Source organism: Anomalospiza imberbis, chromosome 6, assembly GCF_031753505.1.
Source record: "Anomalospiza imberbis isolate Cuckoo-Finch-1a 21T00152 chromosome 6, ASM3175350v1, whole genome shotgun sequence".
NCBI lineage: Eukaryota > Metazoa > Chordata > Aves > Passeriformes > Viduidae > Anomalospiza > Anomalospiza imberbis.
The window spans coordinates 39,469,045-39,595,748 of record NC_089686.1 but is presented as its reverse complement, the minus strand read 5'-3'; the positions used below and the strand labels follow the sequence as shown (position 1 = coordinate 39,595,748).

General features: G+C 38.1%; 2 protein-coding genes and 2 long non-coding RNA genes across 4 annotated transcripts; 3 read left to right on the top strand and 1 right to left on the bottom strand.

Annotated features, from left to right (window-relative positions):
* Window positions 1-14,027: 14,027 nt before the first annotated feature.
* LOC137475841 (uncharacterized) lies at window positions 14,028-20,666 on the top strand. Its single transcript, XR_011000096.1, has 3 exons — window positions 14,028-14,641; window positions 19,535-19,655; window positions 20,196-20,666. It is a non-coding gene; the product is annotated as an uncharacterized lncRNA (long non-coding RNA).
* Window positions 20,667-30,355: 9,689 nt separating this feature from the next.
* Window positions 30,356-50,484, top strand: SPI1 (Spi-1 proto-oncogene). Its single transcript, XM_068193673.1, has 5 exons — window positions 30,356-30,709; window positions 37,153-37,246; window positions 44,486-44,673; window positions 48,476-48,623; window positions 49,296-50,484. Exons 1-5 carry the CDS (start codon window positions 30,665-30,667, stop codon window positions 49,610-49,612), a joined length of 792 nt encoding a protein of 263 aa, XP_068049774.1. The 5' UTR covers window positions 30,356-30,664; the 3' UTR covers window positions 49,613-50,484.
* Window positions 49,909-108,501, bottom strand: LOC137475865 (uncharacterized). The gene is made up of 2 exons (XR_011000099.1): window positions 108,338-108,501; window positions 49,909-51,652 (listed from the first exon to the last, which is right to left on the bottom strand). It is a non-coding gene; the product is annotated as an uncharacterized lncRNA (long non-coding RNA).
* On the top strand, window positions 58,708-120,733 carry MYBPC3 (myosin binding protein C3). The gene is made up of 34 exons (XM_068193677.1): window positions 58,708-58,863; window positions 67,684-67,950; window positions 69,919-70,014; window positions 70,235-70,321; window positions 70,460-70,608; window positions 71,536-71,653; window positions 72,978-73,026; window positions 74,216-74,260; window positions 76,529-76,585; window positions 81,278-81,301; window positions 82,045-82,211; window positions 82,971-83,103; window positions 83,334-83,336; window positions 83,750-83,874; window positions 84,448-84,553; window positions 88,493-88,659; window positions 89,039-89,204; window positions 90,103-90,209; window positions 90,526-90,555; window positions 90,708-90,844; window positions 92,346-92,423; window positions 93,529-93,688; window positions 95,717-95,821; window positions 99,000-99,188; window positions 101,212-101,346; window positions 102,548-102,715; window positions 104,000-104,088; window positions 108,953-109,148; window positions 113,609-113,748; window positions 114,511-114,670; window positions 115,264-115,400; window positions 117,873-118,059; window positions 118,996-119,038; window positions 119,494-120,733. The coding sequence occupies exons 1-33, from the start codon at window positions 58,839-58,841 to the stop codon at window positions 119,004-119,006; spliced, it is 3,813 nt and encodes a 1,270-aa protein (XP_068049778.1). The 5' UTR covers window positions 58,708-58,838; the 3' UTR covers window positions 119,007-119,038; window positions 119,494-120,733.
* Window positions 120,734-126,704: the final 5,971 nt, after the last annotated feature.

Sequence of the window (126,704 nt, the reverse complement as noted above, 5' to 3'; positions counted from 1 at the left end):
CAGTCCTCTTTGACTAGTAACTGATGCTCTTGCCTCCCTAATGTCCTTACCCGAGTGTCTCCAATGCTTACCCTTATTCACAACATTTGTTGTTTTCTTGTATCCTTCTCGCAGGAGCAGGACAAGGATGGAACTGAGGGAGCTTTCCAGAAGAGAGTTAAAAATAAAAAAAGTAAACCCATTATAGTTCAGTGGCACCATGAAGGCAGAGCCATGGGGTACCACAGCCCCCAAAGGCTGGTGTGCTGTGCATCCACAAAAGGCAAGAGATCGGAGTAAAGCACGGTACATGCATTGGTTACTGAAAATTAGGTCACTCAAAAGTTTTGGTCAATTCATGACAAATGCTACCTTATTATTATTATTATTATTATTATTGTCTTTTAAAGCCCTACTTTAATTGATAAAGGAGTATATTATTAGCTGGGTCACCCATATGAAAAATCCGTTTACGGTATTTCGGCTAAAAAAACCAAGATTAAAACATACAAAAGGAAGCGCGGAGAATCAGTTTTTCTCGCTGTCCCGGCGGTTCCTGGCGGGGGCTGGCTGCAGCCCCAGGCTCGGGAGCGTACCGAGCCCCGCGGCTGCAGTGGCGCGGGGGCCCCGCGCGGCGGCGCTGCCCGCCCGCCCAACGGCGCCTCCGGGAGCCGCGGGCCGGGCCCGGAGCGTCCTCGGGGAGAACGGGAATGCCGCCCGCGGGGAAGCGGCTGTGGCCTGGTGGGTGGGAGCCCGTCTGTCGGATACGAGCAGCTACGGCTGTGAGAGCGCTGAGCTCATGGCACCTGAGTGGCGCCGCGGCTGGCAGCTGGGCGCGGGACCGGCCCCTGCGGAGCCCAGCCGGGCGTGGGGAGCGAGGCGGTACCGCTGGTGCCCTGTCCCCACGAACGCGCCGCGTTGTGCTGGCAGGACACGAACAACCCGAGCTCAGGGATGGTGTCGTCTTCCCCAGGTCACTCCGGCGCCATGGGAGGCTTTCCTTTAGCCAGGCACAGCCTCGAGTGTCTCAGAAAGCCTAGCAAGTTTCTGCTCTGGCTGAAGGACGGGGGCCCTGCAGAGGAGCCTGGCTCCCTGGCCACCGCAGGGGAATGGTCTTCCCCAGAAAAACGTTTTGACAGCTGAATTCCCACCAAAAAACTTGCTAATAAAGGGGTCAGAGTGGCTTAGTAAGTTCATGCTTCCTTGCACCTAATAGTGCTCTCTGTACTCTGTCCCCAGGACCCTCTAAAACATAGTTTTTCTTGTGGTACTGTAAGAAGCTCACTTTTGTAAAAGGGTGGGGCATGAGCGCTGCCCTGAAATTGGACTTGCTGCAGAGAAAAGGTACCAGAGCCCCAGCAAAATCTCTGGAGACATCACATCAAAACATCTCTGGAAATCCTGCGTGTGGAGGACTCGATGTGAAGCACTGACAGAGGGCACAGGCAAGCTGAGAAACAGGGGCAGAACATGAATGTGGACAGGGCAGAATGATTTTTAAATTTCCCCATAAAGGTGGTCAGACACTGGAAGAGATGCCCAAGGTTTCTGTGGTATCTGTTGGAGATTTTCCGTCAGTTCAGCTGGCCCTGACCTTGAGCAACTTGATCTGCTTGTGAAGCGTCGAGCAGGAGGCTGGCCAAAATGACCTCCTACAGGTCCTTGTCAACCTAATGTCTTCTGTGATGCTCTGATTCAGAAAAAAAACAGTATCAAGGGGTAAGTGAATCAGAGGGAGCCCTCAAAGTATGCGAAAGGAGCTGTGAGGCCCCAGCAGAGGCATTTTTGCCCACTGTTTGGTGGGGCCAAAGGCAGTAACACTGTTGCCTGGAAGTCCTGCTCTGACTCATCCCAGGAGACATTTCTGCAAGGCAAGGCAGAAAAGGAGAAGTGACTGCTGAGCCCTGAAGGGGGATGGGGAGGGGAGCTGGCCCCATGGAAGCTCAGAACAGGGAATTTTAGTCTTACTCATCATATTATTTTTGTATTTGGGTTTTCAGATGTAAAGCTCAGTATTTCTGTCAGCAGATTAACTCTGTGTGTACCTCAAGTTTGTCCACTAGCCCCAGTGACTCCTTTTATGCCTGATTCCATGCACAGACACACAACTTCCAGCTGGGAGCTCAGCACTAGCACTTTATTAATGTTTGTAAGGAATAATTGAACTGCCTGGTCAGTGCTGTTTAATCTGAGCAGAATTCAGTGTCATTCTGGAGGAAGAAGAAAAAAGATGGGTGTGGTCTGGGAAGGAGAAAACCAGACAGCAGGTTAGGGCAGATGAGTGAAACGTGGCAGATGGGAAAAATGTGGCAGATGAACAATAGACAATTCACAAAAGTTAGAATGGAGATTCATGCTGATTTACCTAATCTTAACAAGTGTAAGCAAGAAATGGGAGGGAAATCTATGCAAACAAACAGTGAAGGAAGGTCTAGCAGAATCTAAACCTCTAGCAGAAGACCAGCATGTGTTCCTCACTAGAGTTTCAAACTTAACTAGCGAGGTCACATTACTACCCTACCAAGCTGGGTATGTGTTTTGTGTTTGATACACAATTGTCTTTGTCTTAGATCTAAATGTAGTTCATGCTGGGTTCTGACCATTAAAGAAGGTTTCCTTATTCTTTTCAGTGCTCAGTAATGGAAAACCTGATTTCTATAACCTAGCACAGCTTCATGCCTCCAGGGTAGAGACCCAGCTCTGGTTCCTGCCCTTCAGCTGGCAGAGGACAGGCTGCAGTTCTGTATGCATGTTTCAGTATCACTGCTGCAGGCATACACATACTTCATAACCAACATTCACACTTCCAGTCTCTGCAAAGCTTGTGATCCACATCGCTCCCTAGTGAGGGCCATATTCTGAATGCTGGTGCCAAAGATTCACACTCTCAGCTACTGCAAGTAGTGAGGCCTGTGCTGTCACTGACCTTGATTAGTGTAGGCTTCACACTATACAGAACGACTGACTGTAACTGGAGGAGCCATCACTTGGCAGAGCTGTAAGAGTAGTGGTTGTAAGGCGTGGTGTGAAGAGAAGGTTTAAATATCAGGCCTCTATAATGAAGGGGTTGGTTGTAATGAAGGATCTCCAAAGCTACTACTATGGTTCAGACCAATGCCTACCTCAAGCCAACAGAGACAGAATTAAATTTCCCAGCTTCTTAAATTCAAGAGGTTCCATTATTAGCACTGACCACTCAAATTTTCAGTGAAGTTATTGCAGCCTAGTCCAGTTTTTTTTCTAATGAGGAAGTCACAGCAGTGTAGAGGTCAGGGGTTTACAGTCTCCATTCAGACTCTTGATGAATCTATGCTGTCTCCATTTGGGTAAAACACAGAACTACTCAGATTTGCAGGTTGGTACGAATAGCTCTCTAAGAAGACCAAGGAGGACATCTCCTGCTGTGTTTCAGTCTGACATCCTGCATTATGAAATAAGTTCTCAAAGACGGAAGAAAACTGTGAGATCAGGGTTTTTCCATTTCTGTTTGTCTAAGGTGACAGAAGTTGTATACAGCTGGCACTAAAAAAAGTGCAATTGATAGCTAAGTTCATCCAAGGTACTCAAAGTAGGTGGGGGAAGCCCTTTTTTTTTTCTTTTCTAGTTGACAAAGAAGCCCAGGACTGGAGTAATAGTGGGAGTGTCACAGGCAAGACTGAAACTTAGTGGCAGACATTATGGAGGAGGATTCAGAAGAAGAATAGCAAAGGGAATTGTCATTGAATCACAGCTAACATTCATAAGAACATGTCACCAGTAATCGGAGGAAACTTGATGTTTTGGTTAAACAGAACAATTCACATGCACCATCAAGATGAGCAATCCAATACACAGCAATGGTTTCCTGGTGCTATGGTCAAGGGTAGAAATGTGCAAGCATGAGTAAATTTAGCAGACAATCAACAGGTCTAGTATAAGAAGGAAACAAGCAGCTTGGGGCAAGAAAGATTGTGAGAGTCCAACTCAAAGTAAGCCTTAGGAGGAGAAAATTGGCATAAAGGCATAGCATCTCAAAAGACAAGGTCTGTAAAACTGATCTTAGTTGGATAGAGGTGGTATCAGATACAATAGTGACAAAGATAGCTGAGAAAAGTTGTGAGACACAGTACTGCCAAATCCCTTTTGAACCCACAACTTCATACTGTGTTTTCTATTTCATCTTTGTTTTGTGTTCTCAGAATCCAAAGTTCTTGGCATAGCAAGAGGTCCCATGGAATCTCAGTCTCTTTTTGTTTCAGAAGTTTGTAATTAGGCAGCTTAGAAAATTTTGAAACATGAAACTGACAAAATTAAAAAAAACTGAACACAAAAATAAGAACTCCAAATTAATGTTGCAAGGATCTAAAAATGTTTCAACCAGCCATCACATTTTTAGTCTCATCCCATGTTTCTGAGCATCACAAATTTTGCACTATCAGAAATGGGCTATACTCTGAACACTGTATGTTTTTTCCCAGGTCAGGCATTTACTTACACCATGGAAATGCATCTGCTGGTTGGCAGAGCCAGGGGCCTCACAAAGATCACAGATCCTGAGTTTGAAAGTTTATCTACCACCCTCATTTCTTGCTACTACCACAGGCCTCTTCTTAGCAGCTTTGCTCCCTTAATGCTGGGCTTACACAGCTGCCCACCTCTGATAACACAGCTGAGGAGCCCAGAGGAAGTTGTACAAGATGCTTTTGTCGACACTCCTTCCCGCATAGACCGTCTCCCATCTCCTTTGTTACTGTAAATTGACATCAGAGCTGCTGAATCATGATAGGGGAGTCACAAAAATGTTATTTATGTTGTGGAAACAAGGCCCCCTCCCTCTCATTGTTTCCTGCCTGTGTCAAAATGGAGTCACTGATTTTTGTCCTAGCTCCTCCTGCACTGGCATTTGAGATGAAGTACTCTGAGTTCTTCTCCTTTGAGTGGGATAAAATCCATGTACAGACACAACCAAGATTTGCTTCTGGCCTGTGAAAAGATAGCTTTGCTGAGCAGACACTGTCTGGACAGCTCAACATGAAAAGCCGTTTGGTACCAGTTTCTAAGAGATTTGCCTACAAGGTCAGAGCCCCAAGGGAGTTTTTCAAATGAACCACTGCGCATTTGAAAAGCTGACCTCCCACACAGAGGGCTTAGTTGGACTACAAAAATATTTTGTTAGGGTACTTGCAACAAGATTTATTCACAAGCCTGTAGATGGAGCTGAACTATGGTTTGCCTTTTTAGCCCTGTAACGGAGTTCCAACAACGTGGTGTGGAGGAGAGAAAATTGTGCTGTGTCTGGAAAGAGGTGCATGGAACAGGATGTATTGGTAGCTTTAGACATCATAGAAAGACACAAGAAAGACGTAAAAAAAAAAAGACAAGAAAGAGGCAGGAGGAGACACTGATGACCAGAGACAAGAAGTTACCAAAACATTAAAAGTACACAGGGAACAAGAAAAAGTTATGTCAAAGGGGAAGCCTGAGAGGCCTGGCAAATCACAAGGAAAGGAAGAGATCATTAGCAAGCTGTCCAAAAACTTCATGATGATCAAAATTTTCTGTGTATAAAGCCATAAGCATTTAAAAGTTTTATGTGCAAATAAATACTTTTCAAAGCCACATTTTCATAGCCCAGTGAGATTTAACTTTCCTACTTTAAACTAATACACAGGCCTCACACAGAGCTGCCAAAGTATTCAAGGGAAACTTCCAGACTTTTACTGTATAAAAATTTACCTGGATAAGATACTTATTGATCTGATTTTCTAAAAGAAAATATGGAAAAGCAATACAAATTTCAGTTCTTCATTTACTGGGTCTTCCCCACTAACTATGACTCACCCTAAGATTATCAAAATGCATAATGAATTCAAAATAACAAACTAGCCTGGAATTATGACATAATGTAGCCAACACATATCATTGACTTTTAAGGCATTACAAAATTGTTATTGTTCCTATTATTGTAGAAGTAGGAGAGAACAACATTTGGCTGAAATTATACCTGTGCAAGAAAAAATATTGTAACCTAGTTGGAAATCAAATGCAAAATGTGAATGCCAGAATCTATAAAAGAATTTATTGAAGAGAAAAGAAGATAAATAAAAAAAAATGCTACTGAATTACATTAACTGTGTGACTTAGGTCATGTGAAAAAAAATTTTTAAGAACAAATGAAATCATCTTTCTTGCTCAATTCAGCTGCCATTTTTTGGCTCATAACACACTAAAACAGGACAAAATTAAAAATACTTGCATAATCATTACTAAGTGTCTAGTTAAAAACAGACCATAAAACTCTGCATAAACGTCCCTGTCATGTGCTTTATGTATTTCATAGTTTCAAACATATCCATCCCAATTCTATTGAGAAAACATCCTGTTGTACCACAGTTATAGAAATGTTTATAGAACTGTGCTGAAATATCACTGGCTGTTGAACTGCAATGCCTTTGCAATCGTTAGCCCATGCTAAGTAAATTTGACACCGCTTTTGCCGCTGCATTTCCATTAAATGTAGGGCAGATTCAAGACCAAGTGGGTGATTTATGCTCCATACCTGATAAAGAATGAGTGGCAGCAAGGACAGAGGGATGAAGTCATTAATTGGACTTTTTTTTCCTGGACTTGCATGGATTTTGAGGTCTGTAGCACATTTTCAGCTGACTTTTCATTGTGGTAAAACCATTTAGTGCTGGTATTGCTGCTTTTTTTTTTTTAATTAACAGATCTCAAAACATTTAATTCTTCTTTAGACACAGTGTTTTACTTCAAATAAGGCACTAAACATGTGCCTGCCATGACCAAAAGGGGAAAAAAAGGCATACAGGGGTGTAAGTGGCCAGCTAATGAGTCAAGGAGTCTGAAAATTGAGTCAATATCCTAGATTACAAGCTAGACCCTAAACAGTGAAGCATGTTGTCCTGTGTCAGCATTTGCTATTCCATTTTCTTTCATGAAATCTGCCTTTCTAGAAATGTAATTCAGAGGTTACAGTTAGCTAAAGTGACATTTCTGCAAGTATTTGAAGACTGAAAGAGAGAACCAAAGTAGTACAAGAGGTGGTCAGGGAAAGAGCACAGTGATGACCACATCATCTGGCTTTAATACAAAGACAGGTAAAGACAAAGGAAGATTTTAGGGGTTTGAAGAGTGATATTATTGGAAGCAGCAGATTAGTCACCTTTCGTGTTGGGGAGGAGTTATTTATAGCTCTTTGTTTTCCACATGGTTTGCTGTGGGACTTTGACAGAAAACACGTGGTTTCTATGTCTAACAATATGGAGAAGATGACAGACTGGGCTTAAGAGCCACAGGAGTCTTCAGTCCTCTGATTTTGCCAATGCAATTAGTTGTTTTCCAGCTGCAGCTCTTCAAAAAACGTCCACTGTGTATCTTTGGTAGTTTATAACAGGGTAAAATAAAAGGTTTTAAATTTGGATTGAATAGTCTTCCCCTCTGAGTTGCTGTGAAATTTATCCAGTTATGCAAGCAACATTTACTTTGGATTTTTCCCTCAGAATTAATTTGAAATCGATCATATTATGAGCAGGAAATCAGGATGGCCCAAGTACAGACTTGTCACAAAGTCTCTAAAATTTGAGCTTGTGTTTATCAACTGCTTAATACTCTCCATTCCTAAGGGACTGAGAGAATCAGCAGATGGTCTGCAAAGCAAAACTGTAGTATTTGAGGCTTGATGGGAGATGTGTATTTTGGCCAAGAGACGTGTACAGTCTTGCCTGCTATTTATTTCCTCTAACAATTAAGACACGCGTCCATCACTCAATTTAAGGGCTGCAAAACAGCTGTTCCTACACATCATATGCCTATCCTAGGATGGGTTTTGCCATGCAGTTGAAACTGCTGTAGAACAGCATAGGAACATTACCTGGAAAACACTGAGCAAAATGGTAGCTTGACAGGTCATTCAAATACAAAGAATAGACCTGTTTCTGTTGCAGGATGGATGCAAATTCAAATTAGAAAAGGTGAGGCAGAGACTGATATCTGTAAAGGCCTTTTGCCTGAGAGACTATTTAAGAAGGACAAAATCTTAAAGCCACCCATATGTGCCATGGAGGAGCTGCTTTTTCAAAGTCTGCTAAAAGATGGTTGGCCCTGCTAACAGACAAGGAGATGGTCTCAATGCACTAATGGTTCTTTCCATCCAAATTTCCTGTGTGTGTCACAGCTGCTGTTCTGTGCAGCTGTCTCTGGTGGTTTAGAGTTTTTGGTTTGTTTTTTTTTTTGCCTACCCCATCTCATCTTTATAGACAGTTTATCATTTTATGCTGTATATCAGGGAAGTGAAGAGTAAGAAATACTATTCTGATTCCTGCAACATATTGATCATGAAACTCTCAACAGCCAAGTATCTGTCCTGATTGTTAGCGATTAAATAGTAAATACCAACACATTCTTACAGACAAAACTTTACCCACGGGCTTTAGATTTTCCTTTGTTTCCTCTTTTTTCTCCAGGCTTATACGTTCAGGGATTTATCCCTTGCCAAAGGCTTTAGAAGGTCCCACTCTGCTGAACTCCAATATGCCTCTCTTCCCCCTTTACAGATGAGTTACAGAGAATGCATAAAAGGGCAAAACAGTTTCCCTACTTATTTGTGGGGTACAGCAAATTTCAGTTCATACATGGGGTGATGTGACTGTGTAGTAATGGAACTTCAGAGGGGCTGCTCCCAGCAACACATATATATCTGAGTGCAATACAGATTGTCCCCTGGGGCTGGGGGGACACAGGTTTTAGTCATGGGTGCCTTCCTGCAGACTGGGGCAGGTGCTATCACCCTCTGATTCCTTCAGCTTTCTCTCACCTCATTCAGCAGTTGTTAGTCAAATTCACTTCTCATCACCCAGAGGTAAAGACAACACCTTGGGACAAAACAAAAAACGACTGATGAAAAGCCCCTCTGAGAGCACTCCAAAGCTCACACACTGTGGCAGGGAGTAGATTGGCACTGGTTTGTGAGAGTATTGCTCCATGATTGTTAGTCCCTGTGGTACCCACCCATCTTATGTTCATGTCATCCTCCTTTTCCTGTCCCGTTCTTTGGGCAGATAGACCCCAGTTGCTGAGTGTTGCCTCAGTGTAAAATAACACATGGTGCTTGTGGTGTGGGAAGGAAGCTGGCTGTAAGAGATAAAGGTCTGAGGTTAAGAGCAGACCGACTGTTATGCTCCTGGGGCTTTGCTGCTCTTTGTATAACCTTAGTGTGGCTGAGTGATACAAATCAGCACTACCTTTTCTGATAAAATCCATCTACCAGAGGCAAGCAGCAGCCATACCTCCACATCTTTTTGTAGTTTTTTACAGTCCTGGTGTTCCAAAGGGTCTGGATGGGTCAAAGGTTAGTTTTCCACTATATTACTGGAAGACAGCAACCAAGTTTGGTTGGAGCTCAGAGACATAGGAAATAAACTGAAGGAAAAACATGTATCAGAGAACTTGCAAGAAACAAAAGCCTTCAGGGAAATTCCAAGATTGCCAAAGTAAAGAATAGTTGCTGAGAATGTTTGTGCAAAACCACCATCTTCTTCCTTCCCACAAGGATTAGTACAACTCACTTTGAAAGAGAAAGAAAGAATCAAGAAAGCAAGAAACATTTCACTCAGCTGTCCCACTCTGCAAAGCCCCACTGCTCTACTTCACCCAAAGCAGCAAGCAGAAAAGCAAAATCATGCCATTTGTGATCTACAGAAACAAAGCTCAGTGTTTGCATGGGTGGGGGAGAGAGACAGTCAAGCTTAACGCCAACTGGAAAAAATGCCGAATAGAAATGCTTTGGTTGCTCTTTAAAATTTCTTTCTTTTTAATTATTTTTTCTCTTTGTGCAAACTTTAATTATTTTTATTCACAGGAGATAAAAATCCTAAATGAAGCTTCATTGCACGTAACAATAGAGATTGAGCCATACTTTTGAAGACTAGAGAACAAAAGTAATGGTTCTGGAAGGTGATGCACCAAAATCAATCTTTAACTCTTCAGTGGAAAACAATAATTAAAATTAAGTCAGAAAGCATGGGAAAAACATAGAATATCTGATTTGATATCCTCCAAGTGTTAGCCTATCGTAAGAAAATTCTTCTACCTGATTTTCTGAAGTTATATGCAATAAAGAAAAATCTTACAGTGCTGAGTGCTATAGAATAAGCAAGGGTGGGTTTACCAGGCAGGTCTATGGCAGCTTCAGTCTCTTGTTTTGCAATGTCCAGAGCAGAACAGACATTGTCCTTAGACAACCTTGTCCATCCTGTCATCTGATTCAGACTCAAGCTGACTGCTCAAAGAGAAAAAGTACTGTGGGCATCTGCATAACTGAAACCTGAGGCAAGCAGAATGTTAAATAAGTCTAGAACTGATAGAAATTTTCACAAAGAAGGGAAACAAAAATCTTCTTTTTCCTCTGAGGTCATCTCTGTCCTGAACATCACTCTAGCTCTGTCACATAATCCTGACATAAGGAAATTACTCCAGCTAAGAAAATTAGGTGGACCCAGAATGGAATTGGCATGTAGAAACACTATAATTCAAAACATAGGGTTTGCATATTTTACATGCTGATTTTGTTAAAGCTAATAAAGTACTACTGATAGTACAAAATTCTTTGTAGATCATATTCAGCTCTGAAGATTATATTATTGTAAAATATCCAGTAGTCTAAATGTTCCAACAAGTGCAGGTGAAATCAATAGAGCTCAAGAACTATGAAAATCAAGTCTGAAGTTTGTAAGAGGAGAACAAACTGTCTGCCTTTCACACTGTAGAAACATAAGTAGTGAAATTAAACAAAATTATGCTTCAATTGATGTAATAAAAATATGCTTTGATTTAAGCTTGAATTGTTAAATTGATGGACTAAAATATATGTTATGCTGAAAGTGATGAAATTGTGGTTTGAGTTTTCAGCCTTCCTTTTGTTTTTCTCTTTCTCTATTGTTCCAGTTCTTTTTTTGGTCTTTCAGTTTTGTCAATGAATAAAAACAAACAATGGATTGACCAAATAAATCCGAAACATATTTCATAAAAGGAGATCTGAACAGTTCTAGCTTAGCAAAATTAGGTAATGAGGAGTTAAAAGAAGCTGCTGACTGGTGATAACACAGTAAAGATACCAAAAAAGCAGAGTAAAAACCTTGCCAGTGAATTTAAAAGAACAAATGAAGGGGCAGGATGAAGTGTGCAGGGTGATTTTTAAATAAAAACCCAGATGGGTTTAAAGTAAGAAATGTGTGTTAGCACACAGCTACTGGAGAAACGGCGCTTCCTCTTCCTCTTCCTCTCAGTGAAGGTCCATAAATCAAAGCACTTATGGGCTTTACTTAAGGCCTCCTATCCTCTTGGTAGTAACAGCTGAAAGGAAAACCAGAGGAGCCAGCTGGGAGACTGCCCAGGCAGAGCCATAGGCAGGAGGGATAGCAGCATCTTGCAACTTCAAAAAATTCTCTCTGAAAAAACAGTAAGAAGTAATTGATTGAAATCCCATCAAATGCAACTAATGTAGCCTCCTGTAGGACAGATTTTGTTCTCCAAATCACTTATCATGTCCATATTTTAAAGACTGCTTTCCATTTTCCAATCTGCACCCACATGATGCAGTTTAACACAATATCTATAACACATATCTTTGTTCACAGAGGGCCTCTTCTAGCTTTTGACTTGCAAAGGACGATGTCAAATCCTATAAAATCAATGCTTTCTCCAATGAGAGACATGGAAAAAGTCTGACAACAGGGGTCTGACAGTTTGCAAAGCACTTAAAACTCACTAGTCCTGAACACTTTCTGGGTTCATTTGCATAAAACGCACCCCTTTCCTTCTATTTTTTGCCTCACACATCAGATTATTTTCATACTGCATATTAGACCACTAATAAGGCACAAATTTCAGAGAGCATGATCTAGTCCAATAAGCACACAGAGTTTAGGACTGAAACCCCCTGGTTTCCCACATCATCTTCATTAACTTTATGTTTTAGTGCAATGACAATTAACAATAATGTGTGATTTTTCCACCCAGACTTAAATTTCTTTTTGCAGAAGTTAAGAACACTCTGTTTGGACAGCTCATAAGGAAAAAATAAATCTCAATAAATACTAAACACAAAACAGTCTTAGACAAATCATCAGAACTTTGGAAAAAAGCTGAAAGCCAATTGTGAGTTGTAGTGAAAGTTGCATAAAATAAATGAGGAAGAACTGGTGGAATAGTTTTTTCCTAAATGTTTGGTTTCCATATGGAAATCCAATATGTATTTTCACAGTAAAAGACACAATAAGAACCTCTTCCTTACTCAGAATAGGCTAATTTTCATCTTTATATGGCTAGGAATTCCAGAAGTCCAACCTTAAGGACATGCATGATATTCCCAAAGGTATAGAATTCATTGCTGACCTCAAAATTTAGTGACCCAGTGGTTTGTTTGTTTGTTTGTTTGGGTGTTTTTGGTATGAAGGCACAGTGGTAAGACATATCTTGAAGTTTAAGTATATGCTGATTTGTCACATCCTCCCCCAAAAAACTGCAAAGCTCTCCATGCAAAATCCACAAGTGTGTGAACCAGGACATTTTAGGAGAAACAAACAGGATCAATCGTACATTTTGCTTAGCCTGATAGCTAAAGAAATGGTAACTATCATAATTTTCAGGAGAAAATACATGACCAGCATGGCAGAATTCTGTCCAGTAAATGTCAAGATTTTAATAACATCTTTAGAAGTTTGAAAACAGCCCACAGACAGAATATCCAGCAGGAAGAGAGAGATTTAGATCAAAATGAGAAAAATATGGATATGCTAATTTTGGAACTAGTCATGTTACTAATCTCTGAGCACATTTGAAATTAAAATGTATTTATGGCTAGAAAAAACCCATGGTTGTGATCTTTAGAAAAATTCCAAAGTGTGTGTTGTTAAGAGAGTTAATGCAATGAGGGGAGTTACAAGACAAACTGACGTTGCCTGCTGAATGACTGTGCAAAACAGAAGCAATCTGTATAGAATGAGTTGCTTCAGAAGGAAGTATAATGAAGTTTTTATCTCAGATTAGGTGTTTTCAAAATTTACCTGTGCTGGAAGTGTTACAAATTCCATTCCAAAGCAATCTGGAGAACAGAAATCTGGAAAGAAGTCTCTCTATAGTAAAGCAGGAGGTAAAATGTTCAATTTCATTTCAGTGGAGCTACATTTCCATTTGTTCTAGATTAAGTTCAATTGAACTGTGACAGAGAAAGAAGAGATTTAGGAGCTAATGACAAAGAGAGAGAGCATTCTTCCATTCTGAATAAGATACTTGTCTAAAATCCACATCCAGGCAAGATCACTTGAAGATTCTACATAGAACTTTGCTGCTTTATTAAAACCAAGCCACCTTCCTGGGGATATTTGTTTCATGTTCTGAAGACATTCTCTTCAAATCTACATTTAGTGTCTGTATAGGACTTTCAGCACTCTTGCAATATAGCTCTTAATGCTCTTCAACTCCCAATAATGATGAAGACTAGGTTCAGGAATCTGACTGTTTTTCTCAATGTGATTGAAGTTAAAGGAATAATTGGCTTTTACTGGCTGAATTAAAAAAAAAAAAAAAAAAAAAAAAAAAAAATGAAAACAAACAAAACCCACACACACAACAACAATGAAAAAACAAAACCAAAACAAAAACAGGAAAGAAAAGCTAGGTAATTCAATTTCACTCTAAATATTGACCAAAAAATTCACAGAATTTAACAAGAATTTAGAAATAGTTCCGTTTCTGTGACCAGATTCTCAAATCTGCATTTATTGGACAACTGAAACATCTAAAAGAAATATAAAACTGGATCTAGTCTAAATAGCTAACATCAAATTCTACTCCTGACCCTTTCCTGCCTTCTTATTACTGGACTTCTTTTGAAGCAACTTCTCTAATTAAGAAATCCTGATTTTTTTAATGTCTCATTCTCTACTAAAATTTTACTTGCCCATCATCCAGTATATAAATTTGCGTTTTCCCCCTTTGCCTTTGCAGAATAAATTTTCAAGATTATTTTAGCACTCAAAAATAACAAAAATGGCTCTCAAATTGAAAACATTTTTGCATGTTGTATATCTTTTGTCTCTTTTGTCTGTTGTAGAAAATCCTGTTCTTCTTTTTCAGCCTTTCCTAGTTCTACTCCATGCCCCACAGCACATCCAAGGAATTGTTTCCTACTTGAGAGCAGTCTGTCCTGCACCTCCTTTTATAAGCAGAAAGCACCTCTATTCTCTGAAAACTTATGGTACACTCTGTTCTCTGCAACCATGAGTGTGAGAAATAATCTTACTTTTTTAGTATGAAAAACATCCAAATCACAAGATATACTGATAAATCTCTCCTCTAAAAACACCCATTTCTTCCATGTTGCCAAGGAAATGAGTACACAGTTAATCACGACCAACAACACACAGTTCTCTCCACCTTCTCTATTTCTATCTTTCAGTCTGTCAGCCCTCCAGACAAGAAGCTTCATATTGCATTTTTATAAAATTTGGGGGATGAAACAAAATAATTAAGAAAAAGCCTTTGCATTCAGCGTAAGAGCATCCTATAATAGGGGATCTAAACTGAGAGACACAGGACATGTTGGTGACTGAGTTAGGCTGTGGGCCTGAGAAACTGGAGCCAGGAGTTGCACAGCCACCCGAAGGTCAGCAGATTTCTCCTCTCTTTCTCAGTGTACTCTGCAGCATTCTGTTAGCATTTTGCAATAAGTTCAGCAGCTAAGTTTTGGGGTGGGTGTAAGAGTGCACCGCTTCCTGTGGTGTTCTGCTTCCTGTTTTCTCAAGGCCGATGGAGACGAGCTGGCGGGGCTGCTGATTTTGAAACAGGGGCAGATGCATGATTGTCTTGTGAGAGCACAGAATGAATCATCATCCCGTTCTTATAGAAAAATCCCGAATCTTTCCAGAGTTGGAACTCTAACTCAGTGGCTTTGGGCTACCTGCTCTTTCATTGAGAAGAGGGTGGGAAATGCCCAGAAGACCAAAGAGTCAAAAATTAAGAGCCAAACCACAACAGATCATGAGATTAGTTTAAAAATCATATAACTTTTGGAATATATTTTCTCTGTTCACTGAACTCTCATATTCTAAGCTACATCCTATTCTCTGCAATAAAAACAAGAAATATTTTATTTTTTAATATGAAAAACATGAAGTATCATGAGACTTTTAATAAAACCACAAGTCAGTAGCCATAGATGGACAGAAAGATTACTGAAACACAGAACTACTTTTATGCAGGTTTTGATAAGCATTAAAACAAAATGAATATTCAGAACCATTGAAGGGTTCAAAGGTACACTAATTAAGTTTATTAGTAAAAGAAGAGAAATCTTTTGTAAAAGACAGGAAAGGAAGAGAAAATAAATTGACAAAAGAAAAATCTTCTTCTGTAAGATAAAAGATGCAGAATAAATGTATCCTGGTGCAATATTACCTGGTTATTATTATCAAAACCTTAGTATCAACATGGGAGCTCCCCCAAAACTGTTTACAAATAACTGTAATATTACCAGGATCACAGAAGATGCTTCCCTGAGTAGGACACATTCTCAAAATTGAAATGAATATTTGAAGAACCTGCTTGCAAGAGCAAACACCACCACCCCAAAAAAACCCCAAAAAACCAAAAAGGCAGTCAAATTAATACTGTACTTAGAGCTTCAGACTCATATCACTCCCTAGATTGTCTAGAAATTTTGAGGCTAACACCTGTTAGCTAATATATGCTAATAAATATGCTTGAGAAATCTTGTATAGACAAGGCAGCATGCATTTTATCACACACTAAATTCATGTATTTAAATATCAGCCTTTCCTCTATGCTTTGTTATCCATCATAGCACTAGATCTTTCTGGCAAACTGATTTTTTCTTAATCTGTTTCAGTTCATATCCAAACTCCCCAGCGTTCTCCAGACTGTTTAAAGGCTTAATACATTGCTCTTGTCATCAGTTCCATGCCCAAAAGCAGCCTGGGTCTACATTTTGCAAACAAGACCTATGCAAAATGGAAAGAAGACGATAGTGAGAAAATAAGACCATAAAAGATCTCTCTTAAGGCTGAAGGGAGTGATGGTAAAAGGAGTGACTGGGGGGAACCCTTATGGTGAGATATATGTGGTCAATCTTGATATTTGGAGCCAGCCCAGAAAGGAACAGAGACTAGTATTTAAAACAAGTGGCTCTGTTATTTCTCCTTGATCTCACTGTAAGGCTCATGCCTCAAAGTATATTCAACCCAACTTACTGTCAAATGTTTACTTTGGTCTAGATGCATTTAACATACTCAAGAATGCTTTTATATTCCATTACCTGTATGCTAACACCTCTGCTTTTGACCATCTATTGAACCTCATGCTACCTTGTCTGAAGTGCTTGAAAATATTTGCATCTGATTTTCCACTTCCTGGACCCTCATACTGTCCTATTCTTGCCTGGTGCCTTACAATCTTAGACTGTCTTTTACATAAATATTTTATATGGGCGAATATCCCTTTGCTTTCTGAATTCTTGTCATGGGCCTGCCTTGAGTTTTCACGGAGAAGTGAATATGAAAGAGCTGGAGTTCCTCTCCTCACACTGCATTCGTTTCACTTTCTCCTCTTTTCACTCACTGATTTAATCTGAATCTCTCTCTGAGCTCAAGTGTAGGGTTTCTGAGTCGCCAGTTCATAGGATGAAGACCTTGGTGCTGCTGGAGTATGCAAGCAATGAGGACACCTTATTAGATATTAGACTACCTCATTAGATATATCAGTGACTCTACCTTCAAGCATCCCTTCCTTTAATTAATTTTTTTTCTGAAAATCTCATCAAGATTTCTTAGTGGTATCTACACAGGATTTTGCATATAAAACTCTAAAATAAGAAAGAGCACTTCCCAGTTTCCTTACCATATGACTGAGCAAAATATTTCTGAGAATCAGTCTATAGTGCACTACAAGATAATTTATTTATTTTTCCTTCCTGGCTCTAAAAGCAGAATGACTGCAGTCATCAATCGCACAGAGCTCTGACAGTCTGGCATGCAGCTCAGTCTGCAGCAAAATGGGGCTAGCATGGTTATTGTAGGGCAATTATTTATTACCTCAGCTGAGGGGTTCACAAACTGGAGAAGCAGTGTAGAGAGGTGCAGACATGTCTTGGAACACGAGAGGAAATGTAAAAGACATGGATGGTGTAAAAAACCAAATGTGGATGGTGGTAAAAAAAGAGAAACTCTAGAGTTATGTCATCTGTGGATATATCAGTGCCCATCAGTTTGGATGACATGATGAGTGATATTAACTTTCCAAAAACGTCCTGCACTGTTTTCTGGAAATGCACTAATACAGAGGATCAAATCCCATCGCTCTGCAATTACCGATGTTCTGCAGTAGCTCCAAAACCTCTGCGTGAGGGAGCAGATCTTTACAGACCTGAGTGCTGAACCTGCCCAGCCCTTTGGAAGCACACGCTGGGAGTGGCAGGGCCCATGCTAGCCTGAAAAGCAGGCTGCAATCTGCAAATTCGCTGCCCAGGGCTGCTACGAGTCCGTGGCTAACCATCAAGTCAACTGTCAGGCTGCTGGGTGGGGGTGGGGGCATTGCAGGCATATTATGAAAGTTGTTTATCCACTGATTATCAGCAGCAAGAACATACATGAAATAACAGCAGGTTTTTACAGAAAGAGCCTCTAAATTGCATTATGGTAACAGGCAGTGCACTTGTCCATGGTTTTTCTCCACAGAAACCCCTGAGCAGGTTAACTAAAAACAACCCCACTCTTCTTTCAAGGCTCAATAAACACAGACTGATCAACACCAATTGAAACAGCAGCAGGAAAGCTTGGAATGTGGGGATTCTAGGGCAATAATGCATATGCAGTGCTGGACACTCCAGAACCTAACTCTTTCCCATACAGGTAATCATCAGCAGAGTACAGGCACTGCTACTCTGCAGTCCTGTCCTTTCACAGCACACTTTAGGTGTTCATCAGGCACAAGCACAAACGCAAGCTTGAACTTGCAGCTATCAGCTAGATAAGTCTTAAGTCTGTTAAAGAGGAAAAAATGTGGCGACAGCATTTTCCAGAATTTAAAAGATTTGTGTCACTGCATAAAAGAACATATTTGTGAGAAGTTGCAGGGCTGGGCTGGATGACAATTCAAAAATAAGTAATTAGGGATGCAGGGCCCAATACTCATTTTCCGAGTAACTTCTCTTGTCTGCTCAGGATCAAGGCTATGTGTTTATATCAAATCTACAAGTTTTTTAATTTGGATAAAATGGTATGGAATATGGAAGAACAAGGTCTTCTGTTCTCATGTAAGAGGGCCATAAAAAATACTACTACTTCAAAAAGAAAAGTTCTTAATTTTGTTTTCAGGCCTGCTTTTTGGGTTCCTTTCCTCATCAAACTGGGAAAACATGTAATATTCTCTCATCACTATAATAAGAAACTATTAAAAAAAATCTTCTTGGCCTGGGTCAAACTTCTTTGACTCCCTTCTATATATGAACCTAATCAAATGTTGGAGACAGATACAACCAAAGCTGATTCAAAATATGAAAGGAGTAGCAAAGCTTATTAAAAAATTGTTACAATGTATGTTTTCTGATTGTTTTCTGAATATTTTTTATGTAATTTGAAGAAACTGGACCTAGAGGGAAATTACTAAAAAAATACTTTGCATTTCCAGTCCAGTCAAATAAAATAAACATGAAATATATGAAGAAAATGTCCCCTTATGTCCCCTGAAACATATGCAGAAAATCTAGAGATAATTAATCTAGTGATTTATCACTATCCAGAGACATTCTGTTGTAACAAACAATATTCCTCACCTGTGCAAGGCTGGTGAGCATAGAATACATTTGTAGTAAACTTGCATGTGTGAAAGGCCTTAATTTTTTTGTCAAATAATTGGTACTGAACTGTGTCCTTATCCTTATAACTTTATCCTTATACAGCTGGAAGAAAAATGAAGCAAATTAGTACCTTGTCTTTATAGCCATATGTTCCAACATCTCATTGGTAAAAGGCACATAACAAATGTGAAGGAAGAAAGAGGCTTGGGGAGCAATGCACACAAAACCAGAAACCACAGGAGTACGTAATCACTTTAAAATTATTTCAGATGTTTTGTTCATACTGTTGCCAGGTGGATTCCCTAATGACAAATTAGCAATTTCTGACTGCTAAGATGATAAGGACTCCACCACAGATTCTAGAAGATATCTCCTGCAAAATCTGGCATTTAATCTGTCAGTCAGAACTCAAAGTAATGTAATGTAAGTGTAATACATCTAAGACAGGCTGAGAAAACAGTTTTAGCCTCAGTGGAGTGTGCTAAAATGCTAAAAGAAGAGGAAGGTCCTGCTGGCTGACAGGATTTGTGAGAAAATGTTCAAGGGTTGAGACTGTCACAAAGCATGTCTTCCCTGAATAAAATATTACTGTGCAGCAATCTTCAAACTGATGCCTGGGGGAGGTTTGTGGCATACGGTGGCATGGCAGGCCCGTGGCTGAGCTGAAGTTTCTTTTTAGTGTCTTAGTGCCCAGGTGTACCTGTTTATCTGGAGGATCTTGAAGGTGCTGCTGCATTCTGGGGTCTGACTGTGGGCCCTCTAAACTATGTGGTCTTATTCTGAGAATAGAAGGCCCTTATTGGCTATGGTGAGTGTTTAGTGTCCTCACACATAGGAATTAAGTTTAGAGCAAAATCCCTGTAAACTCCCTGACATTTAAATTATTCATTATTTTAGTTACTCTTTTTTGAGGCCCTATTGTCACAAGATGACACTATAAGGAGGATCTGTCAAGAGAAATTATGTTTGGACATCTTGCCTTTTCTGGAGTGACAGCAACAATAAACAATGTTTTAATGAAAAAGTGGTAAATAAACAGACTATCACAGATTTGACAAATTCCATTCATCAGATTTCCAAATTGGAGGTGGTTCTCTATAGGAAAATAAGCACAAATCAGGTTTAATAAAAATGTAATGCCTTTTAAATTTAGAACTACAGGCTAAGATATTTAGTTTCAAAATTTAAGTCTTGATTGTTTAAAGTCTAAAGAATAAAGATTTTGAAAATTAATTTAGGATGGATTAAGATTTTATTGAAAAAAAAACACTGAAAAATGTTTTACATTTGATTTTGTTGAAACAGCATAGTAATGACTTCCCGATTTGGGTTATTTTTCATATTTCAGCCAAGCACCTTCCATCAGTGCCATTCCCAACACCAAGCCTGATATAGTATTTGGTGGTCAAGGTGAAAAATTTGCCCTTAGTTCTTTGAAAGCCTGTCTAGGACATTGATGATGACCAACCTTGAAAGATCTGTAAAATATCCTTGTCTCAGGAATCATGGTTTTATGTGGAAGGGGTTTTACAGTGACATCTGTGAGCCATAGAGAAGTTTGATAAGAGGATCCATTTTTACCCCTGAAAGAATTTCCTACCAAGGTCATTGACATAGAAACCAAGAAAGAAAGAAGGATAAATAAGAGAAACCTGTGACTGCCTATTCCAACAAGCACTTTGTCTTTCGTTACCAATGAGTAAAGTGTACACTTATGAGTTTTGTAGGAATGTATAAAAAGCATGCATGCTATAATAAAAACAGGTTTAAAGCCTTCTGAAAATGGAGTGTGTTGCTTTGTGTTGTCTCCGTCTCAACTACGACAGTTTTATGAGTAAGTACAACTGCATTCAGTTTGATCTTTTTAAGAACAGATAGGATCAGGAGAATAAACAGAAAAATATTTAAGAAACTTTCTTTCCATGATAGGTGAAAGGCAGCTGGGAGTGATCCCAGGCCTGTGCACATTGTAGAAGAATTAAGTGTATTTGTTGGATGGAAGGGGAACTACACAGTGTCTCTCTCCAAGCCTGCACAAACTGGATGTGAAGAAAAGCCTGGTCTCTTCTGACCTCCAACAAAATGGGAATGGAGAAAATGGGGACTGTTCTCTGAAGGAGATTCTGAGGAAGATAATAATTTTTTATTAGGCCATTCTTACATCACCAAGAGTTAGCTTGTGAAAAGAAGTAATTTTAGTGTTGACTCTCTTGAAGATTTGATGTTAATATTTCAGCAAGAATAAGAAAAAAATCACTACAAATCCCAGTACACACTCCTAGCTGTTTGCTAAATATAAAGGGCTCTGGCATCAGAGCTAAAAACACCTTGGTGTATACTGATTCCTCAGGCCCTGCAAGAACATGTACTCATCCATTTGGAGCCAAAAAGCAATGATGAGGGAAAAGAAATAATTATTATGATTTTTGTGCACTTAACCCTTTTTCAAATATGCTCAGCATTTTAGCTGCTGGGAAATCACAAGAGTCATGTGTTCTGTTGCTACCTTTTACCTCCCACTGACAAACTGATTGCAGATTGATTGTGCTCAGTTTATCCTCACGGATCATGACCAATTCTTCCAGGGCATGCCAATGGCAGCCCTCTCTCTAGGACTAGCACAGCCACTAAAAACAGACTCTGACATCTTTGTATGGCTTTTGTTTTGATTCTTTGTGTTCAGATTCAGAGCAGTAAACATGCAGAGAGACCCTGCCAGGTCCTTCTTTCAAGAACTATACAGTGTAACACAAAATGCAGTTCACCTGCAAAGCCCCTAAGATCTTTCCCTCTGCAATGTTTTCTTTTGGCTAGCTCTACAAAAAGTCAATCCCATCTCAACTAAAATACACAGAATCAAAGATATGAACCCAGAATGGCCCAAAACAAAGGAGTCACTAATGCAACTAATTTTAAGCATCAGCCTTTCTCACATTATTTCTCATCTTTCTGAGTTTACCTTTTACTCTCCCACTTTGATGCAGCATATCTTCCATCACCTAGCTTAGCACTTGTAGCAACCAAAGTGGAAGTAGTAAGCCTGTGTCCCACTCCCAACATGAGCTCTTCAAGACCACCTTCCCACAGTCCCCACACCCAATGCAAGACAATTCGGTCAGTAGTGCCTTAGATGATTTTCTGATACTGGTGGTTTGAGAATGAGAAGCAGTTTTTAACATTTCATAGGACAAGAAGAATAATCAAGTTAATCCACAGAATGAAGTGGATGTAAACATCAGGAAACAATCTCAGGAGAACAGCTCAGCAAATCGTGCAAAGGGGGAATGAAATGGCAAAAGCTGTTCTAGTAAACTTCTATTTACTGGCATGCTGTTGAGCAATAGCCTCAGTAACATGGTGTGTATTCCTACTCACAAACTTAGATTCTCACACCTATGCATAAAAACACAGAGGAGTCCCCTTGAATCTGGGTGTGATTTGCAGGTGGTATTCAGAAAGGGATAAATATTGTGAGGATCAGTTTGTAAAATTTCACAGCACCCTCAACAGCAACTTAGAGCCAAATCTATTTAAAAACAGTAAAGGCAGAGAAGTGAAGTTGCCTTTGGTTGTGATGTTTTTCTCTTTCCCGTTGTAGCTTCCTCTTTCTCTTCACCAGCTCAGCACTGCTGGCAGCTTTTTATAAACCACGATTCCTACTGCTGTCAGCTTGTTTGGAAACTTCATGGTGAGCTCAGTCCCGCAGCTACTGCTGTGGGTTTGTGTTTCATTTCAGGCCGGATTTGCTCTAAATTCTGTACCCACCACCATAGTTTTGATTCCAAAACACTCAAAATGCTCTGTATATTGAAAAAAATTCAGTTCAAAGCAGAATTTTCCACTAAATATACAAAGTTATGCAGCATAAGCTAAAAGTGGAAATGAAATCTCCTAAATACATAGTAAAAACTTCTGCACAAAGTGACAGCCTCTGGAAGGCTAAACTGTGGCAGGGTGGGCAGTAGTACTGGGTGATTCTAGGTTGACAGGAATCTGCACTAAGCATGCAAAGTGATGTCATGACCAGAACAATTGCTGTGGAACAAAAAGCAATATTAAAATTTTCCTTTTTGAGGAATCTTTAAAATTCCTCAGACAGCAGACACCTCAGTCTCCACCAGAGACAGGGTGGATAGGTGGGTAGAACGCTGTTCAGAAAAATTAAGATTACAGGAATGATTAGGAATGAAACAGTGAAAAAGCTTTCTTTAGTCATGGCATCAGGGAGAGATTCCTAGCAAAGCAGGCAGAAGCAAGAGGAAGGAGCAGGAGCAGGACTGAGGAAACACCATGGGTTGGGGTAATGAGATAAACAGCACCAGCACTCCTGAAGTCTTTGTACTCTGCCTGCTACTCCAGTGACAAACTTTGCCATTGGTTCACTGGAGAAGCTTTTGGGACAGACATGTTCTAGTTTTTCTCACCACAGAAGAGATCCTACTGGGGGATGATGACAAGATCTTAGCTGGAGACAAATGGTACTCAGAAGAAAAGGCATACAAAGAAAATAAATGAAAGAGGTTTCAGACTTAAAAAATATTTTTATTTGTAGATCTCTAAACTTCATCTATGTAGGTGCAACCATGTGTGCAGTTTACATGGCCAGCTTAAGCCCACTGATAAGAGTGTTATTTTTTATATTTTTCTCAGATTCCACAGAAATGTTTCATTGACTTGCAAAGTCCTACAGACCGTGAGCTGAAAAATCCCTAAATACTGACTGGAAATTATGGGTCTAAACACAATACTTTTCCCGGTTAAACTAAGTTTATTCTGTATTACTGAATTAAAGGAAAACAACAACTTTGGTGACATCATGCTGCAATTGTAAACTTTGTTAAATTTTGTCACTGTTTAAAATACACAATCCAGTACTTTAATTGAATTTTAAAGGCCTTGTATATGGGTGAGGTCTGTGACTGAAGAGACAAGAAACTTGAGTAAGTCCAGGGGCATGGGAGTGAGAATAAGGTCACTGCAGAAGAGTTGAAGCTTCATTCATCAGCAGAGCATATTTTATCAGCAGCTTTACCTGTATTTGCCCATGCTGTACATAACTGCATGTAGTATTTCTAATAGAATTGTAAGTATCTCAGCCTCTTGTGTTATTAGTCACAGAGGGTCACAGTGGTTACCAAAAAGACCCCCACTGAACAGAAAAAGCCATTGAGAAAGTTTGTCCCCTTCTCAGCTGGCAGGAGTCCTGTAATCTGAGTTATAAATACCCAGCCATGGCTCTGTTTTGGTGTCTACTCCTCTGTCTCCTATCATCTCCTACTCAGAAAAGAACCATTTCCCTTTTCTTAATGACCACTGAAATCATTTAGGGAATTTCCAGCACATGGTGTGCAGATTCTGATTCACTTTAACCCCAGAAAATGTTTAACTCCTTCTGGTAATTATTGTGAATTGATCCAGTCCTACAAATGAAGATACCCCAAGTTCCTCTTTCCCTTTTCCCACCTTGCCATATACAGGCAATTTGCATTCAAAGCATTCTGCTCCTCTGCACCCCACTGCCACTGCACTGAATTCCTTGTCATAACACCTTCAGCTCTCCACATGGATAATTTGTTCAGATTTGTGACTGTTTCTTCTCCTAAAGAAGATTTTTCTCATTTTCCAAGATACCTGCCTCTTAGTTTATTCTTCTGTAACATTCTTTAAAATACTGCCATTAATATAATATGGTCAAAACAAAACCTCTCGGTTTTCCTTCTCCCGCCTTCTATCAGAAAAGCTATTGCAAGGCTTGCTGTCCTAGAGGGCTGTCTCTGACATTATGCCAATCTACACAACCAGGCTTTATCAAGGATGTGCAGCTTCCTCTTGCAGAACACCTGTAAGAGGAAAATGTTTCACTTTCCTTTATTGCTTAAACTCTTGCCCACCAATGACCTGAAAAGCAAGTCTAGTCTCCTTCTGTCTGGTGTTCGTGGCCTCAGACTCTCTTTTTTCAGACTCTTTCTCTCCTTTTTGCATTCTAAGAGGGAGATCAAATCACCGTTCAAAAACTTTCTGTTGTATTTCTCCACTATTTTCCTTTAAACTATCACATCAAAACCCAAATTTGATATCCTTTTAAGTCCCTTCACAAATGAATTCCCCCCTAATATTTCTTTCTTTAATGTGCAATATGTTATGTAATTTTTTAATGCTTGATGTAGTACTTCTGGCACAACAACAACAAAAAAATTAAATAGAGTTCAGTACAGTACATACTGAACTGTAGATAGAGCAAATTGCTTGCATTAAAATGAAAAGATTGCAACATTAGAGGACCAATAGCCACAGTCATGCAAACAAGAGGAGGGAGGAAATAAAGTATCAACCCACATATTGTTAGCAGAACAACTTTGCAAAAACCATAGTACTGAAAAAATAGTGCAAAACAATGGCATCCAAACAAAAATTTATCAACACCTTCAATGGGCCTGTAGCTTTTACCTGGCTGATGTAGCATTTGTCAAAGCAGTAAGCAAACTTTGCTCCTAAAGAAAGGTAGAGCTTAAGATGGAGCTACTTATCTCTAGGCTGTTAATTTTTTCTACCAGGTTAGGTAAGGATTTCAGCTTTTCACCAAAACCTGCAGATTTCAAGACACCTGAAAAAAATCACAGGCAAGAAAGTAAAAATGAAGACTGAATAATCTAACTGTATGTGACTTATTTTGTAAAGATGGTCTGAGGTTACAAAAGAATGAATTGTAATTAATTAAAACACAATTTTTCTAATCGGTAAAATGTTTCTACAGATAATATACTCCTGAGTGTGTCATACACACCTGCCTAGTCGCACACAAAAAGCTGTGACCTAGGGCTTGCATACATACTTCAGCTCTTATGCAGCCAAACATCCATGGGGAGGACAGAAGACAGCACTGGCTCCCAGTACTTTAGTTCCTCTGTCTGTGCAGCATTCCAAGCACAAAGTCCTTGTCAAAGTGGTGGTAGAGAGCCAGAAGCACAGCTACAAATCCACCAGCTACCTAAGCACATTTATTTGTGAATAGTCTTGTTCTCTTTAGAATTCTGAGAGATTGCTAAGAGGTATAATCCTATTAAGATGCAAGTTTGGAAAGTGTTATTTACATTAGGAGAGCAAGACTAGGTACAGCTGAGTTCTCAGGAAAGAACTGCTGCCTAAATATCCAAATCAAGCTTCATACAGAAAAGATGTCTCTGACACAGCTTGGCAGAGGTCACTACAGACTCAGGTTAAGAATCCTCTCCAGTGGTGAATGTAGACCAATAGTTCAGATCATAAGACCACTTCTAAAATCAATATCCTGATCCTTCCCACTTACTAGACTTTGCACCACACAGCAGTATTAGGATGCATAAACTGGATTATTTTCAGATTAAACTGAATATGTAGCTCAGGTCTCCAGCTGCAAATGGGAATTCCATGGCGTCAGACTAGAATCAGTCTGAAGTGACACCTTGTCAAAAGAAATACAGGGTGTATTGAGCCTCCATCAGCAGCAAGTACTTTTCCCTACAAATATATTCTTCTCAAGCTGAATCACAGATTCACCTTAAGCTTATAATTTATTTTTTACCATTAAAATGTCTTATTTTTTTTAGAGGGTCAGGGGGGAGGCTTTGTGGAGGTGAGAGGGAAGGTAACCTCTATCAGACTGTAGGTTCTTTATGAAGGGATGATAGACAATTCTACCTTCACTTTACTGGTGCTACTGACTGTAGGTAGGATGTACACTGGATGCAGACTTCAAAAGTAGATGGTTAAAGCAGTTTTCCATGTTAATTGCTTGAAATGATACTAAGGTTTTGAGAGACTGGATAACAATAAGTGACCAGAAATGTGTAAATTTAAAATCTGTTGCCCACAGAATGCAGAAGATCATCAAAAAACATATAAAATCATAACCATATAGTTATTTGAAAATGCCTTAAAACCCAAACAAATTTTCCCAAATACGGTAAGTAATAAAATGCAGCTGACATGTAAACAGACCTTAAAGCCATATAAATTGCCAAAGAGAGATTTCTTTCATTGCTGAATTCTGTTTTATGGAGAGTTTAAAAGTTACTAATCAAATGAAAAAAATAAATGCTTTTCATTTCTGTAAGTGACTGCATATCATAATAGTTCTTAAAATATCCATGAAGTTTTCTCTTCCTCCAAATGAAAGTGGTTTTCTCCATTCTCGTATGGATGGAGTCTAGTCTATGCTTGAAAATCTTTGCCAATATATTGAAGTTAGTTAAAACTAATGTTTTAATTACATTTTATGACATTTCCCACTAGCAAAAGTCTTTGTACAGATGCTGTTACATAAAACTCAGGAACTCATGAAAGTTGAACTGTCAAAAGTGCTTTTTTTGCAAGTACGTACTGCTTCAGCTCTGGGAAGGGATACCCATATAGTGAGGAAAAGTCTTTTTTCAAATATAGTCAATGCCAATAAACCTGTGGGTATCACAAGGGAACATCAGTGAGTGACACCACCACAGTAGAAATAGGAGCACATATTTCAGGAGAGAGTATAGTCAGTCTGTTAAAGTTCCTAAGGTGCAGGTCCACGTGAGAAAAAGAGGTAACAAAATCTTTTCAGCCAGAATTTGCAGCAGCCATTTTCTGCCTCCTATTCTCTCACATCAACATATGCAATGAAGATATTTCAACAAATATCTTCACCTCAGCAGGAGTGCATGCAACCAGCAGTTATCAAGAGAAGACTGTCCTCCAGACCCCACAGGTTCCACAGTCAGAGACCCATGTCATCTCAATGGATAGTAAATGTTAAAGGATGGTATACAAGACCTACAAGCCATAATGGGTCTAGATAAAAACAAGTTCCATGCCAAAACATAGTACTGTGAAGAATATAGAACACACAGGGGAATTCCTTGCTTGGAGGTGTTGTCTTTCTGTTACAAGAAAACTCTCTAGCAGAATCTGTGTAAACACCTGTTTCTCATTAAAGAACTACAGAATGGGTGATGTTGTCTGTGGTTTTTAGTAGGGGGGAAAATTACCTTCCAAGCACCAAACAAGGTTTGAGGTGACGAGACCTCTCTGTGATGTGGCTGTTAGATGAAACCCTTTTGCTCTGGTAGTTTGTGGTTAGAAATAGCTTAAAGAACAAATGGCTAGAGGCAGGGCAAGAAATGTTCCAAAAAACTGCACACAGTGAGGTGATGCTTAGAGGGAAAAGATTCAGATGAATGTTTAATGTTATCAGAAATAATCTTTCAAAGATTTCATCCTTCAACTCATCAGTCTTTTCTCTAGTTCTCAAATTCTGTTATGGAGAAGGATCCTCATCCTAATTCAAAAGCATTTTTAAAGGTCAAAATGCACTCTGTGAGTAGCAGTTCACATCACATACCTCTGGAAATCAGTTTGCTACTACACAGCTCTTTTGTAACTTCATCTATTTTCTTCATTTAAGTCATCTAATAAGGCAACTGCAAGGATCTGGGGCAAAAGTATCACTTCTAGTAGGCCTTGCTTTAGGGGTGAGAAGATTCTGTTCTTACAAACAGAGGATAAAATACCAGTTATTGTGCAATTGTGAGAATCGAGTTGAACTTTAGCAAGGTTTTTACTAGTGATGTTCCTATACAAGGAACATCACTTTGAGCATTTCCATTTATGGAGATACCCTCTTTCCTGGGAAGATTATTCAACTGCTGGACTTCCTGCTTGTCCTGAAACCTTATGTCATATAATTTTGTTTTGATTCAGCACACAGAGAATCAATTTAATTCTTTATATTGATTGCCTTGGTGCACTTACAATTACTGTAGGTTTGGACCTGATCGATAATGTTGGCAATTCAGCATTCCCTGAGTGCAGTAAGGCTGGTGTAAAATATCTGTCCTTATTAGGCAATTTCCTGTGCTAAAAGTCAGTACAGAAATGTCCTCCAGCCTATGGAATATAGTCTGATTCCACTTTAGTAGAAGCCTCTCTGTATAAAACACGTTTAATATTTGCAGAAGCTGCTTAAGCTATCTTTCAGTGTGCAGTGAATCAGATAGCATATCTTCCTTGCTCTGAATAGCCTTGTCAATAGACACACGATTTCCACAATTGCTTTTATCACCTATTATTCAATTACCCACTGTAAGATTTGTGTGTTCACTCCCTTCTCTTCTGTTTGCACTGAATTTTATCATCAGGGTGTTACTTTGCTTCTCTCCTTTCCCCCCAGGTGGTTTGATCATTTCCAGGCAGGTATCCAGGGGAAGACTTGAGAACCATCTCAGAAGCAGAAGTGGACTGTTAAGCAGCTTGCTTATTCCCAGGCTGAAGTCAAGAGTTCATGTTATGAATTAAGGAAGAATTAAATGCTTATGTATCAACTAATGCTGATGAAATCCAGTCTGAGGCTTCAAGAGTTAATATCCCATCTTGTTCTTGATATTATCCCATTGCTAATATGGTTTGCTCGTGGAGTTCCTGAGGGTGGGGAATGAGAGGAACTTGTGAGTGGCCTCTGGTTTTACCAGTGTACAAGGGAGGAAGTCTGGAGTGGCTGAAATTCCCCCTTGCACACAGATCCAGGTGAGTGGTAAGCAGGCTGCTTTCAAAAGCAGAACCTGTGGCACATGGGCATAGACTGAAGGGGAACAAACCAGACAAAGAAACTTCACTTTTCCAAGACATTAGTAACTAACTGCAAAGCATGAAGGCATTTTGCAGAATGAGAGCACTCTCCCCTTGAAGCCAGGTCCCATCCCCTATCTCCTGCCCCATGCCCCACTCGCCTCTGGCACTGCCAGAGCCTGCATATGAAGGGCATTTGTTCAGCGCAGCCAAATGCCAGCAGAACAGTGGGATAAAGAGAGGTGAGAAAATCAAGTGAGCACAACTAACACAAAATCTCTACAAGGTATTCCTGCACCTAACTCTTTGAGCAGGATTCTATAAATCTTGTTCTCTATTCACTCTTAAAGGCACTCAGGACCTGAGGGAAGTCATCCTGAGGGACATGTAATACTTTCTCCTTTTCCCCACTCACTTTCTCCTTGCAGGAATTAGAAAAGTGTTCACAAGAAACAAATAAGAGGACAAAGTATCTTTCACTGAATGTACTCTCGTGCAAAGCTGATGACAAAAGTCTCATGGGCATAACTTCAGTGTTTTGTATAAACCTAAGGCTCTGTATTTGAAACTGCATACTCTTTTTTTCCTACCTGCTAACTATCGCCACATAAATTTCAACACAGGACTATGATTGATGCAAGTCTATGCCACTGCTCTGGCCTCACAGAAGTTGCCAGGACTGTGTCTCTGACCTCTCATTAAAGCTGAGAGCAGCACCATGGTGCTGGTTCATGTGCAGTGGGAAGCACACAGCCTTCCCCCAGCGCTGCGCCCGCACGCTCGGCTGTTGATCGCAGGCCCTGGGCTGCTGATTATGCAGCAAAGCACCTGTCCATGGCTGGGGCAGACTTCCTGCTGCAGCGCCACAGCTCCCTGAAATGAGATTTATGCAAACTGGCTCAAGTGTGATGTCACAGCGCAGATAGACCCAAGGCCTATCTGCCTTCTACAGACATTTGATAAAATCAGGAACTTCGCATACAACTCGGGAAGAAGTTCACCTCAGAACCTGTTAGGGCAAACTATGAAAACTTGTTAGGGTCCTCCTGTCCTGAGATCCACCACTGCTAAGGGACTTCACGGAGTCCAAGGATCTCACTTTTTTCTTTTTTTTTTTTCTTTTCTTTTTTCTTTATTTTTCCTTTTTTCTCCCCATTTTTAAAATATGATTTTTTGCAAGTCAGTTATTCTGGATGTTTGAAAACTGAATTAAGAAAAATTCACTCAGAAGTTGGCTGAATGTTGCAAGCTTGCAAGATGGAAGGATTTCCCCTTATTCCCCCTGTGAGTATATGGATTTATTTGTAATATGGATCATTGGGTTCAGTAGCAAAAGGCGAAGTAAACCAGGTTTTTTTATTTGAGAATATCTCTGGTTTGGTCTGTATTTGTAATGTCAGGAAGTTTGGCTTAGGTCAATATATAAAACTAGTGACAACACTGCAATGAAAGGGAAATTAACATTTCCTCCCCAAACTTGTATCTGATTTTGATCTCCATTTGTTTTCACAGATTAAATGTATGGTATTTTTGTACATGGCATTTATAGAAAGTCAGTAAATCTCTTTTCTTCAGTGCCACCTACGTGATATAAAAGCCGTCTTTCATCAGATTGTAATTCTTAATCATCTGAAGTCTCTGACATAGTCTATGCATTTAACTGTCTACTAATCTATGAGAGAAGAGTTGTTGAAAGTTGATTTACATATTGCAGATTTTAGGACTCTGTGTGTTCTTTTCAATGATGGCATTTTAGTTTTTAACTTAATCTTTTCTTGAATTTTCTGACTGTGAAAAAGCAATTGGCATATGGGGAAAAAACCTACGGTCCTTATTTGAGTCTTTCAATGTTTTCTCAAAGATATGAATTCTTCTGTGTGCTTATGGGGCAGGTCTATCCTTTCCTTAACTCTGAAGCATTGTCGCACTGCTGTAACTTATTGTACGGTGAGTTATAAAATTATTATTTGTGAAAAAAATAATGTCACTTACCTGTTATTCAGAAACAGCCTTATTGGGAAATCTCTAAGCAGAATGAATACAAGAGGCCTTAATTAGATTTCATTAAGTTTGTAGAAGCTGAAGAGGTGTCAGATAAGGTGGTTCACTTGGCTTTTTATGTGGTAGATGGCTCACAGTAATTGCTATACATGTGTCAGAGAACAAAAGAGTCAATGCAGATCCAAGGGGTTTTTAACAAAAACTTATAACAAGTTTTGGTTTTGTCTTGTCCCATTTTATGAAGACTAAAGACATTTCTTACCTTCCATCCAGAAAGATTGCCCTTTGAATTCTTGTCATGTTCAGAATTCATGATGACTGAAAGTATTTATCTTATTTTTGGGGGAGACCCTTTATTTTCTCAGTTTATCATCAGTGCCCCTGAAATCACCTATCTACCCAAAGGGTGAGGAGACTCTAAAAATATTTTTTCTTTTTCTTAAATGCACAGAATTTCCCAATGGGTCTGGTGTAAGCACAACAGAATAGAAATCTGAATAGAAATGAACTAAAAAAAACATATAGAGAGATTTCTCAGTATGTTACTTGTTGGGCTTTAAAAAAAATAAAATAAAAAGAAACACAAACCTTATCCTTAGCTACCCCAGAAAACTACATTTCCATTCAAAAAAAAAAAGCCAACTGTTAGTTTTCTGTCCATTCATTAACTCATAGCCGAGTTTTCTGTCTTTTTTTTTCCTCAGAGTTGAATTCCAGGACATATGTTGAATAAATTGAGTTAAAATCGAACACAATTTGGCCCATATTCTAATTTGTGTTGCAGTTAATATTCTGTCTGGGCTGTGTTCAGATGAGTGATACAACTGGCAGTGAAAACCCAATTGCATCTTCCTGAAGCACTTGACAGGGCAATTTGATTTTTTGTTTTGTGATTAAACTGTCAAAAACTTAATAATTTTGTTGTTTGTTCTTTCAAAATTGCTTTAAGTGCACTTTGAGCACTGCCAGCTAGAGTCCTGCATGTCTGTGTCTCCTGGGACTTTTTCAGTGGGGACACGAGCCTGTTTCTAGGCAGGGGTTGCAGCAACACTTCCCTCCTCCACCCCTCCCCGTTCAGTTGAGGGTGGGTCAGTAACTGCTTTTTCTTGCCTGAGCTAGGAAATCGTTATACTTCAGTTGGAAAACACAGTTTAAATTGGGAGTACTGCATCTTCCTCCGAAGATTAGAAATTTTATGGGGAAAAATTCTGCAGATGGGGTCTGTGTCTTCCAGTGCATGATAGAATTCAGTTGTGTTATGGGTAAAAACATTATTAAGTCAAATACCTTTGCCTGAAGAGGGTTCCAGTTTTATATGAATCCTTAAGTAGCCACCTGTAGAAATCACAGCTTTGAATGAAGTATTTTTTCATGAGAGCAAAAATGCCCCACAGAAATACTCTGTTCCACATAACTGCACTGTCAACACGGTCCAGTGAGGATGGCCCAATGAGTAATCATGCTAATATTTTTACTCATCTTTTCTAAAATAGTTATACTGTAATTTTTTTCCAAGGAAATAAAGTTAATCTTGGCCTTAAAGCTTGTATCAGCAGCACATCACTGGAAATTGTCTGAAGTATTTTTGAATCATATGCCAGTGAACAGTTATATCAAGATAACAAACAGATCAGCATTTAGTGATTTTACAATTTCCTGGAATCTTCTGACAAAGTCTTAGGGAATAACAAGATTTTCAGACTGCTATTCAGTTGAGTCCAATGTGTCTCTCTTAATCAATGCCAACTGAGCTTTCTCTGACTGGTTTTGTGGCTTTTCCCTTGAGTTTGGGCAAAGATGGAAGACTGAGGCCACTCCTCATTTATCAAAGTCTGTGACGGAAAGTATTGTTTGTTGACCTCTCACTTGAGGGTAGAATACTGTCTTAGATAGTGCGCTGCACCTCATGGCATGTGTGAAAGGAGATACCAACTTGAGACCACAACTGTGGATCCTAACAAAGCTTTCAGTCATTCTTTTACATGGAAACTACCGATAGAACAAATGGCCACTGGCATCAGTTAAATATTAAACATAAGCTATTCTTTGCTTTTTGTCAGAAGTAACAAAACAGTTCAGTGTCATGGAAGCGCTGTCAGTAAGATGATGAAATGGGTGTGGGTGGGGAGGTTCCAGAGAAGGACAGGGCAAGTGGGTAAAGATTGGCACAAGAGGCAACTCAACTGCAGTACATGGTAAAACCTCTTCTCTCTCATTAGAGAAAACATTTCTAAAGAATCTTTTCTAAAAAAACCCCAAAACAACAAACCAAAAATACAGAAAGCAATTAAAAACATGTTATTGAAAATAGCCTCTCTAATAAATAGAGGGAAATATCCCACTTCCCCATAGGATAATCAGAGAGAATACATGCTGTTCTATGTTCTTTAACCACCATCTGATTAAGTTTATGATAAGTAGACTTTTAAATATTTAATATATATATTGCCATGTTGGTTACTGTGTCCTTGAAGATCAGACACCAAGACAGAAAGTGGTGGCATTACAAGTCCTTTGTGGGGATGGATTGGTCCAGTGGCATGAGTTAACAAGGATAAACACATAGGTATTTTATCAAAAGGATCACTGGACAGGAAACAAACCCAAGGACAAAAATTCCAAGAATCCATAATAAAGACATTTTAAGCCCCAGACTTTCAAACCAGAGTTTATAGAACCCCAATGCCCTATGTAAAATAATTTTTAGACGTTGAGTATCTGCAAGTCACTCTGCAGTCAGTCAGATCTGTAAATATTAAGGGAATCATTGTTTAAAGATTGCTTTAGCTGTGGTCATTGAATATACATCTGAACTGTAAAAGTAGCTTTTGACTTGTAAAATACTTAATTCCCAGCTGTCAGACTGTGAGACACTATTACCTGTTAATGTGTATTTGTCTGAAGTGGGGAAGTTTGGAAACTGAGAGAAGACAACAAAGGAAAAGCACAATTAGGAAAACCCAAATGTTCTTTTCCATGGCTAAAATATGTATTGTTTATCTACTTTTGGACTGATGCTTGGCCTTCCTGCTAAGCTATACTTCTGTAAAGATATGAGTGATAGATGCCTTGTTGTATCAGTGGAAATTTTAGCAAATTAAGCCTAGATTGACAGGATACTGATTTCTTTCTAAATTAGTTTAATTTTGGCTAAATAGTTATCAGTGTTTAAAAGTTCAATGCATTTAAAGATTAACTTCTTAATAATTTTTATCAATTCCTAGTATTTTAGTTGAGAAGAAACAGAGATTTTTATTTCAAACAATGTACATTTATATGACTTTTTAACCTCTGTTTTTCCCAACTAGCATAATATGCATTTTCCATTTAGATGTTGACATTTCCCCTTTCACAGAAAATGAATGCTTTCCTTTGAATTATAGTAATTTATAATATTAGTTATAAATTTAGTTTTTAATTTATAATATAAATTATAATAATTTAAAATTCTGAATATGAAGGCTTAAGTTTATATATTTAACAGGAAACATATATTTAGGTAAAGGAAATGAACTAATGTGGGATGAACTAATTTGCAAAGATAATGAAAAGGAGAAATTCCATTTGGAACTTTATCCTAAAGAAAGCAAAACACAGTCTCATTACTTTTTCTTGTCAGAGATCAGAGTACACCAAGGGTGGAAGGAACAAAGATGAGTAAATACATATAACCATGGAGAGAACACAGAGAAAATACATAGAGAAAAAGCAGAAACATTGAGGAAATGCATGCTGTACTGACTTTTTGACCACCCCCCTGAAATCTGGAAAATCTGGGTTATACTTCCCATTGTATCTCTCTGTGAATAAAGGGCAATTCAACTGTAATCCCATAGATTTGAAAAGGGAGACTGTACCTACAGTATAGCTCTGGAGACCAGAGAAGAGTCCTGTCACTGGTACTGCTGCTGTGGATGACTTGTCCCTTTTCCTTAGTCTTTCCCTTAGAAAGCCTTTCTTGTGGGTTATCATTTTCTCAAGATTTCCCCAAAGCAATTATCCACCACCACCGATTATATTTGGAGCTTGTAGCCAGGTGATGGATTTTCTCCTGAGACTTTAAATATTCCACGGATCTGACTCCCAGTTAGTGTGTGTGCTGAAAGTCATGAAGTTTTAGACAATCTTACCAGTGCCTTTTAATGATACACTAATAGAACACATGGCTGCTGCTAAGGATTTATCAAGTTCCAAAGTAATTTCTGAAAGTGTTTTGTTCGGGTTTTTTTCGTATGTGTTCTAACATCTTAATCCTCAGAAAGGGACAATCTTTAATTCCCCAAATTCCAGCAGAATGAACTGAAGGAGTTAACCAGAAGAATTAAAGAACACAAAAAAAAAAAAAAAGTCCTTTCCTTTTGCTAGCTGCTTATCTACCACCTCCATCTGGATTTTAGTGGCAGCTGCTACCTTAGGTTCCATTTCTCAAGCAGTCTAGAGGAGTAAGAAAAAGAGAAGCTGTCCTGTATTTCTGTCATGCTATTACCACAGCATAAGCATAAACTTCAAAAATGCAGATGTTCCAAAAATGTGACAGGTTCATGGAAGAAAAGGATTTGGGACATACAGATAGGCATATGAAATATAAACACAAGAAATACACCCATTATGCAGTTATCATGTTTTTTTAAATATTTTTCCTTCAAAGTTAGTAATGATGGAGTCATTAATAGAATTAAAATGTTTCTGTTAACACCTAGAAATGCTAGAAGTAGATTCCTTTCCAAAGTAAAGGCAAGAAGGTGGTTGAGTTCTCCTTTGCTGTTGGCAGTGCAAGAATTTGTTTGGAAATACTGTAACAAACTTAACTGAACTAAGGTTTAACAAAACCCCATGACAGACACTGTCTTTCTCTAACTCTTCATTCTGAAAATAAACAAGAAGGAACATTAAATGAAGTAATAAAATTGTGCACAACTAATAATAAACAACCTTTATTGTGACAATATAAGATCTTACTCAGTATTCAAATCGGAATACTAGGCCTGAGGAGGAAGAGAAGTGGGCAAGTGACCCTATGTCACCTGTTTAAAGCAGATAGAGAGGATTTCAATTCTACAGCTAAGCATCCAACTCACTATTTGCCCCACATTTGGACTTCTAAAGTCTTCACTGTGTGTATCTAAAAGCCCTGTGCATTTGATTTGAACCAGTAAATACTTAGAGGTCACCTTGGACAGTAACTGAGAAAGAAAATGTGTTTACGCCCTCTGATATAGTCAGTGTCACTACCCTCCAACAGACTGCCACCATTTAGTCAGACCTTGTCGAAACAATATGCTTAGGCAAGACAAGTTTCTGCTTTCTTTTTTTGTGGAATAACAATAATCATCATTATCATCATCATCATCAATAAAAGAAAATGTCTGTTACTGCCAAAGAAAATATTTCACCTTTACTTGTGCGTAATATCTACAGCAGCTCTAAAGCAGTATCCTCAGAAGGCTGGAGTGTGGGATACAAGGGATTTCTGTACTACAACTGGACAAGTTCTGCTACACAGGCTGGATCTCTTTTCTACTGGGATTACTCTTTTTTTTTTCCTCAAAACCCGTGTTTGGCATCACACATTTTATTTCTGCTGATTCAGTAATAAATTGAAGTCTCCCTTTTCCTTCCCTAAACAATATAAAATGGATTGGCATTGGCCCTTCACTAACTATATTAATAATTTGGAAACTATTTGTATAAACTTACTGTTCTAAAAATTCCTCTTCTTTTTACAGCCCTCTGATGATATGGTACCCTATGAGTCAGATCTCTACCGACAGCCCCATGACTATTACCAGTATCTCAACAGTGATGGAGAGAGTCATGGTGGTAAGTCAAAAAATATCTCCTTGGGGCATAAAGTCTCATGGGTTACCACAGAAAATGGATTTAGGACATACAAGAACATAACACATTTATTGCTGTGATCTATATTGTATAGGAATGTATTTTTGAACCAGGAACAAAAAGTATTTTATTAATAATATATTTTATTATATTATTTGTTCCAACCCAGCAACTGCAACCAGGTTTCTCTGAAAGAGCATTTTAAAAAGCACTCTATGACACAGAGAGTTCCCAGGAGAACTCTCTATGCTTCATTATCTTTACAGTGTTTTTATTTTCCTCTGCAGATTAAAAGCATTCAGCTTGCTTCTCAACTTTTTAAGAACATGGATTTGCAACACTGTATTCCTCTTCGTGTGTTCCTATGTCCATGTCCCATTTCACTTAGGTCCTAGAAAATTTATTTGTACTTAGGTTTCTTTGGTATTTAGCCTTTTTCAACTCCATATATTTTTCTCTTTCTTTTGATCTCTATTGCATGCTGCCACACCTAACTTTAACTTTCACTCTTCCTCCAGTACACCCAAGTACTTCCTGTCTCTAAATCTGTGTAAAACTTCCTTGTAGCTGTTTATACATAAACATAACTCAATGTAAAAATGCTGTATGATTATTTATTACTTCAATTTATGTATGTGATTTCAAAGATTTGGTGTCTATATTTTAATGTTGTCTGGGAAATCAATGCAGAGGCAAGAATCTTGCTTTGTGAATTTTATCTCCCGTGCAATGCAATGGTCCAGCAACTGCACCCTGGAAATACCAGAGTCAATATTGACTCAGGAAGGAAAAGCACCGTTCTAGTCTATTACTGGTGGCAGTCCCTGCAGGTCCTGGAGTTTCCCTGAAAGAATCCCACCGAAATAGCAACTCGACCCATTGCTGTTATAATTTAAGACATGAACTAATCTTAGCACAGCACTGTTTTGTGAGCAGTGAGTTACTGAGTAAGATCTCTCTGAACATTTAGCTGAAAGAGACACCTACCTAAATTTGTTCTCTACATTTCATCCAGGAAACACCTATGATATTCTTAACACCTGAAGACAAAGAATTAATTCAGTTTTTATAAGTTATCTCATGGCATCTGTCAAGTCTCATTAATCAAACCCAGCAAATTCCACATGGAAATTCAGGGTTTTTACATTACACCCCATACCTGTTTGCACACTCATAAAACAGGATAACATTGATTATCTCAAAAGGCAATTGTGACAATTAAACAATAAATATAAAAGATGCCATGTAAGAAAAAGCACTGGGAAATAACTTTTCTGTCATTAAGTCTAGGCTACCTCAAGCAAAAACTTCCCTTTATCTTTCATAATTTTATCACCCCATCTGGTTTACTGCCCATTTTTCTACTGAAAGGCTGCTTCTAGGCTACATTTCTCAGATCACTAGCATGATTTTACTCACCATGATGAACACAACAAAAACTGGATAGTGACCTATTTGGGTTATAGCCTAAACAGTACCTAAACACACACTTTAAACAGAAATTTGTCTGTTCCTAAAGTTCTGCTGCACTTGTCCTAAAGACCCCAAAAAGATATTTTTGACTCCTATAGTAAGTGCTTATGGAAGAGGCAACCTAAACCCAGCCTGCACATTTCAATCAAATTTTTATTTATGAAAGCACCAGTAATATAGTTGGTTGTGTATAAATATCTATGCCCTATGCTGCCCTAAATTTCTCACAGTCCAAAAGAGCAATGAACAACCAAAAAATACAGATGGATACTAAACCCCACAAATTATTGCAGTTACGTTCATTCTAATAAACATTGAAAATCCCAACTTTGAGTTTCATTTTGTTTACATGAGAGAAGTACAGAGTCTTGAGAAGAGCCATGCAGAAGGGCAGGAAAAGGATGCCACAAAGTGCATTTAGAAATATGTACTAAGTGTTCACAACAAAGTGGATAAAGGCACAATGATTAAAAAATTGAGGGGAAAGGAATAAAAAGGTGCTGCAGTGATAGCAGTAAAAGAGACAAGAACCTGATTAGATAGGAGGATAAAAAGTAGAAATAAGAGCAGAATTGTGAGAGAGGAATTCTGCTTGGGGTACAGTGAGATCACTGACAATACATAAAAATAATTTTGCAGGTCTACTCAGTACCACTATGCACCTCAATACTACCAGTTAATGCCACTAGACAGAATAATACTTCTGATTTTGCTGACAAGGGACTGTTAAAGAAATAGGAAAATTTCCTGAAGTGTCAGACTACCTCTCTCTCACTGCTAGAAAATTAATTTTGTGAAAGGGAGATGGCAATGTCGTAACCTGTAGATTTGTGCTACATGCATTACTGCCCCTTTTCCCCTAATAGAGTACTGAAGGAAACCCATAATTACACAAATAGGTAGTAAAGTCCACAAAAAATCTGTAGATCTGTGCCACTAGTAATTAATATTTAGGAAATAATTTCCAATAAGTGAACATTGAAATTAACAAGGAAAACCACAGCATGACATGTTCATCACCACAAGCATTGTGTGAGATTATTTTCTGTACTGCAGTGTAACTCTGTTTTAAATACTGTAATAAACACAGAGACACAGTCATGCTGGACAGAAGCTCCTTTGAGTGATCATGTATTAGTCCATCATCCTACTCTGAGCTTGTAAGTCTATAAGTGTAACAGCATATTTTGTAACACTAATGCAATCTTAGCAATTACAAAATTCCACTGCAGCTTTGTCTCTATGTTATTACCAAACATTATAGGTTTAGTAAAAATCACTTTTTGTATGAAGCTGAGTGCTGACCCTTGTTCACTTTGTTGCTAGCCTCATGGAAGTTACTAGATTTCATGATCTGGGATTTTATTTTTTGTCCCACATCCTGGAGTAACATGGCCATTTAGGAATGTCAGCTTTGATTTTATTAGCCTATAGAAGCGGAGGAATGTCCAAACATGTGAACCTTAGTCTTAAATGCTATAGGAAAAAGAGAAAGAATTCCAAATTTCATTAAAAATCCCCTCTCTTCAAAGCCATCTGATTTGATGGGGCCTGACCCATAGGCCATTTGGTATAATTAAAGTCACGAAGTTTGTGAAAGTGAGAGCTAATAAGATTCTAACATTGTTTTATGTAAGACTGATGCTCTGCCCAGGACCACAGCACTCTTCTCAAGGGTGTTTCAGTAGTGTCAGATCAAGACACTGAGTTTCCTGCGTCCTTCAATATTTTTCTCATTTCCTCTATGTGTTTTTCCTTGACTTGCTTTTTCAGATGTGCAAAACACAGTGGGAACTTGTAAGCAATGCAGTGTGGGGCGATGAAAGAAACCCTCTCCTAGTTCACCATGTGTTGGAAAATCAGCCCACCCAGAGCACAAGCACCCAGGGGTGCTGGGCCAGGCTCCCCAGCGCAGCCCTGGCAGCAGCTGTGCCCTGGGCTGGGGCAGAGCGTGTGCTGGCAGAGCTCTCACGCTTCTGCCTCAACAGCTGCCTCACCAACTTCTGCACCTTGGGCACTGCATTATGCAGATTTAGCCCATTGCTCCACATTTATTACAAACATCTTCCTTGAGCCTGTTTCATATTCTGACTGCTGGCTCTACCATTATTCATCTATTAAAAGGAGCAAAGCAATTTGCAGTGATGAGAAGGTGCATGAAAACGTTCAGTCAGGTTTTCTCACATGTGGAGTGAGGATCTACCTCCATGGTGAATATTAACACAATGCCTTTAGATCAGCTATTGCTTCCCAACAGGCCAACATCCTCTCTGTCATGGGAGGGAGTTCAGAATTCATTATTGTCCTTCCTCTAACCTTTCACTACATAAAAGACCAAAACAAACATGATCTCCATGTCTCTGTAAGAGAGAATTTTTTTCACATCCTCTTTCACTTCACATGAAATTTCTCATAATGACTCCGTTGTGTAGGTACAGCTTGGTTTTTAATGACATTTTCCTTTACCCAAAGAACAGGCACTTTCCATTTCTAGAATTTTTATCTCCTATCTTTTTTCTTCCTTCCACTTTCACGTTTTAGAGAAAAGAACAAAATCGGTATATGTAACTGACATAACACTAACAAAGAACATAGAAGTAAAAAGTTTCTGGTAACTCAAATATCTGGAGATATTTAAATTTTTCTTTTTATTTTCATATGCAATAACTTAGCCAGGATGGTTAACTGTAGAAGGACTTGTGGAGTCAGACTTGTAATTTCTCTTCTAATGTTATTAAACCAATATTGTTTTTCCTAAGCATTACTGGGAAATAATAGATATTTTGGAAAGAATAAGGACTTTGCTCCATATCACAACTTGAATATTTGGACATAAGTTTGTGTTTAAGTAATTTCTGATATAGTTTTTTTGGTAGTGTAATACTATTATGTCATTACTTTAAATCCTATCTGCTGTGTTAATACTATTATTCTATTGCTTTATTTTTACAGCAGCATCTAATTCCATCAAAAAGGAATTTAGTAATTAATATTATAATTACTAATTAGTTATTAGCATAAATATGCATAAATAGTGTTCCATGGGTTAATTAATCTGTCAAGGGAAAAGTTGAAACAGTTCTGGAGCAACACTAACCTTGTCATAGGCTCCAAAAAACTAAGAGGTATCTTGAAATATAAAAACCTTACTGCTGATAAAAAAATATTTTAAAATAATCAAAAGTTGATCTCCTAGAGGGTGCACAGATGCTCATTGCTATGCAGGTTGGAAATGTTCTTAGTTCTCTTTTGGCCACCATATTTGCTGCTAGTAAGACATTCCACAGCTGAAGACCTGCCACTGACAGCCTCAGAGATTTTCCTGGGCTTTGTCATCCTCCCAGTTATGCACTGATCTCATTTGCTGCTGTGGATTATCAGTGACAAGGGATCTTTGGGAATATACATTGCCCTCTGACAGAGCACTTTGCACACAGCAAGCAGAGCAAGATCACTCTAAGGAGCAAGAGTTTAGATTATTCCTGGGATGTATTCTCAACGATTTAATATGCAGGGCTGCCAATGGTATATGGGACCTCAGTGGTTGGCTCTACTTTGAGAAATCTGCACAAATTTAACCCAGAGAAAACATGAGTTAGTGTTGCTCAGTCTTCCAACTAAATGGAAAGGTTTCACACTGAAAGTGCTCAAAGCTTCCTACCAGAACACAGCCTTAGGTAAATTATGGATTTCAACTCACACACTCTGCTGTTTCCTGGGTTGAAGTAGATGTGGATATAAAAACACCTGGGTCTTTTGCATCCATAAACCCCACTTCTTTACACTAGAAACTGACTTTTTTGTCTTGAACTGCAACATGAAGAAGCACTACTGTGCACTGTAATTATCTTAGGGCTATAAAACCCATACGTAGCTCTAGAAAGTACCATAGAACAAAGTGAAGAAATGACAAAGTAATGCAGCAGCTCCCTGGATGCTTTTATAAGTGCATTTTCACCCCTTTCACATGCAGTGGTGGGGTTTATTCATGAATCAGAATCAGAAAGGGGCAAAAAGTAAGTGCTGGTGTAATAAATGATCTCATAGAGCCCCCAAAAAATTTCTACGGGCCTGAGCGCAAAAGCAGCTGAAAGAGCTTACAGCTTCTCAGGTACAAGTGTGCTTGGTATAAACATATCACTGAGTCACTCTAAAGGAAGCCACATCCAAAGTCACTCCCCTGGATTTCAAATCCTCAATGTGATTACACTTAACTGTTTGAAACACAAATGGGGAATGATGAGGAGATAGGGGATAAGAAAAAGAACTAACTTGATATTTAAGAGAAATATTCATAGCACATTAATATCCAGATGTCATGCACAATAACATATATTGCAGAATGAGACAATTGTTCCTCTATAAATTTAACTACATTTAGAGGAACATGTACAAATCTGTCCATTGTGTTATTGGAAGGATGTCAACAGCTTGGAGGGAGCTTGGAGAAGTGTACAAGTGTGAATAGGGGGGTGAATATACTGATTGACACTGAAACACTCAGAGCTGATGCTAGCTTAAGGGATAATTAGAAGTAGATTGTAAGAGTACATGAGAGCAACGTGAAAACACATACATTTTAAAAATTTTTTTCAGAATTTAAAAAAAATAATAAGGGAAGAGAACATGAAATAGTAAGTTCTAATTGTAAATTAGAACTGTTACACAGAATATCATAAAGAAATTTCAGACATGCATACAGTGATACACAAAAAGGTGAACCTGGAAGATTAGTTCCAAGCTCAGTCAGAGCAGAGGCTGTAGTGTTGACACTGATTTTAAAAACAGGTAGCACACAAATATGTGCAAAATTATGTATGCAGCTATTGTATATGAGAAATAGAATTAGCAGTACTTCACATTTCTTGTAGAAAAATTTAAATTTTGAGCAGCAAATAAGACATTCTAAAAAGTTGAAGGCTTTTCTTGAACTAAAAAAGCCAGAAATCTAAAACTGAGAATGATATAGAATTTAATTTCAAAGATAAATGAATCAGGAAACATTACAGTGGTTAGTTAAGTACTTCTTTATATTCTTGAAAAAAATCCAAATTATCACAGAAATTTCAAATGTACTAAAGCGATAAAAAAGGTAGAGAAAGAATCTGCATTAGAATTCAGCCTTCCTGTATACAGTGTACACCAGATTTCCACATGTGCTTATCCTTTTATTCTCTAGCATTGGTACTTAAAAATGTGTGATATAGCAAAACAGCAGGAAATATCTAGAAAAGTGCCTTTCATGCAGCATTCCTGAAATTTTGCTAGCACAGTAAAATAAAGACTAAAGATAGCTGCAGAATAATCTTTAATTTTTTTCCACCTCCTCATTTCCATGCCATGAGGAAGAGTGTAATAATAATATGACAGTATGTAAAAGAGTAGAATTTGTTGTCTCAAGAATGACAACGTTTTGAAACTTGTTATGGTCTCTTCTTGAGAAAGGTGCCAGCATTAACATCTTCTGCATCTTGTGTTAAATTGTCATTGAAATCCATCTCACTGTCTGAGAGTATTTTCCTACTTAAAGTGGCCTAAGTAATACTTCCCAGTCACAGGAATTTATGAGATTAGGGAAAGAAACCTTACAGGGATCTACAGAGATTGTCAGCAGAGACAAACAGGTCAACAGGAGCGGTTTGGAGAAGGCAGAAAGGGCTGTGACAGGAGTAAGAATCAATGAAAGCCAGGTAAATGCCATGCTTTTTCATCTTGCAATGATGGACAATCTATTTTTACTTTCTTTAGATCATTATTGGGAATATCATCCACACCACATGCACAGTGAATTTGAGACCTTTGGAGACAACCATTTCACAGAGCTGCAGAGTGTGCAGCCTCCCCAGCTGCAGCAGCTCTACAGGCACATGGAGATTGAGCAAATGCACGTCTTGGATTCTGCAATCCCAACCACACACATTGGACTCAACCATCAGGTATGGTTACCAGACCTGTTCAGAACTTCAGAAAATAATTAATGGTAAAGAATATAATACATTGGGAAATGCATACTATTAAGTGAAAGAGATTTTTGAAAAGAGTTAGGTTCTTAGGGCATGTAAAGCTCTTCACTCTCAAGACAAATGTATTTTAAACTTTACCTGGATAATGAGAAATCATTCTCCCCACACTGTCTAAAAAGAGAACTGCATTTTGTGGAGGTATTTGGAATTTCAATTTCTGTTTCATTTGGAATGAAAATCAACTGGTTTGCAATTCTGCAGATGAACTAGAGCTGAGAAACTTTGTATCATCATAGCAAGGGTATCCATGACTATTAAGAAGTAATTCTGAGCTTTGAAGTAATTTTAAATATTTCCAAGGAACCCTGACAGTTTTATATGACTTGTATGAGAAATGCTAACCAAGACAAGTCACTGGCAATTCTACTACAGGCTGAGGAGACCCTACTTGTGCTTCTGTCTGGGAGTAAATAAGTCACAAGCCAAAGGACGGTGTCTTGTCTTTGCTCAGATTTTACATTTAACCAGGCAATTCCCTGTAAAAAATAGATACTCCACTATGCAGCAGTCACCAAAGCACCAGTGAATTCTCACTGAAGCTGAAATTATAAGGTGTTTCATCATACTGCAAAGACACTAAGCACAGCAGATGTGGAAATCACTCTTGATCCTACAAGAATATGCCCAAAGTCATTACTGGGAGCAGTAAGAAAGCTGGACAATCTTGTGCTAAAGAGTTTCCCAATGTACATGAAATGTCCTAAATACTAGACAGAGTAGAACTGAACTTGGAGGAAAGAGTGTTTGCTGATTACAGTGCTGCATATAACAGTACCCTTGCTGAAACCTTGTGAGAAAAACCGCATGCATGGGCTTATCATTTTGTGTTTCTCTGCTCAAAGTAAACTGAAATTGTATGTTAATACTGTATTAATCAAAAAGAAAGAAGAGAAAAAATAGTATGAGTAAGTTAACACTGACAACAGGAAACTGCAAGCCATCAAAAAATCAGGAATAGAATATAAGATGTAGGTACAAAAAAAAAGAATTAGGAACAGAAAGTTACAAATATAAAAAATGCATCATGGAGCAGCAGTCTGTGGGAAGCTTCAAGTTGTTTCAGTTGCTCATTGCAACTGCTAATACCTAATGACCAACCATTACCTCTGCCCAAGGGCAAAGGATGAAAATGGGCCCCTTTAGAGATGCCTTTGGAAGCACAAGCGAAAAACAAGAGAGGGCACTTCTGCTTATCCGTGTTCATTCTACTCAGCTATGGTCTTTCATTTCAGGATGAAAGGCAGGGAAGTAATTTTGTTACAACCTTTGATAAAGAGCGTTGTGATCTCCTTGCCCCACACCCTACCAAGCTGTGGATGTTAGTATGTAGAATTCACCACTACCCTTCTTTTCCTTACCAGCAAGGGATCTTTGGCTTTTTACTTTACTTAACTTTTATTCCTAGAATAGCTCATGCAAATAGTACTTGGCATACTCTGAAGTTCAGCTTCTGGTGTGTCGCAGTCACAGTCCCAGGCAAAGAAACAAGCAGGAAGCAAGTTTTAACCCTCCTTAAATTTGCTAGTTTTAAACTAGCATGCTTGTCCTGCAATATCAGAGTTAGTGTTTGTAGGAAAGGAGGAATGTGCAAAGATATTTCTTTAATTTTCTGTGGATATCACATTACTTTGTGAAATCAAATTTGAAGTTTAACCTGTTCATGAACAAGACTTGTTTAAAAAGTTTTGTTAGCCTGCAAAGAGGGGCCTCAGAAATACTAAAGAAAAAAAAAATCATTCTGAAAGGAGAATGAAAGAGAAGGTTGGAAAGCTGTAAGAAGAACATTAGAAAGAGGAAAATCACACATGGATGCCACAGACCCTGGGAAAACTTCAGAATATGGAAAGTAGCTAGTAGTTCCTTAAGTTTTCTCTCTCCAGAACTGTATTAATAACCTGGTTCTTTATAGCACATGGGCCAGTCCTCTGTGATTCTGTCCCAAAACTGTGACACTGGTGCAGAGGAAGCGTAACAAAGACACAGCAGTCAGGGCAAGTGGGGACAGCATGGGGAAAGCTCACTCAACTCCCCAGGATGGCCTCTGCAGCTACCTTTGCTTGAAAGACACCATGTCCCTTTCCACTGTCCCACTGTCCCACTGTCCCACTGTCCCACTGTCCCACTCCAGCCCAAGAGAAGCAGTTCCTTACTCCCATACAACCTCCCAAAGCACTCCAGGTTTCCACAGCCCTTTTCTCCGCAGGGGCCCCAGTCTCCATTCCCCTCCCCTGTAGGACACTGCCCCACCTTCTCATTCCCCTTCCCCCATGGCACAGTCTCTCCCTTCCTTCCTACCCCTGAGGCTGCAGCTTTCTTAACTGTAAAAATCTGAAGGTGGCTGTGGTGAGGGCTGAAGTTTCACTCCTGGGGATCTGACAGGAAGCTTACATGCACTCTTGCCCAATCCTGCCCTTCCTGCCAGATCGGCTGCAGCCAATCTGCCAACTCATTAACTGCCAGCTGCTGTGTCCCCAGAGCAGCCCTTGGCACACGCCTTATTGGGACATTTCAAGGTGGTGCAAAACTCACCCAAACAGCCCCACTCGGCCAAACCCAGCACAGGGTGAGTGTCTCATGAACACCCACTGCCCATTTCAGCATCTGAGGTCCCCTGGGGAGGGCACCAGGCTCAAAACATCCTTTCCTGGTGAAGGAGAAGAGCAGTACAAACAGAGCTCACTTTCTAGGACTATCATTGGTCCCATTTCATGAAAGGTACATAAGATATGCTGCTGGGTTTGGGGGATGTTAGTTGGGTTTTTTTAATGTAGGGACTGGGTTCTTATTCCCTGCCCTTCAGACTGACCTGTTTTACATTATTAAATAAGAAGATGCAATAATTTATGCCCACTGGTCATGTTTCCTGGCAATCCAGAACACAACTGAGAATTTACAGAGCTGAGGTATATTCCACACTGCTTCTGGCAAAACCTCTATATAAGGACAAGAAAATTTAACACAAAAACTGGCTTGCTAGCTTTGCAGACAAGAAATTCCCCCCCTAATGGGGAATTTTCAGCTAGCCATTTGGGAAAAAAGAATATGGGCTAATATGATATATCCTTATCTTAGTGTTAAGGTTACTCCTCTCCTCATGGGGGAAGTTTAAGAGAAAAAGCTGATGGACCAGTAAAATCCCATCTCCAAATTTGGACGCAGTCCCATAGGGTTTTGGTGCCGTCAGGAGGTACTGTGACGGAGAAAGGAAGAGGACAACAGACCCAAAGCCAGCCATTATAGGGCAGAACTGTTCATCTCTTTCGAATTTAGCTCCAGATGGTCTTTGTTAGGAAAAAAGTTGTTCTGAAAAGCAGTTTCACTCTAGGGATAGACAACCAGGAGCAGTAACTCATTAGGAAGAAAGCAAGCTTTGGGGAGATATGGGGAAGAGGGGCAGTGTTACTTGATAGGATATAAGATATGAAAAAATTCTGACATTCACAATGTTATTCATTCTTCCCTCTGGTAAAGGTACATCACTGTACATGTGTAAGTGTTGACTGTTAACTGAAAGTGTTTCTTAATAGGATGGCATTTATTATAAATGCCAAAAACTAAGTCACTCAATATTACACTAAACATTTTCCCATGCCTCCATCCTCTCATTTCCATCCCCTCTTTTCTCTGTGCCTCTCTTCATTACATTTCCTCTTTTAATCTTGTTGCCCTACTCTGTATCACTGCTTTGTCCCCCTACTACTCTGTTCTCCAAAAGGTGTCCTATTTGCCCCGGATGTACTTCTCTCCACCTCAGCCCAGCTCTGATGAGGAGGACATAGAGAGGCAGAGCCCCCCCTTGGAGGTTTCAGATGGGGAGAATGATGGTGTGGACCCTGGGCCTGGAATTATGCATGGAGAAACAGGTCAGTGAAAACAAAAGGGTTTTGTCAAGCTATGAACTGTGCAGGTGTTATATTACCATAAGGATAATGAATAAAACTGTAGAACTGCTGTGCTAGTATTTTATGCCACTACCAAAGCTTTTCTTTCCCTGACTCACTGCACTCTCCCGTCCTCTGAATCTCACAACCATAACTATCTCAAACCTCATTTCTTAATGTACTCCCCTGACTCCTTCAGCTTTGCCTATTCAGGCTTCTTGAATGGAAATGGCTTTTGCCATTTCTACTCCGATTTCTATTAAAAGCCAGGAAATCCTAGACAAGAAGGTTGAGGAAGAACCAATTACAAAAAATATTTAGCTCTCTTTGCTCAGTATCTGAGAGTCACATTCTGTATAACCTGCCAAAATTAGGTTTAAGTTACTTTTGAACTAGCAATGTTTTTCAATTAGCTTCAAATTAAAAAATTAATTTCAGATGTTTAGCCATTTTAATTCTTGCTTTTTCTTCTTGGTATATCAACCCACATTTCATCCTCACACTGTTACATTGTCTACTGTTATAAATGCTGCAAACTTAAGAAGTTATGCGTCTCCCAAGCTAGCTGAAATACTTAGTACTTTCTGCTGTTTTGCCAGGAACTACACATAAATACTAATGCTCCACTGGCTTTCTTCTTTGACTCTCACACAGGCAGCAAGAAAAAGATACGTCTGTATCAGTTCCTTCTGGACCTTCTTCGCAGTGGGGACATGAAGGACAGCATTTGGTGGGTGGACAAAGAGAAAGGCACTTTCCAGTTCTCCTCCAAACACAAAGAAGCATTGGCGCATCGCTGGGGCATCCAGAAAGGCAACCGCAAGAAAATGACCTACCAGAAGATGGCACGGGCTTTGAGAAACTATGGCAAGACAGGGGAAGTCAAGAAAGTTAAGAAGAAGCTGACCTACCAGTTTAGTGGAGAGGTGATGGGAAGGGGGGCCACTGATAGGAAGCATTATCCTCACTGAGGCCATGGGACCCTAAGCGAGAAAAATATTGAGAGCTCCTGGCTGGATACCAGCAGAGGAGATGGACGCATCTTTCTCTTTGCTTCCTGTGCCCCCTTCTCTGCCTTTAAACAGCCTTTATCATCAGATGTTTCTGGTACGAATTCCCTTCTTCAGCATCTGAGAATCCTAATCATGACAGAATTCTTTGCTTCCATCCTCCAAGTTGGACAGAGTTGGGAAATTTAAACAATGTACAAATATATTGTTGTCAGGAAAGATTTTTTTTTTTTTTTTTGATTGTATTGTAACTAAAGAATACAGCCAATGAAGTTTTGCCTCCAGAGGTGGTGCTGTGTCACTCACAGTGGCACTGCGTTAGCTTCCAGCTTTTAAACTAGCATTAATACAGGCTCTGCCGCAGCTCTCAGAGCTTGAGAGAAGTTTGCAGATCTTGGAATGATACTCGTTCTTTTAAATAGTAATAACATGTACATATTTAATAAAATAGATATAATGAAGTTTTGATGTTTGCATAATAAATGATTAGTTCACAAACAAATGTTATGCATTCAGGTATGCAGATACAGCTCTTGAGTGGTGTTTGAACAAAAGGTGCACTGGATTGTAGGGCCTTATCCATCTGTAGCTACTTTTTAATTTACCTGCAAACATCATCAATGATGACAAACTCAGTAACAAATGTTAAGAGGTGAAATACATCACTGTGAAAGAGACTACAGTACTGAAGGAAATTAAAAAATACATGTATGTCCATATTTCTCACTATTTTTTCCTGTGCAAAAATCATGCCAGTTGAACATTTTCTGGTCACATATACCAAGAATTGCATTTATATCCCTATCCCATTTAGAATGTATCAATTAACCATGTTTTTCTGTGGTTTTACTTATTTTCCTGCTCCTGTTCTTTTCTTTTCCTTTCCCCCACAGTGATACCTTGATTCTCGCTTTTGAATCTTTCTTGGAAATAAGTTGTGTTTAATCATGTTTTTGCAGAATTCCAGTACAAAAGTTTCAAGATTTTAACTGTGGATTTTAAGCCCTACTGTAAAAACAATTAATAGTAACTAATAACAACTGCACTGTATAGATAACACTCAAAATGAAAAATAAATGATAATTCAATACCTGAAACATCATGGTAAATTTACCCAATACATCTAAGCACAGAAATTAAATCTAAATTCAAGCAACAGTAAGAAAATTAGCATTTTAAGTTTTAACATTATTTAACATATCCCAACTGTTTCAATCACTCAAAAATCAGGACTTTCCCAAAATAGATGAGGTGAAATGTGGCAGATCGAGAATTAAGAGAAGGGTTTGTTGTTTTTTTTTTTTAACAATATTGAAATGCAGTACAACATGCCAAATATCACTAAATAACCTGAACTTTTTCAGAGCTTGCTCCTCACTGAAATCAGAAATAGCTGAAAGTGATGAGCTTCTTACAGATCTGAATTCTCAAAACTAAATCTAAACACAGTCAGTATTATCTGCACGAACAGTCTCACTGTGGAAGTGAAAAATCTGGTAACATCACGGCCTAGAGTGCCTCTTTGGAGCCAAACAAGAAAGAAGCTCCTGGTTAAAAAACATCTCAAAGTACTACTTCCCAATTCTTATTCCCTGTTCATGAACATGATAAATACATCAGTCAGTGCCAAAAATTAGCAGAGAGTTAACTTTCATGCTTCTAAAAGTTTTGTAATCCAACTTTTAGTTATTATGCTTTGAGGATCATGTCAGTTTGAGGATCATTTTTCATTCATTTAGGGTTAGGATAAGTCAAATTAAGAAGACATTTTGTTTCTAAAACTGTACTTGAAGGATTTACTTCCCATAGGAAATACTGTAATACTCACTAAATTAGACTCGGATAACTCCATCTGCATCCATATTGAAGTTTCAGGATGGAAGCTGTTGAAGGCAGCTCTCAGAAGACTAGAACACTCAACACTGGCACAATTAAGGTTCCTTCTTGCTGAGCTAGAAACTCAGGACTTCTCTGCTTGGTACTGATGAGGACGCTCCACTGCTGGCCTGGAATTAAAAAGAGATTCAAGACATTTGCACTCATCAGACTTGCAGATTTGATATTCAAGAAAACTAGAGTAATAATTCCTCTCTTCATTAAAATATCTTTACTACAAACACAGCTTCAAAAGCAGAACTGATCCTTCTCTGACACTGTAATTTGGAGGAGAAGGATCATTTCCTCTTGCAGGAAAACTATGATAACTGAAAAGATCCAACTGGTGAGTTGATTGTGGAGATGCTTAGGATATCACAAAAGACATTTCAAGCTTACTAAAAAGCTTTTTAAGATCTACGACACCTATTTTTCAATTTCCCTAGCAAGTCTTGTGTAAAATCCAATTAGATGCTGGAGAAAAAATACACAATTAAAATAAGCATTCAAACAAACAAGAACTTTTAAATTAGCCATTTGAGCACTGTGCATTACTGTAAAATGTTAATTTAGAGCAACTACTTATACTTGAATTAAAGAATTTGCATTTAACACTGGTTTTGACCACAAGAAACATGGAAATCAAAGATTCTGAGAAAATTATTTAGGGGGGTAATATACCCCCCTAAATAATATTTTATAAATAAAATATTTTTAAATTAATATGGAATATACTTTAACAAGAAGGCTTAAAATTTTATCTCCAAAGCTGAAAACTTTTTCTCTTCCTCTCGTTAATGCTTTGAAATACTGTTTCTAAAAATATTCGCTCCCCATCTGTTTCTGGTTAGGTTTTTCATCTGTGGCATAAAGAGTGAATAATCATGTGTTGCAGCTGTGAAGGAGACCAAATGATGATGCTTCTCTGCCAGAGTACTGTTTGTCTGCCACACAATCCAACTGCTCGGGACACTAGGCAGTCTAAGCAAGCTGAATTATTGCCATTCAGCTGCACAGGCAAGCAGAAGCTCTCTGACTGTTTTAGACAAAAATACCAAAATGAATATGACTAAATCACAGGTTCTGCAAAATTACAGAGGAGAAAGCATTCCATTTTCTCTGAAGGTGGCCAAGTACTGGACAGGCAGATGTGATCAAAAAAGGTCGGGGCGGGGGTTATTATTTGGAGAGATGACCTATGATTAGGACAAGTCCATTGGAACATTTTACAGCCCACTGCTGTTAGAGATCATCAATCCTCTTTCGAAGCAAGTGTTCATACTACAGCTGGATATTCAACTTATATTTGGCCCTTTGCAGCCTGCTTTAAAAATCAGTTTTATTAGCTGCTGAGTGGTTCCTAATCAATTGCTGTGGAAAGATTATTCAGGAAACTATCAGTGAGTTAAATTCAAAATACTGAACTGCAGCTACAATATATTAGGCTCCCTCTAGCTGTACATCAGAGGCATCAAAGTTAGAAAAATTGCACTGGCTATACTGATAATCTGCTTATAATAATTTACAGTGGCAACATGTATTTTTAAATTCTAGTCAGTCAAAGAAAGTTTTAGACATTTCTAGATGCAAGCTACTACTCACCTGCACCAGACACAACTGCAGCTAAAGGTGCTATTATTTATTTTTTGCCTGAAAGCCCACATTTATTGAATCCTCCAAACTTCCTGAGAAATGCATATACACCCATCCCAATATATCTGCTGGAGGTTTTTGTCTCCTTTATGAAATTTTATCTCTATACCCTCATTTCAAGACATACACTGACAGAGTCTTACGATCTGTGTTTGTCTTCACTTTTTATTACAACAGGGCTTAGGTTCTGTACGTTTCTTTTCCTCAGGTTTCTTTTCCTCAGGTTCTTTTCCAGGTTTCTTTTCCTCAGTAAGCCTTTTGCCCTAGTTTATTTGTGTATTTCTATCACTTAATCTCTTTGCCTTTCTTTCATTTCCTTATATTTTTTCCTCCCTCATTCAAATGTCCACATGACAAAATTCACTTCATTATCATCAAGCTTAATTCAAACTATACTGCCAGCTTCATAACTAGTACGTACATCACATGACAGTTCAATTCAGTGTATTTATACTGTTGTTCAAAATTTTCCTTGTACCCTAGCTGCGCATTGCAAATTCATAGCAAAGACTTTATTACTGATGACAACACAATGAGCATTTTTTTCCTTTGAGAATGCTCAGAACAGTATGTTCTCAGTGGAAATCCCACACTTGTGTATTTAAAATGTATGGATTATGGATAGAAAAGATTATCATATGACACAGACTGTGGTACCAATTCCAAGATTTTGCATTTATTTCTAATTCATTTTGTGTGTTACCTTGCAATCTCACTACCTTTTCTTTTTCTAAGAAACACTCAGATTTACATAGTTTTGCATACCCATATACTTGAAACACTAAACATGTAGTGCTTGTAATAAAAATGCTACTGTAATGAACCCACTAATATATTACAGTCAAGTAGATTAAGAGCTTGGTCTTCAAAGCAACTGTGACAGTAGCTAGAACTTCACCAAGTTTCACCTTTCTTCTCTAACAAATTTGCACATTGCAATTCAGTTGGCTCAGCTGAGCCTGTGCTATTAGAGAGGTCTGTATATAAACCAAATAATCGGAGTCCTATTCCAAGAGCTGGGGAATGTGAACTTCTTCCAGAGAGCATGAAAACAGCAGTAGGCTGAGTTATTGTTTCTCATTTCCTCACTTATAACTCACCCGTGTCTGCCTTATCTGAACACCTCATATCAGCACATAGGATCACAGGGGAACCTGGGTTGGAAGGGATGTTTGGAGGTCACCCCATCCAAACCCCTACTCAAAACAGGCCTTTAAGATCAGGGTTTTCAGAGCAACTTTCTTTCCATTCTGTGTTTCTTTCCATTCTCTCCACTCATCCAGCCACATCCTCCTTCATGCCTTTGGTTCCCCGCAGTGTTACTTTTTGCTATTGGGGGGCCAAAGCAGTACGTGAGAATGAGCAGAGCAGTCTATGGACAGGAGGGGAATGAGGATGTGGTGGAGCAGATAAGTGTTAGCAGGAGGTGGAGGAGGAGAAAGAAGGGTGGGAGGAGGTATTGGGGAGACCAAGGTTATGCAAAGGACTGGGGAAGCGGCTTTGTGGCAGGAAGGAATGCAGTTTCTGTGCCTTAAGGGCTCCCTCTGAGCTTCTGTTTTAACTCCCCAGCAGCAGAGCAGCAGTGCTTTAGGTATAAGAAGCCCTTTGACCACTGGTGCCTTTGTGCAGAATGCTTCGATTCCTCTGCCTTATGCAAAGTGAAGAATGTTTGGGTGCTGAGCTGGGCATTTGCGTATACAAATCAGTTTGGGTTCTTTTAGATTTACCTAAGTTTCTGAGTTTTGGGTGTCTGCTTTCAGAAATATAATTTTAGATTTCTTCTCTAGATATTCCCTCTTCCCTTTTTTCCCACTCACCCACACTGTGCTTTCCTTTCTCTGCCAGCCTGAGCTATCAATTCCCAGCTCTTTGTTCAGCTTTTCTTCATGCCTAGATTCAGCCAGTAGATGCCTGCATATTTAGTAGATTCCAACTGCTTCATTCTCAATGTCCTTTTTCAACTTTTGCCCAGGTAGTTCACTGCTTCCTCTAAGGCAAACTTTTCTCATATATGACTCTAGTCAGCTTCTCTTTATGTGAATGGTTCTCAGTTCCAAATTATTTGTTCAGTCATTTATAGTTTTTCCATCCCACATCCTCTTACGGTTTCAGTCTTATCACCAGTTCTCTTACCTCCGCCCCATTTCTATCCCAGCTCCCCATCTAATATTCTTGTCCTTTGAGAATCTATTTCAAATCCCTCCCATATTACCTAGAAAAAACAATTTTCGCCCCCAGTCCATCTTTCAATCACACATTTTTATTTCCTCCTCCCTTTCAAATTGGTGTGATCCCTTCCCTCTCTGAAGTTCCAACTATTTGTCCCCCAACCCTTTATTTTTGACGTGCCTGAGGGAGATAACATTTGGAGCGCAAGACACAAAGGCTGCTTGCTTTTGGTTCAAGTGCCTGGATTAAGTTCAAGTCCCACATTAGCCCTGACATAAATGCATAGAAAACTCTGCTGACCCCTGCACTGGACCTCATTGACCCAAAAAAAAACTTCTTCAGAGGATGAAATGTAGAAAGTTCTCACTGAGCATATGCAGACTGCATTGTTTCCCCCATAGTCTAGAATATGCAGCAACTCAGGTTGTTTGTCATGAAGCCAGTTAAAAGAACATCCCTGAAATGAAAGCAAGTTGCTGTCAAATATACAAAGAAGTCAAATATGAAGTACAAAGAGTAGGGATACCAAATGGTTGTGCAGAGGAAAGCTCAAATAAGCAGGACCAGCGTTACCCAAATCTCCTAAGTCCCTGTAAACTCAAGTTCTGTCAGTAAGGTCAAGTGGCTTTGCTCTGTACAAACCAGCACTCTGTGATTCAAAAACTCAAAGGAAACAGTGAAGATTAGGCTGAATATTGGGAACAGATTCTTCACCCAGAGGGTGGGTGGGCACTAGAACAGCACTCCTAGGAAAGTCACAGCAGGAGCCTGCCAAAGTTCAAGGAGCATTTGGACAATGCCCTCAGGCACCTGGCGTGAGTACTGGGGCTGTCCTGAGCAGTCAGGAGTTGGATTTGATGATCCTTGTGGATCCCTTGCAGCTCAGGATATTCTCTGATTCTATGAGCACTTCAGTGGATGAGTCCTGCTGGGCCTGTGCTCTGCACTGAGCCACCTCAGCTGTCCCACCAGTACTGTCCCACCACTCGCAGCAGTAAATCTGCAGCCACTGAGGCAATTTTACCGCCTTGTCCTCAGAAACTGCCGAGCCACCAAGGAGGTGGCACTTTTATCATGCAAAGAGGCAGAGAAACAAATAAACAGAAATAGAGACAAGAAATTAAATGGCATGACAGAAACTACCAGGAAAGAAGCCCAAAATAGAAAAGTAATATATAGACTTTCTGCCTGGATAGCTACATTTGGGCAGAGTCACAAGCACCTAAATACATAGCCTTTTAATAAGAAGTTGGGCAGTCTTTTTAGGAGGTGCTGTTAACTTTGGCTATAAATAATAAATCTTTTGTTTTCTCTCCAGCTATCCAAAATTGCACAGCCTGTCACTGCAGGCCACCAATTTCTGTCATTTTTGAACCTGATTTTGAATTATGTGGTGAAAGATACTCTCTGAAGCACAGAGCAAAAATTTCAATAATTCTTCTGACAAGGAAGAATTTTCCCTCTCGCTCACTTTTTAAGCACAGGCCCTGAGACATTTATTACACGTTGCTTCACTGTTCTTGTACATTAGTTTCATTTGAATATGGGATGAAACTTCACACACTTGCTAAACAATTATCTAATGTTGCAGTGCACTAGAAAGTTGTTATCACAATCCACTACACATCTATTTTGGGTCAGTGTAGCAATTGAAATTATATGTTTTATTTACATAGCAGTTTTGTTATTAAAAATAGTAAATATGATATGATATGATATGATATGATATGATAATATAGAAAATGCTAGAAAAAAGTTTACTATTACACCAATGCTGCCACCTGGTAACTTAATGTGCAATAGCAGACAAAACATTCATTTTTCCCAGTCTTGACCATAGCAATATATTTGAAATATTACTTTAAACAACATTAAAAATCACAAAATCTGCAAAAAGTTATTATTGGATTAGGATCATTTCCCTGCATCAGATTAAATCCTCATAGCTCTGTTTCATTGTGGGGAAGACGTGAGACCCAAGCCCTTTGAAAGATTTCAAGTCAAAGCAAATAGCCAAGATTTCCTGACTCCCAGTGAAACACCTCAGGCACAAGATAGTAGCCAAATACATATCATGGTAACTTGTGCTCCACTAGAAACACAGGCAATGGAAAATAAACACAAGTGACATCCTGCCCATCTTCCTCACTCATCCATAAAAAATTGTTTCAAGGGAAGGGGAGGAAGTATTTGGCCCCAAATCAGGAAAGGTATCTGCAGTGTTTCTTGAACGTTCACATTTGTCCTATCAGCCTACTGAGAGAGTCAGATGTGAAAGACAGACGCAGAGTACAGTGACTGATGAGCTGCTTGCACACTGGTCTATTCTGAACTCCATGCCAAAAGATGAAATCATTTAAAAATGAGTTTTTACAGGATAGTAAAGCTGGATGGAAAAAAATGAAAACCACACCTTTTAAAAAAAAAAAAAGTTGTCAATACTAGTGGTGACTAAAATATGCTCAATGTTTGGCCTCCAGAGTTTTTCTGGTAAAGCTTAAAACTCAAAATTGATACACCATCACGATAATAAAAGAATGATTGTCCACAGTTACTATTTTGCCATATGCTAAATATATGAAAAAATAAAAAGCAATGACTGGAGCATGAAATGGCCATACAAGAATAATCTTCTAGTGATATTTTCCCCCAGATCTTTTCTATATGATTAAGCAAAATTGAAACTTCTAGTGGTATAAAACAGAACCTTGGAACTATTTTTAAAATTATATTTAAAAGAAGAAAAAAAAAAAACTTGCTAGTTATCAAGAAACGTATGCTGTGGATCAAGTGGGTGGATAGGGAGGGAGGACTAAAACTATTTAAGTAGTGTCATGCTTTCTACTTGTGACTGCAAATGTCAGTATTGTGTAAGTGTCTCTGCAAAAGAAAGTTCTTTCCTTAAAGTTCACAGTTAGTTCTACAAATACAGTTTTGGGTTGAAGAGCTAAAAAAAGAAAGAAAACCAGTTTGTGAGGGGCTGTTCAGCTCTGACCCAATTATGACAAAAACAAAACTGAAATAAGTAGTTAGAATGTAAGCAAATGCACACTTAGAGTAAGCAGGAACCAGCACACAGGAGATGTAACTATCAGAGCTAGTTTGCTGCATGCGCTATAAACAAGGCAGTGTTGGAATTCTTCATGCAATACATGCCTGGAGCCAGAAAATGCACCGCACGCATGTGCAGCATCACACTGTGCTCTGGTTTATACCAACAGATCAGTGGTAGCCACTCTTGGGTGGCCTGAGCTCCCTGGCTCCTGGAACTTGGCTATATTTAGCCCAGCTGATGTCGCCTGTCAAGTGTGTCCTGCTGCTGATAAGGTGCCGTAGTGAGAACAGGGGGGGATCAAGGGGGAGGAGCAGGATGGGGGCTTCCATCCAGTGGTTCTTTAGGGGGGCTCAAAAGCCCTGCAGTCACATTCCTGTGTGACTCATACCCTGCTTTCTAGATGCAGCTGGGAGCTCCACCAGAAACAAAGTGAAGATGCCAGAGCCTGTAAAGAAAACAGGTAAGGATCATAACTGACAGACAAAACTAAGAACAGCTTGACAGGAAAAATGTGAGTAGATTATGTATTCTAGAGAAGTGAGATATCTCAAAGGAAAAAAATAAATAGACAGGAAAAGGAAATTTTATTTTATTAAGTTACAAATGTAAGAGATATTGAGTGATCTTGAAGAGAAATCACTAACTGCTTTGATAACCTTCAGCTACAGAATTTTCTCAAGAGACTTTGGATGAGGAAAAAATATTGGTGAAATGCATTTAATTCTCAGATGCTTTTAATTTCTCATTTCCTTTCCTAGTCACCTTTAGGACTCTGAAAAAAAATAAATAAAGGCTTGTAGTGTCTCTCTTGGACAGTTAAATAGTATAAACCTCTCCTGCTTTTATTTTGGATTTGGGGTTTTTTCCCCTGACAATTTTTAGAAGTATTATTGCCAAAATTTGATGGTATTTATTGTGATTGAAAGCTCTGTGAAAATGAAAGCAAACAGTACCTGGTCAGAGTTTATTCTTTCTATTTCTTTCAACCACTGAGAATAGAACTCTAGGAAAAAAAGGCTGTTGCCTTGTACTGTGAAGAATACATGCAATTTTTTTTCCCTTGCCATTCTTCCTCCTTTCCCCTTGAGCCAGAAGATAATTAGCCCTTTTCAGGAAGCCAAGGTCACAGAGCCACATAGAAAAATGCCAGGAAAGTATTTCAGATTTATGAATGTTTTGATTAAAAATCTTCAAATAAGGAATCACTCAGATGCTGCCCACATAGAGGAGGCCTAGAATAGGATACAAGGTGCAATGGATCTGGTGTTTTGAGGAGGAAGAGAGCCTGGGAAGAACAGGAAGAGGCACTTAACTTCGGGACACCTGCAGAGGAAGACGCCTCAGGAGCACTTTGCATCCACAAGTTTGGAAAAAAAAGCTGACAAAATCTGAACTTATGATTGTTTGTCAAGTGTGAACATATTCAATAGTCAGGCCTGGAGAAACTTGTACTAAATCTAGGATTCTCCACTTTAGGGCTGTCACTTCATTGATGCCAGTGCACACCCAGAATCACCACTACCTGAATGTACAGTACGAGGTGCACATGTTTTTTTATGATGTGCAGTTTCCAGAGTTAGCCAGTGACAGCTGTGGAGATTTATTAATAATGGCCTTTGTGCTTTGCAAAGGCCTGAGCAGGCATTGGTCTCCTCTCAGTTTGGCCAGTGAGACGATCTTCTATGGTCACAATCACAAAAGAAGGACTTGCTAAGAACCTTCATTTGACCAAAATATTTGAAATCAGCCACTGCCAGAGGCAGACCCATTACACACCCAGAGACTCCCCCATTACAACCTGCAAAGCACCAACGCATGGTTAACTCCAACAAGGTTCTTTGTGTTCCCTCTGTATGATAACCCTAAAGCAACAGTGGTGTCAGCAATCCTTCCATTGTATTACAAATATAACATCATTTCATGTTCATAAGGCTACCATTTCTAATGAAAGTAGATTTGTAAATTTAAAAAAATATATATTAGATCCTGTAATTGTACACATAAACTTGAAAATATAAGCTCAAAGGTTCAGTAATCACTCCAAAAATGAGAAAATCATACTCATATTCTGCTTTTAAATCATATGATTTTTAAGTTTTATTGAAATGTCTCATTGTTGTGAATGCAGACAAAAATAAATACAATAGAGTAGGCAAAATTTGACAGTGACACCTTGGCATTATGACTTCTGATTTCTAATTGTTTAACTGCCTTTTAATTAATATTTTCATTCTCTGTGGGTGAGAGGCAACGTCTCTGTTTGTGAAGATGCCCACTTTTGCTGGCTAATGGTGAAGAGAAATTCTATTCCAACTTATTTCTCCAGAGAAATCTAACAGGTGTCTAACATCACTAGTCCTACACAGTTCTTATGAACAAACCAGACCAAACACTGGGATTATCACAGCAGGGGGAGGAAAAGCTCTTGTTACTCACTCTGACCGAGACAGAGCCAGTCACATGCCCCACAGCTTTTAGAGTGGATCTTCTCAGTCTCCCAGGAGACACTAATCCCTTTGGTTTTCTATTTCATGTTGTTTATACAGTTCAAGCCATTTCAAGATGGGATGATGCTGAGCACTACCTCAGGAGGGCCAAATAACCATTGGGCAATTCATACTCTGATAAATCACGATTCCTGCCTTTCACACACCATATAGTTAGATTACTGAAGAGCCCAAAGAAGTCCCTGGTCTGTATTACTGAAATTTGTGCATCTGGTGTATAGGCAAAAGAAAATTCTTCATGTCAAAGAATGATCAGAAATATTCTGCTTATATCTGCTGTTTTTACAGGGCTTTTAACACGTAAAAAGAAACAAACAACAGTAACGAAAAAACACCCAAAAAACTAAATAAACAAAAAAAACCCCCACCAACCCCCCCCCTCAAAATCCCACCAAAAAAACAAAAATTATTGAATAAACCATTAAACTTAAAATGGTGTGGTGAAGTAGATTTTCCAACAGATATTCTTTCACTTTCAACTGCTCAACTAAAATACCTCAGGATAAAGCACTCCCCTACTTAATTCAAGAATGTTAAAAGAACTGTCTTAGCATTCTAGAAAATCTACACCATCCACAAGAGCAACAGAATTTTTAAGACCTGTAAGAGTTTAGTGTCAGAGCAAACAATCAAACATTGAAAAGCACCACTTTTTGCAGGATTCTGTTGCAGAAACTTTATATTCTTCCCCCTTTGATTTAAACATTTCATAGTTTATCTTTGTTCAAGAGTTCACTATTTGGAAATTTTGATCATTTTTTTTTGTTCTGAAAATTCAGAAATGTTAAAAAACCCCCAACCATTTCCCTAACAGTATTTTATGACATTAGGATGAAATAGTTGACTTTTTAAACACCAAATTTAGTAGATAAATGGGACTTAATGGGAAGTGTGTGCACTATTATAGCTGGAAAAGGAGAAGTCTATATTACTCACCTTCTCTGAAAATCAGTCAGCTTTTACTCACGTATTTTATAGATTGGGGAGTCTAGATTTGGGGAGTCTAGATCTGATTAGGAAATTTTGTCAAGTATTTACAAATAACTTCAATAATAATAATAATATTCAATATATTGAGATAATAATAATAAATGTTGCATAATGAAGAGTAAACTGCAGAATTTTAGTGTGAATATGAGATCATTCTTTCACATTTGCAAGCACCTAGCTCAGCAAAGTACAGCAACAAATTTCTGTGCACCACAGGAACGCAGAAAAAAACTCTAAATTCATACAGACATTGTTTCCTCTTTTGTAAGTTAAGATTCAAACCAAGCTGAACATTACTGTCCCCCTTTTCCAGAAAGTGTGATGGATGCAGAGAGAGAGAGGTGACTGATTAGTGAAACTATTCGTTGCCTGTTGCTCATGTTGCAGGAATTTGCAATCTCAGCTGCTGAAGTAGGCAAGGAATGATAAGATTGAGTCTTTCAATAGCTTTTGGATCATGGAATGATTAAGCTTGTAATTGCAAGAAGCCACTTAGGTCCTGACTGAGGAATGTGCAGCATCTTTATATAGTTCCTCAGAAAGGAATTTACAAGCTCCATTACTGAGTTCAGCTTATCCTCAGTTTGGCTTTTAACTCAATGGAAGAGCAGATGATATAGAAGCAAAACCAGATGCCAAGTATAAGCAAAGATCAATTTTCAACATGAAGTCTTAACAAATTAAATAATTCCAAAAGCTAATACTGCTTTTGTAATATTATTAAACTATATTGACCAATACATATTTTAACACCAAATACAGAGAATGTGCAGTAAGATAACTGAGGTGTGATCATTTTGTCTAATTTCACTCATCGCAAATTTCTGCTGTAGTTTCTAGCATCTGCATTCAACCAGATACATTAGATTTTTCTCAAACATTTATACCTTTAATGGGTTTTATTTCAGAAAGGCAGAAATATCATCTGAAAATGTCATCTAACAAACATTATCCTCTACCACTCTATGTAGTTAAAATCACTCTTGTAGAAAATACATTTCTTGCTCACTTTTGTTTCACATAGTTCACACACACTTTGAAATTCCAGTATTTCAGAAATAGGTCTTCAACTGATGCTTGTGACTCTAAGCCAGATTATTTAGGGAATGTTGATAGCAAATGAAATTATTTTGGTAATTTGAACATTATTTTAATATTCGCCTTACCTCCACTTTTTCTGACAGTAATAACATATGCATTGCTCTTCTAGCTTCTAATACTAATTTTTATTCTTTTTAGAGATACAACAGTACTTAGCAGCTACCTACTAACAATTTAATGCTGTAGAAAGACAACAGGAAAACAGTCTCTGCCTCAAAACACTCATAAAACAAAAGCCCAGTCAGTAGATATTTCAACAAGAGATAAAGGAAACAATTATTAGTACAATAGATAGAAACCCTGGTAGTGGCTTGGCCATGTCTTGGGGTTTGCATAGGAGAGTATGAAAAAGACTTGAATCATAATAGTAAACTTGTTTGATGATGGATGTTAGAAGGACATTGCTTCAAAACTGGTCAGAAACTAAAGGAGAAAGCTTGAAGGTGCTAGTATGAAGATTTAATAAATGGCAGCAGAATGAGGCAGAATACTAGTTTTGTTATTTTATTTAGGTGACTACTACAGAAAATTAGTTTTAGAACTGAAATTATTTCATTCTAGTTTAATTTGGCCCAAAGCAAATATATTTTATTTTTCTTCATCCTCCTGATTGAAAGACTTACTAGTAACTTTTCAAAATGCAATCGGATCACAGATCTCCAAACAGAGGTTTTTATTACTGACCAATTAAGCTGTAACTTGTGTAACATATAGTGTTATGGCTGATGTGTACATCTTCAGGTGTTTCCAGAGTTTTAGAAGACGCAAGTTCGGGTAGCTGCAGCCTCAACCACCAAAAGGTTTCTGCAAGATAACTGCAGACCACATACAGCTGTTTCCTCTTCTGCCTGGGGTAAAATTTGCTGGTTTATGTTACTCAGAAGTTATGTGAGTGTGTTTGCATTATGGAAGCTAGAAGTGATTAGGAAGGCCTGGGTTATGGGAGGTGAAGTGTTGAAAAATGGGTTAGTACAAAGTGGCCCTAGGCTCATTTTCTTTTATTAGCTTCACATCCCTCTTCCCTCCCTCCATTAAATTCCCAAAGCAACACCAATTCCATCCCCACTAAACACACAGAGCACCTTCAACACTTTCTGTCTTCATCAGCGCTGGTAACTCACATGGCTCTCTGCTCTCTCTCCAGAAGTGCCATGGTGTGCTAGTACTGTCACCTTTCTCTCCCCCTGTGCTGGCTGGGTTAGAGCATCCCAGGAATCCCAGAGTCAGCACAGTGGGCAGCAGAGGACATCAGGTGCCCCAGCCCTATGGCTCCTAACTGCATGGGCACCTGGAGTCCAGATAAACACAGGACAGCATCTGAGATCTGTCAGTGGCTGACACAACATCACACAAGAGGTGTCACAGTCACTGGGTTTTTCACAGCTTCATGGTGGTGGTCATATTCAAGAGTGTTTAGAGTATGGGATGGATATATAGAACTCAGAGAGGTATATCTGGGTAGAAGCCAAACACTGAAGTGAGAGAGGTTGTCAGATGGGGAATGTGTTTCTGATAAAAGCAGGCAGAAGTGTGGTTCTCAGGACAGACCAGAAGTTTTAGACAGTGCTGTTTAGGAGTATTCCTAATGAGGAAATACCTGAATTGGACTGGTATAACTGCATGAGAAAAAGAAAACCTCTGGTCAGCTTGGATTTACATGTTACTTGAAGTAGCAGCAGCAATGAAGGGGTGGGGAATAACTGAACTTTTATCCTTTTGAGCAGGCCCTTTTTTTCCCCAAAAGGGAAAAATACTGTATTCTCTTCAAATGCTTGTTCAACAATCTCTCTTCTGCAGCAAAGTAATTTCCTGTAAAATCTCCAGCCCTACATCTTTAGTTTTCCTTTGCAAAAAGATCAGTGAAAGATGAAAGAGAATACAGCTGGATAGAGAGAAGCCACTCTGGACACTGCCCCTGACTGAATCTCACATATTGGAAAATGACTCAATTAAAACTCAAGTCTCCTTTACCAGTGAAAAAGTGGGTACACAACAACTGTCCTTGCAGGCCTTTGTTCTCATGGGAGTTTTTGGACTTTTCCAATTCTGTACTTACCAGAAATATTCACTATCATTTTAAGCTGGAACTGAGTCTTTTGGCAGGAAAGGGGGGAGGGAGGGAATACAAGGAGTCTTACTCATAAACTTCTGCACATGTGTTTAGATTTCCTAAAGCCAGAAATCTTATGTAGGGGTAGAGATTTCTCACTGTGTTCTCACCAACAATTTTGTTCTTGTTGAGTCATCTACAAAGCAAATGTTAGAAAGCTAATTACTTTACAGGGTGTGCAGCAGATCACGGTGTTACTTCCAAGTATGCGTGTCATGAAACCCTGACACTGTAGGCTGGAACCTTTACAAATCACTTTGCTGTTAGGTAATTAATATATTTATAGATTCTTTTGTGCTTAAATAGAAGAGTGATGATGATAATAGCACTCAAAGACTGAAAACATGCCTCTTTGCTGCTTTGTCTGTAGAATCGTAGGGAAAGGAGCCAGCTAGTCAGTAGTGGAGTGGGTGCCAGAACTGACCTGTCTCCCCGCTGTGCAGCAGCCTGGCCACCTTTACAGGTGTTTTGAATCGTGCATGCCCAGCCTGCTGTGTACAGTAACTCTCCTGCAATTATTCAGGCAACACTGCATCAGTGCACACCCTGCCCTGCTGTGTTATTTACGGAAGTGCAGTACAGTATCAAAAGGTGTGCAGCTGGCAGCCCTCTGTAGGACACCAGAGTACATAGTCCTATATTCTACAAAGCACTATATTTTAAAGGAACTATTGCAGCAGATTAGAAAAAAACCTCAATCATAAGCATGCAGGAACATTCCACTCCCAGGGGAAATTTTCCACACTTTTAACAGGGAAGGAAAGCATGCAGAAGAATAAAATAGGAGGTAAGTCAAGGTTTTCCTAGGCTCATGGAAAACTAAAATTATGTTTTCATCGGAAATATAAAGGTGGGGGAAGAAATTGAAAAAATATAATTTTGGTTTTTATATAATGAAGAAAAGCAAAATTCAATCTTTACTAAATTCTAAAAGTGTTTGTAGTTCATATTTTAACTGCTGCTTAAAAAGGTTCAAATCCTAGCACACAATGCAAGAAGCATGAATTGTGCTATGACTAAAGACCAAAGGCCATCAGATGAAATCTTTGCAGATGTAACTCCACTAAGGTCAACTAAATTATGCAGTTTGAAGACATGCTACATAAATAGAGATTTTATAAAAAGAATAGATGGTATTATTAATAATATACATTTACATGAACTAAAACACTTGTTTGAACGTGAATATCAGCTTTTTCTTTCAAAACATTTTCATGCCATGTTCCTTTCATTTTTATAAAGCAGAACTAAAAGTTCAAAGCTAATTATAACCATTGTTGCGTTGTTTGGAAGAGTTCTTGTGGCTGCCAGAGGAGTAGAGCTATGGACAATTTGCCACAGAGGTGACTGATAAAATTAGATGTGATGAAATTACTAGTATTTTATAAAAATGTAGTTATACAGGGGTGAGTCAATAGAAAGATGACAGAATGATGCACAAAAAACCATGCAGTGTATGAATCAGAATGTTATTTGCTGGTATTTTTACACATGAACATAGCTCATGGCAATTAGCAAATGATAACAGATTTCATTATGACAAAAAACATGAGCATGAAATGAAAAACTTGATTCAAAATAAAGATGAAGAAATATAAATAAATAAATCAGGTTAAAGAAATTAGGAAAACAAGTTACTTTACTAAAACCTAATCTTGAGGGAGATTAAGATACTCATGGATCAAAATCATGATACATTGCCTGTTACAGGTTCCTCTCTGCTGTGGTACTTTGATTGTATATGAATTAAAACATCATTTGGTTTACACTTGTTCAGGCTATATATTAATATTGTCATTAATTCTCCTTATAAGCTTCCTAAGTGTTTCTTGACACATTGAGGAAATATTTTAATCTACACCTTGAAAGTAATTAGAAAACTAATTGTTGTAGAGTGTCATGTAGGCAAGTACTTCAACTTTTAATGCTGAAGTAAACTTCTGAATACAAACAGTTAATATCATTTTAGCTGGAATGGAATTACAAGGGTCATCATAGGAATGTGAATTCCTTTCCACTAAAGCCTTGATCAGTCAAAACAGAAGGACTAAAGATGAACCATTAGTTCCTTGTGGTGTATTAGGGCACAGGTTACTGCACAAACTGCAGTGTTGTGGAAGAACAGATCCTGATCCTCTGTAACAACTGTACTAAGCAGCTGTTAGGACAAAATTAATAATTCTAGATGAAAGTGCATGGCAAATTAATGTAGACAGCTAGATACGTAAGAATATATTCCATGCCGACTTGCCATAGACCAAAACATTCACTTATGAAAAATCAGAGCTCAATATGGGGAAAAAGAAAGAGGAAGACAGAAAGTGACATGATTTTGCTATCCATTCCACTTTATTTCATGACAATGTGGAGGAGATAGGACATCTCAGTGAGACACAGAACTTGATAAACTCAAAGATAATTCCACAACTTCTCTGTGGAAAGTGTTGTAATTTATAACTTGCATGGGCAGATGGGAGAGAAAGGAGACAGCTGCTGCAGCCACAACAGCTGACTACATCAGATATGCCACAACTGCAAAACAGATTTTAGTGAGCCCTCTCTCTTTTTTTAGTTTCTGCATTTACCAAGAAGCCAAAGACAACAGAGGTGACAGCCGGAAACACAGCTGTGTTTGAAGCAGAGACAGAAAAATCTGGCATCAAGGTGAAATGGCAGCGAGCTGGCACAGAAATTACTGAAAGTGAAAAATATGTCATCAAGACAGAAGGCAACAAGCATTCACTGACAATCAATAATGTAGGAAAAGAAGATGATGTGACATATGCTGTAATAGCTGGAAGTTCCAAGGTCAAATTTGAACTCAAGGTCAAGGAACCAGGTACATAATTTCCTATGCAATTCTGGTTTAATCAGTATTTCCAGTCCCACATGCAACCTTCACAGATAAAGCCCATGGAAATTAGCCTATTATAACACTGTAAAATTTCTCTACCAGCAATACATCTGTTTTGCCCAATTATTTGAAGTTGCTAATTCATATTAGGCTGAGGAATACATTTCCAGTGGCTAAGGCATCTCTTTCCAGATGTCAGACGTCCATAGAGAAGAGATCATAGGGGAAATGTCAATGTACATCTTTAGAATTCTGTCAAGCTTTTACACTTAACTACTGAAAAGCAAAGCAAAGCTAATCTAACTCTCACCCTGACCTAAACTAAGATGCCTAATCTTAGGGCTGGAATTTTTTTATAATAATTTAATTTAAATACAAAATTGTAACAATTGACAAAACACAAGTTTTACTGTTAGGTTTCTAGAAGTTCATGCATTCCCCAAAATTGTCTCAAAATCTCCTGCTACTGAAAAATGCATATTTCAAGAGGGGCTTGAATATGAAGAGTAACCTTTGTATTATTTGTGTATCTCACATTATTACTACCTTTGTACATATTAAAAGACAAGTTACATGTATTTTACAAGTTACATGTTAAACTTTCCCAGGCTTTTCCTGGGAATAAATATAAAGGGTCAGATTCCCTGGAATTTTCTCATGAAAAAGCATCTGAAGATGCTTAGGATGGATGAAATTACTCATTTTTTGATACATTTTGACCTTCCAGATCCCTTTTCCCCTCTAAAATTGTATCCATTTACCACTTCTGATATTTGACTTTTTGCTTTTCAACTTGGTGAAAAGCCTCAAACTCACATTGTTTATATCACTTCCTTTTCTTTGCTATCACTGTTTGTTCTAGCAACATGATGAGACCTTGTGAGACCTTCTGGTCAGCTGAAAAGAAATGGAGGAGTGTTTAACACGATTCAAGATGTCCTGTTCCATATGCAAAGACAGGACATGACACATTATGTGTAAAGGGAAATCCTGGTATGGATTAGGACAACTTGTCAGCTGTCAGAGCATGCAGAAAAATGGTCCTGCTGACTAGCTCATCCTGAAAGCAAACTGGTCCATATTGTCCTCATTATATTTTCCTCATTGTCTTTCAGGTTAGTCCCATGTAGAGGCTGCTATAGGCAGAAAACTTGCAAGTAATGCTATGGAGCATAGTGGAAAAGAGTATGTAATGTTACAGAGTAACTGGATTGCCCATTATTATTTGGAAGCGGCTCCACTACCTACAGAGAAAAAATATCTTGCTGCAGCTGATCTATTTCAAGAAATTCTACCTCCCTCCATCTGCTCCAGTTGCTCACTCCTACTCCATTTTCAGACAATTCTGTCTTCTCCATTGTGCCAAATGCATTTGCCTAAATTTGTCTCTGAGGTCATGGTTTAATTGAGAGGATACAAACTTCCATAAGCCAGGGGAAGACATTACAGATGGATTTTTAAAATACTTTGTCCATATTGTTTACTAGCAGTGTCTAGAGCTTTTTCCAAGCTGCACACAACAATAGCCTTTGTAACTTTACATTCCAACAGCATCGTTAAACAAAATCTCATGAATAAGCAAACTGTTTACAAATATAATAATTACATCGTTTTTCATCACCTTTTCTGTTTAGAAACTGACAGTAGTTACTTTAGTTTACTGACATTTGCAACAAATAATAGCATTATTCATCACCTGACAAGTTTCTACACATCACGACTACAGAATTTTAAAAACCAGGCATCAGTACTTTGAGCTCAGCAAAAGAAAAAGCCTCATCATCCTGCTTCAGTGGGCCCCTTCTGCTTTCAGCACATCCTCTAAGCTCGAGGAAACAACAGCTAATTTCTTTGCATTTCCTAAAATATATTAAAGGCTGTTCTTTTGCAAAATTTCTTCAAAAAGAAAGAGGAAATAGACTTTCTCTAATCTTGGCTTACATTCATTTCCAGAAAAGACTGAGACAGTCAGTCCAGCAGAAGCTGTTCCAGCCCCAGCTGCCTCAGAGTCACCTGCTCCACCAGCAGAAAGCACCCAAAACACAGAAGGTAATAGAGAATTAATATTGACATCAAGTCTGGTTTATTAGCAGAAGGGAAGAACATCCACAGGGACTCCTTGGTGTGAGATAGATGAAAGCAGATCATAAAGAATAAGGAATCTCAGAGGCAGAAGAAATCTACTGAGAAACTTCTAAATTAATTAACTAGTTCACTACATAGTTTGATGCAAAAAAAATCTAAATAGTAATTATGATGTTTATTTCAGTTTCATCTGCTGAAACACAACCAGAAGAACCTCTGGACCCCATTGGGCTCTTTGTGGCACGACCACAGGATGGAGAAGTTACTGTTGGTGAGTGCATGTTAGTCAAGTGAAGTTTGTATACTGTACCTGTTGCTTGACTATAAGTTCTCCAAGTACAGGGTGACAGCAGTGATACAACAGATAAACATAACTGATGATCTTACTTTAATCTACTTCTCCTGCAAGGTGGAAACATCACATTCACTGCCAAAGTTGCAGGTGAGAGCCTGCTGAAGAAGCCATCAGTGAAATGGTTCAAAGGAAAGTGGATGGACCTGGGAAGCAAAGTGGGGAAACATCTCCAGCTACATGACAGTTATGATCGAAATACCAAGGTACAACTGGCAGAATAGGGTTCTCAGTCTTCTAGGTACTAATCTTTGATGTGAGGAAAATATGAACTAAAACAGGACTGTTTTGATGTTAAGGTACCCGAAGCAACACACAAGGCTATACTTATCCACACAAATCTGTGTTTCGACCACACAGACAAGGGACAAGCTCTACATACAGACTTTTTCATACTTTATCTATGGTGAAATGAGAAAACATCTGGAGGACTGGAGGAGTAGTTTTGCACTTTCTACTGCAGGATTCCCTTCATCTTCCTCTCAAGAAACTTGGTATATTTAAGAGAAAATAATCAGACAGCTATTTAAGTATAGTCTATCTTGGTCTTAATAGGTCAATCATTCTGCTATTAGTGCTGGAATTCATTGCTCTCTTGGATTGTCTAGACTGCCTTAAGTAGTTGAGTAAGACCCATTTTTTACCAGAAATTTGTCCAAAGGTACCTGAGCAGGAACACGAGTCTGTACCACGACTTTGCTTCCTCTGTGGAACATGAACCACTACCACCCTCTCCTGGATGGAACTGGACAGGCTCGCTCACATGAGCCCCTCCTCTTGCTGAATTCTGGCATCTTCTGCATACATTCTGGGAAGAGGCTAAAACGGCTTAGTGAAAGCTTTATTCCTGTTTCCAATGCATGTGCAATTAGTGTATGTCCCAGCATAGTTTGCTAATGCACCTTTGTATCCTCAGGAATACCTGTACTGACAGCAGTCTTCAGCTGTTTCTACTGAATTGGGGTTTACAGGCAATTTTTTGTTACAGTAATGAGTTGGATATTCACAAGATTCTTAGTTCTAAAAAAACACAAAGACATAATTAATCCTTTGTCTATTTCTCTCCATATATTCCTTCTCTTTCACCATTTCATTTTCTAACTTAATTATTGTATCATTGGTGTCTCTTCTAGGTGTACACCTTTGAAATGGAAATCATAGAAGCAAACATGACTTTTGCAGGAGGGTACAGATGTGAGGTGTCTACCAAGGACAAATTTGATAGCTCTAATTTCAACCTGACAGTCAATGGTAAGGTGAATTCATTCCATCTAATTTTTTTTTTTATCTTCCTGCCCCTGTATTTTTTTCCTGTCCACCAACAATTCCCTCTGGTACATAATGGTTACTAGACAAGCATAGACCTGAAGTATAGACCTGAAGATCTAGAGAGAAGAATGGGATTGGGATCATTAGAAATACCACTTGATTGTCACTCTAGTCAGAACTGTGATGCTCTTAAAGAAAGCACACACAAAGATGCAAAACTGCCCACATTTCTCTGGTTTTATTCTGGTTTCAGATTCATTCTTTCATGATGTTTAATTCCACTAGAATAGAAGATAAGTTCATCCTTATTTTGGCAAAAGTTCAGTACAAAAAATGGATATTTTGTGACACTATTGTCAATTCCTTTTTCCTTCCTATATTAATAAATTCAACTCATACAGAAGCACCTTGTGAGATAAAATTGCTTTAAGAGCAGATGAACCATTTTGCTTAATGCATGGTGCCACCCTCACAAGTGCTATACTGAAAAGTTTATAAAAATTTAAAAGGAAGTATGTTTCAACATCAATTTCCCTTGAGTGTGGAAAAGTTCAAGTAAAAGAGTATAAGCATGGACTGCCTGAAAGAGATGAATGTTTGGACCATTTCTATTTTCAGCAATTCTGTTGAAGGGGCTGCAACATTAACTCGTGTCCAGCTACCAGTGAACCTAATGTAAAGATATAAGTTTATTATGTTACTTGATCAGCAGTGTTAATTTTTGTAGTTTCACTAGATAGGAATTCGTAAGACTTAGGAGCAACAACTGAGAACAGTTTTTCTCCCAGCAGCAGCAGCACACCAATTTATACCAATAATGTAATAAAATTCTCTCCATACAACATCCTCAATTAAGTTTCTGTACCTCTCTACATAGTTCCAGGAATTTACCTCTGCTGTCAGAGGATAAATTATAATTTATTATTAATAATAGTATTCAGTTGATGTCCAGTCATATTCTCATTAGGGTTTAAATACTCTGCAAAGACACTATTGAAATTAAATTTTTGCAGCAGTAGAATTGACAAGCAAGAGATAAGATAGTCCATCAGGCTCCAGGTTGTTATGAAGCATGAGACAGAAATAAGTTATCAAAAAAAAACCACTGGATGTTGAAAGCTAATTAGTGAAGGCTACATGTTTAAAGATGATGCGTTCATCTCTCAATATGCAATTAATCACAATTAACAATATAAGAACTTATTTCTAAAAATATCAGCAAAGCAAAACTTTAGAAATTGCAGCATATTTTTGCATTTTGTTGACTTGCTTTCCCATTTTACTTCGTTACTTTTTGCCACATCAGAAGCACCTGTAAGCGGAGACTTGGACATTCGAGCTGCCTTCCGCCGCACGTGAGTACGCACAGCAGAAACCTGTCTGGATCAGTTTACACATCCTTGTGGAATTCATTACTTTCCCAGATGAAATTAGCTAAAAGCAAAGCTGTTGTACAAACAAACACAAAGATACAGATGTCTACTAAGAAAATATTTCTACTATTAAAATACCATACAAGTCCTGGAAACCACCTAAGAGAGTCTGGACTTTGTACTAGCGTAATAATCGTGCTTGCCTTCAATTAGGCAATCCATAATGTGCATAATTGTAACAAGAACTTCAGCGCCTTTTTTCCAGGCCTGTAGAGAGCACTTCAGATATAGACCAATAGAGATGGAAAAGATACTGTGTGATGTTGGTCTTGATTTTGTCTGGCTTGAGGAATTACATGTACCTTAGTACAAACATTTGCTAAACAAGGAGGGTGGAGTTCGGTGTGAGCTCTGTAGGGAGCATATGACTGATAACATTCCTGCAAGCATTTTGATTGCATCTGTTTTCCTGTTCTGTATCTATAGTAGTTGAATAAAGACAATGATATTGTGAGTGGTGCAAACTCAGGTAGTCTTAGATATTAAAGACTGGTTTTGTAAAGGCCAGTCTCCCTCCATCTTTAATACTTTCCGAACTGATGTCTCTCCTAATGGAAAAATGTTCCCTTCTATTAGTAAGATTCACAAAATTGGTTGGATTTTTTTTTTAGTGTTACACATTAATATGTGCTCTCTTTTTCCTTCATGTAATAATAAATAAGCTTATATTTTAGTTTTTATATGTATTTTTGAAAAGTTACTAGACCAAGAATATTCTGACATCTCCATAGGACACAAATCATCTGTGGCAACTCTGAGTATTTCTCTATAAGTCCTATTTTTATATGAGAATTTTTCTAACATTTATCACAAAGAATTAAACAAGGCTAGCAGAATTTATCTACAGTAAAGTCCATCTGTAGGTTGCTCACCAGCCTCACTGTAAAATAGTGGCCACTCAGTGCATAACTGCATTATGTTATTTCACTGCAGTGAAAGTAGAGTTTATCTTCTTGTTAGCACAATTAAAAGAATTCTGAATCAGATGTAAGGGAGTGCAGTGTGAGCAGCTTCAGGCTATTCAGATTGCCAGTTTCTCCTGTAAGAATGAAGCCAGATTTTGAACTGAACTGTTTAAATCTGAAGCCGTGTCTTTGATACCCTCACTCAGGAGCCTAGCAGGAGGGGGCAGACGGATGACTTCAGCCTTTCTCAGGTAGTCACTGACTGTGTCAGCAGACAAACTTAAGTCTTACAATGAACTGTCTCTCTCTGCTTAGGAAAAGAAAAAAAACAACCCCACAGAATTAAGATGCAGTTTAAATTTGAAAGAAATCACTGTTTATAATGTGTAGTATTTATATGAGATTAATACATACAAATAAGAAGTAATGTAAGACAAAAAAGAAAAATTAAAAATATAAGAATATAAAAGGATAGATAAAAACAGATAAAGAAAAGAGTAGCTTGGTAGTTCAGTGAGAGGCAGATTCATCTAGAGAAAACGCATGTGTTTGGCAAGTGACATTTTCTCACCCTTGTCAGAAGGCAAAAAGTCACTTTAAACTATATGCATGTCTGCCCTCTGTATTACATGTTTTCCTCTCTATTGAGCACATTGTGGTTAAAAATGCTGCTGCTCACAGAAATGTACCAACACAACTGAAAATCTGTTGTTTCCTGGCACACTCCTTATCATATTATCATTAAATTTATCAGTCGATGCCTTTTGCTCCTAATGTTTTCTACTATAGCAAAAACAGGAGTTCTGAGATTAGACTTAACTATATGCATGTTAAAGCAATTATTAGTCTTATTCTTCAAAAAAGCAAAACCTTGATTGCTGGTCTTTCCTGAAATTTTAACTACCACTTGTGAAACAATAAGGTGAATAGTTATTCTCCCAGCTGTAGATCTGATTTACTGAATATTTGATCACAGAAAATCCTTTCCAAATTTGGGATTACAACAGTTATTTTTATGTACATTTTATGCCAGCAAACATGCAAATTCTTGTGAAAGTAAGGCAAAAAACACACTTCTCTGTTTGAGCCTTATGCCTAGGAAATTATCCTTTCCAGTACTGTACTATTCTGAAAGTAATCAAAGATGTGAAAACAGTATTTTCTTAAATAAAAGATCTCTACTCACAGCATATTTCAAATTACACAGACTCTAAATTGTTATTTAACCTTATATTGTCCATCAGCACAAGAAGCTTGGCACTTGTTTCTGTTCTATCTTTTAACAGTACTGTTAAAATGCCCATCATTTTTCTGTTGAGGCTGTTTTCTTACTTCTAAAAATTGTTGTTCCTGCAATACTGAGTTTTCCCAACACTTTGATTTACATTCTATAGACAGACTTTTTTTCTGAAGCAACTAGGACTCTGTGTGGACAGAGACAACATTATGGTCTACAACTACCACCAGTACAACTGGAAAGAAAAAATTCTGCTTATGAAACAAGAATTAAATGCAAGGTGTTGCTTCTGGAAGAATATGAATACTGTGAGATGGAATCACCAGATTCTTGCACTCAAGACAACAGAGATGTTAAAGAGCAGCTGGCCATTGATGATAGTAGACTGGCTGAGATGAAGAAAATACATTTGGGCCTTCTAAATCCTGTCTGAATGCAAAGATGACCTTTTTTTTAGGAATTAAATCTAAAGAAGAGATTGCAGTGACTTTATACTGTTTCCAGAGTAGGTCAGTATTAGAAATGTTCAGAAGCACAGCTAAAACCCACTGGATTCAGAACACCAAAAATAACATTGTGCATTCCATCTGAGTTCACCATATGCAACAGGCAGAACAACACATCCAAAAACTCCTGCCTGGTGCTTCTTGTTTTATCAGACCAACTCATCACAACATTGCTTGTCATGATGCTTGTTGAACAAAGGCATATTGAACCTCATCTCAGGCTGAAAGCCAGATCACAGAATTCCTCCTTCAACTCCCCAGGCACCAATGATGTGACACTTTTTTTTCAGTGTAATGAACCCTGGTAACACAAAGAGCCTCAAGAAACAATTACAGCTGGGATAACACTAAGGGTAAAACCAGTGATTTTAGATTATGAGGCATTCCATACAGCTTGATTAATACTGCCCTAACTGTAAGCAATATCCACACTCCTAAAAGATAGAGGAAAGGGGGGAAGCTTCTGCAACACCTATTATATATGATAATGAATACATTCCAAATCAATATAATGACCAAATTAATACCCTGTATAACTTCATGCTCAATCGGCACAGAAAAAAGACAATTTCATTACATTTGTTTTTAAACCTAAATGCAAATTAATATGAACACAGAGCCTACATAAGTTACCTTCCATGTCAATGCACATTCTAACTCATTATAAACCCATCTACTACTTCCCTACAAAAATGTGTCATCTGTAAAATGTTATAGTCTCACAAGCTATTCCCATTTCCTTTTGAAACTAATTTTGGTTTTCTATTACTGTACAGTACCGAGGGACACGATGATGGGGCAGAGTTTAATTTCAGCTCCCTACTGAAAAAAAGGTGAGTAGAAAAATCTGTAGACTTAGATAAATAAGGCTTCTGAAACAACAGAACTGGAATAAGTGAAAGTTTCACAAACTCAGAATCCTTGTGATTTTCCTAAAGCAGCTCTAAATGTAAAAAGCATGACAGGTAATTATGGCTACTTCCTGAAATACACAGTATTTGCTGCATTTCTGCTAGGAGAAAAAATATTTATCATATACAGGAGAAAATAATAGATATAATACATAGGAGAAAAAATAAAAAGAAAAAAAGAAATTATCTTTCCCAAGATGGAAAAGGCCTGGACTCAGGTAATTACATGTTTCCAGCAGCCCTTTTCATGGGGGCAAGGGCGGGGATTAAAATACCTATTTATAATGCTGCCTTATTAAGAACCAAGATTTTTTATTAGATACCTAAATGTAACTATTACACTGTTCAACTATATATATTATATAGATATTCTATTTTGCATAAATATGACACGTTTTACTCTTCCAACTGTAATTCACATTTCTTTCTGTTACTTTTACTTTCACTTTTTTTTTTCTGTAATTTCTTCTCTAATTCTCATCTTTCCTTGATGTATCTGTTTTCATAACCTGTTTACTTATGTTCTTCTCTTTTTACCAAACTCTTAATCTGAATGTTTTGGATTCCACTGTTGCCAACAGAGAGTAAGCTTTCTATTTAATAGTATTATAAATGCATGGATCAGACTGAATATAAGAACCCTTTGGTTTGTAATAATGCATGCCTCTTTGTCTTCTTTACGTGTAGAACATGACAAAAATAGTGTGAAAGACAATTATTGACTGCTAATTTCTGAGACAGAAATTCTTTTAAACAGTTTTAAGGTTAAAATTAAGACAATTTCATACAATCAATGTATTTCTCTGAATGTCCTTTGGCTTTTACCATCACTTTCGTTCATACAACCACTTCTAAAATTTCCTTGAATTTCCAGATTTTATCAATAACCTGCTGTTTTGTATTCCTTTTGTCACAGTATTTAGAATCAGAAAAATCATTTGGCTAATTTTGTTACCTATCAAATAGGTGGTGAAGTTTTGCTTGCTTCTTTCTGTTCACTGACCCTGGCCACTCACTCTGTCTTTCCAGCACCTGAAACTACTATAAAAACTTGTCACTTAGATTCATGTTTTGCAAGTCTAAACTTTCTTAGTTTAAGTTTCCACAATCAACTACTTGGATGAGTGTTGTGAATCTGTGTTCACTCTCTGCTCAGGCAGTGGTATCACTATTTATAAAAACTGTTTTATCCTCACAAAGAGTACAGGATCATGCTGACATATGAACTAACTCCCTACAGAAGGCAATAAAGCCACAATAGCCTCAGGTTAACTCACCCAAACTTCAGTGGGGCAAACAAAGCCACATGTGCACAAACCCCTGTGTTACACTCCATGCAGGGCATCTGTCCATAGGTGAATCCTGGCTTCGCAGTAACACCAAAAGCAGAACACTTCAGGGGGACAGACAGATCAGAACACTGATATCTAAGTTTCTTGTTCCAGCATGAACCCAAATTGTTGTAAACACTCTCTAGTTTCCATTGAAGATGTAAGGCATAAAACAATTGCTTATCTTCTTTATTAAATTTTAAATAAATGAAAATAAACATGAAAATATTTGCATAATTGCATACTGGGTCTCCAGCTGGAATGAGGTGCTGAGTACTAAGAGCCCCTCTCCTTGTGCCTTTCTCTTTTGCTCTCATAATTAGTTTTAAGCAGTAATCAAACTCAAAACAGCAGTAACAATCTAAACAGAAATGTTAAATTTATTGATTTAACTATTCATTATTTGTTAGGCTAGAAATGTAATTTATTAAAAGAAGCTTATCAATTTCACTGCATTTTAACAGTGTTTCTGCCATTTTTTGAATTACGAATCTCTGCCTAATGAATTTAAGAACATAAATTCACTGCTCCTAGTTTTTTTTCACAGCCACTTCAGAAGTAATTTGTGGACTCTTCAGGCTTTGCACACCTCAGGTTGAAGACCATTTATATTAATGAGAACAGATAGGCATAAAATCTCATAATGGAATGAAATAATTATTCATTGAAATAGAACAGGAAAAGGGATCACATTCAGGGGAACTCTCAAGAGCTATGCAGATTCAAACAGAATGGAGAATTATTTTTTTACCATTTCTGCTTTCTTACACCATTTTACAAGTGTCCCTCAATCCACAGGTAATGATCATTCTATAATAAATAGCTTCACTATAATAAAGAGCTTCATTTAACACTGTATCTCCTATCACTGTAATTTAATTAACTGGTGTTGACATACAGATGTCATGGGCCAAGGAGAGGTCATTGGGAAGAGGAAGGGAACAGCTGTCACAGGACTATTAAATGGGATAGTGAGCAGAGACCTTGAAGGAGGTGACAGCTGACAGAGTCCAATCAGTTGACAGTAACTGGATAGGAAGGAACCATTTCTGGGATGTACGAAACTATTTTTAACCCCTCCACATATGTTTAAAACATATCAGCTGCATATTCCATTTACAGCAGGTTCACTGAGCTGCATCTTGATGCCCCAAGTGCATAGCTAACCTATGAGGTGATCTCTGTGAATAAGGATCCCCAGCACCAGGGAGAAGAACAGAGGAGTGGGAGAAAACTCATGAGTCCAAGTGCTCTATTACTTTTCATACACTGCTTAGTTTCTGCTTATAGTGGAGGAGTACAGCTTCTCTGGGCAAACTCTTTGTCTTTTTGTGATCAAAGAGAATATTTCAACAAATGCAAAATAGTGAAAAGGAGTGCTGGGATGGGGAAAACTTTGCTCAAAGGCAAACACATTTTTTTCTTTCCATTTTCAGAACTCAGTTAAACAGAAATTACAACCTCTAGCTTTTAGTCCCATTTTGCATGAAACTCAAAAGCCTTTTAATTTTAAAAAAATAGTATTTACTAGTAAGAGACTATATTCTTTCCTATGTTCAAACTTCTTATATTATATACACCAGAACAGTATTGCAAGATAAAACAATGGGATGACACTGAGTAATGGAAAAGTTAAAGCAAAAACTAGTGAGGTCTTCTCAATAGTGAAAGATATTAGGCTTCTTTGGAACATATTTGAAATTGGAAGGTTTTTCTCATTATGTACTTAAAAATAACTCACACAAAACATTTCTGAAATCACCATGAATAGTCCTACCTGTAAATTTTCACATATAGAGTGTGCATATACAGACAAACCTATAAGTAGGCAGATAGAGAAATTACCAATATTTATATAATGTCTTAAGAAAGATGAAAATATTTGAATCTCTAAAGTGTTTCTAATTTCCTATGATTTAATATTTTTTAGATACAGTTTCTCCACAGAAGTTTGACTGTACTAGTACAAATAATTAAATACATATTAGAAATATTATATACTTCTAATTTTATACAGTACTTAGTATTTAGTACTTATATATCTATTTTAATTTACATGTATTTAGAAATATTTGAAAGTCACTCCTTGACATGATCAGGGCAACAAGCCCAAGAACTGCTTATGTAAAAAAAATCTTGATCTATGTGGCAAATAAGTTCAGTTTTCCTGTCTCCTGCTAAGCAAAACTAAAAACTATTTGTAGCAGCCTCAAACTAAATGATAGGTATGTAGAAGAGGAACCCTGGTAACATTTTTTGGTGACGTTGATGCAGTGTTATGGCAAAGCAAATACCCAGTATGCTGCTCTTATCATAGGCACTCCAAACTTCAGCTCCTCCTATCAATTCAGTGAGTGCTGGTGAGGGCTTCAGGCTTAGCGAGTGCTAAACCACTTTGAAGATATGAGATATTACCTACCATTTTTCAGCTCAGTCTCACTGAGCTGAAATCCTCTTCTCTTGCTTCCTTTCTGTTCAACAGCTACAAGGTGCTGGAAATTCCAAGCTTGGACTGCAGCACTTTATTAAACACAGTGCTCCTATTGCAAGCAGGCACTTTTTTGGCAATAAAAGGAGTACCAGAAATGTTTGGTTATATCTGCTGTCTGGATTGACTACAGTAGTACTGTTAAGTAGCAATATTTCTCACAAACAAATCAGACTCTTATTTTCCTGCAAAAAATGGAAATACACCCAATAACATTCCACTATTCTCTGCATCACCTGTTGCATAACTTGTCTTCTTGTTGGGGTTTACCACTGAACATGACTTCATTATAAGGGTGCGTTCTGCTGCACCAGAATCTGCTTGGTGCTGGTGTTAATCAGAAACAACAGCCACAGGAAGTTCTTTCTCCTAAGAATTTTTTAGTAAAATGTTACTTCTTCCATCATTTCTCTATTTACCAAAATGCAAACTATGACAGGCAAAAATGCCATGATGGCAGGGGGAAGTAGAGTTACTTGTTTCCCTGGAAGGTGATCAGCTATAAGTAGGAATAAGCAGATGTGCTTGCACTCTGCTTAAATCCCACAGCGGAACTGTACGTACAAAGTGTGGGAGAAAGTTTGATTTCAGTATGGATCAGCATTTCCCTCAAGCCCATTTCAGAGCATTTGCATGAATTCCTTCATCTCCCTACTCCTGAAGCACAGGCATGTTCTGCTAAGGGTGAAGAAGAGATTCATGGCTCTTTTGTACTAACACATACTGCCCTTTTTCTTGCCCATTGGGATGCTGCGTGTTTTCCCACACGGTTCTCTGCATCGTTCTGGAGTACAGCAGCTTCCTGCGCCCTTCCAACCGGTAAGGTTATGCCAATTTCTTTTTCTATTTATGATCTTTCAAACAAAGACATGATGGCAGATAAAAAGGAACACCTCTTCCAAAGCCAGACAGCCAAATTTTGCCTTAGTTTTACTAAACCAAACATTAATTCTTTCATAATCACTAATTATTTGGTTAAAATATAAAATAAGCATTTCATTGTAAATACTGTCTTGTTTGCCACTACTCACCAGTCTCTTTATGCTTTATAGATTACTATAGACAACAATTTTCTTCACAACAGATGATAAATGTCTTACTAATCTATGATTCTTTTCAGTGAAGATAAAATTGTCCTGAGTAGAAGAGAATATGCCTCTTACCTACATAAACCAAGCGCCTTTTCTCTAAGATGTTGCCAGCATATCAATTCAGTTCCTTGTTTTACCATGTTCCATGTTTTGTTCATTGACCATGACAAGAAAATAAGTTTCCTTATGTTTCCATTACCCCTCATTAAAGGAAGTTAAAATGTATTAGTTTTGGTTGTTAGAAATAAACCCTTCAGGACAGAATTCAATTTTAATCACTATATATATAAATAAAATTAAAACGAGTCACCAGGTTTTTCTCATTATTTTACATAATAATATAGTAAAAAAGTTAGACTTAATTATTTTTAAAGAAATGGCTTCATCAAGACAATATGTAGCTGCCAACCCTATAGCTTTCTTTAAATACTCTTAATAGCGGCACTCAGAGACTCTAATCCCTTTCGGCAGTGGTGAAGGAAAATCTGAATCACAATCTGATGTTGATGTCTGGGATATCCTGAGGAAAGCTCCTCCTACGGAATACGAGAAAATTGCTTTTCAGTATGGTATCACAGATTTGCGTGGGATGCTGAAACGCCTCAAACGCATAAAGAAGGAAGAGAAAAAAAGCACAGGTTGGTGAGATGCTTTTCTTCCAAATATAGTGTTCATATCTTCTTTACAGCAGGAGATACAAGATCATGAGAAATAGTAATTTCCTGTTCCAGTTATTACCCAGCATTTACATATGAAATACTGATTACCAAAGATTGCAGCTATGCCCAATACTCTGAGATACCTTGCTCTGAACCCTGGACATACTGAACACACTCACTTCACCAGTTCCACAAGTTTGGCACCTTATATTTCCCTGAACATAAAACAACATCCCCTACTTGCCCCCCACCCCATTTAGTCAGTATGTCAGGCAACAGTGATATACTTAAACAATTTAATTTTCATTGGTATGATACCTTTGGAGTTCTTGAGCCTTCTCCAGTCCTGCGAAGTATTAATTGCCTAATTGTAACTGACTTCTTAAAAAGTTTGAAACAGAGAAGGCAACAGCCTTCATTCATCAGTACTGAGAAGACTAAATATAATTTTCCTGCATGGGCAGATGTAACTGTTTAGGATGTGTTGTAGTACATATTCACATCTTATTTAGAATATTCTACTTTGCTTATTTTGGTTTGCAACACATGCTTGTCATCCTACGTTAAAGAAAAATGGTACAGGATGAAGAACAGACAGGGTAAAAATTCAAACAGGGATGCAGAAATTGGGGAATGTTGAAGATGATGGTAAACAACATGAAAGGGAATAAAGATTTGCTTCATGACCCAGAATGAAAAAAAAATGATAAGCCTTTTTTAAATAATTCTTTATCATAGCATTCCTCAAGAAACTGGATCCAGCTTACCAAGTAGACAAGGGGCAAAAGATTAAATTAATGGTTGAAGTTGCCAATCCGGATGCTGATGTGAAATGGCTGAAGAATGGACAGGAGATCCAAGTGAGCGGCAGGTAAACTAGAAATATGAGAACTCCAAAAAGGAATGAGCTACAGTTTGGAAAAAGTGAAAAATCTAGCTTTTCTTAGAAAAAAAGGAATAAACAGGGAGAAATAGGAGAGAAAGAATCTATGTAGTGCTATGGCTCAGGGTCAGTTTGCTGTTGTCATAACTTTTTCTTTTTTCTTCCCTCTGCTCTATATATCTACATGTTGGACTGGATGCCTTCATCTACCAACGTAGCAAGTAAGTCCTGAGATTATATTCTGCTCTTGATGGGTATATGCAGGGTTCAAATGCACTTTCTCCTGATCTGGGATAAACCTCGCTGTAACTTGTATGTAAAACAAATTTCCAGTGATTTTGTGCTGAAGTCATTTTTAATGGTAGTCATGCTAGATCTTAGGACAGTATCCAACACAATTCACAGGATCACATCTCACACTTGGAGGAAGATTCCCCACAATTTCCTATGCTAGTTTTTCAAACACTGCTGCTGTTCACTGCACCAGGACAGGCATATTGGACTTGAGTCCTTACAAATCTTGCCACTGATGTCAGAAAAAGAGGAGGAATCTTTTTTTCTTCCAGGCAGGAAAGACAGTGACTAGGTCCAGAAGGGTTTTTCCCTGATAACTACATTTAGATTTTCTTTTCAGATATATTTTTGAGGCTGTTGGGAATAAGAGAATACTGACCATAAACCACTGCTCTCTGGCTGATGATGCAGCATATGAATGTGTGGTAGGAGATGAGAAGAGCTTCACAGAATTATTTGTAAAAGGTGAGCAATGGTAGCAGAAGGAAATAGATCTCTCCTAACATTTAGCATTGACTTTCTGTCATCTACTCTCAGATTTATCTTACAGGAAAGGAAATTTGAAAACATATTAACAAATTCTGAGATCTATTGAAGTATGCATTATTCTTACAGTTAAATTGAGGAAAATCTTGCCTAACAGTAACCAGGAAAGCAGAACAATGATAGTTATCATTAATTCTCATTCAGAAAGTTATTTACATCTCAACAATGGGGCTAGAAACTTACTTTAAAAATTTGATTCCACTCAAGACAAACACATGCCCCAAGCTCTACAAGCAGATCAAATAGTACATAAAAGTTATGCCTCCTGTTTAGAAATTTAGAATATATATGAAAACTGTTTAATCCTATATTTTTATTCCAATTCATGAAATATGTAAATTGAAAACTCTGATAAGGTGATCTGGCACAGTAAATTTTAGAGATCATCACCATTTATTTGTCCAGGGACCCTTCCTGTGGAGTAGAGAGTGGTGAAATCTACCTCTGGTCTCCACCATTTCGGAAAACTGTTTTAATAAAATTTATTTTCAGAACCTCCGATCCTGATCACTCACCCACTGGAGGACCAGATGGTGATGGTTGGAGAGAGAGTGGAGTTTGAGTGTGAAGTGTCTGAGGAAGGAGCTACTGTGAAATGGTAAGGGAATAGAAGAAAAAAACAAAGCAAATCAAACCAACATGAAACCATCTTCTCCATGGAACATACCACGAGGTGTGGAATAAAAAGGGAGAACACATCCTACATAATTGTTTTCATGAAAAGATTGTCCCTCCTCCTATATGTCAAATATTGAGGAGGAACCGAGAAGTAAAAATATGACACAAAACCCCAGATTTAGAATAGCTATTTTATAGTGTCTCTAGAATTTCTTGCTCAGTGTTTACACTTCAGCAATGTCTAAGTATTGCCCAGATTAATCAGATCCATTCTGTGGTGAGTTCGCTGTACTTTTTAAAAATTTCTCAATTGCAGTGAAGCATTTAGGTTTCTAAAGTATTTTTTCTTAGGTAAAAAAGTTAGTGTCTCTCGAGACACAGAGGGAACACATCTGCTGTGGTGATCCTGCAAAGCTGGTCATTATGCTTATGCAGCGAGATGGATTAAGATGACAAACATTTAGACCATGGATCCTGCTTTCTTGGGCATTCCAGCTGAGCAGGATTTGGAAGGTGCATGCTGCTTGGGCAGGCATGACAAGCAGGGCTCATATGCCACGTCTCACGCGCACTATTCTCACTTCATTTCTCTACCAGATGAAATTCCCTTGTGCTTGTTAACAGCTTCAGGCACATGGTTATCAAGCATTCCCACAATGCCCATTACATTCCTGGAAAGTGCCAGCTACTGATCTGCTGTCCCAAAGGAAGGAACTGAGAATTTAAATGCAGTCCAAGAGCTAGTACAGGGTGTGCATTACACTATTAAAGCCACAAGCACAGGGACATGCATTCTATTGTTCAGGAACTGCCTGCAGATGCCTGGTCACAAGAGATGGGGACAACCAGATCTGTCCCTCTCAGAACACAGTGCAGCTGCCACACTTTGATCCTGTGCCTTTGAACAACTCCCATACATCTTGCAGAGCTGTTATCTGTGGGATGGGCATTTGATGTGACAAGGGCAAACCAGCAGTTGTCTCAGTCTGAAATGCAGCAAGTGGTCAGAGAAACTCATCAAATCACTGCAATGGAAAACTGAGCAGTTAGGCATTCACACTGTATTTTACTGGTTTTGTTATGTGAGACCCTGTCAATGCTCTTTGGCAACAAAAGGGAACATTTTGAACAGGGGAGAAAAGTGTCCAGGGAAAACTTGAAACACAGTGTGGAGAAAGAGTTCCAGTTTTATGGCTCATTAGGGAAATGATCAACAGTTTAAGCCAAGTAACAGGCACTAACTCAGAGCACCTGTTATAGTTCTTAAATCTTCAAACCCAGGATATAAAACCACAAGTACATGAACAAAGGCAATTATGTGACTTGCACAGCCACCAGACTAGGGCTTGATGAATTCATTGCGTAGGTCTCTTCAGAGCAATCAGAAAAGTATGTTCTCTTGGAAGCTTTCACATTATTACAACTCTTGCAGTACTATGGAACAGGGTTTTCTAAACTTCAGATGGTCTTGGAAATCAGATAATACTTGAAGAAAAAGATATAATAAAATACATCGTTTTGATCTAATTTGTCCATCTCTGAATGCTGGATGTACTATCTTATCAGCTCCAAAACAAAATATACCATGGTAATGTATATTTATAGCAATAAATCTGTGTGTCCCAATTATCACATAGTACCTACATCAGTGATATCTCAGAAGACATTAACCAATTAATCCTCAGAATCCAAACAGGAAACAGGAATGCATTTCCAGACAAAGAGGAATGGAGTGGTGAAGTTGAGAACAGATATTTGATCTTGCAGATGTTTGGGACTTGGAAAGACTAAACCACAGCTGATCTACCTATTACTGCACTAGTTCTGCTTCAAATGTGAGGCTGGGCCAATGTCCTGTGGTGTTCTGTAAACCAACATTTCTATGATTCTGTATAATGCTTCACTTACACTTTAACATCAACAGATTCTTCTATTTTATAATTCCAATTGCCAAAGGAAGGCATGTAATATTGCCTTATATAGCTTTTCTGCTTTTCACAGCAGCCATGTATTATTTTAAGCCAAATGCTATCTGGAGTTCTGTTTCGAGGTTTACAGTCTCTATTTGTCACTACACCCCTCTGCAAACTCTTTGCTCATCCACAGGATCAGCAATGTGCTAGTCAGCAAAACAAACACAAGTTAAAGATAGTATTACCCTCCTAGGCATTTAAGACACTAATCATTACAAAAATACTATTTTCATTATTTAGTCAAGATTTCAAGAGAACTCTTTCTTATCAATGGGTGAATAGAACATTCAGATAATTTTCATGAGCCATGTATCAAAATAGACCTTGGAAAAATAAATTTAAAAGTTCAGCTCCAAAAGTCTAGCCACAGTGTGTGCTTGGCTTTGCATTTAGTGACAGCAGCATGCTGAACTTTGGGATTAAAGTCCATTCTCAGCAATTCAGCAAATGTTTCTGTAATGCATTGTAGCACTTGTTCCAGAACTAATTTGCATGAATCACAACACCAGACTTAGGAGATCATCTTACATGTTGTCTCAGACTCTTGCCTGAAGAGGAATGAAGAGGAAAGAAAAGGAAACATTATCCTGACAATAATACTAAGTGCTGTGTTTCAAGTGGTTGTTAAAGGCATCCTCTGCTTCTTCCCTTACTAGCGCTGTTCTGTGACCTGGAAGGGAGGCCAGTCCTCCACTAAACCAGCTCTAAGTTTCAGAGAGCTCTGCTGTAACAAACAGCCATGAGGGAGTGACCTGTAGTTATTCTGAAATGCAGTTGCATCAGGAACATCTAAATCACAAGTCGTAGTTTCCTTGTCTCTGCCTAAAGTTTTGATCTTGCAATTTACTTTAGCAGACTCTGACAGAGGTAAAAGGTCTTCTTGCATACATGTACTTAGAAATTAGTGCTAGAGAATTTTAATGAGTCCCAAGTAGCATTTCCATTTGTTATTCTGTAAGCTCATTTGTTAAGCCGAATAGCCACTCAGTCACTGGTCACAGATAAGTCACAAATAAGGGAAAAGACAAAAAAGTAAAAAGAATATTTTTAATCTATTAAAATCACACATTTTCTATTTGTTTTTCCATGTGACTATCAACGAGAAAACCTTTTTCATTTACAAACTGCAGCAGTATTCAAGTAACAAAATAGAAATATATTCAAGTAATAACAAAAAATGTTATGCTACAAAATTAGTAAATTGAAGAAATTGCAAGTATTTGCTGTTTATGTTATTTATGATTAGGAACAGGAAACTCTTGAAACACCCTATGCATTTTTGTATGACCTTGATTAAACAGCATGAGTCCTCCCTGTGCATTTCCCTTCATGATGACTGGAAATTACAATAATTAAATTTCCTCCTGGGCTAGATGGTGAAGCTTAATTTAGTAAAGTCTTAAGTATGCTGTGGCATCCTTGAATGGAAAGAGCTACAAAATCCAAAATACACATTCATTTGAAATATAACCTAAAAATTTCTCCTTTTGCTGATGCCCACAAATCATGGATTTATAACAATTATATTTCACATCAGGAAAATTAAGACTTTTAAGTAATATCCCATCAAGTCCCATTTACTTTATGGCTGTTTTTAAGACAGTAAATTCCCTGCTGATGAAGTGTTTTCAACACTTTATCTCCTATAGCATTTAACATACTTTCATGTTTATCTGTAGTTTGTAAATGAAGTAATGAAAAAATGAAGTAATTACTTGTGATGAATTCTCCTGAATGCGAAGTTGAATACCTAGGGAAAATTAACAGTCAAGATAAGGGCATTCTGGTTGCACTGACATTTGTGCAACAGTCCCTTTTTTGCCAACTTGAAATGCTACAAAGATTGGATTCACCTTGTATCTTCCAATCCCTAGTAACATTGAGCTGACCCTCACTCTCCTCTTTCAGCCACAGCAAAAATGACTCAACACTGTTTGGTATTTCAGGGAAAAGGATGGAATTGAACTGACACGAGAAGAAACATTTAAATACCGATTCAAGAAAGATGGAAAAAAACAGTATCTCATTATTAACGAGTCAACCAAGGAGGACAGTGGACACTACACTGTGAAGACCAATGGTGGGGTATCAGTCGCTGAACTGATTGTGCAAGGTAGGCACAGGGAATATCCCAGAACCAAAGCTGAAAAATGAGAACAGGCTGAAGGTAACCTTCTCTAGATAGTGCACAGTGGTAGCATAATCCTCCTGACAGGGAAAAGGGAGATGCAATAAGGGACGTAGGGTTTGATAAGAAAGGCTTCAAGGAGAGCTCAGACCTGTGTGCCGGATATAACAGATACTCTGATAACAACAGGTGCTTAGCTATCAGTCCTGTTAAAGCCCTGCAGGCTGTCTATTTCCCTTCATATTTCCTCCTTCCATAGACAGCTTGCTCAGCCCTTGCCTTTTCTACTCAGTAAATCCACATCATCTACTTACAGAGCTATTCTGATTTTTGATGTGTGTATCGATTATTCTCACAATATCAGAGAAAAAGCTGGAAGTTTATCAGAGCATTGCAGACCTGACAGTGAAGGCACGTGACCAGGCAGTCTTCAAGTGTGAAGTTTCTGATGAAAATGTGAAAGGAATCTGGCTGAAAAATGGAAAGGAGGTGATCCCAGACGAAAGGATAAAGATCTCCCATATTGGCAGGTCAGTCTTGTCTCAGAAAGCAGGTACAGGCTTGGGAACTGCAGTGCAATCCATAAGAATTGTTATCTCAGGGGTTAAGAATATAAAGGAAGACTTTTTCCTGGCTCCAGCTAACAGGTAAAATGTTTAAAAGCTTTTCATATGCAACCAACATTTAGTGACAGACTTGTTTTGGTATGTGTGCAGTCTGAGTTGATTCATTTTATATATATGACTTCAGTGGTATCTCAGCAAAAGTAAATCTTACTTTTCATGAGGATTACGTGGCGTTTTGGTATTCAAAACACATTGTTGATAACTTCAAAACTAACAGTAGTGTTAAGATAGTACATATGAGTAAACACTACAGAAAAATTAGCATTTATATTAACATATACAGTTGTGTAATTCTGTGCTCAAGTTTCCTAGCAGTCTAGCTACTAATGGAAATGCAGACCAAGAAGGTTCAGCATTAAATACCAAGTGAAGTCTTTCCTGATATTCTTTTCTGTATTCTGTTTTGAACTTAAAATAATACAGGGATGGAGAATCACTTTTTAGTTTGTTGAGTCAGAGTTACTGTTTCACAATCTGATCAAATGAAACCAATCAGCAGTGTTACAACTGCCCTTGTGATGGCAAAGGACTGGACTAGAGCAAGGAGATTGCTTCCTCTCTTCAAACTAACTGCCTTGACAAAAAAATCCATTCATAGGCAATGTACTGATATGGATTGGCTTTAATACTGAGAGCAGAGCAGTCTACAGCCCTGGTGGTTGTTGACTTGTGTCATGGCAAGGGAAGAAGAAATAATAATTTTTGTTAGTATCCTATAGCCTGCACCTTGTCTCTTGACATAGCCCTGCTTCTGCTGGGGAGGCAAGGTTAGGGAGTGCAATATATTTGTTCATATTTCCAGAATCCATAAGCTAATTATTGAGGATGTAACACCAGAGGACGAGGCTGATTATTCCTTCATTCCACAAGGATTTGCTTATAACCTTTCTGCCAAGCTTCAGTTCTTGGGTGAGTTATTTTAGAACATGTAATGGGAATCCCACAGGGATAAAATGGTGACATTAATCATGGTTATACCAGGAAAGAGAATGCTGATCTCTTTTCTGATACCTCAATGTAGGCACATTGCTTTTCCCTGTTATTTTGCATTACCATTATCACATGGGTTTTACAGAGCTTGTTTTTTAACTTATTGTATAAATCTGCTGATTAATATGCCTTATGAAGTTTCAATCAGTTTTTAAATTACTTTGTTTGTGCAGATACTATGTAAATCCTGTTTTCTGATCTATTTCTCCTTCCTTGTCTCTCCTTTCCCTCCCAGAGGTCAAGATAGATTTTGTACCAAGAGAAGGTAAGAACAGCAGTCACTATTTATATGCAAGTAAAAATGTTTTCAACAGTTTTTTCATTTTTAATTTAATGCATGCATATTCTTTCATTATTATTTTCCATTCAGATTACTCAAACTATATTTGAAACTTTTCTTCTCCATCTTTACTATAGAACCCCCTAAAATCCACCTTGACTGTCTGGGCCAATCGCCTGACACGATTGTTGTGGTGGCTGGGAACAAACTGAGATTGGATGTTCCTGTGTCAGGAGATCCAACACCCACTGTCATCTGGCAGAAAGTAAACAAGGTAATGTGCAACCTGACACAGTGTCAGAGGCAAGTCACAACTGCAAATTTATTTTTCCTGCTCAAATATTATTTGGTTTACAGTTATTGACAAGTATTTCCATCTTCCTTTCAATTTTATGTTTTTAAACCTCAAGAAAAAAAAATTAAATACCTGGACTGCAGCTGCCTGGGACATAGCTGGCTTTGTGTTTCATCGTGAACTGTTCCTCTTTATGAACTGTTCCCTGTTTTTTTAGTCCAAAAGAAGAGGCTGACTATATATGAGTAGATATATGTAGATGCAGATAGAAAGATACCATACGCATTTATTCTCTTCCTACCTCAGAGAACAATAAATAAATTATGAGTCATCCCCATCACCTTCACCTGATAGAATGAACATTTTCTGGAGGTGGCAGCTTCTTTTTTTCGTCTTTATCAAGGATTCTACCATTTGTGAAGGAAATGTCATCTTAGCAGACTAATGGCATAAAACTAAATTTCATGCAATAAAAATAGAGGAACTTTGCTATTTACCTTAGCAAAGCAATTACAAAACATCAGAGAAAGAATTTAGAAGCTAGACTTAAAATGTTAAGTGAGCTTCCTTTCTGGGTATCTCAAAATATCCCCACCCCTCACCATCTGTGGGCTTTTGAGCTATAACTAGCACAAAACAGAAATATTTTGCATAACATTCTCCAGCATCATTACACATCCATATGTGTAGATACAGAAAAAATAATATTGCCAATTGTGTTAATTCCCCCAATCTCCTCTTTCTTCATTGTTATGCCACATTCTTTTTCAGGTTAGCATATCTAATAGCACTCAGAACTTTCTTCCTTCAATGTAGAAGTAGTATGGAAACAATTTTTTAAAAAGCCAAGAAATTGACTCTTCTATACAGAAGTTTCTCTGATAAAATGATGATTGGGTATCAGACAACCTCTATACAGTGTTACTTCTGAGGTGTGAGGTCTCAACACATGAGGAAAAGCAGCCAGTCATGATTGAAGGCTGTGTAGAATATACTTACTAATGAAATCCCAAAGAGTAGCAGGGCCTCAAAAGATCTTGTTCCATGAGTGTTACCGACCTGACTATTTCTGAGTGTTAAAATAGTTGCATCAGTTTACTGTCCTAATGTTACAGAGAGAAGTAATCCTTATTTTTGTACGTACACATATGGAGTAACTAGAACCAGAGGACACAGACAGGTTCACAACCAGTTACAGCAATAGTGCAGGAATGTCATTCTTCTTCCTGTGCTAAGCTGCAAACCTGAGTTTGCTGACTTATCCTTCCCTTAATTCGCCACATTCTGATACTTTTTTTCCATTTCTGCTTTTTACTTTGGTTTTGGTAGATTTCCTTCCCGGGTCTGCTTGCTGCCTAACTTTGCTTTTCTCACACCTTCGTATTCAACCCCCCTAACAAACTCTTCTCTGTCTTGCAGAAACAGCTTTACTGCTCTGCTCAGCCTTAGCTGACTTTCTGTGGTTTCTTTGCTTATCTAGAGAAACGACCTACTTCGAAACAGTGATGATTCCATGACTCCCTCAGAAAACAGCAGTGATTTAAACACTGATAATAAGGTAAGTTCCTTATTATTTGTGCAACCATACAAGTGTTAGTGTTTTCCAGGTAAAAGGAAAACTCTAAGGAAATAACATTTAAGTTAGTAGATATTAAAAATCAAACAGCACATCAGGCCCACTATCCTGCCTCACAGTGGTAATCAATCACCTGCTGGAAACAAGAGATCTGGTGAGCAATTTTAGAGTAAGAAGCTGATTGACAAAGTCTTTCTAATCACCATCACATGGTGACTGGGCTACAAGGAGTCAAAGCAGTTATTTGAAAACTCTTTTAGATTTATTTGTGGGGATTTTTTTCCCTTTAGTAACCTGTAAGCTTCGATAATAACTAGGACAAAATCTTACAGGACACATGGAAAGATGACAATGGGTCAAGAGAGTGGATGGACTATAAAGAAGTGAAACTGGACCCACTTTGCAGCAACTTTCATTTTTCACATAAATAACTTCTCTCTTGATAGAGTAAAAAATATTTTACATTTATTATACAGCAATAAACCATTTTCAGGGTTAGGATCCTGCTGCACTAATCACTATTTGGATATGTATTATTTCTAGTGGTTCCTGTTCTAAATCTAAAGATACATAGGCACATAAGAAAGAAAGAAGTGTATTACATATGTACAACTAAATTGTGGCCATTTTGTTTAGATTTTAGCAAAAAGTAGAAAGTTTCCCCACATGACATTACTGAGTGGCAGAAATCACACTGATGACATTAAGTTACAAGAATCTTATTTTAATTTATACAGTAACCAACTGTTAACCATGAGACTCTTCACAGTGATGCTAGCAGTTGTCCCAGGTAGGAATTTCTGGAAGTACTCAGTAACTTCTTTGAAGCATAACTGGGTTTGTGTAACTAGTGATCAATCCCAACAACCTGAAGACTTTCAGAACCAATTTTCCCCACTGTTATTTATGTGAACCAACCAGTCTATGTTTCCTCTTTTCTACATACAAAAAGAACTTGAAATATTTTACAGCTTTTCAGTAATTAATGTAATATTCAGTGATCTGTAGTTTTTCACCAGCTTAGACATATCAGGCTGTCCCTGGCACAACTTGCAATGATTTTATCTGTCACTTTCACTGCCCACAGCTCCTGTTTGAATCTGAAGGCAGAGTTCGTGTGGAGATGCATGAAGACCATTGTGTCTTCATCATTGAAGGGGCAGAAAAAGAGGATGAGGGAGTTTACAGAGTTATACTTAAGAATCCAGTTGGAGAAGATAAGGCTGATATCACAGTCAAAGTTATTGGTAAGTGAAGGAAAGAAACAGCCAGAGCATGAAAGAATCTTAAGTCTGCTGAAGCTCACCCTTCTCAAAAAGTCTAGAAGTCTCTCTGATACAAGTTCTGACTTTAAGTTTAGAAAAATGGGAAAGGATCATAAAGAGAGGAACATTATCAATCAAATTCGGCAGAAGTATTTTTCCAGAGGTGAAAAGAGAAGAACTCAGAGTAGTAACCCATGTATTCCCTGTTTCAGGTGATTCTATCATTTGATGGATGACAATCCATTCTGAAGTACATGCTTCATGCTTGTCAGAAATGAGAAAAATCTTTAGTCATTTTGTCATGGGTTATGTTTTTAAGCAGAGATTACTTCATTTATAGAATTAAGTAAATGAAGCAGTAAATGGTTAATGGAATAAAGAAACATAATGTATGCAATAGAAGATGAACAGATTGACAGACTCTTCAATGAGTCACAAAAGACCTGGGAGGGATATGATTTTGAGTCAGTAAGTTTTATAAATTTTTCATAATATTTAATTTGCTGATACCCTGACACACATAACAAAAGAACAAGTTATAAGCAAATGACAAGTTATCAGAAATGATAAAAGAAAATTACTTTCACCTACAGTATTAAAATTCAGAATTTCTTGGTAAATACTAAGTTTTCTTCCATCTTTTATAAATATTAAATCAGGATATTTACTATGAATATCTCCAAAGTGACATAATATGTGAGACATGCAGTCGTATTTTATAAAATTTATTCTAGAGTAAATAGGAAACCCTGGAGCAAGTCTCATCTTACAGAACAGAATTACCTTACGTTTTTGCACAAATTTTATTATGTCTGGGAAGATAAAGGGAGATGAATAATCAATGATATTTAAAGGAAATCAGCCTAACAAAGAAGTATCAAAGAGCAGGATTCCCTTTAGACTGAGTTAATACATTCTGGTTGTACCTATTGTTGCTGTCTGACAAAGCTGTATCACAGAATTACATAATAAATTTGTCTGGAAAAGATTTCTGATCTCATCAAGTCCAACCCCACCATGTCAACTAGATCAGGCACTGACTGCCACACCGAGTCTTTACATAAACACTTCCAGGGGTGGTGACTCCCTGGGCAGCCCATTCCATAATCTAATCACCCTTTCTTTGAAGAATTTCTTCCTAATGTCTAACCTAAACTTCTGCTGGTGCAGCTTGAGCCTGTGTCCTCTCATCCTGTCTCTGGTTGCCTGGGAGAAGAGGCCAAAACCCTCCTGGCTACACCCTCCTTTTAGGGAGATGTAGAAAGCAGTAAGGTCACCCCTGAGCCTCCTTTTCTCCAGGCTGAACACCCCCAGCTCCCTCAGCTGCTCCTCATAGGACTTGTACTCCAGACCCGTCACCAGCTCCATTGCCCTTCTCTGGATGTGCTCCAACCCCTCAGAGTCCTTCTTGTAGTGAGGCACCCAAAACCAGACAGCACTTCAGGTGTGGCCTCACCAGTGCCAGCTACAGGGAGACAATCACTGTCCTGGTCCTGCTGGCCACACTGTTGCTGATACAGGCCAGGATGCCATTGGCCTTCTTGGCCACCTGGGCACTGCTGGCTCATATTCAGCCGCTGTAGACCAGCACCTCCAGGTTCTTTTCCACTGGACTACTTTCTAGCCACTCTTCCTGCAACCTGTAGTGCTGGAGGAGGTTATTGTCACCAAAGTGGAGCACCCAGCACTTGATGTTGTTGAAGCTCCTGCCATTGGCCTTGGCCCATGATCCAGCCTGTCCTGGTCCCTCTGCAGAGCCCTCCTGTCCTCCAGGAAATCAACACTCTGACCCAACTTGGGGTCATCCATGAATTTGCTAATGATGGATTCAATACCCTCATCCCGATCATTGCTAAAGATATTAAACAGGGCTGGGCCCGACACTGACTCCTGGAGGACACCACTACATCAATAGCACACAGAAAAAAAAAAGTGTTAAAATTATTTAATTTACTTGCATAAAGAAATTGAAACAATAAAAACTCTCGTTCATTCTCACACTTTCTTCAGATGTTCCTGACCCTCCCGAAGCTCCCACAATCAGCAACATTGGAGAAGATTACTGTACTGTGCACTGGCAACCCCCTAAATATGACGGTGGGCAACCGGTACTTGGTAAGAGTCCAAACACATGAAGTCCCCTGCAGCTTGGCTTGTGTTTTTTGCTGCTCCTTTGACATGGCACAGAATTGCCTATTTAGACACAAGGAAGGCTGACCCTCAGATAGGAGCTCTCTGATGCGCTGAACCTTCAAACCGGCCCAGGGTCTGGCCCTCCAATTTTGAGGAGAGAGTGCCCCCTGCCTGTGCGGTTTGAGTCAGAGAAGTATTCCAGCAAACAAGTTACCAAAGCACGAAAAGGTGAGATGAAAAATAGCTAAAGCTAACTATCCTCATCCAAGACTGAAATTTTAAGTCAGTATGCAGGCCTTTGTGCTTACTTAGGAATATCCAAACAGATCTGTGGCCACCTCAGTCATCAACTCCAGACATCTGCAATGTCAGGCACTTATGCAATATATGTTTTATAGAGGAAAACTACTTCATAATTCTACTTCATATAAAACAATGGGTCATAAAATAGTTTCAATCATTTTAGTGACCTTAAAACCTGTACTAAAAACTAGAGTGCAAAGTTATCATGTGATGCAGGAAATGAGCAGGCACAATCAAGATTATCACTGACACCATTTTAAGTTCTGCATAGAGCATAATGAGATTTAGATAGAAATCTCTGTGATCCTCAGAAGAAAAAGAAAATAATGCAGAGTCTTGACCAATTTTAGGGGGAAAACTTCTTCTGGAGTCCATATCTAGCGATTTGTTTAATAAATATCTCTGGAGCTTGAGTTTCTTTGAAAAAATAATACATTGAAAGCTGTATTGGCTCCCGTGGGGATGCCAGAGCTAGAAATGTCTAAAATCCTTTTAATCCCCTGAATAGTATCTGGAAGAGAGAAGTTTGTACTTGCATTTGGATATTTGGACTTCATTCTTTTCCACAAGATTTGTCTCATTTAAATCAAAGAATTTATCTGTGCAGGAATAAACAAGGTACCGCTGGGCCAGTGCTTTGTGGTTTCATCTATTCTGACAGGAAGCAAGCAAGGAGTCAAAATATTATGTGCAAAGACATTTACCAGTAGTTCTGTCATTACCACAGGCAATCCACCTCACTGCCTTTAAAAAGCCTGTGATTCTGTTTTGTAGGGTTTTCAGGGCACATGTTTTGAAAAGTTCCTTGCTTTGTTTCACTGTCAAAGGAAGGACTTTGTTGATGTTCCAGTAACGACCCTTTGCACTACCTGAGGAGGTTCCTTCGGGTAGCACAGGGCTGCACTGCTGCTAGAGCTCCAATAAAACACCTGCAGCAGGGGGAGAGGAAAAGCCGAGATGCAGCACTACCCATTCAAACAGAGCTTTAAAAGCAAGTTAAGAAGGCAGGGGTGAAAAGGCATATTCATTCTCATCTGTCTTCATATTGTTACAGATGGCTTTGTAGGCAGTCAGATACAGTCTTTATTAGCTGTATCCAACAGATATAAAAAAGAAATTCACACCCCATCTTCACCTTTCCTGGGGTTTTGTGTGCTTTTTGTATTACTAAAACAGTATCTTTAACTCTCATGCATTTGGTGCATTTGGGGAAATGATCTGCATATTGGTCAGATCTATTGGTCTGACCAATACGACCAGTATTGTCATTTTACCTCCTTTCTGCCTGTTTTTGGGGTTTTTTTTTGTTTTTTGTTTTTGTTTTTGTTTTTTTTTTTAATTGCAAACCTCTTCATTTTGACACTTATGTGCTTAACACTGGTTATCTATAACAGCAAAAAACCCCAGAAACTGAGTTGATGAAACTTCTCTCAGTCTCATAGACCCTGCTGAAGAGAGAAGAAAAGAGAAACATACCAAAAGAACCATAGGTTCGTCGCTTACAGCATTTAACTCTGAAAGCTACTGAAAACATGTATGCCAGGAGTACATCTTTATGCATTTCAAGTGTTGATACAACCTGTCAGCTTAAAGATACTTCCACTGTTCTTTCCCCAGAACATTCTGTAGACTCCCATGCTCTTCTTGCGTTTCAGCATTGACAGGAAAGGCTGCATGGTGTCTGTGCCGACAGCATGCCAGCAAATCAAATGTGCCTGTCATTCTCCTTATCCCTGGAGACACCTTAAGTATGAATCACACTTCCCAGGTATACCAAAGGGACTTTTGCAAATTTGATAGCCTTGACCTTGGTGAGCAGCAGGGACTGAATCACTCTCCTGCATGGCTCAATTATAAGTCCTTGCTATGGACTTACAGTATTGTAGCTGCCCCCTGTTACAGACATCTGTACAGACCTCTGCAGTCCAAGGGTAGGAGCACACCTACACAACACACTCAGATACATGGCATGTGTACATGACTATTCTCTGATACTCATTCTGCAGTTAAAAATGAATGGCTTTCATAGCAGACTTTGTTTGAAAGAAGCCTATGTGGATCACATCCAGTCACTCTATCTGCAACACAGAGAAGCAGCAGAAATTTAATATAGCTAAATGGAAAGAAACAGTTCAGTAGTCCTTTGTAGCAGGTCAACTGGAACATATCTGGCATCTATGTTTCCAGTGTGATATACAACCATCCTCCGTATTAAGCACCAGGAATCACAGATTCCATTCCCAGTTTTGGGAAATGAGAAGTTTATCTCTTATACTGATAATCCAGCCTCACTTAGTCATTCTGGAAAACAGCATGGTAGTGTAGGAAAGGCTATGGATGTTCTGGAGAAGTGCTAAGACATGGATTCCAGGCATAGAGATGACACCTTAAGCTGTACTGCAGATTTGGTCTGCAGTGTACCTGGCTCTCTTTGTTCTCTGTTATGATACAGGCTCTCTTTCCTTCCCAAGAACATCAGAGCAAGAAAAATGGTGAGTGGCCATATCTCACGCACTGTAGGGCTGAAGCAAGTTGAGATCTGCATTGTCTGGGAAGCATTCTGCATTTCCACCACTTTGCAAAGAACACGGAGTTCTAGCATCAGTTCTTTGATAAAACATTTATTAAAAATAAAAGGAATTTTCAAACTGCTCATCAAATTAATTCTTTGTGGGGGATTTAGGCTGTTATTCAAGGCTGGTAAATTAAATAAAAGAAATAAATTAATTTTTTAACTCTATACCACATCTTAGACATTTCAAAGAAATTTCTCCTTCACTTAAAAGGATTTTCTTTTTTCCTGCATGTCAGATAACAATTTCAAGTTCTTTTACATCATAACAGCTGTCCTTTCCAGGCTATATTTTAGAGAGAAAGAAGAAGAAGAGCTATCGATGGATGAGGCTGAACTTTGACCTTTTAAAAGAGCTAACCTATGAAGCCAAGCGGATGATTGAAGGAGTAGTTTATGAGATGCGGATTTATGCTGTGAATTCTATTGGCATGTCCAGACCAAGCCCTGCCTCACAACCCTTCATGCCAATTGGTGAGTTTTGAAACTCCATGGTATTTCTAGGATAAAACCAAGACAGGGCAATTTTGATCTCTTCTCTTCAACCACTCTTACAGCTAAAAAGAATGTGTCAGGAAAGAGGCTATCAACCATCTCTATATTCTATATTTAATCAACCTTTTCCTTTGTAATGTTCCTCTATCTCTCATCCCTCTTCCTGAAGAGCACAGAGGTTCCAGTTTCATGAAATTGCTGATGAATTTTTAGTTGTTATAATTAGAAGTGTGAGAGTCAAGCTGGATCTCGAAAGGAGAACTAATTGACAGAGATTTCCCTGTCCCTCCCAGCTTCTCCCATTCCCTTATGGGTGCAAATATCACAGTATCCCGTCCAGTGCTCCCTTAATCCCAGCCCTCTCCACAGCTAAAAGGATAGATGATTAAGAAAATATTTGAGGAATGATTTTCTATAAATAATCCTTCCCAACACAGCAGTGCAGTGTCTCCTGCAGTCCCTGAGCAAGGGGCAAACTAAAGGAGTCCTCAGGAAGCCTGCCTGCTAACACTTTTAGGGAGAAGAGCCACAGAAATACAAATAGCTGGAGATTAAAATGACTAGAGTTTCTAAATCTACAAATAACAGCGAAGGGGGACAGCCTGCTGATGGAGATAATGTAAAAGCAGATGATGCAGTGAAGGAGTCAGAAGGGAAGGCTGAACTCCAAGAAGGATCTCTTAATTCTGGATTTCAAACTCACAACGGCTGGTCTGCAACAAAAGAGGTCAAACAAGAACCATCAAGTGGAGCAACTGAAAAAAAAGGTCCAAAGTTTTCATGGGATAGGCAGAGTTTTACTTGATTAAGGATAAAGTTCACACTTACTTCTTCAGAGAAGAGGTTTGGGGTTTTGATCGTGTACTGTGTGGTTGTGTATGCTCCCAGTTGCATTTGCCTCCTGTGTGCTGTCCTTGCTACCATGTGAATACAAAAATTTTTGACAGTTACAGAAATGAAATTAGGTGACGTTTTGTTTGTTTGTTTGTTTTTTTACAATAACTTTGGGAACTAAGACTGATTTCAATTAGTTCCACAATATGTGAACCTGTATTTAACTTACCTTGTAAAATCTATTATGTATATTCAGTAGCTGTTCAGTTTATAATACACATATACACAGATTATGCCAAACAGAATCATTAACACAACTGCTCTTATGGTATGTATACTAAATTTTATGGTCCTACACCATATGGTCCTACACCAACATGTTATTTTGAAAAAGTTGTTTTCTGTTTGCTTTTTGGTATCAATTATTTCACAGTAACATTTATATGTATTTTGGATCCTCTAGTAAGGGCTTTTCTCGATTATTTTTAAATTAGTAGAAAATAATCATGATGCAGAAGACTGAATTTAGATTGTGGTCTTTCTGAACTGTGGGTTTATAAAAAGCCATGACACACCTGTTCTGAAGAGATATGAAAAAGCTGTATATAAATCAAAAATTTTCATCCCCAAAATATGAAGTATGTTCTCTGTTACAAATCAGAAGTGGTGTTTCTGTAAACATGTAGTCATAACTTTCAGTTATTTTTTTCATTGGGTGAGTGAAGTGAAATTTAGCCACTGTCAGTTTGTTCCTCTGACCATGCAAATTTTGTCCAGTTACAATCAGGGTGTAAGTACAGAATATAAAAGTACAGAATGTAAAAGGCACGTATTTTCATTTCTAAACTTATCGGCAGACTTATGATGACAATTGGACTCTCTTCTACAAGTCTTCTTTTTTCAGCAGTTTTTCTCATAAGGGAGCATATGTGAATAGGAACTATCATTTTAACCTCTTGTTCCTCATCCTATTAGAGAAATCTTATGCTCTGCTTTTATTAAATGATGTAATAGGTGTTACACTTTACAACTGAGCTTCAGGTAGATTTCTTTTATTAATATAGACAGTGGTACATAAATCAGTGGTTAATCATTCCTTGTATAGCCTTTGAATTCTCATAGTTGTATTGCTATTTCTCAGAATCTACTTGTCTATATTTCCTCACAGCTCCTCCAAGTGAACCAACCCACTTCACAGTGGAGGATGTTTCTGACAACACTGTTTCCTTGAAGTGGAGGCCCCCTGAGCGGATTGGAGCTGGGGGATTAGATGGTTACATGGTGGAATACTGCAAAGATGGATGTAAGTAAGCATGAGTACTAGGCAGCAGCAACAGAGCATTTAAAAAATGCTACAATTGCAATAGCTTCACCTCAATACACAATACCAACCACCTAACCATGTCCAGCATGATGAAATTTTAACTCTAATCAATGTCTACCATCCTTGACAACCATCACCATACTCACTACACGGTAACTGTAAAACCATGGAAGTACATCCATAATGTCATCTTCACAATCATCATAAGCTTTAATAAACATAAGTAATACAAAAATATCATTACTGTTCTATAGTCATTACTATGCTTCTGTATCATTCATGAATTGCATATTCCTTAAAACAAATAAAATAACACGATTGCGACATCAGTCAAACTTTAAAGTAACCATTACCTTACCTCATTTAATACTATTACTGGTGATAAAGAGTGTAACAGCACCCTATCAACAAAATTCAATGTTCTGTGATGCTACAACATAATACTTATGTCATAAAAGTCCAAGAACAAATTTGTAGTCACTTCAATATTGACATTTTCCCTGACACTAATCTTGATTGCCAAGTAATCTAAACTAGGGGGTTTACAGGGGATAATTTATGCAGAAATAATTTACAGTCTTTATTGTGACATCACTATAGAATTACGAGAATCTCTATATCATTGTCAGAGCAGAATGATTTTATCTGTCGTATTTCTGTGCTTTATAACAAGGAAGCACTAAGAATTCTGTTCTAGTGTGTCAATTGAGAATTAAACAATAAATTCCAACAGTTATGTGCTCTGTTATTGTTTTCAGCATATGTGGCTCTCACTGATCTGTTTGGACAGCCACTGAAGTTATATTTACTCCAAAAAAAATTAAATTAAGGTTTCACTTTCTTGCTAAAGCTACTTCCAAAATTCTCCCCATTCTCATGTAGTAAAAAATGTCCAGAAGTCCCACAGCTCTAAGCTTTATAAAACAAAATGCCAAAGGAACTTCCCAAAGATGATTCCTTTATCCTTAGCTATTTTGAGTAACAAAGTGTAGAAATTGCTTAACTCCACGTGTAAACACATCTCCTTGATCCAGAGTTCTTCTTCCAACTTATTTTATTCCCTTTTAAGTACAGTGTTGTAACTTGAGTTTATTTTACCCTAATAGAAATTTACTTTCAATTGCAAACGAGGCATCAGTTTGGAAAAATAATGTGTTTTTGCAATATGCAAATTCTGTAGCTACAGAATGGATTCCTGCTCTTCCTGGCCTAACTGAGCGCACATCTGCACTGATTAAAGATCTGGTCACGGGGGACAAACTTTATTTCCGTATCAAGGCTGTAAACCTGGCTGGTGAGAGTGGAGCAGCAACAATAAAAGAGCCTGTTACTGTTCAAGAGATCCTGCGTGAGTATCTATACTGAAAAAACCTAATTCATTTATTTCCCCTGGCCAAAGTTCTGCCTTTATCTGAGAATAACACACAAACTGCTCTTCCACTTTGATTAGGTGCCCAGTGTCTTCTGACTCTGAGAACATCTCTACGGCACCCAGGTCTTATATTTGTAAAGCATAGCTCTTAAAATAAAATTCTGCTTCTTACTTTCAAAATAGGGACATTTCGCCTCTTGCAATGGCACTGTCAGCATTTAAGAAACATCTATTTAATATTTACCTCTCTGCTTGAAAAGCTGCTATATTACTGCAAGATGACTGTGTTGGCTATGGCAAGAGATCGATTTACTTCATTGTCACAGATTATTAATTACCACCCTGGGTATCACCCAACAGCAGTAGATTAAAACTCATTTGACTGGAGTCCAAAAGACATCAAGAGCTGCTAATAGTGGATTCCTCAACCTTGGCTCACACAAAGTGTCTGCCAGAGTCTCACTGGCAGTAAATTGAGCCAATGTAAATAAAACATAGTTTAAAGCATCTCAATACCAAATGGTCATGAAGACAGATACTCCAACTGTATGGTAAGAAATTCCATCTGTAAATAATAGGGAAAAGACTAAGGGTAAAAGGAAAGCCTAGAAAGCTTGCTAGTGAGGTAGAGGAAAGCAGAGACTAGATGAAAAAAACATGCAGTAAGTAAGGTCCTTATTTGTTAGTGAAAAGTAAGATGCTACAAAGAGATTCCACCACATCCACCTTGAAGAAAGAACTGTAACTGAATGAGTGTAGCAAGATAAAGGAATCCATCAGTTGCTGTGCTTTCTGAGTATGTCCATAAATACCTCCCAATGGCAATTTACAAGGTGCTGCAGTATCAATATAGCAATATATAATAACAATCTATAATCACCCTTTTACTCCAATACAACCCTTGTCCCACTCTTTCTACTGAACTGAAGAATTTCTCCAAAGAAACAAAGTCCATACAGAAGAGTCACATCCAACAGAAGCCACCCAAATTAGGCATTTTAGATGTGACACATTTTCATAATGCTGCTGTCACTAAAAACATGCTCAGATGTAAATATATAACTGAGACTTAATGTTAACTTTTTATCCAGTAGACAAATACATTTGAAATTACTGTGAGACTGAGCTAGTCCCTAGAAGTAAAAATAGTGTTTCCACAATTTTCTTATGCTTAAAATTATCCATTGCCTTATTTTTGTTATAAATAACGTTGCATATTATCAAAAGTTTTGTATTTAGTGTACTAATGCTTAACTGCAGAGCGTCCCAAATTCTGGCTGCCACGCCACCTCAGACAGACTCTGGTGAAGAAAGTGGGTGAGACAATCAATATTGTGATCCCTTTTCAGGTATGTATCAGCTTCTATTTTGTCCTGGTTATTTATGATTACTTACTTAAAGCAGTTTCCCTAATGCAAGTTCCCACTGCTTCTCTGCTTAAGCAGAATTACATAAGTATGGCTGATGATTCATTAAACCCTCTTGAAAATATGAGAAGGGGAGGGAATCACTTTCTTTTCAGTAATTTTTTTTTTTACAGTCAGAGTTTCTTCCTTAATCCCACCTTTTGGGGGAAAAGAAAAAAGTGGTCTTAGTAAAAGCAAGCCCATTCCTGCTTACTGAGCACAGGAGGCACCTAAGAGGGAAAGTAGACAGAAGTGTAACAATCCAACTAATTGCTCTTCTGGAACCAAGGCATACGATGTCACTGGGCAACTTCTTTGGCAAAAGTGTGTACGTTAATTTCTGAAAGGCAGACTGCAAAAATCAGAGTCTGCACATAAACAGAAGACCCCAGTTGGCCCTGGGATGCAGAACCTGAGTGTGTGTACAAAGACCTGCCTGGGCATTACTGTCCATGAAGGTATAAAAACCAGAGCATGCCGGAAGATTGTCAAGGGTGCATGTATGTAACTACATTTCACTAAGGCATGCACAAAACTGCTAAAATATACACAAAGACTGGCCTGACCAGTCACCTCATCTTGGCATTTTCTAGAGATGTACAAACAACTATCTGACCATTTCTAAAACCCCACATGCCTTTTTTCAATAGAGTGCAAGAATTAGTGTGTGTAAGGAAATGGTTTTCTAAGGGAGAAATAGTAAAAGAAATTGTAAATTACAGACTCTGGCTCTGATGCCGATATCCTCAGTAATAACAGATATATCACTTAATCAAGTCTTCAGTTAAGATTTCAAGACACTGAAATTTCTCTACAGTCCAGGATTGACATTTATAGAAATGTAATCCTGTTATTAGTGAAGAGCTTTGAAATTCTCGTATAAAAGATGCTGGAGATATGCAAAACATTTTTTCAACAAGGGATACAAACATGCACATATCACCTGTATTTTGTTTGAGCAGCACCAGCAGGAAAAAAATTATTAGAGTAAAATTTATGTAAACTTAAAGGTACATGTCTTTTTGCACTGTGGTTACTGGGTCACATGTAAAGTTGCTTTTTTCACTGAGATATATCTGATTAGTACACAATTGCACACCCATGAATGGATAATTTTCTTGAATTGCATGCTTGAATTATTTCAGCATAATCATAAGGCATCTTTTTCTTTCACATTTCTTATCTCCAAAACTGTTAAAATGACTTTTTTACTGGTGTCTAGCCACACACAAAATTCAAGATTTATATATCTGCTATTTCTGAGTTATGTAATTATTTTTAAAAATCCCTAAAATACACAGATATTTTTCCTGCTTTGACATCCAAGTTGAAGAAAAATTACACAAATTTGACAAGCTGTCCTATAAGCAGGGGAATAAAATTTAGCATTTTAGAGATTTGTGTCTTGTGTCCCCTTGTGCTGGTTTTGACTGGGCAGTTAATTTTCTTCATGGAAGTTACTATGGGGTCATGTTCTGAATTAGTGCTGGAAAGAGTATTGATCATTTTGGGGTGTTTTAGCTGTTGCTGGGAGCAGTGCATACACAGTCAAAGCCTTCTCTGCTCCCCACAAGACTCTGCCATGACACGCCCATATCACCAGTGTCCCAGCACATGCAGCATCTCCTCTGCTGAGAGCAGCCCCACTGCAATATTCCCAGAGATTTGCCAGTTCTGTGCCCTCCTCCCCAGCTGACACACCCTCAGTTCCCTGGCCAGGGTAAGTGCATGTGGCAACTAATCCAGAGCTTCACTTAATCCTGCCTCATCATTCAGCTGTTGCCAAACAAAAGAGTTAAAAGACTGAGCTTTCCTTGACTTTTCTTGGGGACGCTAACTGAGGTTTTGGCATTTCAGCCTGTCATCAATTTTCCACAGAACTGTACTAAGCTAATCTTAGAGATTTCAAGTGCTCTGTCATATTTACTCAAATTGAACCGACTGATTGAAAAGTGATTTGAGTAGCTGATAAATCATGTGCTGGTATAAGCTCTTGTTTCCTAAAGGGTAAGGCTAACAAAAAATGTTAAAATCTATCCAGCAACACCAGATTTTACTCTGAGAACAAAGCCAGAAGACTTTAATTCAAGAAGCATTTTTTTTTTAGTTAATTAAATTTGTCATAGTGTTCAATTGCAGCTCTCACAGTATTAAGAATTGTGGCTATAGCTATTTAGAATATGTAATACTGATGACCTTTCAAAAAAGCTCACTGGCCATTTCTATTGCAGAAGAAGACTCTAAGTAAATACAGAATCTAGTATCTAATGGAAGTGGAAGTCAGTGTCTTCTACTATTTACAGTCTCTGTGCAACCTTTCCAGTGACCTCTGTGGTCACTACAGTAAAATTCTGTGAAATACACTGTCAAGGTATCCTAGGTTTAATGCTACTGGCAGATCTATTTAAACCTTTAGATCAAAATGTCCAGAAAAGAAAGTAAAACATTGTTACCAACCGTTTTTCTGTTGAGTGCATTAAGCAGGTGGAACATTCTAGTGAAAGGAAGAGAATCAACACATTTTTGCTTCAAAATTAACTATGTGGCACATGATTGGAGGGGAATTATGTGCTACTAGCGGATAAAATTCACAGTAGTACTGAGCAGTCTTTTTGTCCATCATGTATGTGTGAATATAGATATCTAAGAGCATTTAAATTTATTCTTCCCTGGCTGTGAACTCCCTAAATTTCTCTGGTGCTATTTAGCTACTCTGTCACTCACTGTTCTCTCTCAGATTATCTATTACACATTGCAGAAATCCAATCCTCTGACATATGTATTAGGAACATGCTTTCTATCTGATTATGTTTTTCACAGTCTATAAATATAAGAGTATATGAAAACCAACACTTTGAACACTTACAATCTTTCACTGGCTCTCACAGCACCTCAAAAAAGGAGGAGCTGTGAGTGAACATATCTGATCAACCACGCTAGAACACCAGCAGCAACAATCTTATCAGTGTGAAAACCTGCCAAGTATTTGTTTTGACAAAGTAGAAATTTAAATAACTGCCCATAGAACTATACTATTTAGGCAGATTATTTTTATTTTGATAGCATTCCCTAGCCAAATTTTTCAAGGAGGATCTTCATATCATTTTAAAATACAGGCATATGTGGGAAGTAAATTAGAGTTAGTTCTTGGCCTGTTCACCAATAATAAGACACAGATATGAAAATAAAACACAAAACAACCCAAACCCTTTCACTTATTCCAGAATTTCTACTATACATTCCAGCTGAAGAGAGGAAGGCATTTCTTGCTCTAACAGGTTTTTGTGAGGGTTCTCTGAAATGAGACCAGGGTACAGGTACACTAGAACAGGACAAAACTCTCTTGAATCTATTCTTTCAGCACTGCAGGCCTGAGGTGCTCTTAACTATGCTCCTTGGCAGAAAGCTGTAGGAAAATAATTTACCAGAAAGAGAGAATGGAAGATCCAAAACCGTTGCTCATTCAAGGGGTATATATCAGCCCTGATGTAAAATAAACTACAATACATCTGATGAGTTAGAGAAAAGAGCATCAATGAACAAATAGCAATTTCTAGGTGTTTGAGACATCCTTTAAGTATAATTTTGGACAGATCTTGGCCTGACTCTTATAAAAGGTGAAGTTTTTTCCTAATACCATTGAAAAAAATTGATGGTACACAGACCTTCTGAGCAAATACCAGACAAACCTGAAATAAAGGTGTAGCAATGCACAAAGATTCATTATTATTCTGTCTACCTTTAGGCACCAAAACCAAGAGTCTGAGCATCTTGATCTCCCTCTGTAGGCTAAGGGAAGAGACACAGTCTTTCAAAGAGAGAGAGAGAGTCTTTCCAGTGCATTGAGGAACATTCCAGAGCTGCTTTCTCTGCTCTTTACTGGAGGCAGTGTTCCCATTTCAGTGCCTTAGGCTCCAGTTCAGGGCAGCCTGAGCAGAGCTGGCTGTTGTCTGCAAGGTCCCACTTTCCCTCCCCACCCATCTGAACTACTCCAGCCCTCTGCTGCACTGTTTCACCTTGGTAATCTGGCAGAAACTAAAATAAAAAAACCCACTGAGTTATTTTCTGTTGGATGAAATATTAATACACCTAATGAATATGTTATAGCCATTTTCTGTTTTCTTGGGATTCCTTGTTTGGAGTTGTACTGTGGAAGTAGCACTCCAATAACTTTTGAAGAATTAAATAGTACTTACCATTTTTCCTGGAAATGGCTGGATGAGAGTGGTGCACACCACTGATATCTTACTGATTCCACAATGCCATCTTCCATGGGTGTAGCAACACTGACTGCTTAGGTTGACAGTCACCAAAATAATTTTGCAGTGCAGAAAGAATTATACAGTAAATTTCACGTCCCAAGACTGCAAGGTGACAATAATTTTTCAAAATATCTTCAAAATGCCTAGGGACAGAGCATCAAATGTTTTAAGAAAGGGAGAAGAAGGGGAGCTGAGCTAATAAAGTCCTCAGGTGTGTAAGGGTTCTGCTAATAGCAATCAGAACCAGTCAGATCACCAGCTGGATTCACTGATGTGCCTGGGAAAGAGTACCAGACCAGCACAAGTATAGTATTTCTGGATTTGTTCTCAGTATCATTTCAGTCTCTTACTAAATGGCATCCTCAGAGCATGGTGCCATTAAGCCAAACAGATGGTAGCAAATATTTGTCTGGAAGAAAACAGAAATTGTAAATTATTTATGGAGTATCCTATCTCAACTCTGTGTATTATACTAAGCTTTCTAGATTTATCGCTAAGAGAAAAATGGAAATACTAAAGCCTTGACTTTTTTTTTCTCTTTTTAGGGTAAACCAAGACCCAAAATCACTTGGCTGAAAGATGGTCAAACTCTAGACTCCAAAGATGTGGGAATTCGGAACAGCAGCATGGACACCATCCTTTTCATCAGAAAAGCAGAGCTTCGTCACTCAGGAGCATATGAAGTCACTCTACAGATAGAAAACATGTCTGATAAAGTTGCAATAACAATACAAATCATAGGTAAGACCCTGACAACATCAGAATTAAGCAGATCATACAAAACAAAATAATGGCCAGACTGAGGCAACCCAAAGATCCAACTAGTCAGAATCCCTTCTCTTTCAATGGTTGCTTGCAGATGGTAGGAAAATGAGAAGGGCTAGAGTGTGACCTTATTTTCCTACTACATTTTCCCACCTTGAAATTATCTGTGTCCTAGAGACCTTCAGAGGGTGAGGGATATTCTTTGTGTTCCATAGCTCTTTAGTGATCTTTTTCTTGCCTAATTTTATCCAGTCTGTATTTTAATCCAGGTCTAGTTTGAGAATCCAAGCTTCCTTTTATAAGGAATTTCATTTTAAGTACATATACCTATTTGTTTTGATTTGAGCCTGTTTCCTGACAATTTCATTGGACATCCATACAGTTTTGTATCAGAAAAAAACACAAATAATCATTCAGCTTTTCCATGTTACTCATGATTTTATAGCCTTCAGTCCCACTTGCCTCAGTTAACTTTCTCAAGTTTCACTCTCTTAATTTTAATTATTTTCAAACAGATGCCATTCCATATCTTCGATTATCCTTATCAATCTCCTTTCTATCACTCTGAGAGAGATAGAATTTCAGAGTTCTGGTGTTCTTAGGCATAGTCATTATGTACTCAAGGAAGGAAATATGAATCTTGGAATGGATGTACTCCTACATGGGTTTTTTTCATTAGTTAAGGATAGGAAGAAAAAATCATTCCTGTAATATACCTCTACAGTTCCCAAAATTAGAAGGCATATTCCTGTGAATTTGAAAAATTCACATTTAATGCTTTACTCTGTTCAGAGTGTCCATTTAGTCTGGGGCTTATTCTCTATTATACAATTTCCAGTCTTTTTTCTAATATCATTTTAAAGGAATGTATTGCCAAAGTTTCCATAACTTCTGTTGGGATTATGTGAGAGATGTTCTGAGATCTTGCCTATTTAGATTTCATTAATGTTTAGCCAGGGCTTTTCTATTTCTCCTCATTACCACTCTTTTTAACATTCTTGATAACTGTTTTTATTTCTCTTTCCTTACACTTTCACAGTGTTATCCCAAATTTCTTCCAGTGTATCAATACATTTTTAGAATATGTGTTTTGGCTCAACTCCTAATATTTTGGAATTTAAAATGATGACTTTGCTCTGCTTAAAGTTTTATTAATTATGTTGGCAGAATGGGTATGCAATGGTGCCAACAGCAAACAAGAATGGCATAAAAAGTGGAACAAACATGTCTTAATACCAGCAGCTGCTTCTGCTCAAGAGGATGACTGCAGTTCTGCAAGAGCAAAATAAGTAAATGGTAGCTAAAACAAAATAATCCCAAGAGTGCCCAGAGAAGGTGTGGATGCCCCATGCCTGGTGGTGTTCAGGGCCAGGCTGGATGGGGCTCTGAGCAGACTGGTCTGCTGGAAGGTGTCCCTGCCCATGGCACAGGGCTGGAACTGAAAGATCTTTGATGTCCCTTCCAACCCAAACCATTCTCTGACCCTATGACTCAGGTAAATGGGAGTAGTGCACCCTACACTCTAAATTATCTTTCTAAAACTGGTTAGTGACCCTTGATTCTGGCCATTGCTCTTAGGCCATAGCAGCAAGTATCTTCTGCCTATTGTTCGGTACTGCAGAAAGTCACAAAACCACATCCACCTACCGTTGCCAGAGAGTTATACTATACAGAAAATGAATGATTGAAGAAAAGAACTAATCTTATCCCACAGATAAGAGTTGGAGGACAAGCATTAATTTTGTACTTCTTGGGCAGTTTGGTCAAATGAATGGGAATACATATATTTCATTTAATTAATGACCAAGAAGAGAAAGGACTTGTAACATATGCAGATACTTCTGCAACCAGGGTATCTACTCTGATTCTTGATTCTGTTATTCTGTCATCAGAACTACCTCTTCTCAATTCTGTTAACTGCACTTGTTGTTCCCCAGATTTTATACTCTCTTGGCATGACAGAAATATGGGTGATTCAGGCACTCTTTCTACACTCCTAATGGTGCTTTAGATGCTATAGAACAGCAGGCTGAAAAGCCTGGCTTTCAGAGACACCACAAGTCAGTCAGTGATCTTTTGAGGTGTCTTTTCACCAGCTAACTTCCCTTGGCAAAAGTCTCCTTGATGAAGAAGTAATGCTTGTGTTTTCAGCACCTATCTTTTTTGGGGGGAAGGCAAGAGTGCAGGTAGCCAAAAGCTCTGCTGCGTTGATGAGTCAGGTCAGCTCCAAACAAGAGGAAACAACTCTGTTACTGCCATCACCTTCCCTTGTTGCCAAAACAGTTGTTGCCATTTACTCTACAGATCCAAAAAATATGCACTTTTTCTATGGGAAGACAGTATTTATTAAAGACTTTTAGAAAGTTCTAAGATAATGAAAATATCTCCAATCTCTGGAGAATGTGGTTCCCTCAACTTCTTTCACTCTTTACATGAATCAATAAATTATGTCTTTCATCATGACTTCTATTGACTGAAGCAAACCTCAGTTCTATACTTTATTTTTTAACTGGAATTAATTCTTTTTCTCATTATGTATTATTCGAAAATATAAATTATAATAATTTATAATAATTCATACTTTAGCTCTTCTTCCCATTGTATAAATTTCATTAGTTTGCAAAACTCCTCAGCTGAGCTTGTGCTGAGGGCAAGACAGAATACTTCCTCAGAATATAAATCCCCACTCTGACACAGTGCCCTACAGAGGACAATAACTTGGGTCAGAAGCATCAGTAAGTGTAACTTTTCCCATCCTCTATCCACAAACTAGAGATGTACAGGTTATTACTGAGAAAGAAATATTCCACCATTCTACAAAGAAATTTTGGATAGATCTTCTTGCAGATTGCATTATCCCACTGAACCACAAAGATCAAGAACATAAAAACCCATGTAGCAAATTTATCCATCTCTGCCTTTTTTAAGGTTCTTCACAAATATGCAGACAGGTGTGTAGTATGAGAAATTCTTCTTTTAAATCAGAAAGATTAATTGATTTCTGTATAATGAAGATACATATCTAAAAAACCAAATTGTTTCTTTTTCCTCTAAGTTGCGATTCAAGTTGACAACAAATGCATTTCCATATCCCTATAAGCAATGTTCATTTGACATCATATTGCCATTCCCTACTTCAGAAACAGAGAAGAAAATGTAAGAAGGCTTTACCTGGTTGGTGGCTGCTGAGAAACACAGAAGACGGCAGGTTTTTCTCTGAAATGCTAGTGTAAGATAGCAGAAAGAGGATGATAAATGGAATGAGAGCCATGCATTCCATATCCCTTATCAGACATCATGCAGTCTTCTAGCAGGCACCACTTTGAAGGAGGACAGTAGGGGTCAAATCTAATTATAAAGCAGTTTTCAATTCTAAAGTTTGTCAGTGAAAAGAGAAGTAGAACATTATGCTTTGATGTAGAAAGTCACAGTTCCCCTAATAACAAAGGCTGATTTATTACTAGTTTGCATATCCTTCTTTAAGGAATAAATTACAGGCCACTTCTAATTACATTCCTCTGTACTTTGCTCATCTCAAACCTACATCCATCAGATTCTTACCATTTTCTTCATTTTTCCAGCTTAGCTACACAATGGAGAGACAGTTTCCCTTCAGCTGCCTAGAATGATCTTGAACTATTTTTCACTCAACAAGATGAACCATCCAGCTGTCCCCAGCAGGCCCCATAACTGGGTGCAACAATCAAACATCAAAAAGGCGAACTGGTGTCCTCAAATTAAAAAAGACAGAAATATTATTTAATAATCCTAATCTAAATCTTACAGCATTTAACTAAACAACATGGTATAAATATGAATGATCCTCAAAAAGAAAAAAAGAAAATTATTATCATTTCACACTATGTTGCTTTTCTCTATATTTCCATGTATCTTAAAAAGGACACAGATTTCTCTATCTCTTTGAGAGTTTGTTCTTTTTCTAGTCATTACAGAGAAATCACCTAGTGGGCAAGCTAACAAGCACTGAGCCAAGAGGGAAAAGGTGTATTCCCAAATGGCTGGCCTTCCTCTGCTGGAAGGCACATACCCCATTGCCCTGGTTGTTACAGCAATGTAGATAAATGGCCAAGAAATTGCAATGAGGTAACAAAGTAAGTAATAAAACTGCAGTTAAAGAGTTAATCACATCTGTTCAAACAACACAAACTTCTTATTCCATTTTAAAGATGTTACTAATTCTAGTGTTTTTTCTATTTCTCCATAGGATTCAGGTGTCTCAAAAGAATATTCAAAGGGAATTTGAAAATTTCCCAATTTTCTTGTTTACAGTTTTAACTTCACATTAATGCAGTGTGTTGCTATGGAATGTTATAGATTGCTATCAGATTCTAATTTTTTTCCCCTGCATGGGGAAATGACAAAGCTCTTGGATCTTGAACTAAAAGCTAAGGTGTTTTCTTATGTCTCTTCTGCAGACAAGCCTGGTCCTCCTCAGAATATAAAGCTTGTAGATGTTTGGGGATTTAATGCAGCCCTGGAGTGGACACCTCCCCAAGATGATGGCAATGCTCAGATCTTGGGCTACACAGTTCAGAAAGCTGACAAAAAAACAATGGTAAGAACTTGGCTGGGTCTGTGGCTCTGAAGGGAGTTAAACCAGCACCTGCTCTGGGAACATAGAGACTTGAGGGAAATGACTGAGTTCATGACGCTCATTTCTGTGTCCAAGGTGTCCTGTGGCACCTCAGAGGCAATTAAACATTGAAAAATAGAATCTAAAAAAACCCCAAAAGGTGAAAGATTAAATTAAATGTTCAGTAGAAAATGGAAGAGAGATCAAACCTGTGCAGTCTCAGGTGGTGACTGCATAGACAGCTTTCCTTAGAAGGTGGAATTATACTTTTTATTTGCAATTATATTTTTCATAAATGCAGCAAAAAATTGAAGGGGAGGGAGGCAGAGTTGGACTTGAAGTGAGATGCTAAGCATACCAGGGTATGTACTGGGAGAGGTATGTATGCTTGTCAAACTGGAAAATATTTTTCTCATGGAAGACTCCATTAAGCAGTCACATTCTGTGTACACATCTTGTACCAGATTCCCCAGATAAGAGTATGGCTAAAATATGGTAGGGAGGTGAGGGAATTTTTTTCTCTAAATGGAAGCATTCATATGCCTATCACACTGCCAGAATATAAAAATCAGAAAATATATCAGCTGGTCTTCACAGGAAGCAACATAATATTAATTTCACAGGTTAGTATTAAATACCTGTCTGCCTGTCTTTTCCTTGTAGCAAATAAATTCTCTCCATACCAGAAGCAGCACCAGTCTGACCTCTCATAACATCTTTCTAAACAGTACAGTCTTGTTACAGGAATGGTACACGGTTTTCGATCACTACCGTCGCACAAACTGTATCGTGTCAGACCTGATTATGGGAAATGAGTATTTTTTCCGAATCTTCAGTGAAAATTTGTGTGGATTGAGTGAAACTGCTGCAACCACCAAAAATCCCGCCCATATCCAAAAAACAGGTAACATATTCTTCAAACCAAAGATCACAAAAGCCACTAAGTACCAGAAGTAATACACTGGCAAATGGAAAATAGAGTTTTACTAGCTGCACCCTAAAGATATTTTCATTATTTAGTATCTAGCACTTATAAAGAATTTTAGCATCAAGAGCCTTTATCTAGGAAGATCTGTACTAATACAAATGTTAATTAAAAAGTATTTAATCACACAGTCTTCCTAAACTAAATTGTCTGAAGTAAATAATACAACAGGGGAATTATATTTATATTTTGGGGTTAAAAGTTGAAGATGTCTGTGGTGAAGACTTTCTCTGCACACATATGGCTGTCATATTTTTAACAGAAGCTGAAAACCCGTGATTGCTGGAACCTTTTACCTTAACTAACACATTAAACATGAGATGTGTTTTAAATGAAATGTATTTAAAGACCTTTTTATATCACAAATGCCAAAAGCTTTGAAGTTTCTTAAAACCATACAGACAAAATAAATGATGATAGATTGATAGATTGATGATAGATGATGATGGATTGTACACAAGTCAGCAGAACTGCCAACACAGTTCTTACTATTTTGTCTCTTTGGACTGCAGGCACCACTTATAAACCCCCTTGTTACAAAGAACACGACTTCTCCGAAGCTCCTAAATTCACCCACCCTTTGGTGAACCGCTCTGTGATTGCGGGATACAACACCACACTCAGCTGTGCTGTCAGAGGAATCCCCAAGGTACACGCCACCACTGTCAGATTGTTGTTGCACCAAGGCAAGAATTCCTGCCAGCTCAGGGTGGCTGAGAGTGGCATGGCTGTAGAAAGGAGCAGAGGCCACCCGGTCACGTCCCACCGTGCTCACACCCGAGGCTGCAGAGACGGGGGCGAGCATTCGGGTGGGTCTGTGCACAGCCGGGGGGCAACACAGGGAAGGGGACAGAGGGAAGGGCACTCACTGCTCGTGGTGACTCCACACCACTGGAAATGTACCACCTCTGCACAAAACCTACTCACTGGAGAAGGTTAACAACGACAAAATGATCTGCTCCCAATCTATATTTCACTCTCTTCAGACTTTGAAGTAAACAGCAGCTGAATGTCATTTACTGTTCCACTAACCAAATGACACAGAGGAGCAGCAGGTTTATGCATCCACATAAGTTTTTGAAGTCTGAGCTATTTTGGAAAACTAACTAGAATAAGGCCTGGACTCATGTGAAGTTTTTTTGTGGGCTTTTTGTTGGTTTGGTTTTTTAATCTCGCAGGAATATTTTCTCATTCTAAATATATTTATTAAAGTCCCATCAAAGGGTACATAAAGATGTACTATTTTGTTAATTGGGAACAAGCAGTAAAAACTGTATCAGCTAGGAGCTAAATTTAGACTTCTCAGAAAAGGGAAATAAGATTTTTGTCTGCAGTGAAGGAATTTACCATATTATGACATAATCTTGTCCTAAATTTAAATTAGTACAATCCCTTCACATCTGGCTGCTTATTTTCAGCTTCTTTCACTACCTCATACCTGTGAAAGGACCTGATTGCTACAGAGCAAAACATGCAACAATCAGTCAGTCCAAATCTAAAAAAAAATCATTTTTTGCAGTCCATTGGATGAAGAAGGAGCTCCAGACAAAACTCAAAAGTCAAAAGGAATCATATCCATGTAAACAGCTTCAAAAAAACAACAGCACTTCAGAAGAAACACCAGCAACTGTAGGCAAAATCCATCTTCCAGTAGCTGCCTCAGCTTAGAAATGACAGTGTTATTGACAATATTCCCTCTTGGTTAACTGACATTTTTGTGCATCTGCATCCACTTCATTCTGTTTCCATGGTTTTAAGAAGATTCTTAAAAAAACCTTCTCAGTTTTACTGCTGTTCTTGTGCAGTAATGGAAGGCCATGAAATGCAGGCATGCTAGCTCCTCCTTCACATTAGCCTGAAGGATCCTAGTAGTCCTCAACCCTCAGTACACCTAATGCTCTTAAAGCAGCTTTTCCAGATATGTTTTTGTACTTCCATTGCCCAAATTAACCTTGATAAAATGTTTCAGTACCTGCAGCAGTACTCTGCAAAAGCTCTCATTACCTTATGTGGATGAAAAGTTCCCAGTTCTTAAAAAATGTAGATTCTTAAGCCCACCTCAGGATGATCTGTATGGCATGGAAAAGTTGCCACTGCAGGCAGAGACATTACTCCTGCCCTGCCAGTAATGAAGTATAATAAGAGAAATATACACAGAAAGATAAAGAGGCTATAGAGAAACAAGGAAAAAATGTTAAGGCAGGAAAAATTTCAGCAGAGATCTGTCAAGAAAATTAAGCAAGTGGCAGGTGGGATGCACTTGATTGATACACCACAGGTCAAAGACAACAGTGATTCAGTAGATTTGAATGCACTCTAAAAACAGTGCAGTAGTTTTGGGGTTTATGGATGAAGAAATAGAAGACATTAATTCTCAAAGAAAAACAGATGAAGTAAAGCTTGATTTTCTATTCTTTAAAGACTGTTTCTCCACTGTATGTACTAATAAGCTAGAAATAAACAAAAGCAGAATATCAGATTTTTCATTTTCAAAATTTCATTTATAAAAATTAAAGGCACATTTTCAGGGACTGGAAACAAAACATAAAAGCTTGAACTGATACAGAAGCAACCACTTCATTCCACAGCGGAAGCAACAGGAACTTCATTTTTAAATTCCTGAAGTTTCTAAAGATACGCTAGAGGGTTTGGAAAATCCTCTCCTGGACTAAACCTTGCCATCCTAATTTGGCCACTAAGCATCTGTGGACTTTTATGACACTTCTGTTCTAATAATCTGTGGCATATATTTCCCCTTCTGTAAGATACTTGTAGCATTCAAATATATTTTAGTAAGCACAACTAAATAACTCCTAAATGAATGAATTTGTAGACAATTAATAGGGATTGGGGTTTTTTTCTTTAAATTGCAATAAAACAGGGCAAAAACCTACATTTTCTATATGCTATTTTTGAGTTAACAAAAATAATGAGCTTTGAATTATTGGTTTCATGAATTTGTACTGAATGAAATGTTCCTTGAAAAATTATTAGCAGTTCTTTGTAAATAGTCCTCATAATACTGTGTAACCTTTGATGACTACATTGAGGCTGCAAGATCAGGTGTAAATCTTCTATTCTCTACCTTCTATTTTAAAAATCTTCTTGTTTTGTTCTTCAGCCAAAGATATTCTGGTTCAAAAACAAAATGGATCTCTCTGGGGATGCCAAGTACCGCATGTTCAGTAAGCAGGGGGTGTTGACCCTGGAGATCCGAAAACCCACTCCCTTTGACGGAGGCATTTACACCTGCAAAGCTGTGAATGAGTGTGGGGAAGCTGAAATAGAGTGCAGGCTGGATGTCAGAGGTAATCAGATGAATCCTGTGGATAACCCCAACACAGCAATGAGGAGAGAGTAATGGGTAGTTAAAAGGAAATTAAATCATAGTTCCCCTTTATCTAGCCCTGAATTTTTGGGTGGTATAGAAAAAGTTTGTTAATTACGTACATAAGCAAGATTGTTTTTTCATTCTGAAGCCTTATGATAGAATTAGGTTACTTGCTAGGTAATACATGTCTGATGGTGTACAATTATTGCACATTCCTATTTCTAGAGGAGATACTTAGCAGTGGAAGGGAGGTCGATCTACAACCACTGCATTGAGGATAATTTCATTAGACTTTGTGTTTATTCCATAACTGAAGGTTTTAAATCAAGTCATTGGCTATTAGACATACGTAAAAAGTAGTAATAAGTAGACATATGCAAAAGCAATCTACATCACAAACATTTTTTGAACAGTAACAAATAATTTTGTTTGTCAAAAGGACCAGGAACAAAAGTCGCCTGTTTATAACACAGTAAAAAGTCAAATATTTTTTGTAAATCTGACAGCAAACTATCTATTTATCAATACAAATGTATGTAGCATTACTTTAAGAGCTCACCCCAGCAAAAGCTGCAAAAGTGACCTACATAACAGTAACTGATGGAAATCCATTTTCAGCACAGCAAGCCTGAAGGTATTTCTACACAGCACCAAGATGAATATTTGACTCAGTGCTAAATCAGGAATGTGCATGCAGGACACCTTGCAGTGCTGGGTGCCAATACCCTCAGGGCTCACAGATTAATTTTATCATCATCTGAAGCTTGCTTTAGGAGCATTAAATCTTCTTAGAATCATCAGATAAAAGCAACTAGTAGAGAGCATCCATATTTCACTTTCAGTACCAAGTCTCAAATAGAAATTAGCATTCTTTAATGTCTGATAATATCTTGAACTTTTTTTCATTCTCCAGCACCTCAGTAAAACTCTGAATCTCAGTTGATCTGCAAGTCAAGGTAAGAATAAAAATAATTAATCTGGATGAATGAGCAATGGCTGTTTGGTCAGATCTATGAATAAACAATCATTAAATATTCATGGTAGAGACTTTTTAAAATGTTTATAATGTTGGTGGGGATATGTGTTTTGATTTCTGTTTGTTTTTTCAATAGTCAGTATTTCATGGGTCTCCACCTTTAATATATTGTGCGATTGTAAAAATCTGTAAGAACAGAATACTTGGTTGTCATTTTTTCTTAATTCACTACAAGCACTCCCTCTAAGAGACTGTTATTTATTAAAGTAGGGCTAACTAATATCAATAACCTTGCTTCAACAAAGAAAGTATACTTAACATTTAAATGCATCCAGATGTGTAATGTACATTTTAGACTTTAAAAGCATGAAGTAGTATAATAGCAATCAGGTAATGTATTTGACAGTAAATCCTTCTTCCCGTTTTCTGTCTCAGTATTAGAGTGGAACTTGAAAAGAAGACAAGTGAAGAGATTAATGAAACATAAATTCTGCTCATTTAGGAGTCCTGCTCATCTTAGAAGTCACTTAATTCACATGTACAAGGAGGCAGCAGTGTTCTGTATTGTCCTGCTTACTCGGTGTGTTTTCAGACAATATTTCCTCTTTTCATATATCTGTCATAGTTAGATTGCCCTTGTCTCCACAGGAAGAAATTGAAAGAAACCACAAAAAAAGTTTCCCCCATTACATACATGAAATATATTTTTAAAAAATAGTAAAATTATGTAAAACTGAAAAAACCCTAGTTGTTTCCTAATGTCTGAAACAAGCATAAATTCCCCCAATTCTACAGTTCACTCCATTTTCTCTTTGCAGAACTCTGACATTCTTCATAAGAAACAAGTAGCTCAGAATAATGAAGCAGTAAGATATTATTTACAGTATATAATCATGATACTTGTCTCTCTACAGCAGAATGTAACTTTCATTCCTACTGTTTTTACTGTCAGTGACTGATTGAAATATCCATTGCTGTGCTCTCGAGCAGAACTGTGTCCAAACCACACCACTTGGGAACCATTGGCTATGGCTACTTTCTCCTTTTTATAGAAAATAATTCCTTTGATAATTAGTCACTACTTGTTTTCTAGCTTTTAAAAAGGCACCAGCATAGAATTCCAGTTATTAGATGTTTTTTTCTACCAACCAGAGACATCACACGAATCTACAAGGATAATTTTGCACATCAGAAGAAACAGTAAAAATTCTAGCAAGGGAGACTATTTGCATGTAAGTAAAAAACTTTAAAGCAGAAGCTTGGAATGAATGTAATAAACTCACTGTCATAACTCTTCCTGAAGGTTTGTGAAAGGCTATGAGTGATATGTAGGTATTTTTGCAGATGATTTTTTCTAAGTGAATGACACAATTGCATTTCTAGCTTCTCACCTACAAGTTTGAAGAGTATTTGGGGTAGGCTTTTTTCTGCACTAGTTGATAGTTTCTGGCTGGGAAGTACATTTTAATGATCACAGTACAGGAGTCAGCAGGAAGATTGTATTAATCCAGGCAGCATTGCCTTTTGGAAGAAGCTACACAAAGGAACTAAGTAACACTCCTCCCCTGCTTCCATCGTGCCACTTGGGATGGCAAAGCAAAGCTGACACAGTGTGTTAGTTGTATTAACCAGATGTATTAATGTATCTTCATAATAAAAGCACTGATGGTCATGAGATGTGTATTTTAATTATTTCATTATGGTATCAGAACAAAAAAGGATACCCTCTAAAACCAAAGCAAACTTATTCCAGGTTAACACTTGTCTGTTGCACATTGTTGTTATTCAACAAATAAATAAAATTTAAAAAGGAAAATGTGCAGCCAGGTTTACATTGTTTTGTGCTTACATTTTCTGAGCAATGCTATTGTTTTTTTTAAAAGGCACATACCACTAATAAAAGACAGAGATTATCCATATTCTAAAGAACCTGTGACCAGAATGCAGTGGACCGAGAGGACATCCCAGGATCTGTCAGACAAAGCATATTGCAAAGCAGTGACTGAATTGCAAGAGTTGGAGCCTAATTCCATGGGCCTTCTAAGAATGCTGTGCTTGAAAAACACAAATTAGTTTTGATTTCCAAAGCTTCCTATGACAATGAGTCAAATGCAAATCCAAAGCATTAACAAAAGAGAAGCACTAAGTCTAGCTAGGCTTTTTAAAAGTCTTCATAAAAATGAGAATTCTGAGTTCCAAACACTAACCACTCCTCACACTGAAAAGAAGAAAAGGGAGAAGGTGCACCTGAAAAGTCTCAATTTCCTGTAATTCTTTCAAGAAAGGTCTTCAGAAAATGGTAGGTGTTTATTGATGTTTTGCCAGCATATACTATTGTCATTTATCTGTTCAATGGCTGACACAGATCCTAAAAGTAGAGTCACTAATTGCCCATTAATTCCATGCTGGTAAAAAATAAATGATTAAGTAAATAACCTTAATCTCAATCTGATTAAGACTATATATACTGAGAATCCTCTCCCAAACCTACCTGGTTAAGAACAACAAAGTATCTCCCAGTTTTCCCCCCCTCACACGTGAAAGACTACTTGATGAAAGACAGTTTACACTATCATTTTCTGGGTGAGATCTACTATGATGTAAAACCAGCCTTATGTCTAAATTTCATGGCAAATATTCTTGCCTTGTAGTTGTTTAGTACTGTTAGAAATGTGCAAGGTTTGTTCAATAGTAAAAGAAAGAATTAATATAGGGCATGAAATCTAAAATTTCCTACCTAGCAGCATTCTCTTTTAGCACATTAAGTGCCTTTTACTTTCAAAACCAGCAGTCACTGAAGTCCTTCCAGTAGTTTCTCCATCAAGACAAAAAAATCTGTTATTGCTCCAGTGAAAAGACCCTTCCATATGAAAAATATATGTAACTTCAACTAAACCTCTTTAGGCTGATTATTTCTATCCAGTTGGATGTGAAACTGACTGTAAGTTTTGATGCTTCCACAATTTCCATTTAAATCCTATCAATTGAGGCTGCTGGCTGCCTGTTCAGTGTTCACATGCCCTTCCTTCAGACTATGAACTATATACCTGATGGAGATACTTGGATGCTTTGGATTAACATATGTAAGACTCATTTGAAGCACAGGGGTGTTGCAGGGCATTACTAAAGCCCAGTGCTTCGCTTCAGGTAAGAAACATCAACTCTAAAATATTATGACAAGAAAAAGCATTTCCAGTACTCCTACCAGCCCAGTTCTCTCAGGGTGGCATTATCTGCCAAACAAACCCTCTGCTGACACTTTAGGACAACACACACTCCACACCACAGCATCAATTCTTTTGTTTCAGCACTGTTGTGTAAATACTCTAAGTAAGCAATATTTACTTACTCCTGGCAATGAGAAGCTTCATGTAATGCACTTCATAAAAGCCACCAGCTGGAATTAAACTGTCAAATGCAAACAAACCTTATCTGAGCACCTTGTTTCCCTGAGATTGCCTTAGTCCTCAAATCCTGACCATTATTCTGTGAGCAAATAATAACAGCAAAAGGAGTTAATGATGGACCATTACTTCTTAAAATAACAAAGAAAAGGGCCAAAGAGCTCTCTCTGCTGCAGCACCAGCTCTCCCCTTCAGTGCCAGGAGCTCCCTCACACACTTGTCAGCTCTTGCTGTGAGAGATTATTGCTCAGGGCTGCAAACCCTGAAGAAAATCTCTTCAAACTGTGGTGTGAGCATAGCACATTAAGGTAAAGCTGCCGGGTTTCCTCCTTTTCCTCTTCAGCAGGCTTATACAGATGCTGTCAAAGGCTGTGTGGGAGTTAACGGACGGTCTCCCATGGAGATAATTCTTTTTTCCTATTAACAAATAACAAGTGGATCAGTTGAAGCTAAAGAAGGAAATTACAGTTATGTCCACACAGCAGTCATGACAGAGACTGTTTGGCAGAGCTTCTCAGGTTGCAGCCTGTTCTGTATTCTGCTATCACAGACCCACAACTACTACTTTAAAACTAGCAGGCTTATCTGTGGTGACACCTGCAGAATAAAAGTGTTTTTCTTTCCTGAGCCTTAGGTTTCTGACTGGTTAATAAAAATCTCAGGAGTATTTCATCCCCAAGTCGCTGTAAATCCAAGAATATGCTCTAGTACTAAAGCTATTCTTGCAGAAAGGGTGCCAGCTCCTAATACATATTCTATACCATCCACAATGCAGGTGAATACTTGTGTGTCCAAGGAAGGGTAACCTGTGTAATAAGAAGCTATGTTTCCATCAGTGTGTGTTGTCACCAATGTTTCCATGACCTAGGTGATCCAGATGACCTTCAAAGGTCCCTCTCAACCCACATTGTTCTATTATTCTATTATTCTTAAGCAGCTTTGCTGCCTAAGCTACAACACTTACGTGATATAGTGGGGTAAAATGCAAATCAAATTGATTCTGTCCCAACAGAATGTTTATGAAAAGTGCCTCACCTGTCTTGAGATTATCTTCCTCTTCCTCTCTGTAAGACAAAACAGTTATCTTTACCAACTTTTTCAGTTTTTTCTAGGCTTACTATATCAAATTATATAAAAAAATCAGTTCTACTTGTTGAAAATTACAGTGAGAGATCAAGATGTTTCTATATATTATTTTAACAAATTTCTCAGTGTAGGACATGCCAGACATGTAAAGATAGCCTCAGTACACCCCACCTGCAGGTTTCATTCCTTATGAGAAAGGATTATTGTTCTAGCTATTTCAAGAGAGATCTACAATTGAGTAGAATGAATCAAAACACAAGAAAATATTATTTGGTAGAACTTTTTCCTTAATTGAATCATGCAATGGCCATTCAAAGGACAGTAGCAAGAGAAAAGAATTTTTCTGGAAGTCATAAAAATTATTTATGTTGCTTTGATCACAGATTTCCTTTGAAACAAAATCCTCATATGTATTTAGGAGAGAAGTTTGTCACTAACATGTCATCTCAGAGCAGGTTTAGAGCTACAAGCTGTTCCTGTCTCCTTACAAATGAATTTTATAAGAACATTCTGCTGAGATTAAAAATAGCCTCACCGATACCTTTCAAGTGCTTACTAACAAGAGAACTCTATTTTAGGGAAACAAAAGCTGTCATGGAGATATCCTTTACTTGTCATTGGGCATGGTCCCCACAGCAGTCTGCATAAGCAACACATCCTAAACAGCATGAACTGGTGAAAGTTTAAAAGAAACAGATAAGAACAGCCTCGCTTATGAGGTCCAGATATGGAAAAAATAGTCAAGCATCTGCTTTCTGTGCCAGAGAGAAACATTGACAATAACCAGCCCTGAAAGAACAGATAACTGTCATAGTTATGAACACATTTCAGTCAATAATTGTGTATTAAGACAGCTGTACCAAAGACAAATAATCTAAAAAAATCTAAAATATCTAAAATATCAGTGGATATTCAAATGTAAAACAAAAATAAGTTAAGTGTGTTCCCTTTTTCCTCTTATCCATGGATAATAGTCTGAACACGATTTTGTGTTCTATACAATGTATGTAGCAAACAAACCATATACATAGTTTCCATTGTTTTGCTTGGAAGTATAAATTGTGGGACCCAAATACCTGAACCTAAATTGTGGATGGATACACTTTAACTTTCAATAAGGTTGCATCTCCTTGGTACCTGTCATAATGCCATTAATTGCCCCAAAAATCCAGATATATTCCAGGAAATTATGATCACAAAAAGACTAAGTATCAATATAGCTCTCAAATGCACTTTTGTTATTTACTTACAGTTTCATATACCCAGGGAAAAAATGGCCAAAAAATCCGAGCTTCTCTTCTTCTTTGTAGGTGAGCTCATTGCCTGTGATGCCTGAAAAGAAAACCCCAAGTATAGTAGATTTTGATCACAGGAAAGTCCTCAAAAATTTCTACCTGAAAATGGGACTTGTTCTTTCTCACTGGTATAAGGGGGGATTACTCGACTGTGTATTTACAAAGCATAGTACTTGCTTTTATGATTTTTTTTTCTACAGTACTGAAAAACATTAATAATTTATGAAAAATTTTAGGCTGCAAAACTGGTTTACATAAATTTATTTATTTTTAATAACAGATTAAATGGTTAAGCCATTTCTAACAAGCAGTGTAAGGACGAGCTGCTGCTGGGAGCTATCACAGAACAGCAGCACTAAGACTGGAAACCTTTTCCCTTCCTTCTATAGCACTCTTCAGCACTCCACCAAAAATAACTTGATTTAAATGCAAGAGGAGTAAGCATGAAATAAGGCTGAGAATGAAAGAAGATGACAGAGCACTTGGTAAGAACAGGAGAGAGGGATGAGAGACTATGACAGGATGCTGCAAAGGGGCAGGGACTGGTTGAGCAGGTGACAAGGAAGAGCATAAGTCTGGAGTGCCTGGGCAAAGAGGCTGGGAGGTGATGATGGCCACAGAGGCAAAAAGAATGTATGAAAAAGCTACAAAGGGAAACAGATGGAGATGATCTGATGGGAAATTGAAGTGCAGAGTTGAGCCTGACTGGCTGAAGAGAGTGTAGGTCAAGGATGTGTGAGGAAACAGAGAGGAATCCAAGCAGGGTGACGTGTAAAAAGAGAAGGAGATTTCTTTGATACCCAGAACACTATGGATAGACTTGTACTCACTGGACTCGGTATGAGAAACTGAAAAGGCAAAAATGAGAGCAAAGAATGAGAATACAGAACCAGAGTTTTCACATACTTGAAGGAAGCAACTATTTAGAGTTTTACTGGTGTTTTTCCTGACACTGTTTGTTCCTTTTTATATAGAACTATTCTGGGAGATGGGGATTTATATTTCTATGTAGGTTCCTAAACCACATTTATCACTACAGTTAACTGTTGCAAATAGAAGCAGGACTGTTTGCCCTTTGCTGACATATATATGCTTCTCTGTTGGACTGATACTTTAAAACAAAATCAATCAGTGCTAGAGCTACTATACTGCAGAAGTTTTAAAACATTGTACACCTGTAAACAGAAAGTTAAGTTACAATTTTACTAACCTTGGTATAAATGAGATAATTTTTATCATATCTGAGTACAGTACCTGCCTGAAAGAGGTCCTCTCTAAGCCTGTCATGTACTCAACTGCACTCAAACCTCCCTTGTCACCAACATCAAGCTTTTAAACTTTCAGACACAGTGCTGGAAAGAGGGATCACATAGCTACCAATATTTAAAGCTCCACCACATTGCCACTATTTTAGTGAAATGGCCACACTGGGAATGGCTGCAGAATCTCAAAGTTTTCATCGACAGTGAACACCTTCCAACAGTGTCACAGGGTAGGGCTCTGTGTGAAGTCTTTGCCACCAGCACAGGCAGTCACCACTCAGCTGCCTGGGAGTGTCCTGCCCTTGTGACAAGCAGATGCCTCTGGCTGAATTGTGACTTCTGAAACTGTGAGAAGCTCTTTGGCACTGCGTTTTGTATGACAAGGTCCTTTGCACAAAGCTGCTGCTTCTTGGTCCCAATTCCCACTTCTTCTGGAGCTCTAAGATGTTTTGTTTCAACAACACCTGGCTTGTCTAAGAGTAGAGACTTTGAGTTTGTAAATACCACTGAAGTCAGAGTTCAGCAGAAACCATTTTTTTTCCCAGAAGGAAGATCTTGCCTCAAAGGCAGCATCATCTGTCTTTCATCCCTTTGGCAAT

Excerpts from the sequence above, each read along its gene's own strand:
- SPI1 (XM_068193673.1), top strand. The coding sequence starts at position 30,665 with ATGTTGCAAGCTTGCAAGATGGAAGGATTTCCCCTTATTCCCCCT. Across the intron at positions 44,674-48,475 it reads ACATTGGACTCAACCATCAG|GTGTCCTATTTGCCCCGGAT; the intron begins GTATGGTTACCA and ends GTTCTCCAAAAG. Across the intron at positions 48,624-49,295 it reads AATTATGCATGGAGAAACAG|GCAGCAAGAAAAAGATACGT; the intron begins GTCAGTGAAAAC and ends ACTCTCACACAG.
- MYBPC3 (XM_068193677.1), top strand. The coding sequence starts at position 58,839 with ATGCCAGAGCCTGTAAAGAAAACAG. Across the intron at positions 58,864-67,683 it reads AGAGCCTGTAAAGAAAACAG|TTTCTGCATTTACCAAGAAG; the intron begins GTAAGGATCATA and ends CTCTTTTTTTAG. Across the intron at positions 89,205-90,102 it reads AAGATCTCCCATATTGGCAG|AATCCATAAGCTAATTATTG; the intron begins GTCAGTCTTGTC and ends TCATATTTCCAG.